This window comes from Talpa occidentalis, unplaced genomic scaffold (assembly GCF_014898055.3).
Source record: "Talpa occidentalis isolate TD23 unplaced genomic scaffold, MPIMG_talOcc4v2.1 talOcc4.9, whole genome shotgun sequence".
NCBI classification, from domain to species: Eukaryota; Metazoa; Chordata; class Mammalia; order Eulipotyphla; family Talpidae; genus Talpa; species Talpa occidentalis.
Window position 1 is genome coordinate 109,895,251 of NW_023605305.1, and position 129,313 is coordinate 110,024,563.

Below are 129,313 nucleotides of genomic sequence, written 5' to 3' on the forward strand. Positions count from 1 at the left end.
CGTCGCGCCCCCGGCAGCCGCGGTGTCCCGCTCAGAAGTTCCACCAGGGGGCGCCGGCGCTCCTCGGAGAGGGACCCGCACGCCCGTCTGCAGATGCTGCTGGAGGGAGCTCGGAGGTGCGGGGCCGCGGTGTCCCCGTAGCCCACCTTTCTTCCCGACCGGGTTTGCCTGAACATGCAGCCCGCGGGTCTTTTTTAAGGCTGGAACCATATTACCTTCCCTGTGGCAGTCCCTTCCAGCTAACAGCAATAATAAAATACTAATGATGGTGGTGGTGATGGTGATGATGTAATCCTGATAGCAGCAGGGAATTTGTCCTGCCGCCTCGCCTGGAGGGTTTTCTGGCCCAGAGCAATCTTGTTTTGGCTGCTCCTGATAAGGAATTAGCTTTTGGAGACCTGAACTATTGCCTCACCTTCAAATGTTTGCAAGATGTTAATTAATCATACTTGCATTTGCATATTCATCTAGCTTTTAAAGGGGTTTCCAAAAAAATATCTCATTGCACCCCTAGAGTGGCAAGCGCACTGGCATCTGAGGTATGGGTTCTGGTCTCCTCCTGCCCTCAGCTGTGTGACCTTGGATGCAGCTCCAGAACAGGAAACTGAGGTGGCATTATTCTCCTCGCCCCAACTGGGAGGGGGGTACAGAGGGAGGTCTTGTCTCATGATTTTCATGATTTTTTTTAAGTTTTATTTATTTTTTTAAAGATGTATTTATTTATACAAGAATTGGGGTACAGTCAGAGGCGCGGGAGGGTGAGAGAATTCACCAGAGACGGAGCGGGGAACAGAACAGGCAGACTGAAAATCACTGCTGAGGGGAGCAGTGGGCAAGTCAGGAGAGATCTGCTGCACCGTGTGCATTGCTCCCAGGCCAGCCGGGGATCAAACTCATGATGCAGAGGATGTGGATAGCTTCATAGTGCTGTGCTTAACCCCTTGCGCCACCAGGGAGGCCAAAGTTTTATTTATTTATGCATACAAGAACTGGGGTGTAGACCAGAGGTGTGGGGGCAGGTGAGAGGACTAACCAGAGACAGAGTGGGGAGCAAAACAGGTGGAGCCTCTGAAATACACTGCTGAAGAGCGCAGCAGGCGAGACAGGTGAGGTCTGCTGCACCATGTGGGTCAGCTCCCTGGCCGGGGATCGAACTGGTGCTGCAGTGGCTGCAGATAGCTTCATAGTGCTGAGACTTAACCCCTTGCGCCACCAGGGAGGCCTCATATCTCATGATTATTTGTGAGAATAAATATGGGAGTGGTCAGACCCCCACCATGGGTCCCCTACAGCAGGATCTGTAGGCAACCACTAGTGGCTGTAAGACCATTCGAGATGCTGCCTCTGTCTCTGCCCCCAGCTCTGCCCCGGTTTATTGCACTAAGCTCCTCCACACAGGGTGGGGAGGAGCCAATCTTCAACTCCTAGCCAACCTAGCTTTTTTCTCCGCAGATGGTACACCTGAGGACTTTGAAATACAATAAATGATTCCATTTTAATGATCATATTAATTACAAAAATAGCTTTTCACTGGAAGAAGAGAAAGACAGGAGATTTCAGGAAACCTTATCTCACAATAGAGTCACAAGTGACGGCAAATGCACTTATTCCAAGAACCAACGCTATTTGCATTTGCTGGTGCGTGAGTGTAGTTCAAAGACTTAAACCAGGTGGCTTTCAGAAAATCTTTGCTCGTTTATTTTTTTTCTGACAAGTATAATCGCTCTGATGTGTTGCATTTACATAGCGCCTTCACCTGCACCACCTCACAGGTTTTCCTCACAGCTTCTTCGTGTTCTTTGTCTGTTATTGCCTTGATTCTCTGTGTCCCCAAGAGAGGCTTCCCCCACCTGTACCTGACATGTGTCTCATGAAAACTTGGAGGAGGTGACTCGGAGCCCAAGGGTCCGTGACTCTCACATGGCCAGGAGGAAGGAGGGCTGGACAGACACACAGCCAGCCCTCAGGCTGTCAGCTCCTAAGCAAGGTTCCTGGGGACTCAGAGGGGCCTCCAGGCCGTGGCTGACCGCTCTGCGGGGGTGGCCCATCTTGTGGGCTGGCACCAAGTGTCCCCACTAGGCTGAGCATGGACAGGTTGAGCACTGGCTGGGAGCCGGGCCAAATGGGGGTTTCTGAAGCTGCCATTCCTGAGGGGCTGCAGACCATAAAGCCTCCCCAAGGCACGTCACATTTTTTTATTTTGTTCTCAGCCCTGGCAATTCTTCATTGTCTTGAACATATTTGCTTTGGGTTGTTAATCTGCAGTAGGTGTCATTGTGAGAATAACCAAAGTCAGATGAATGTGGTAAAAGATGGACAGTGTTGGGCCTGGCCGGTGGCGCAGCGGTTGAGTGCTGAGCTGCAAAGCTGCCCGCAGCCTCTGCAGCGCCGGTTCAATCCCGGGCCACCGGCCGCCAGCGAGGGTCCCAGATGGTGCGCAGACCTCTCCTGCTGCCCGCTGCTCCCCTCAGCAGTGTACTTCGGTCCTTCTGCCTGCTCTGCTCCCCGCTCTGGCTCTGGTGAATTCTCTCACCCTCCTGCGCTTCTGACTGTACCCAGTGCTTGTATAAATAAATAAATAAATCTTTAAAAAAAAAAAGAATTTCAAACTGCGAAATTTCCAATCATGTCCAATTTTAGATGACAAAGTTTCTCAGTGAGCAAAAACACAGTAGTCCCTCCAAGGAGGGGCTTGACAGAGCCTGTGGGGGCAGGGGAGGGGTGACTCCTGCTAACCGTGCAGTTGCTTTATTGTCTGTCACTTCAGCACAAACTGCCAGGCAGGCGGCTCCTTTCTCAGTCCAAGGAGGATGGGGCTGGTCCTGCTTCTCATTACGAGCTGGGTCCCATGGTTTGGGCCCCCCAGACTGAGTCCCCTGACTTGGGGCTGTGAGGCGGGAGCCATGGGGCTGCAGTTAGCAATACATGCCATCATTTTAGAAGGGCTGCTTCCTTGGGGCTGCCTCCCGGGCCTGTGTGATCCCTGGGAGGGGGCAAAGAGGTCCCACATGTGAAAATGAGGCTCCAGCCCCAGAGCTGAGGAAGACCCTCAGACAGCCCCGCTGCTCTTGCTTCACTCCACCTTGGCAAGTGGAAGCCACGCCTTTAGAACGTTTCAGAAAAAACTCTAAAATCATGAAGCCTTCAACAAAGAGAAGCTTCCAGAAGGCCACAGGTGGCCCAGGCGGGTGGCACTGGCCCCTCAGCACCTGGCTCCGTCTGCAGGTCCCAGGCGTGACAGCAGCTCCCGCCAGTGTGTCACCGACAGGACAGGAGAAGCAAGAGCACCCCCCCACCAAGTGCAAGACTAGGAAGGGGGTGGATGCCGTCAGCTCACATCTTGTTGGCAGGACTTGGTTTCATGCAAAGGCTGCTGGGAAAGGTCCTCAGTTTGGCAGCCACAGGTCCAGGTGAACATGGCCAAGGGTCAACTCCAAACACCAGAGACACACGCTGGTTGCGCTGGGCTCTGACTCTCACACGCAAACGCTCTGCTCTGTTCCCCTGGGTCCCGCCTCGGCCTCTGCAGCACCCGGGGATTTGATGCTTGGGGTTTCCGCCCCGGGAAAAATGCAATGGCCAGACTCTTGCTCTGACGTGCTGGGAGCTTGTTTACCAGCCTCCCCTTCAGCGTCACTCACCGCCCTCCCAAGCCCAGTGCCTGCCTGTGGCAGCCGGTTGTCCTCTGCTTCCCAGCGCAGGGCTTTGGGGTGGGGGGGAGGCCTCGCCCGGGGCTCCTGGGAGCACCAGAGCATCCCGAGACTGGTTGTGGCCTCCAGGGCTTCTCCCCACTCCCCGCCGCCTCCAAACAGCTTGTTCTCTTCTTCCCACAGGGCCTGAAGGACGGGCAGGTGCGGGCAGAGGCCCTGAGGTGGTGCAGGCTCTGTGCCCGGCCCACAGGGCACTCCCGCCTGGGTGACTCTTGGCCAGCGACCCCCCGGGGGAGGCTGCAGGGCGGGCAGCAGACACAGGGCAGCCCCAGGTTCCACAGCCACATTCCACACTGGACCCAGACACGGTCCTCCACAGCCAACACCCGCACCCCCTCAGCCCTGGGGGACCCGCAGGCACCTGCTGCCCACCCCAGGCACAGACCACATGGCCCAAGGGGCGAATTTCCACTTGGGTCGGGCCCAGAGGAAGTGGAAACTGGAGGACACTGGGGACCCTTCATCCCATCACAACCGCAGCCACCTCGCACCCCGACACAGGCGCCCAGGTGGCCATGGCGGAATCCCCCAAACAGATTCGCGCGAAGTGAGAGGAGCTTAATGTGCTGAGAGGCGGGTAAGTGCAGGCTTGAGCCAGGTTCACTGCACGGAAATCCCAGGACTGCTGCTCACCAGCGCCCCGGCGTGAAGCGCATTACACACCCCTCGGTTCCTTCCTTTACAACACCGCTCTAGCTCTGGTAACTCGCTTCGTGGCTGTCACAGCGGGATGGAAAGGCTGCCCTCCCAGCGCGTCCCCAGCGCAGAGCACAAAGCAGCCAGTGAAGACCAGGCATCGCTGCCCTTCCAGACCCTTCCAGACCCGTCGGGCTTAAGCAAAGCGCGGCCTCTGGAAAGACACTTGGATGGTTACATGGAGCCCCACAGGTCACCACCCCAATTCTGGGGACTTCGATCACATCGAGTCACCACCCCCACTCTGGGGGACTTCACTGTCCATGTGGACGAACCTCCAATCACTGGCTCAGCGCCTCCCGCCCCTTCCCCTCGGCCCCCCTCGTATGCGCAGAGCTGGGACGTTCCCATTCCCCAGTTGTCTTCACCTTGAGCAGCTGGTCCTCCAAGAGTCGACTCTGCTATGCAGACGCCAGTACTTGGGCACCGTCTTCCAGCACGGCAGGTGGCTCTGGAGCTCCTGCTGCACATCCCGCCCAGCATGGGCGCCCACAGGACAGGGCAGGCTGGGGGAAGAGCCGCCTCCGGCACTGACCAGCTGAGCAGTCAGGGAGAAAGGGGTGCGTAGGGGGAGCACAGGAAACGGGACAACTGTGACAGGCCCTGCAGGATGAGAGCTGCGCAGTGAATGAACGTGAAAGGTCTGGGAGTGGAGACAGCAGAGAAAGAAAACGTGTCTGAAGAGAGTGTTCTGTAACACTCCTCAGTTGGGTTTTCTTGTCTTAAAAAAAAGAAATAGAAAATGAGTTGGTGGAGCCTCCCTGGAGGCGCAAGGGGTTAAGTTGTTGTACCACGAAGCCATCTGCAGCCTCTGCAGCACAAGTTCGATCCCCAGCCAGCCAGGGAGCTACCCCCATGGCACAGCAGACCTCTCCTGTCTCAGACCTCCCGCTGCTCCTCTCAGCAGTGTATCTCAGTCAGTCTGCCTGTTCTGCTCCCTGCTCTGTTTCTGGTGAATCCTCTCACTCCCCCCCCCCCACATTGCTGGCCTGTACCCCAGTTCTTGCATGCATAAATAAGTAAATCTTTAAAAAAAAAAAAAAAGAAAATGAGTTGGTGACCAAAGACCCAAAGAATTGCTCTTTTACTATTCTTTGGAAAAAATTTGGATAAAATCGGCAGTATTTCTCATGATTAGAAGAATAAGTTTATCATCTTTATAAACTTATTTGTCCTTGAAATTTCCCTTTAATGAAAGATTTTTAATTGTAAATCCAGTTTCTTTAAAAGCTGTAAGAATTTGGGCCTCCCCGGTGGCGCAGCGGTTGAGCACTGGGTTGCGAAGCTGCCCGCAGCTCTGCAGCGCCGGTTCGATCCCCGGCTGCTCCCCGGCCACCGGAGGAGGGTCCCACGTGGTGCGCAGGCCTCTCCTGCCATGCCCACTGCTCCCCTCAGCAGTGCACTTCGTCAGTCTGCCTGTTCTGTTCCCCACTCTGGCTCTGGTGAATTCTCTCACCCTCCGGCGCTTCTGACTGTACCCAGTGCTTGTATAAATAAATAAATAAATCTTTAAAAAAAAAAAAAAGCTGTTAGAATTTGTAGCACTTTTTTTTCTAGGAGTGTGTTTTCATCAACTTTTTCTAATTTATTAGTATAAAGTTGTCCATGTTTTTAAAATTCATTTTAACTTAATTGTAAAATAAAACATAAAGAAAAAACCACACAAATGCATCATTAGTATGTCTTGCACTTATTTCATTAAATTGAATTCCTAATTGTTATTCTCTGTGATGCTATTGTAAATGGAATTGTTCTTCATTTCATTTCAGATTGTTTATTCCAAGTGTATAGAAATGCAATGGAGTTTTTATTATTTTCTATCCTGCAAACTTGCGAAACATGATTATTAGTCTAAATAGATGTTTAGTGAATTCCTAGGGATTTTCTACAAGAGTTATGTCATGTGACTACCTTTACTTCTTCCTTTCCAATTTGAATGCCTTTTCTTTCTTTTCCTTGCTGGACCCTCCAGCACACTGCAATAGAAGAGCAGGTGATCTTGCTTTTTTCCAAATGGTTACGATAAAGCCTTCAGACTCCCACCATTATAGCAGCTGTGGGTTTTTCATAGATGCCTTTAATCAGGTTGAGGAAGTTGCCGTAAGTTCCCAGTTTAATGTTTTGGTGACTTGCTTTATAAGGCTGTCACTCCAGTTTTGCAGGTCCTAGACTTAAAAATCTCATCCTTAACTGTCTATCATCACTTGTTGGTACTACCCATGACCTCCTCTGCCTGTGTTCAGGGTCCTGTGACTTCCTCTTCATGCACTGCCAGAATTTCTGTATACTGTGCACTTTCATCTGAGTCTTCCGATTGTTTATGTATAGATGTTTTACTGTTTTCAAACCTGCCTGATCATTTTTCTATACTTTCATCACCTGTCATTCTTAAGTCTTTTGTTCCTTAATTTTTTAATCTTCTATCCTCACACACGATGTATTTCATTGAATCTAAGCCATCAAATATTGAAGGACACATCATTTTTTGCATATGTCACTTTAAAAGAGCCAGTAACAGTATCACAACACCCGATTGATGTTACAATGTCTGTTTTTAGTCTTTGAAGATGCTCATCCAGTAATTCCAATATCTGGAGTCATTACAGACAAGACCCTGCTGTTTCTGATTTTTAAATGAATTGTGTCTTATTTTGTGGCTTTGAGTTAAGATTCCTGGAACACTACCACTGAAAATCTGAGTTTGGTTTTAAAATGCTTTGAGAGTTTTAACATGTTAATATAACAAGCCTAGAATCACTTCTAACCTGAAATTGTTAGGGGGAAAAAAGGATGTCCCAAAGCAAATTCCATATAGGCTTTGTGGACTCCACCCCCACCCCAGGTCAAAGCCAAAGACACTAGGAACTCCAAATCCCATCACCACCAGGTCCCAGCCACCTTCCCTTTGGTGGTGATGGGATGTGGAGTTCCCAGTGTCTTTGGCTTTGACCTGGGGTGGGGGTGGAGTCCACAAAGCCTATATGGAATTTGCTTTGGGACATCCTTTTTTCCCCCTAACAAAACCACTTTAAAATCTTACCTTTTCTGACCACACAGGTAGTACGGATGGTACTATCGGCTGTCCAGTGACCTCTGAGAAGAGAATCCTTTAAATTCTCTCATGAGGTAGGGGATTCTGATTCATCCTTCCACTGAGTGTCATACTTCTGAGGCCCCATGTTTGGAAGAGTATCTCCAAATGTACACACACAACTTCTTGCACAAATATTCAGAGCCATTCCTAGAATGTATAGCGGCTGGGTTTATTCAGGATCGAAGCTAGGGTCATGGTATTGAATGTTGTTTTGCTCTAGAACAGCTTCTGTTTTAGACAATAGTTGTTTTGAGAATTCATACCGTGTGTCTTAGCACATGCCCTACATTTCACTTCTACTTATTCCACATGACTAGATTAGGGTCAAACATTTTTTGGCAAAAAAGCAACACAGGTGATTGGCTGAAGCTCGGGGTCACTTTATTTCTTGCGAGCTCAGCAATGCATTTAAAGAAGCTGCAGTTTTTATTTTTTCAAATGAAGCTTATCTAGCATTTCAGGTGTTTTATACCATTAGGAAGGCCCCTCAGGGCATGCAGTTTGCCCAATTGTCAGAAACAGGTGCCCCTAAGTATTACTCTCCCAGATCACCAAAAGTAACATTAATAAATAAAAGAGTAACGAAACATTTACCAGCACCTGAGGCAGGTAGAAGGAAAAGGGACAGCTTGCGACACCACCTTGCATTAGATGTTGTAATCTTACCGATTTCATTCTTGACTTTGTTATTCCTTAAAATAAGTTTAAAATGGGGGGTTGTTGGGTTTAACAGTGTAAGGGTAAAATCGGTGAAGGACAAGCTAAATGAGATGTAGAGTTGAGGCTAGATTCAAAAGCTGTGGGGTCATGTACTGAAGCTTCTTCTCAGCAGTAAGAGAAATTACATTTCTAACCTGTCCCTTTTCACGGTGATTGCGGAAGAGGAAATGCAAAGCAAGGAAGTAAAATATGAAAAACTGAACAGAAACATGAAAAAGGAAACTAAATGTTGAAAAGTTAACTATGTTTAAATTTTGTTAGGATTGTATTAATTTCATGAATTGGATATGATTACAGTAATTTTACAAAGTGTAACTATCATTATTGCATCTCTTGTTCTAACACTTAGCACCTTCCCCTCACACCTTCTCTTTTTCCTGTATTCCAATATAGCTTTCCCCCACGGTTCACGGTCTTGTGTAAGCCTCTTTTTCCCTACATCGCGTTTCCTATGCTATCCTAAGTATTCGACTCTTCACATTCTGTTAAGTCTCTCAGGCAGCAGCAGATGATTCCATTCTTTGGTTACCAACTAGTATACTAGTTAGTAATTCAACTTTGGCAGCCGTTTGATTACTGGTAAGATTTTTTTTAAAGATTTATACAAGAACCTGGATACAAGCCAGATTCCCAGGAGGGTGAGAGGATTCACCAGAGACAGAGCAGGGAACAGAACAGGCAGACTGACTGAAATACACTGCTGAGGGGAGCAGTGGGCACGACAGTAAGAGGTCTGCCGCACCATGTGGGACACTCACTGGCCTGCCGGGATCTAACAGCACTGCAGAGGCTGTGGACAGCTTCACAGCGCTGCCCTCAACCGCCTGTACCACCAGGGGAGGCCCCTTAAGACTTATTTTTTTTATGCATGTAAGAGCTGGAGTGAGGCCAGAGGGGTGTGTGGGGGTGTGGTGGTGAGAGGAGTCACCTGAGAGAGTGGGGAACAGAACAGGCAGATCTACTGAAATACACTGATGGGCGCATTGGGGAGACAAGAGAACTCTGCTGAGCCATGTGGGTCAGCTCCCTGGGCAGGGATTGAACTCATGCCACAGAGGCTGCTGATAGCTTCATAGTGCTGAGACTTAACCCCTTGTGCCACCAGGGAGGCCCCAGACATGGTTCTTGATGGATCTTACACGTTCTATTTGCAGCCCAGAGATTTCTCATGAAGCACTAGAACCAGAGAAAACTGCACCTCAATTTTCCACAGGTACCTTAAACTCAACATACAGCCAATATGACACTCCCTCTCCACTAACATCTTTCCCTTCCCCCCCTCTATTGTTTTAATAGCTGCCATATAAAATATGCCTTCATCAGCTCTACAGCCACAATTGTTGGTCTCTTTTACTCTCTAAATCTAACATGTGACTATTTTCTATCTCCCTGCCAGATAAGCTAGTTTAAGATTCTCCTGGATTACTCAGACTAGCACTTCCTCTCCATTTCCAATCTCCATTACCCATTCTTCACATTAAAATGACCTTGCAAAAAAGTCAAGTATGTTAATTTCACCGTAGTCACAGCCCATTGTGCTTAAAATTTTCCAGGGGCTCCTTCTTGCCCTCAGTGTAAGCCCTGAAAATTCTAATATTAATTTTAAGACACTCTGCTCTAAAAGCATGCTGTGCTCAGTTTTCCAGCTTAGTACTTTGTCTTCAATTCACACTATTCCAAACGCACTGAATTTCCGGGTTCCTGGAATACGTAACAGTTCTCTTTCATTTTTAGGCTTCTGCATATTTTATCCTTTTCACTCTCTCCTTGCCTGGTCTGCTGCCCTACCTTGAATGAAGTAGAGATGCTTCCACCACCAACGAAGTTTGGGGTTAGAGCCTTTCCTGAACATGTGTTCCTACCATCTTCTGTGTTAATCCCTACCCCAGCACTCAGCATTCTAACCGCGTCTAAACGCCTGCAAGGGTAGAGACTGTTGTCTTGTTCACTGGGTACCTCCAGTGCTGGAACATAGCATGAATGTTTTCACATGAGTTTAAATGATTTTGAACTCAAAGAGGAAGAAAAGCAGAAATTCATTTGAAAATTTTTCAATTTACTAATTTAATAGAAATAACCGAAACAATGTGGCTTTCAAACAAGGCTTTAAACTAATCTAATACAACTTCTACAACACATTCCAGAGCATTATAACAAGAAATATTTACAGGCAGCTAATGTATTAAATAACCATGAAAAGAAAATTTTGCTTTTATTACACACCAGCAAAAAACACAGGAACGGAACAACTAGAAACTGCAACCTTGTTTTAAAAAATTAAATATGATTATTCAGAGAATACAATACCACAGAAACAGCACTTTTTTTTTTAAGAATCATATTGAAGGGTAGTTAACTATGTGCAAAAATAATAGTAGTAGTAATAATAATAATGATGAGGGGAGGAGACCAGTTTAAAACCTGGAAGCAAGGAACTAGTAAGGCTGTGAATTTAACCCTTTTGTATGTAGGTTCGTCTACATAGAAAATTAACAGGCTTTCAGATTGCACAAATCTTTTCTTCATAGGCTTATATACATGTTTCACTGTGATTTAAAACATAGTAAATGCCTACATTTCTCAGACCAGGAGCAGACATGCATTTCGTTCTTAAGATGGAAAACTTAGGCCATACTTGAAAGGGAATATTGCAGTGGCACTTACAAAATCATTCCAGAGTCTTCCCACATACAAATTTGGTGAATTTAAAAGAACAGCATTTTTTAAAGATCACTTGCTAGAAAAGGGCTAAACTTAATTTTGTACATTTGATAGGTCGATTACAACAAATATATCCAAATTGACTTATCTTTAATTTTATTTTTCAGTTATGATAAAAAATATATAAAAGACCACAAAGGCAAACACAAGGAACTAAGATGGAAGAAATGCTATACATGCATTCTGATCAAGTAAAAGAAACCATTATATCCAAGAGTACATGTTGAAATCTGAAATGTCTATGTAAACTGTGGCATATAAATTTTTTTCTTAAAAAAGTACCTTCAATTTTTTTACTCAAACACCTACTTTTAAAAAAATATGCAACTTTCCCCAATTTTTAAAATAAAATGCCACAATATATTGTCATTAGCTCCAGCATACATTTAAATTTCTTAATTTTTAAAAGATAGACTGGGTGATATGCATATAAACTTTCCTATAAAATCACCATCAAGGAGAGGATCATGACATGCTGTCAGGCAACAGACTTAAAGCAGTGTTATTGCTTTATCGAGGAGGGTATGATTGTAAAAGAAAGAAAACATCCAGGTGCAGTATATGATCAACTGTGATACACCTTGAAAACCTTGGGTGACCTTTAGCAGATTAGTAGTATAGATATTATGAATTAAGGATTCATGGCATGAATTAAGAATTCGATTGTTTTAATTAAGGTAGTTGGGGTGGGCAGATCTGTGTAACTACTCACTGATCCAATGCAAACAATCAGTGCTGACCACAACAAAAATCAGCTATTTATCCATCATGTGCAGTGAGTGGGTCAGGGCTGTAAAAGCACGGGAGGGGCCGCAGCAGCTGCGCCCCTATCGGATACTAAAAGGATGTTTAATAACCTATGGTAGGCCACATTCCAAGGGCACAGTCAGAGACCTGACTAAATCTATAGGCTTATTAACACATATCCCTAATAATTACATGGCAGGATACCTGCTGAGGTAACTGAAAGTCTGTAATTGGTGCACTATAAAACTGGAACTGCTATTAAAAGGATTATTTTTGGACTAACTAAAATTCTCAAACCTGTTAAAACAAAAAGTGAGAATTAATGCACTTCAAAATATACTTAAAATCCCCTTATCTAAGAACTGGATGTCAGAGAGTAACATCTTGTTTCCCAAAAGAATAATGTCCACAGTGGACCTTATCCTTATCATTTCTCTGTGGTAACGGTTTCACAGAGCACGACCTACAATCTAACTGTACTTTAGAACAGTCACATGCTTCACCTCGCAAAGCAATCCTTTCACTCAGTGATCAGCTGCGCCACGGTCAGGGTGGGGGTGAGGGTGGGGCAGAAGGCCAGTGGAACAGACTGAGGAGTACTGTGTTCTTAGTGTTCGGATGGGAGATGAGAAGCGAAGTGTGGCCAAAACTTTACAAGCTTTCGCGGAAACATTAACATCTCCAAATCTAAAATACTGCGTGTGAACGAAGAACAAGAGCGGTCTCACAACAAACTGCCTTTAGGAACTGATATTTCAATGGTCATCTTTTTAAAACATAAATTAGCAGGAAAACATTTAGATACTGGAATACCAAGTTAAGAGTTTACACTTATAGAGACAGTTATATTAGACAGTGCTGAACAAAATCAGCTCAGAAAACACAGTGATCAGTGTGCAAGAAAAAAAGCTTTAATGAAATCCAAAGTGGATCCATTTACCTGTGGTTTGTCGGTAGCTATAAACTTAACAGTAATTTCTCAGCAGTATGAATTATCTTTTAACAGAAATGGAAACTATTAAACGTTGACAATGAAGTAGCTTTTAAGAACCAATCTTAAAAGAAAGTCAACAAAAGTACCTATACACCAAAAAATCCATCTGACATGGAGATATTTTAAAGAAAACACGTATTTTCAAGATCCCAAATATTGAGAAATGAGTGTTTACTTAAAATTTTGTTTCTTCCCACACTGGTAGAAACTGAAACTGACATAGTATGTAAGAACTGTGAAGAGGATTCATATGAAGAGTGGGTATAAAATATAAAAACTCAATGGCTTGACAAGATGAAGTTTCACTGCTTGCTATTCAATGTTTTTCAAATATGTGCCCTTAGGTATGTCTCCTGATTAACTGAAATCATAAATTTTGGGGAAGAGTGAAATGCACACAGATAAAAGCATTTTAGAACAAGTTTCTCCCTCCTATAGAGAACTCTTGTTGGGACTTCTAAAGTTGAATAAATTTATAAAATAGTTTGGTATATGTTTTGAAGTTTAACTTGCAACAAAACTGAAAAGACAAAGGAAGTTACAGAATGAAACAGTGAACTGCATTAATAAAATCAATACTGTTTAAATACACTATCAGGTGGTCTGAATCATATTCTTGTTTACTCCCACCCCTTAAGAAAAAACCCAAAGGAATTTGTATAATAGGTTTTTACAGCCATTTTATTTGATTCAATATGCACTAAAATATTTAGCTTAGACAATTAAGTCAAATAATTTTTTGAGCCTACTGTCTGAATTACTTAAACTGAATTTTTTAAGAGGCAAATTATTTGCCACAAATCTGCTGATGTCTGAAAAATACCTAAGGGCAAGTCTTCTATTTTGGTCACTTTACATTCTAACGTGTCCACACAAAAGTAGGACAAAATTTTTAATCCAACAAAAGAGAAGCCTGTACACAGTCTAGAACACACGTCTTGGATCTGAGCATCACGAATGAGAAGTAAAATGAACCAGAGCCAAGCTGGTTTATCTGCCTCAAGTGCTGAATTTGGGGAAGTAAAGGTGGGTTTACTCCTGTAACCATTCAAGTGGGGATTGGCTCATTTTCAGGATTTACTTATAGGTCTCTCTCCTACGTCCTTGAAGCCCCCAGTCCATGCAAATGTCCCACTTGGTGGACGGATGCGTAATCTAACCCCACCGGGTTTATTTCAATATTTTGATATTTTAATAATAAGCTGCTTCTGAAGATTTTGAGAAGTCTGTTCTCTATTAAAATAAGATAGAACCTCAAAATATGAATGTGAACATTAGAAATAGACAGCATATATTACAAATCCATTCTTAATAGGAACATTAGTAAGAATACACATTAGCTTAAAAAACAGGCTCAGCAAATGTTGCTGATCTGCCAGAAGTTTTAGTTTACTATTTACAAATAAGACAAAGTGAAATACAGAAAATTTTACACATTTGGTAGTTGACAGATTACTGTTTGCCAATAGTGGTCTATCAGAAAACTGATATAAAGGAAGACTGGATAAGAGCCAGTTATCACCTTCTCAAATTTAGAAGTACAGAAAACTAGATTAATTTTGAAGTTAAGTGTTCTGACTTTCATGGGAATAACTAACTGAATGATTAGATGATTGGACTGGGAAGTGCAATTCTGTGGATTTCTTTTTCTGGAAATGACTACTCAAACTATATGATCTGCTCAGAAAAGTTACCTTATTTATTTCAGCAGACCATTAAAGTTGATTATATGATGATCAATGGTCATGTTTCCTAGACTCTAAACATGAACAGAAAACAAAACTGTTGAGTTGTTTAAATCAATATAAACTAAGGCCCAACAGCATCAAAACGAAAAAAAAAATATATATATATAATCCAGGAGTCAATGTACATCTACATCGACATCCAAGTGGAATCTGAGTAACTTTGATTTTAACTAGAAAACATGCCAATGTGAGTGTGGAGGGGGAGCCAAAAACATTTTAATAACTATGCCCTCTAGTCCAAAAAGACAAGTCATGTCAAGTGATGTGACACTCAAGTTATTTACTTGTACAACCAGCATCCTGCACTAACATGATCAACATCTGCCCATTCTAACAGTAAGAACCACCTTCGTTAGGAACAAAAATCTTCGAATCATGTGTTTTTACTTTTAAAGTTGTGAATAGAGTTCTCTCCCCTTTTCTTGACAAGAATGGCGTTTTCTGTCCATTATTCAATCTAATACTGTGTAGAAGCTATCAGCTTTTTTGAGGAGGTGCCCACTGTAGGCAGGAGATACCAGCAACACTTAAATAAAAGTTTTCTTTTATTTCTTTTTTTTTTTTTTTTAACAATTGGTTTAAGTTCATGTCATTTTACTTTATATGTACTGGTCTCTCATCTGACTTTAGGCGTTTCCTGCGGGGTTGTATAAAGTCTTCATCAGAGTCCTCAGTTACCTCACCATCATCCTCTTCCTGCTCAAATTCTGGCAAAGGTGCGAAGGTCCTGTCTGAGTAGATCTCTGTGAGTTTATCTTCAAAGTACAATGCAACTGCTTTCCCTGCCTGAGCTACTTCTGAATCAGCCTGCAAGCAAAAGATAGGAATATTCACCGATTGGTAATGCATATTCCTTCATCAAGTTTGCATGGTCTGAAAAGCTTACCTTCAAATTAATCTCTTGTGTTTCTGCATAAACTTGAACAACTTTCATCATCTAAAAAGGATACCAGAGTCAAAAAAAAAGGGAAATTATAATCCTTTCTAAAGTTATGAGACTGCACAGGATTGGCGACGCATAGTCAGCCACACTAGGGGAAACAAACTGCTATGACCAGATAAAGTGCTACATACAACTCTATAGAACACGGAACCACTTTCTTTACAAAGCTCTACATTGCCTCAAATTCTGAATTAGTGAAGTTACTCTGAATAGGACTTGCTCTGAATATATGCACTTAATGTAAGGAACGTTGCTTTTTAAAAAGGCCAAGCTTTCAACAACAACTTAATTAGAATTCTATTTTATGGCAATTTATTAATCATAATTACTTAGCTATCAATAAACCAGATAAAATGGATCTTCTTTCTGGCAAACATTGGCTAAAGTTCACGAAAGCTCATCTAATTGGATTAAAAATTAAGACAAAAACCTTGGAAATGTATTAAAGTAACTTCAAGTGAGTGAGCTTTTAATATATTCTCTATGACATAGTAATATAAAGGTATCTAAACTTTGCATCTTATCAGAAAATTTTTTATATACACAGAAGTCACCTAGATGCTTATAGAGGCAAATATAACTACATTTTAAATGATTCAATGCTCTCTGTTTTAGTAATAGCCAGATGGCACCCACATTTCATAAGCAATAGAAATTTTAGTTTTGATCTTTTTAAAGATTTTATGGATTCTCTTCCACTTCCATTTTCTTCTATAAAAATCAAAATTTCCCTTAACAATACGATACTTGACTTTCCCCAAAGATGATAAGAATAAATTCCTTGAGGAAGATAAATATCATACATTTCTTCTCAAGGGGACAGCTCATCCTTAGCCTCCAAAACAAAAAAACAAAAAAACACCACACACAGCCCAAGTTAATGAAAGCTATATTGCCAAGATCAGAAAATTCAGCATTACGTGACTATTCAGGATGAGCCTCCAGAGATTAGTCTATGAACTTAATGGTTCTCCAATTATATGGTCAATAACAAAACCAAAGGACACTGGTACCAAGATCTTTCCTCACTGTACCAAAATGTAAGCTATTTATGATCATTATCCACAAAATATATTTAATTACTTTCTATGCTTATCTAAAACTCAACATATTCAGAAAGGGATACTGAATATCCTTAACTTTTATTTAAGCATACATTTCAAATTATGCAGTAAAACTTCTATGGAGCTGTAGATGCAATCAAATTTTACTTGGATAGAACTAAAGCAGAAAAAAACATTTAAACCAAATTAGAAAAATCTCTAGACAGCAAAAACAAAAACAGCAAAATGAACAAAAATTCACAAAACTCTATAGTTTGGAAGCTAACATACTTCATTAAACCTTTCACAGTTCTTGAAGATCAAACGGACATCAGCCACAAAGTCATCTGGAATTTGGTAGTGTTGGGAATGTTTTTTCTGAAGCTTCTTTTTCACTGTGGATAAATCCATTGGTTTCTTTATAATTTTATAGTAGTTTGGTATCTAAAAAAACAAATAGATAAGGATAAATAAGGATTCTCCAAAAATGTCAAACTGTTTAATCTGAAGATACATAAAAAGCATTATTAATTTTGAGGAAAAAAAGTATGTTGATAATTTTAACCAGCTACTTCCAAGTTTTGGGTACAATGAATGTACTTTTAATCTTTTCCGCCAACCATGTCACAAAAATAAAATCGTATTAAGAGTATATGGTAATCTTCACACTTAGTGAAAGTCTCAAAGTTCTATCTTTAATAGATTTGTAAAGAAAGTAATTAACAAGGGAATAAGGGTAGCCAAGTACTAGTGTTAATGACAGATCTGTCTTAGAATTTTATGACTCGTTAAGGTTTTTTTTTTTTTTTAGCAAAAGGAAAAAAACTGATTATAAAATGTATTGCTTTTATTAGAATATATTATCTTTTTAGAAGATGTAACTTCACATCACAAAGAACTCTGGTCATAACAGAAAGATTTTAGTAACAAAAAACTTATTAACCATTTAGTGATCCTTCTGAGGAGTTCTCCCCATTTGTGGCCAAAAATCTTTCCAAATTTGTATTTGGAAAATAATTGAACATGCAAGTTATTCAAATAGATCATGAAAAGAAAATATTTGAAAGTAAATTTCTACCATAAAATTCCTAAACCTGAAAATGAGACACTTTCTTATATTCAATGATTACTATTTGTACCAAACGTCTTCCTTATGTCTACACCTTCTGTGCTTTAAAATTCATCTCTCAGTCTATCTTGTAAATAAGTCGACTATTTAATATTCTCTAACAGGACTGGCATTAAATATCTCAATTCAATATCTGGTAAATAAAGCAAGCAAATAAAAGGTGTGTAGCATTAAACATCACTAGTATTCCTTTTACTATGGAACTTTAGTCTTTTTTTCTTATAAGGCTCCTTTAAGATAAGCAAAGAGTATTTACTTGCAAAACTTCCCCCAAATTTCTTAATCTTGACTGTTCATAAAAGTGGACTTTGAAAGATTCAAATTTATACTTTTATTCAAATTAACACGTAAGCAGAGATTACTTTTGCCTCTATAGATACAGAGTCTAGAATAACAGAACTGGAATCTTAGAAATAATTTAGTCTAATACTCCCACCATATTGTTTTAACAACAGAGACAGAATATTCTATAATTTCCCAAAGCAGAAGCTTTTTTTGACTCTTAATTCAAGAATTTTACTAATGCACCTGTTTTCTCTTATGTCTATCTTAAAAGAGAACACGGAAATTAAATTTTTATCACACATTCACACAACAAAATCTTTAAAAACAAAAAGCAACTTAAGCAAGTGGGTTACATATTCATTTAATCTTAGTAAAATTGCTGATTAGAAGTATTTATGATGCTCTCAAACAGGAAACTAAAACATTTACGCAGATTACTACATACGATCCTTGAAATAACCTAATGAAGTAAGGGATAGTATTAGAAAACTTGCGCCTTGGAGAGTCTGAGGAGATTATTAAAGAAGCTGGAGGTTTAAAAAGCCATCAGAGGTCAGAGCACAGGCTCTTTAAGTACTGTACTAAATTTCTTCATCAGAGATGTAACCAAGGTAGACAACTCACCGATGCAGGGACTGGCTCCTGGAATTCAATACTTAATTCATGGCAATAGAGGTAAAGCAGAAGACGTTCACATTTCTGGCCCCCAGAAAGAAAGGAAAACCCATAAAATGTTATTTTTCTTTGCCCAATAAAATACTCTTGAGAATGAGAACTTTCATCAATACAATTACAATGAAATGAAAATAAGCATACGACTTACGAACTATCCAACTAAATATATATACTAAAAGAATATTTCCATTTAGTTTTGAGATGATCTTCTCATCTAACTTATTAAAGATAGCAACCTTTTGTTTTTACCTGGAAACTAAGACAATTTATCTATTAACTATTTATACAAATGAAAACGAGTCATAAAAGCAACACAGTCATTTTGTGCAAAAATTTATTGACTACCTGGTAATCTATAAACTAACACGGTTGCTAGTCATTCTAATTTCCTGAGGCAGGAAGGACATGTTGTATTATTCCACTCAAGTTCAAAATTAAAACTGTCTTCTCAATTTACTTCTAGAACTTTCAGAAGTCAATCGAAATGCATTTTACATTTATATCTTTTTATTTGCTTTAACTTCTTTTAACAGAAGTTTGTACACTTTCAACACATACCTTCTCTTCAAAGATAGTGGAGGAGGGATTTTGCAAGTATATAAATCAGATTAGAGTCAAGCATAACTTTAATGACCACAGAACTATGTGAAAATTATGATGTCTCTGGAGATCAGACTATAGGCCACATCAGCAGGAATCTAAGTGACATGAGATGATTTCTGAATTTTACTTTTAATAGACTGGGAAGCAATCAGGATTTTAAGCAAGGAAGAGGTAGGCTTGTCCACATTTTTAAGATCATGTATAAGGACAGAAAAATAGTGAGGTTAAAAAGTAGAATCAGGATGTCCAATGAAGAGATTATTCTAACAGTGCAGATGAAAAACTATGATGGCTTTATTATAAGGTTAATGGTGGGAAAAGAAAACGGCATTAGTCATTCCTGATTCTTTCATTTCTATTAGGTTTCTGGCCTGAAAAACAGATGAATGGTAGTACCATTTAATAAAGGGAAATTTGGGGGGAGGAGTCTAGCTTCTTATGTAATTTGCTTACTTGTTGAATTAGAAATCAAAATTTTAGTTGCAACATGTTAAGTATGAGGAAGTGGGAATTAAGAGTTTGGAGCTGAGGACTAGAGACAGATTTCAGAACACATCAACAGACCATCAATTGGTGACATTAAAAAATGAAAATGTATCGGGTTACGTGTAAATTACAACCTCCTCCCTCCCCAATGGCAAATAGATTCCATAATAATGAAGGAACTTATTTGACACTTACCCTTTGGTCCACGGGGCTTAACCCCTGTGCAGTTTTCCCCTTCTTACTATGTTGCAAATTATCACAATCATATTCAACTTCTGGTTTCCCAATATCTCTGCAAAATGTGCATATCCAGTCCCCACTAAAGAAGAAAACAGGTAGCTCACACGAAACTCAATCCAGAGGCACTAGTTACCTAGAGTTAAGACTCCTAGTTTGTTTTCTTTTCAGTTTTTTTTAGGAACGGGAGGTTATATTCTCATCAAATCTCATAAAGTGGATTGTATGATAAAAATTCCCCACACTATTCCAGCCACAGTGGCTGGCAGTAGCTTGATAGTGGTGACACTTGAAACCCTGAGCCAACAGGCAGGCCCAAATCTCTGTCAATTTTTAATTCCTCCCAAAGCATAAATGTTTCAGCAAGATGTTACTACCCAAAGGGGGAAAAAAAAAGGGAAATCTTTAATATTTCAGGGCCCAAATGCCAAAACTTTTCCAAAAGAGAAAAAGAAAGGTAGGAAGGAAAACCCTTATCATATCACTGGCAAATGACTATACATCTCTTCCTAAGATGTAGGCAACAACTATAATTCTTCAGAAAAGACTTCTGGAACTACTTACATAAATCCATCTCTTTTCTAATATAAAAGATAAACTTTTTCAAAATAGGTAGTATTTAGCTAAAATAATGTCTTCTGGGGAATCTGACAGGAATTTTGAATATTTTTACCATTCAATTTTGAATGGTTTTCCTAAGGGACAATGGACTACTTTCACTTAGTAAGAAACTAGGAGTTGGGGTTGAATGAGAGGAGGTTAAAAGAAAGAAAGCATGACTACTATTTCACGGTCTCTGAAATCAGTCAGAAATAAGGTTAAACATAATATGTTAAATGAAGGGGGAAAAGAAGCTATCCTAATCCACACTCTACTACTTGTAGACACAGTTACTAATCCCTGAAAATCAGTGAATTGCCCAAGTTAATTTAGTTCACCACAGAATTATGATCAGACTATATAGGTTTGTAACCAGCCCTCCACATCTGTTGTACTATAATACACCTGGTATCAGCAGCTTGCCTTGGGTACCCAGCAGTAAATGTTTTAATCTTGAAACCATATTTAGTTGCCATTTGGTCAAATATAGTCTGAAGATAATGTTTATATTTCCCCCCAAACTTTAAATTTACCCAGTTCTTTCTGTGTAAATAAGGAACACAATAACTGTCTCTTCCCAAGTTAACCACTGAAAATATTCCAACTAAATGACAGAAAATCTGAAAAACCTGTACACAATGCTTCAGGCAGGCACTATCAATTATTTTAGTGCCAAGAGAAGTCATTCCTAAAAAAATTTCATTCCCCCACAAAATTCAGTTACTTGAAGGCATTTTTAACAAAACATGTTTTTTTACATGACTTCTGAGAGCTTCCAAACATAAGAAAATTAAGTTTTGGGTAAGATCTAGTGAGTTGCCTCAAACTTAATACTTCTATAAATAAAATGCTTATTATTGACTATATTAAGATTGATGGTAACAAGGCCTCCCCTGGTGGCGCAGTGGTTGAGCAATGGGCTGAGAGTCTGCCCTCAGCCTCTGCAGCACCAGTTTGTTCCCCGGCCGCTGGCGAGGGTCCCACCAAAAAAAAAAAAAAAAGACTGATGGCATCTTCAAGAGGAAATCAACTTTCTTCAAAATTCCAGTCCCCTCAACTCTTCATAATTCAGAGTTACCTTATTTGCTTACATTAAATATAAACCGAAGGCCAGGAAATAAATTTTTGGTTATTAAAGCACTATTTAGTTCTCAAACATTTTTATCATTCATCAGTTAACTTCTCTAAATGGTAATACCAAAGGAATAATAGGCCCCAGTTTTTAGTAACTATGCATTTATTAAGAAGGCCACCTGTCCTGAATGTTACTTTTTATCATATAAAAATGAACAAAAAATTTTCATTACTTCACTGATACCTTGGAAAGCTAAGAAGTGTTGGAACATGACAGGTTAGATGAAAGACCTTTGGACATTTTTCACAGCATAGGAGATCCCCTCCATTTTGGCAAACAGCACACCAATCTTCATTTGGGTCATCATCTTTGCTGCTGCCATCTCCTCCAATCCTCGGTGACCTGTGCATGAGGCTTCGAATTGGGGACTTTCCATTAACAAGGTTGTTGAGTCCTGACTGTTTGCAGCTTTCACTCATTTCTGTAGGTTCACTTTTCACATGATTTTCCAGGCTTGCCAATGCATCCAACTCGCTTTCTAGATGTAGGTTGGTTGAGAGAGGTGGTGTCAAACTACTCTCAGGGCTGCTCAACTAAAATAAAGGACACATTTTTGAAGATCATTTAAACCTAACTGTAAGCAGAGCATGCACACATGTGGACATATATATTTAAGTTATGTCAATATGTATACAAATACTGACATAACTTCAAATTGTTTGGAAATCCCAACAGTGACAAAGTATTAAAAAGAATTCTCCAAAATTATTAAGCATGTTAACTTATGATTTTAGGGGGATAGTGTCTTACATTGGTTCACTCAGATAATAAGGAGACCAATTAAACTATTAAGTACTCTGATCAGGAAATGAGCACAGGTTAGACTTTTCCTATAAAAAGTTATTCTTCATACAAGAAAATGCTGCACAGTTTCTGAGATGCATTCTGAAATATCCTACTGCCCATATCATTCTTCTAATGTAGAAAGATTATGACAATATAAATCTTTTTGTACCCAAGCTTTTGGAGAATATTTTCTAAACCAGGCTCTAGAAGAGGTACAACTGTTTCAGACCCAAGATTAATTAATCTTCTATTGCTCTCTGAATCTACATGTACCATGTTGAATATACTAATAATACTTTGAGGTGAAATTTTTGTTTGCCAACTATGTAGAAAATGAGACATAAAGACTGGGCAGGGGGGGAAGAAGAAGGGGAAAAAAAAAAAAGAAAAAAAAAAAAACAACAACCCAAGATCAAAATTCCTAAACAAAATAAGAATACTTTTATTCTATCTTATAAATTTTGTGAAATGTTCAATCCAAGGAACTCTAATACGGTTAATAATTCATTAGTCAAAGGCAATCTTCCTAACACAAAGCTCTTTGATCACTGAACTTCATTTATGTCAGCACTCGTAATTCTGAGCTCACAGGTCCAGGAAAATAGCCAAGGGTATTTTGTGGCCTGAGGCTCAATGTGACTACTGAGATGATTAATAACAGAAATATAATTTTAAGTTAAGTCTCTTCTGATTAGTTTCATCTGAGATGAAAAAGTTAAATGAAAAACAGGTAATTTTCATTAACAGGTATAAATATTCCAAAAATAAATTATGCAGAATCACTATTAAATTGAGTTTAATAGTGACACTATTACACTCAGACGTATCTAATACGCTGAGAAACAGAGGAGTCAGTGAAGTGACCGTGTTAAATCACTGTGAGACCCAGGTGGCGCTTACCATGCAGGCACTCCTCCTGCCATCCTCTGTCTTTTCTTGTTTCACAGCTCCTGAAAAGCTACATATTTCATCTTCAGTGCCAGGTTCTTGTTTGACCTTCACTTGATCAGACTTAAAACTAAGACTTGTCTTCTCGGCGGTTCGGCCTGACGATCCACAGCTGGTAAGAAAAAGAACAAATAAAGGCCACATGTTTGATTGCATGATGTACATAAAAACAATTACATAAAAAGTAATGCTCATTAAACTGAAAATAACAGGCAATTGACGAACTTCATAGAAGAAGCCTCTTAATGACATAAAAGAGCATGGTATATGAAATAAGCTTTAAAAATACAGATCAAACTTCCAGAAGCCCCTAAAAGCATATTTCATGGCCTGAGGTATTTACACTAAGTCATTTAGAAGACTAGAAAGTATAATTTTCCCAGACTAGTGGTACAGAATATCAGTGATTATCTATATAAAACAGATTCTCCCTACCCCCAATCTTTAGTACACAACATCAACAGTATCGGTTCAGGATGTCTCCTCCAAGAGGGTGAGGACTGAGAAGTGGACAATGAACAGTCAATAGCCCAGAAGGCCCATATCTGAATCAATGCAATGACAGGTTAAAAAGACAGATAAATGGCTAACAGATTCCAGCTAGTGCCCAAAACTAGTGGCAAGAAACTGAATAAATAAAAAGCCAAGTAAGTATTTAGCAGAACCAGTTTTCAGAATGTACAAACTGGTCAACATTTACTGTATTTTAACTTACCATGCTCTTTCTCAAGCCTCCCTCATTCACTATTTCTTAGCACTGTCTACCAAAAAGAAGTAAGAAACAATGGACAACTCAGTAGCATTGAGTGCCCCTAGTGCCCATAAAATTATTCCCAAGCACCATTTCCCTACTAACACGATCGAAATTTTTAGCGAAATGGCTGATTCCAGGCCCAAGGCAGGAAATATATTTTCATAGTAAGAAATAAGGAAGTTTTTAAAGATAACTGGGTATTAGCAATAAGATCAAGCCAATTGGAAAAAGCTCTGATAAATCTAAGACAGAACAATTTAGGCATCCATAAAAATAACATCTCTAATGCATTAGAATATATAAAATATTGAAGTATATGAATGCACAAAGGTAATAATAATTAAAAAACTCCTTGGTCACAGTTTTATAGTGCTGGGAATCAACTCACTGTTATGAAAACAGGCTACATAGAGAGAAATGATGTAATAATTAAAATATCATCTCTAAATACCAGTAAAATATATACACAGCTAAGCAGTAATTGTTAATGGTCGCTAGCACAAACAATGAAAAATAACCAGTTTTGTGCTCTGGTGAAGGATACAGCATCACTGATGAAGTGTATTATACCACCCCTCCCCAAATCAAATTTAAATCTGATCAAACCTCTTCATCTAAATACTTATAGGCAATGTATTTAAATGACAAGATAGGAGAAATGGGGGAAACTCCACACAAAAATGTATTTCTCAACAAATAAATAGATTCTGACCTCAACCTATATGCTGGTGGTGATGAGAACAGAGTTTATCTGTATCTAACACAAAAACTGAGAAATCTAAACATTAACTGTTATTTCTACTGAGATGAAAGAATCAGTTGTTGGTTTTTTTTTTTTTTCCAGGTTCTGAAGCTATAAATTTTAAATTTTCTGGGCCTCCCTGGTGGCACAAGGGGTTAAGATGCAACCCATGGAACATGCCGCAGCCACTGCAGCGCAAGTTCGATCCCTGGCCAGGGAGCTACCCACATGGCTCAGCAGACCTCTCCTGTCTCACCGGCTGCTCCCCTCAGCAGTGTTTCAGTTGATCTGCCTGTTCTGTTCCCCACTCTGTCTCTGGTGAGTCCTCTCAACCCCCGCACCTCTGGCCTGTACCCCAGTTCTTGTATGCATAAATAAATAAATCTTTAAAAAACTTTTTAAAATTTTCTTTAAATATATGTAAGTGACATATACTGAAATAGTCACAAGTGCAACAATGTCAGATTTGTTTCAGAATAGTGCAGACCAGGAGAGAATAGATGGAAGGGAATATAGAAGAATCAAAAGTATACTGGAGAGTTCAGTGTAATATTCTACTTTTTAAAATATGTATTTGAATTTTTTCACAACAACAAAGATTTTATTCATTTAAACACAACTGCCAGTACTAGAGCACAGAAAAAACAAGACTGACCTTTAAACTGATAACTGTTGAAGCTGGGTGTTAACACATGGAAGAGTTCATTGTAATATTCTACTTTAAAAAAGAGATGTTCGAAATTTTTCTTAACAACTAAAATAGCTTATTTAAATTATTTAATACTCACCTGCCTCGACTGCCAGTACTAGAGGTACTAGGAGGTCTCACAGGTGTGTGAGAATTAGATAAACCTGAAAAATGATTCAACAGAGTGAGTATCAAACCAGATACTAACAGTCACAGTCTCCCTACGAGTTACAAAATTCCTAAGCTCTAACAATTCAGCAGCTGCTGGAGTCGGGCCTGGCCTGAGGTGAGGGAGAGCAGACATCAGCCACGTCTTCGCAGCTGCACCCACACGCCGCACAGCATCCTCTTCAGAGGGACTCTACGCAGTCAGTGGAAACTACCCAGATTAAAAGAAAGCTACTTGCAACCCACCCCAAGTCACCCAGGGTAAATATCCAACTTAGATTCCCTTAATTATTCTGTCTTTTTTTAGTAGTCCTGGAGTAAATACACTAAGCCTCAAAAACTAAATGATAAAAAAATGTATTAATGAGGCATCATATGCAAAACCTGCATTTAAATTTGAACTGCCCTTATTCTAGAAATGAGAAAGAAGTTTCAATAAGAAATAACAACTTACTTCAGAAAAATATATATGATAACTCCTGCACTATCCATCTGTCTGAAATTGACTTATTAATTATTAAATGGTCAACAAAACAACTGGGATTTTGGAAGATCTAAGCTCATGGACTTGATTGGCCACATTTTAATAGGTCACAGTAAATTTAAGTTTCTTTTTTAAAATTCCAAGGTGAAAAGTCACTTGCCTTTCCTTTTTTAATTTTTCATTCTTTTACACATCGTGTATACACATATACTATGTATGATATATACACACCAGGGAGTATGACATGGCCACACAAGAATGACATGTAGCCATTTTCGACAAAATGGAAGGAATTTGAAAGAATTAGGTACAGCAAAGTAAATCAGAAAAATAAAAACAAATACTGGACATTGAAAAAGCAGGCAATTCAGTAACATAAAACACTTTCAAAAACTAATGGATATCAATAAACACTGAGTACTCTGAGGCCAAGAGGAAGAAGGGAGACAAAGGGACAAAAGGACAAAAGAGATGGTGGTCAGGAAAAGGGGAAAAATTTTCAAACAACAAAGTCTGATGATTTTTTGAAAAAGTTATCAACGACTGTTCAGGGAGGGGAAATGGCGTGGACATGGTCAGACAACCAGGAAAGGCAGAGTGAGGACCTCCCCGCTAGACTCCTGACGACAGAGTCGGTGGCCAGTATCCTCTCCTCCCCCCAAAAAAGATATGGCCAAATGCCAATAATTTAAAAAAAAAAAAAAAAAAGTTGAACCCAAAAAGCTCTTCAACTGACCAATCTGCATAATGAAAAATAACATGTGGGAGGTAGCTGCATCTACAAATCCATCAAAGAATGTGAATACACAGCTAGGGAGTTGGGAAGGAATATATTAGAACTCTACAATTTATACTACAGATATGTATTATTACTTCAACTAGATAAAAACTACCAGCAGTAATTGAAGAAAATCATTAAAGTAATGAGGAAAAAACTGAGTTGTTACTATGATGGTCAATTTAAGTGCTGATTTGGCTAGAACATGGTATCCAATTGTTTGGCCAAACAAAACCCAGCCAAGACACTGCTGGGAAGGCATTTCTTAGATGTGCTTAACTTGTCAATCACTAAATTTTGAGAAAAGCAAATTAACCCCGATGTGGGCAGTCTCAGTGAGTAAAAGGCCAAAAGAGAAAACTGAGGTCTAAGAGGAAAACAGAATTTTGCCTTCAGACTCAAGACGAAGGTCAACTCTTCCCTGGGTCTCCAGCCTGTCATGCAGATTTCAGACTTGCCCTTCCTACTAATCACATGAGCCACTTTCTTAACCCTTTGCACTCCGAACCATTCTGGACATTGGCTACCAGGTACTCGACGCTACTCTGCGGCAGAAACGTGCATTTACAGACCCTCGTATTATTTAGTATAATTTTGGAATCAAGTAACGTATTATAATGATATTGGACTTATATGAATTGGGTGACATTGAGGAATGTATATTTGCAAAAAAACCCAATATTTTATTGATTATAATTTTGTACAGTATGATAAGTTTTGTAACACTCCCCAATATGCATTGCAGGCTGATTAGTGCATGTTTGACATGTCTGTATAGAGGTCTATCTGGAGCTCATCTTCACTACTACTTGTGTCATGAGACTCATTCGTGGTTGGACGCTTTGCCATTGTTCTAATAAAAAATATGAATAAATGCATGGGTTGAAAATTTCTAATTGTTATTACTAACTGACAAGATGATATTTACCAAAATAGCTTTCACCAAACAATTTATTCACTAAGAAAAGAATCACTTTTCTGATTTTCTCGTTAGATCTATGTGCGCTGCTCGAAGCTTCAAACCAAAATGAGCTCAGCTTTGAAAATCTTTTCCTCCAGATGTAGACCTGTTTATTTGTAATTATGTATCTCACTATACAGGGCGCACTATGTTCGAAAACCGACCTTTCTTCTACAAACTCCCCTTATCGCTCTTTTCAAGTGGCGTCGCGAAGTGCTCGGACCGTCGTGAGCACGCATCCCACGTTCTCGTCCGACACAAAACCCGCTGACATTTCTTGTTTCATCTTAGTAATTTTACGATACTTTGATTTAATTTCTTGTGCCATTTCAAGATAAAACTTCAGGGAAACATGCATGTCTCAAAAAGTTGCGTTGAAATAACTCAATTCCCCGTAATCACTAATAAATTGCCATGTCCCCTGAGAGGGGACATCCAAGTGATATGCTAGAATTCCGATGTCCCCTGAGAGGGGACAGCGGAGTGAAAAGGGTTAAAGTCTCTCCCCCATACCCTATCTTCTACTGACTGTGCTTTGTGGAGAATCATGACCAATACATATTAAGAGGTAATTTTTCTTAACGCATTAAAGAAGTGAAGTGATACAGCAGGGCCTTCCTTGAGTAAGATTTTCATTTAACATCATTTTGTTGTAACATTGATGAGAAAAAAAGAATCCCAGCCAACTATGAATGAAACAACATTAAAGGTTTCCTATCCATTATTTTACTTAGAGTTGTGGTTTCTAAGAAGCTACCAACTTTAATAGGCGGGGCTTACTGTACCTTGGTTAGCTTTACCTGATGATCCTGGAGAGAGGGCGGAGGGTCCTGGGGAGGGATTCATGGTGCTTGTAGGCTGTGGGGGTAGGTGACTGCCTGAGATGTATCTACTTAGTAGATTATCTAAACTACTTGAACCAGCATCTTCCAACTAAGAGAAAGAATGAAGAAAGGACAAATTTACCTTAATTGAAGCAGAAAAATTAATTTCATTAGTATAATTGCTTATGCTAACAATTTACTAATAACAGATTAACCAATATGAAACGTCAGCTTCCCTAAGGATCTACACAGTGTAAAGCTTATGTGAATAAAATTATAATATTAATCAAAAAAAATAACAGCTCAAGACAAAACTCAATTATCTACCAAGTACTTTATGTTCTACTATGAAAATAGTGTGATACACTGACACTTCTGCTTTTTCACAAGTTGATGCAAGAATTCTTTCTAATCAGCATCCTTGCCCAATTCTCCCTTCCTTTATTTCAACACCCACAGCGCTGACAGAACCACTTAAGCAGAAATTTGATCATGCCAGTACCTAACTTAAAGGCAATAAAAAAAAAGTTTTCATATTAATCAGAGATATACTGCCCCTTACCATACACAAGAATTGATCCCTTTCCTCACTCACAAGCATACCTTATTTTACCTTGCTTACAACACACTGCAGATACTGCCATTAAAAAAAAAAATGAAGGGGCCTCCCCGGTGGCGCAGCGGTTGAGCGTTGGGTTGCGAAGCTGCCCGCGGCCTCTGCGGTGCCGGTTCGATCCCCAGCTGCTTCCTGGCCACCGGAGGAGGGTCCCACATGGCGAGCAGACCTCTCCTGCCGCCCGCTGCTCCCCTCAGCAGTGTACTTCGTTCCTTCTGCCTGCTCTGCTCCCTGCTCTGGCTCTGGTGAATTCTCTCACCCTCCCGCACTTCTGACTGTACCCAGTGCATGTATAAACAAAAAACAAACAAACGAACAAAAACAAAAATAAATAAAACATGCCTCTATAAAAAAAAAAAAAATGAAGGATTGTGGCAATCCTGCATCAAACAAATCTATCAACACCATATTTCCAATGGCATGTGCTTATTTTATGAGTCACCTTTTGGTGCCTTTATAATATATAATGTATTTATAATACCTATTAATTATAATCTAATCTGAACAGAACCTAATGTTTATTAAAAAGTACTCAGGTTCAGGGCCTCCCTGGTGGTGCAAGGGTTAAGATGCAACCTATGAAGCTGGCTGCAGCCAGCGCAGCGTAAGTTCCATCCCTGGCCAGGGAGCTGCCCACATGGCAAAGCAGACCTCTCCTGACTTGCCCTCTGCTCCCCTCAGCAGTGTTATTTCAGTTAGTCTGCCTGTTCTGTTTCCCACTCTGTCTCTGGTGAATTCTCTCAACCCCCGCAGGCACCTCTGGCCTGTACCCCAGTTCTTATATGCAAAAATATTAAAAAAAAAAAAAAAGTTTTTGGGTTCATGATGTATCTCCTGTAAGGTCAAAATTACAAACACGAATTCTCACTGTGCCAGAGACAGAAAATTATGGAGTATAATTTAAAAAGCAAGTCAGGCTGAGAGAATTCTATTTAAATGAACCACTATTCTATACTGGATGAGTGTACTGATCAGTATCGATAGATCAACAGGCAAAACTGCCTTATATTTATTTTCTGTCTGTGCTCCACAGTTATGCTACCAGTCCGCTTCTTGTGTGCCAGGTTCCTTTTTACTATATGATGGAAACTGGAGAAGGAGAAAACATAGGTAATTCTTCAAAAGATGATAGATTTGGTTTAATTTTGGTGCATATAGTTAACTATTTCTTACTGTAGTTGTGCTTTTTTGTGATAATCACTTATAACTGCTTTCAAAAGTAACTGACCGTAAGAAGTGTTGGTAAGGATGTAGAGAAACTTAAATCCGACACTGCACTGGTAGGAATGTAAAAAGTTAAAACCATTTAATGTAAATGTAGCCATTTACATTTAATGTAAAAAGTTAAAACCATAAAAAGTTTGACAATTCCAAAAGCCCTTAAATGTATGTATGATATGATCTTGCAATTCCACAACTATTTTTACCACAGAGAACATACAATTTTACATTCACACAAAAAAATTTGTATTCCTAACCACCCAAAAGTGGAAAATAAAATTTCCATCAATTTATGCATAGCTGAACAAATATAGTCCTTCTGTACAATAGAATATTCTGTCATAAAAAGGAATTCAGTAGTGATACATGTTACAAATGGGTGAACCTGTAAAACATGTTAAATGAAAGAAATCAGATACAAAAGGTCACCTACTATACAATTCCATTTATATAAAATGTTCAGAATATGCAAATTCACAGAAACAAAGTAATGTATTGGTTTCCAGAAGTTGAGAAAAAAATGACTGACTGTAAATGAGTATACAGTTTCTTTTGGGGTGATGAAAATGTTCTGGAATTAGTGTTTATGCTTGCTCTCAGGACTATATGGAAAAAAAAAAAACCCTAAAATGCATTTTCTTAAAACTTGGATTTCATGGTTATATAAATCATACCTCAATTTTCAAAAGTGAAAGATATTTTAAGATCAGACAACATGTCTGTTAGTAAAGGAGATGGCTCTGCTCCAATACCATTTTTTAAAATATTGTTTTTAAATAAAAGATGGAAAGGGATATATTATGGAGTTTCTTGTTCTGATCTCAAAACTCTTCTGGGCAAGATGGCAGGCAAAGTCTAATATGGCCCATTTCTCTCATAATTCCCATATTTCAACGATGTAGAGCATTGGGTCTAAGAAAGAACTGAATCAAGGTGAGCAGCTCTAGAAAACGACATTATATTTGACATACACAACCTCCCTCCTCCCTTTGGTAGTTTAAGAAATGGAACCAAAGTCTTGTTATCTTTTTATCCTCAACGCCCAAGGGCTTTAGCTTACAGTAGTGCTTAGTATATATTCTCTGGTTGCTCACGGATCTTCAACACTATACCTGTCCAGGTACACAATCCAAACCAACTCCCTGCTACAGCTTATCATCAGGAGTACAAACTTTGAATTCCAACCTTTCCCTCTACTGAGTGTTGAAGAAAGTCACTACCTCTTTTATTTTCATCATTAAACAGGGACAGTACATATCATGAAATGATTTCAAACATTAAGCTGAAAGTGCTTTGTAAATTGTAATTCTTACAAATACATAAAAATAATAAACTACAGTGAAAGGGAGAGAAAGGGAGAGAAAGACCTCAGATGCCCTTCACATTCTATCTACTCTCCCTCCCCATTATTTCCTCCGTCAGTATGTGCTCCTCCACCTTGCACCCCCTGCCACTGTCTGGTATCCAGATCTTCCAACCTGTTCCTTTCTCACTCCAACCTATTTGCACAAGGGTTGTTTAACCATTCTTTTTGGACCTAAAAGAAAACTGACATGTAAACACATTTTGGTGCTAGGTTTCCTCACTAGAGCTAAACTCAAAACAGGAGTTCTTCATCTAACAGAAGATTGCTGTTGGAAGGGGGACAGATGACATCCTTTAACTTTAAAACCCTAAAGAGTGCTACTTTTAGCACACATAACTTTAAAAAATTCTAATATTTACACCCAGCTCTTTGGAAATTTCAAAAACATGTTGTACCTAAATTAAGAAATTAATACAGTGTCTTAAATCTCTTATTAAATTTATATACAAACCTGAATGGGTGGAATATCTGGTAGCGATGGAAGGTTTTCTGGATTGGTAACTGAGGGGATTAGTTCTATTGCTGTAACAGATGGGCTGGTAGGACCTCGATTTGCATTTGCCATAGTAGCTGTAGTTGGGCTGGTTGGATTGACTGTGGTATTGTGCACTGACACAACAGGAAAGGGTCCAGCATGCCCTGGGTTTGAATGCTGTTAGGAAAGAAAATGTTATTACTTGATTTCCCAGGATATCCTAATATGTACCATACCTTTACAACAATTTTCAGTTTAGGAGGCATACACGCTGCTTGAGACCTATAGCTGATAAATAGGCCCTCTCTCAAAATTATACAAGCATAATAATTCAAACAACTTGGCCTATTTTCTGTTCATTTTTGCATTATTTAGGGAAAATTAGATGTGCCAATAATTTTTGACCTGCCAGCCTGTTGATTTTATTTCAGTATAAGATTTAAATAAACAGATGATCTGGAAATGTCTAAATTTTCAAACATCAGACCAGGAAAGTCACTGTCCTGTCTATACTCTTCAACTCTTGTTTTGTTAAAGATAAAAACTGGTTAACTTTAATATATAAACTTAGTTATAAAATAAGTCTTGGAAAAGTAATGGAAAGCATGGTGACTACACTAATTAATACTATGCTACACCTATTTGTAAGTTGCTAAGAGTGAATTTTTTTAAACTCCTTATCACACACAAAAAATTTGCTGTAACTATGTAAGGGAACAGATGTTAACTAGATTTATTATGGTGATAATTTCTCAATACAAATACTGAATGATTATGTTGCATGTTTGAAACTAATATAATTTTATATATCAATTATACCTTAACAAAAAAATAATAATTTACACACAATCTGTGCAATGTTATTTGGATAGTAAAAAGAACAATGAATTTATAAACAGAAACATGACATCAATTTCTGACTCTAATATGGTGTGACCTTTACACAAATCACATAGTCTCTGTAATTTTGAAATGCAGATGTTGTTATCTGACCAGTCTCATTATAAGGACTGTTCTGAGGATTATTTAAGAGAACAGAGATGAAAGTCTTTAGAAACAGACTTCTACACATAAAGTATAATGTGAAATATTTTAAACTTACAATTTCTAACACTTAATGATTTCTTTAGGGACACTAAAGTCTAAGAATAATGTTCTGTGAACAGTTTTTAGTCTGATCCTGTTGCTTCTGCACTTTTCCAAAGGATGCACCTGCTCCCGGGCAGTACTTAGAGCTCTATATTCCATGTGCTAGGGGGTTTGTGGGTATGTGAACACTTTTAAGGAAATGAATTATCTTCAACCTTCATATGTATTTTTTCTAAATGAAACCTGGTTTACCTACGAATGTGGCGTGTTCTCCCTTTCTACTACTATTTTCTCAAATGCCTATCTGCCTGTCCAAAAAAAACCCTGTTCATCTTTGCCCATTTTTAATCTTATTCCAGCATGAAGGTGACAAAAAATTGGAAAGACAAGCAAATGTGCAATTGGAAATCACGGTGTCAAGGTGTTAAGATCGTGACTGGCTCCAAACCCTGGGTAACATATCTTTGAGTAGGTGTTCATACTTGATCATCAATAAAGAAGAAAGACCTGAAGAAGCTATCAACTGATAAAAAGATTTAGAAAACATTTTGCTAGTTCATTGTAAGTTTCAGCTTATACCTAGAAGTCCAAAGAACTGAGGAAGACCCTTTTAAGTCCCTGCTACTTATTTTTGTTAATAAATATCCCGAACATCAAATGAGAACAAAATTTTAAAAATTAATAGTAAAAATCAATTCTGACTTATTCTTTTTTTTTTTTAAATTTTTTTTTTTTTTTATAGAGGCATGTTATTTATTTATTTGTTTGTTTGTTTGTTTTGTTTATACATGCACTGGGTACAGTCAGAAGCGCGGGAGGGTGAGAGAATTCACCAGAGCCAGAGCGGGGAGCAGAGCAGGCAGAAGGACTGAAGTACACTGCTGAGGGGAGCAGCGGGCGGCAGGAGAGGTCTGCGCGCCATGTGGGACCCTCCTCCAGTGGCCGGGGAGCAGCCGGGGATCGAACTGGCGCTGCAGAGGCCAGTTAGCTTCGCAACCCAGCGCTCAACCGCTGCGCCACCGGGGAGGCCCAATTCTGACTTATTCTTAACAGTAACAGACAAACAGATGTAAATGCATATGGATGGAGCTGGATGGAATTATGCTCAGTGAAATAAGTCAGAAAGAAAAAGAAAAATGTCGGATGGTTTTGGGCCTCCCCGGTGGCGCAGCGGTTGAGCGCTGGGTTGCAAAGCTGCCCGCAGCCTCTGCGGCGCCGGTTCGATCCCCGGCTGCTCCCCGGCCACCAGAGGAGGGTCCCACATGGTGCGCAGACCTCTCCTGCCGCCCGCTGCTCCCCTCAGCAGTGTACTTCGATCCTTCTGCCTACTCTGCTCCCCGCTCTGGCTCTGGTGAATTCTCTCACCCTCCCGCGCCTCTGACTGTACCCAGTGCATGTATAAACAAAACAAACAAACAAATAAATAAATAAAAATAAAACATGCCTCTATAAAAAAAATTAAAAAAAAAAAACAAATGTCGGATGGTTTCACTTATAGGAGCTAGGTGGGGGAACTAAACAAGGGGTAAGGAAAGAAAAAATAAAGACAAAACTAGCAGGCACACAGATCAGATACACAGCAGGGGAGGAGGCGGGAAAGGGATCAAAGCACGGGAGGGAAAAAGCACAAGAGACTGTGGTAATGGTTCATGGGTGACTTGGTGGTAGGGATTTTATGGGGATTACATGTGAAAGGAAAAATGAAACATACAAAAAATGAACAATGATGTAAAAATACGTATGTATTTAAATAAATATATTTAATTAAAAATGTAAATGAATAAATAAAAAGGGAAAATAGGCTCCAACTATCTCACCAAATAAATGAAGTACCTTTAAAGGAAATGTTTCTTCACGCATTTTCTAACATTCTTAAAACTATGTAAATATATCTATACCTTTAAAACAACTAATAATTCAGTAAAACATTTTAAAGTTTAATAATATTGTCACTGGAAAATTAAGAATTTTCAATTAGACATTTTCCAGCACAAAATTACAAGACTATAAATCTATCAAATATAAGCATACTGAGATAAAATTCCGTAGAAGAGATTTAAGCTAAATCCAAGGACAAATGGGATTACAAAATTTTGACTTTAAAAAAATAGCTTACCATGGTATTTCAGAATCAGTAGATTCATTTACAAGAATGATGTAAGATTTTATTTTATGCCAATGTTTACAATATGTCAGAAAGTATGTCCTTTGCAACTACTAAAACTTAAACTTAGGGCCTCCCTGGTGGCACAGCGGTTGAGCACTGGGTTGTGAAGCTGCCCGCAGCCTCTGCAGTGCTGGTTCGATCCCCGGCTATTCCCAGCCACTGGAGGAGGGTCCCACATGGCGCACAGACCTCTCCTGCCTCCCACTGCTCCCCTCGGCAGTGTACCTTGGTCTTTCTGCCTGCTCTGCTCCCTGCTCTGGCTCTGGTGAATTCTCTCACCCTCCCGTGCTTCTGACTGTACTCAGTGCTTGTATAAATAAATAAATAAATAAATAAATAAATGAATGAATGAATGAATGAATGAATGAATAAATAAATCCTTAAAAATAAATAAATCCTAAAAAGAAGGTTAAAAAAAAAAAAAAAAGATGCAACCCAGGCAGGGATCAAACATGGTGCAGCAGACCTCTCCTGTCTCGCCCGCTGCTCCCCTCAGCAGTGTACTTTGGTCAATCTGCCTGTTACGTTCCCCACTCTGTCTCTGGTGAATCCTCTCACCACCCCCCACACACCTCTGGTCTGTGCCCCAGTTCTTATATGCATAAATAAATCTTAAAAAAAAAACACTTACAAACTTATAATGGAACTTTAAAATGTCCAATTTCAACTGTGACGTGGTCAAATAATCTTTCCAAAGCACTCAGGTTAAAAAGTTGAAGGAGGGCCTCTCTGATGGCACAAGGGGTTAAGATGCAGCATTATGAAGCTATCCAGAGCCACTGCAGTATGAGTTCGATCATTGGCCAGGGAGCTACACCCACATGGTGCAGCAGACCTCTCCTGTCTTTGCGTGCTGTTCCCCTCAGCAGTGTATTTCAGTAAGTCTGCCTTTTCTGTTCCCCACTCTGTCTCTGGGGAATCCTCTCACCCTCCGCACTTCTGGCCTGTACCCCAGCTCTTGTATGCATAAATAAATGTTTTTTAAAAAATAAATAAAAATAAAAAGCTGAAGGACCACTGCTAAGGCCCGTGCTTATTCAACTTTTTTCCAGCAAATGATTATCAGAGTTATAGAAATTTACATATCCCTGAGTATTCCTCTCCTGGGAATTCTTAATTCAGCAGGCATGGCTTAGAACCTGTTTCTGACAAAGCCCACCAGTAAATCTGATAATCTTTAAAAAGATCACTTTAATAGCTATAAAATGAATTTCTTCATTTTGTAAGTGGAAATTCTATGTAAAAATGGTCTCACTTTATAATCATACCTCCTATATGTAACTGCAATCTGTTATTTAAGCAAAGATTAGAAAATGTTTCCATATACATTTTAAGAGTAATCATAGGCACATCCCAAAAAGGACAATAATGTGTAGAAAATAATGTGTGCATATAGCATAACAATCATTTTGAAAGTACTTTTAATATTTAATTTCAAAATGTAGCATTGAAAAAGCAGAGAAACAATTTCAGGAAACTAGGTTCGAAACTTGATTCTTACCATCATCTCTTGTCATTATGGGCAAATAACAAGAGCTTTTGTTTTTCACTTCTGCAAAATGAATTAGCTGCGCTAGGATAGGGGCCTGGGGTCTTCAACTCATAGTATATAATGGGTTTAACGAGGTCAAAGACCTTAAAATTAAATACAAAATTTTATGTATATGTGTGTTTTCTCGGACAAGAAGACAAATAACAATAATGAGATTCTCAAAAGTATCAATGGCCACACCATCTCCCCCATGCACCACATTAAGAAAAATGTTGTCTTTTAGTTTTAAAATTATATGACTCTTACAAATGTAACTCTAGGCATACTTGTCTTTGGAGGTGAGGCTGCATCATGGAATACTGAGGGCCGCTGTGCCTGGGTATTCCTGGTATTCGGGCAGCATTCTGAGCCAATCTCATCTGATGGGCTTGAAAAGATCCACAGTTTATGTTGCCTCTTTGCATTGTTTGCACACTGATCAATCTTGGAGGCTATGAAAGGTAGAAATAGCATTTATGTGATAATTAATAAACTTATCTTTCAATTATAAAGCATTAAGGTAAAAACAATTCAGTCAGGACAGAAGGATATAAAAGCAGAAAATGTAAGTCATTTCTCCTCATCTCTAGTCCCAACCTCTTCTCTTAATATATTCATTTGCCTAAAGCCTAACAACATTAATTTATTCAATCTGGGATTAATGATTTTGATTTGGATGATGTAAGAGATAGTAAGAATGCAGCAGGGATAGGAATGATTTGAACAAATGCCTAAATAACTTAACAGATCTTAGAGAAAAACAACCTGTCTTTTTGGCCCAACACCTCATACTAAAATCAAAGAAGTCCTAGTATGGAGATATGAAAACTTGCATACTTTCAAGAGTGCTAGTGAGTTAATTTTGTTTATCTTGTTAAGGATTTGCTTATAATCCTTTTTGTACCTTCCCTACATACCTGTCATTCCTAGAACAAACATAAAATAACTTTTTGAACTCGCTCCCTGCATGTAACTTGATATGAAAACTCATCTATCAGGACAGAGAGTAGTCCTCCGGTCCTCATAATTCATAACAACAAAAGAGTGAACAATGCTTACCTGTTGTTGTAACATTTGAGGCGCTGTTTGTCTAGGGTGTTGCTGTGTCGTCGTTGTCGTTGTTGGTACAGGTGCAGGTGGTTGCTGCATCCTCATCTGTTGCAACTGCTGATGTTTCTGTGCATACACTTGTTGTTGCATGTGCTGGAGTCGAAGCTGTGCTAAGTTAATCTGTCCAGGGGTTTTACTAATGTGGTTTGTCCCTGGCGGAACTTGCCCAACTACAACATTAGGAGTATAACCAGGAGCTGGTTTACTCTCTATTACTAGATTACCTAAAGGATTTAAAAAAATGAGAATAATTTACATATAACCAACTAAATCATCTGCTTTGTGGATTAATCACTATCTTTTCCTCTGACAACAATTAACACTCAAAGCATCCAACAGTACAGCAGGGATGGAAACTAGGTTTAAAGATGAATACCTGAAACCTAGTAGAGTCTAAAACCAAATAACTGGCTTTTGATTATTATTTTGACTTTGATTTGTATTACCTGCACTTACTCTTTACAAAGATGTATGGACAATAAAGAGTTGAAAGAGATAGTACTAGAGGAGGCCCATCCACAGCGTAAATCAATTCTCCCCTGACAAGATTCAAGGAAACTCAAAATTGCTAATGCTGATTCCATGTGCCTTGAAAGTGCCAAAATGTTCAGGACAGAGTATGCATTGCTACACAATGTCCTGTCTGGAAATGCTGAATGTTTTCAAAGCACATATATCCATAGAAATGACAATTTTCTTTGCTTCTCACAGAGCCCATTGCTTTCTAGAAATGGAAAGCAAATTTTAGGAAGATTCAATCTAAGGTAGCAGCAAATTTTTCCTGTAAACAGGCCAGATAGTAAGTAGTTTAGGCTACGCATACATCATAAGATCTGCCACATACTCTTTTTCACAATCCTTTAAATATAAAAACCAAATAGCTATATCACACAAAAACAGTTTGCTGATGCCCTGTCTAAGGCCATCAACAAATTTGAATAGCCACAAAGACTGCTGTTTTACATAAGGCCATATACCTCTGCTTTAACAACTTCCAATGTTGAAGACTTGACTACTTTGAAAATGAGTTTACTTAATCTGTAGATGTTTCCAATTGTTGGAAAGTTTGTTTTTTGTGCTTTTTGTTTTTAAAGATTTACTTATATATGCATACAAGAACTGGGATATAGGCCAGAGGTGTGGGGGATAAGAGGATTCACTGGAGACAGAGTAGGGAGCAGAACAGGCAGATCTACGGAAATACACTGCTGAGGGGAGCAGCAAGACAGGAGAGGTCTGCTGTCTCAACATCTGGGTCAGCTCCCTGGCCAGGGATCGAACTCCTGTTGCAGGGGCTGCAGATAGCTTCAAAGTGCTGAGACTTAACTCCTTGTGTCACCAGGGAGACCCTTTAATGCTTTTTGTTTGTTTGTTCTTAATTGAGCTGTTTGTCTACCTCTCTGTAACTTTTACCTATATTCCTCAGGTCCACACTGTGGAGTAACAAAACGAAGTCCATTTCTCTTCCATGTGAAAAGAGCTACTCTTATGTTTCAAACATTTCTCAGGACATGACTTTCAGACACATCAGCATCCTGGAGGTCCTCCTCTAGTGGATAATCTGGTACAATTAATATACAAACTACTAAGCATCTATGAAATTCTTCCAGAGCATGAAGATCCGTTTTCTAAGATTTCAATATCAAATACTCAGTATCAATTTTAAAAGATGGGGTAAAGGGGAAATGATATACATTAATATAAAAACTATACAGAGGACTCTCAACATTCTTAAAGATGTAATGAATATAGCTCAAGTGAGTTTTCAGTGAACACAGTATATCCCAAAAAGTTAATGTTAGAATAAAGTTAAGATACTAAGTTCTTAAAATCTGCTTGAGATGCTTTCTTTTAATTCACAGCTATAGTATATTAAAAAAACTAATTGTTTCTCACCTAAATTGACTACATTCTTTGCCCAGAAGGTGGGATCACAATGGAAGCGTATTGCTCCATTAGCAGCAGGGACAGGATCACACCGTGCTTTCAAAATATGGCGCAACTGAAAAGTAATCTTAAAGGGAAAAAAATCCACATTAGTCTTAAGATTGAATATTACTTGAGAAAACATACAAGGTAAAGACATAAAGCTCATGTGGTCCCCTCAGCATCAGTCTCATGAGACAATAATAGTGTTTAAAAGCTAAATAAACTAATCCAAATTCATATGCTTGAATTTCTGACATATCTATAGATCAACTACAATACTAGTTATCTTCAAATTACATTTATATGAAATTTTAGAAAATAACAGAAATCAGACTAATGGTTACCTACATCCTGGGGTAGTGGGGAACAAGGAAACTTTTGTGGATAATGAAATCGCCTTTTCTGTATCTTGATGTGATGGTAGTTATAGTTGCCAAATTCAAAATCTACACTTTTTTTTTTTAAGATGTATTTATTTATGCATATAAGAACTGGAGTACAGGCCAGAGTTGCAGGGGGTGAGAGGATTCCTCAGAGACAGAGTGGGGAACAGAACAGGCAGACTGACTGAAATACACTTCTGAGGGGAGCAGCGGGTAAGTCAGGAGAGGTCTGTTGCGCCATGTGGGTAGCTTCCTGGCTGGCCGGGGATCAAACTCATGGTGCAGAGGCTTCAGATAGCTTCACAGTGCTGTGCTTAACCCCCTGCGCCACCAGGGAGGCCCCAAATCTACATTCATGATACATTTAAACTATATGAGTATTTGATTATTTTAACTTCTGTTACTTTCAGTAATGTAATTGTATTATTTTCAGTAAAGTCAACTTAAAGAAAAATACACTGGGTGCCTTACCAGTCGCTTGCTGTACAGCAGTGCTGTGCTGCTGCCACTTGCAATTGCCCAGTTTGTAAAGTTCATGACATGCTTCACCTGCCGGGAAAGGCCTGTGATGTCATTTTGCTGCTGTAGTAACTTCATCTGTCTTTCTTTTGTGACATTCTGAAACAGAACAAGAGATTCACTGAAGAAATCTATGTGGAAAAAAAAATTTCATAATTTCCAATACAACTAAACAAATTACCTATACATTTTTTAAATGGGCTAAGTTGACATGCTCCTCATTTAATAACTCTGTAAGCAAAGGAAAAGTCACTAAAAATAGTTGGACTGCAACAGTTTTCTAGGATAATTAGGACGTTCCACCTAGAGAAATTACTGTTACTTGATGTCTCCCTTTTCCTGCAGCAGATGAAACATCTCAGTGTCTGTCTATTAGGTTAAAATTCAATACAGATTCCATAGCACAATGAGCAAAGCTTTAGAAATAATTTTATATAATCTTGACTCACTACACTTTTGGGAGAAAAGAAAGTTTTGTGTTTTCAGTGCCATCTACTGGTGTGGCATTCAAAGTCAAATTGAATGAGAAAGAGAAATTCCAGAGGTGTAAAGGTAGTCAAGGAACCTTTTATACAAGTTCATGAAGAACAAAGGAATAAAGAAAGATTGAAGGCAAGACCAAATTGGGGGAAATGCTGTAAAGGGAAAATGAACTGCTTTTTGGGAACTAAAACTCCCAGAAGAGAAGTATTATGTCCTTCGCACTTTGACATCCAGCATGCCATACTTCATTTTCTTATAAAAAAGATTCAACTTGGCTTAATGCACTATTTTTTCCCCAAAGGAAATAAGCTGCTTATTTTATAATGTAAATCAATGGATGAAAATACTCAACTGACTTTGGCAGATGATTTACAACTCTCCCTAAAAACATTCAACTTATAAATCTTAGGAAAACCTCTCTTTACAAAGTTTAGGAAGGTATCATACTAGAAAAACATCTATTATTTAAATGATCACATGTTAGAAATATATGGCAACCTTATCACTGGGTATTTATATTATTATAGCATCCAGGGACATCCTTTAATTCAAAAGTTCTTGAAGTGGTTTGAAAACATTATTCAGCCCTGTAGTTTAAATGTATTGACATTAAAAGATAACAAAATTAGTTGCTTCTAAGTTCTCATTTACACCACCTTTCTGAAGATCAAAATCTATCAGGGATAAATGCAACTGGTTGCATATACACCAGGAAAGATAACTTCAACACTGTGTGACAGTAGTTTTTACATTATTGTTCCTCAATAGGAAAAAAATTATTTCAGAAGACAGAAATTCAGAAGTAACTCTGTTGACATAAATTTCATTTGTGCTGAGTAAAATCTTACTTTTTATGAAATAATGGACCAGAAGAAAAAATCGAGTTTAACAGTAATAAACGTTAAAATAATCAAATTTAGTTTGCTTGAACTGTTAACGTAGCTTAAATTTCTTCCATTCAATGGTGCAGAAAATATAACTCCATGTCATCTGAGACTATTTAAGAGCACAAAATTTTGAGAACCAATCAACTTTGATCACCAGAGATGAGTCTTAGATGAAATTTAGAGTTGACATATTGACCAGATTCTCATCTGGAAATCCTGCCTACATATTAGCCTCAAAACATACAACACAAAGACCTAATACAACAAAATTATCAATAAGTCGGAAGTTTGTCAATTTCAAAAGTTGAGCATTTTTAGCAAAACCGTGAAATATTTTCAAAATAATGTGAAACACACGAGTGAGTCAAGCAGAATCTCAATATACACTCATACAATAAAATGAGGCCTATTTGTGGGGGGGAGGGGGGAAGTGGGGGAAATGTGATGCATCAGCTTTGTCTTCATTTACATCACATTTTAGGAATAATTCTTTCATTCCTAAGAGGAAATACTATCTATTAATTTAGACAGCTAAAATTAGTATTAATTAAAACGGGCTGCAAGGTAACTATCTCAAAAAAAGTTCTACTTTCCAATAGAATATGAATTTTTTTTTAATTTATTGTACTTTCATACCCAATCCCCAACCAATCTAAAAAAGCTTTCAAATAAACATTTAAAATCGCTAAAGAGCAAGAGAAGCAGTTTTTGTTTTATTTTGGCTTTGAACCGTACCTCTAGCTGCTGTAAGAGAGATTTTCCTTTCTTATTAATTTCATTGATAAGGGTGAAAATGGCCACTTTAATTTCCTGTTCTACTCGTTTGTTAGTCTCATTTACTTCTTTTATCCTGAATAAGAGAAATGCATCATTAGGTTATCAACTTATCCTATGTGTCTGAATCATCAACTGTTACAGAAATTCATCCAACTGGGCACTTAATCAAGTAATTAATATTAAACCTCTGTCAAAATGTACATCTTATGTTTCAGCAGACCTGACCACTCAATTTTGTCCAAACAAGTTAGGTATATAGACAAAGAATGAACTAAATATTTAGTAATTTTAAATTAAATTCACAAAGGCCACTTTATTAATCTAGGTTAGTCTAGACGGAAGGAGATAAGATCTCCTTAGTTTCTGCCATGGATGTGTATGACATCTAACTATCACTGGTTAGTGTCAAATCTGGCAGATCATCCTATTTAATCGTAATGCTCTTAAGAACAATGTGCAAAAGTACAATGTTGCAACCAATAATTATCTTTTGAGATACAGGAATTTAGCTTAGAAGCATTTATTCTCACTTATAATTTACCCACTTCTGATGTGGGTTCTCATACACGTCTCCCCTTCCAAAGTTTCTTCTCAAAATGTTTTCCTACTGTATATAATTATGTATTCAGTCCATTTTAAAAAAACAGTTATCAGCTGTTTCTGAAATAGGGATAAACTCCCATTGCAGTTATGAAAGTTTTGGTTGCAAATAAGGAATACCTGATACCCTACTACTTACAAAATAGGAAGAGGGAAAATACCACCAATAAAACATCTAAGTTCTTAATGAACAACCAGAAGAAGATAGCCTTCAACATTTATACATTCTACTTCTGTAGAACTGTTACACTTTCAATCCCTAAATTGCCTTTCATTGCCAAATTCAAATTTGAATAACTAATACATTCTGAGTCATAAAAATGTAATTTCCCCCTCCTTTGTCTGTACCTCAGTGCTTGTTTGGGCACTTTTTTGAAAATTTTATTCAACTCTGTCCTTATTAAAGCAAGTGTAAGACATTTTCTTAAAATGAGAATGCTGATTACTAGTAATAAGAAATACAGGACTCAAAATTATTTAGCCAAAAGCTGAAATTATTATGCATGCTGAAAGCAGAGAACATGTAGCCACAGTCAGGCCCCAATGAGATTTAAGCAGATCTACTAGATGGTCAACTGTGAAGGAAGAGAAAAATGAATACACATTGAAAAAAATGGAGATAGGGCATCAAAGAATATGTCTAACAGGGGAAGTACCATTAGAAATTTTAATGCTTTAACGCTTTTTGGAGATGAAATCATCAATTTCTCCAAAACATTTCTTGTTCTGCTACTTCACACAAATTTAGGAATATATATGCAAAATATATAGAAAAATTTGGGACTGCCATATGAATTCAACTCACTATCATTTGTCTGAAAGTGGACATACAAGACAGTTATTCTCTCCAAAATCATCCACAACCAATAAATAATATAATCTAAAACAGCCTGACATTTCACTAAGTACTAGACATCCCTGACTAGCGTGCACACATCTATTTACATATAAAGGGTTGTAGATTATATGTTCCTTCAGACTAATTTAAGATGATAGTTCTACCACCTTACAGTCTAAATAATGCAACTTTTTTTTTTTTTTGAGTAACTATGACGTGCCATTTTAATCATCATAAATAAACGAATTTCAATATTCTAGGAGAACTTAAAAGTCCCAATATTTGTGAATCTGAAGAACAAACAAATATTAACCTATTCATACTCTAGGAATCAACAGGTTTTATTTATAGCACTTCCAAATGTCTGTCTTACAGATTGAGAGTCCTAATACTGATAAGTCTCCTGAGTTATGGAATTTACTTCCAATTTAGACACGGAAATTCTAAATGGAATTTCTACAATAGAAATTTTTAAAACTGTTGATATAAAAAGCAAAAGCTAACATTCAAGTATTTTACTATTGGCCAGAAAATGTACTACATATTCATCGTACAGTAATACTAAGTAGTAAGCAGTTTTTCATGCTTACTCTACAGATGGCAAAATAAATTTGTCCACTACTCTTTTCATTCTCTCCTCTACACTGTGTGTTCCAGTTGCTAGTTTAAAATTTCAATTCTATGTTAAACGTGTTTTCTACATTTAACTAAGGTCTTACAAAGAAGAAAGTCTTATTATAACCCAAACTCAAACTATACCACTTACCCCCCTAAAAAAAGTGTTTGCTATAGGCAGAAAACATTTAAACTGGACCCACTGTGTTCAGTAACCTTTAAAGTGGAAGAAATTATGGTTTTAAGGCAATATACTTACCTATTTTGCACCTGAGTAGCTGCAAAATGAACATAATTCTTCTTTTCAAGAAGTTTAGCCAATAGGTTCTCAATTACACCTTTCTGGTTTTGAAAAGCTTCTTCCAAAAACTGATACCTTAAAACCAGAACAAACATTGCAATTAAAACAGAAAATCTACCTTTAAGATTTTGGAATGAAATGCTGCAAGAGTCAATCTTGAACTCGAACTACCAACATTCTACGCTGGCTACACATAACCTCTCCACAACAAGTTTTAATACCAACCCCGTCCCTTCTGACATGACCCTGGGAAACTGTTTTTAGGCATACTCAAAAATTTCTCAAAAACCATTTCAAAGTCCTCTTACAGAAAAGTTTTAATTTGGGATTGCAGTTTAAAAAATATCTAAATACTGAACTTATATACATTTTAAATCATAAAATATAACTTTTTACAAAATATTTTCAAAGGGAAACCACCCATAGTTTCAACATTATAAAGGTACTTGTAATATACAGTTCATTAGCCATTTCATTATGCATTTTAAAATGCAAGTATAACAACCTGTACAATTCAACAAAAACCTGATTTAAAAATTAGGCAGAGAAACTACATAGGCACTTCACCAAAGAAGAAACAAAAATGGTCAGCAGACACATGAAAAATGCTGATCACTTATCATTAGGGAAATACAAATAAAAACCACAATGAGACGTCACCTCATACCAGTTACAATGGCCGTTATCTAAAACATAAGAAATGGCCTGTGTGAGTAAGGATGCAGAGAAAAAGGGACCTTTACATTATATACTGTTGGTGGGAATGTAAACTGGTGCTTAACTGTGGAAATTGTTTCAAAAATTAAGACTAGAAATACCATATGACCAAGCTATTTCACTTCTGTTTATTTATCTAAAAAATATGAAATACTAATGTGAAAAGACAGCTGTACCACTACATTCACTGTAGCATTATTTCACTGCCCACTGACTGAGGCATGGGTGAAGATGACGCTTACTTTCACAGTGGGACACTGAATCATTAAAAATAAAATTTTGCCATCTATGACAATAAGGATAGACCTTGAAGGGATTATGCCCAATGAAGTCAGTCATACAGATAAGGAAAAATGCTGTATATTTCACTCACATGTGGAATCCAAAAAACTAAATAAATAACTCATGGACACAAAGAGTAAAAACAGTGGTTATCAGATGAAGGCAATGGCATGACTGTGAAAGAGGAGAAGGGGCTTAGAAAGTACAAACCCCTGGCTACAAAATAAGTCATGGCGATGTGATATATAATATGGGGACTATAGTGGATAATATTGTATGTCTATTTGAAATTTGCTACAAGAACATTTCCATCAAAGAAGAAATATTCTAACTTTGTAAGGTGATGGATTTTACCTAGACTTCTTATGGTGATAATTTGCATGTATGCAAATACTAGAATAATTGTTTAACACCTGAAAATGTCATGTTGATTATATCAAATGTAGAATATCTATTATTTACAAACATATTTAACCTTATAAAAATTTATTTCTCTTCCCATCTCAAAATCAGTATTTTAGAAACCTGGTTTCTAGAAATAATCTTGCTACATTCATGTGAACGAATAGCAAGCAAAGACTATAAAACATCTAGGTAAAAAAACGTCCTTTCCTCTCCTTACACAGGTGACATCTGACGTAAAGGTTAAAGAATGAGTAAAAATTCTCTAATAAGTGCTTTCATTGGGGGAAAAAAATCTTAATAAATCAAAGTACATAATTCTGAAGCCTCTTTTACTTTCAGAACTAAGGAAAAGGCAAAGCTAGAAGAGCAAGGAGGTACCAGATGCTAAAGAGCGCTGTACATTTTGCTGACATTCAATTCAGATAATAATAGTGAATAATCAAGGGAATGACTGAAAAATGAGATTTTTCTGTTTACCTGAACAAATTTCCATTGTGTTATCAAAAGAAAAATACTAACTGGAATATAGAAAAACAATGGAACTACATGGAAGTTTTGGCTACCAACTATTTCTGATGATCTTCACTAATTATACTAACCTGGTGTTTTCTTTCTTAACTATTAAGAATTAGTTAATCAAAATAATCCAGAAATTGAGAGAAGGAAGATTAAGCAAAAAATGGATTAGGCATACTTTTGATAAATATGTAAATATATGAAAGCCGTTTCTTGGGATATAATGCACATAAAGTAGTAATTCTTAACATGGGTTCTTCGACAACAAGCTGTTTTCAGTATTTCAATATTACAGTTGAAATCACTCAACTAATAACTTCTAACTATAACTTTTGAATGCACATTTAGTCTAATTAGGTCCTGAGCTAATTAGATACAACTCCACTTGTCAAATAACTAGCTACTGCATTTTTGTTAGTAACTGTCAGTGTGAGTAACAATTTATAAGATTTTACTCTTGTCACTTCTCAAGAAATATATCATTTTAGTTTGCATCTAAACTAAATATCTAATAAAACATTTTTTAAAGTGGATATGCTGCAGTAGCCTTGATTCAGTTTAATTCTTAAAAATTAAATTTAAAATATATACTAAATGTTCAATTCCACTGAACCTATTATCCACTATGTCTTGGTTCTTTTTCAGTAAAATATGTAATAGTCATACTTAATTTATAGGACTGTCCCAATAATTAAATTGTATGTTTTATCATTTGCTTATTAAAGCACAGTAGGGACTTAAAGTTCTTTATCACAGCTATTTTTACTTTTTTTTAAGATTTTTTTTTTTAATTTATTTTCACAAGCACTGGGTACAGTCAGAAGCATGGGAGGGTGAGAGAATTCACCAGAGCCAGAGCGGGGACCAGAACAGGCAGACTGATGTAATACACTGCTGAGGGGAGCAGCGGGTGCGGCAGGAGAGGTCTGTCGCGCCATGTAGGACCCTCTCCAGCGACTGGGAGCAAACCGGCACTGCAGAGGCTGCAGGCAGCTTTGCTGCTCAGTGCTCAACCACTGCACCACCAGGGGAGGCCCTATCACAGCTATTTTTAGCAGTAATTTTAAGTGGTATCCATTGCTACAATATAAAAGTCTCAATCCTTGAACCACAATGAAAAGCCAACCACACACACAAAGACCTCAAAAGAGTGTTTTTGAGAAAAATTATGAAATGCCCCAGTGTACTAGTTAAGCCTCTGTCTGAACGGGAGGTAACAGAGTTCAGAAGGAGCTGCTGAGTAGGAACTTGGAGAGACCAAGATGAGAACCAAGAGTGAAGATTTCAAGCTAGCTGGGATTCTCACAAAAACACAACAGGGAGCAAAACCCAACTTTAAATCTTAACCTTAAATAGCAGCTGATAATATTTCAATTACATAAGATTGCACTAGATCAGGCTATATACTTTCTTTTGCTATCTTCATAGTCACTAATCAACTCTAATCAGTTATGAATTCCATCCAAAATTAACGGAGGAAAAAAAGTAGGGGGTTGGAGAGGAAGAAAACGACATAACAACACTGAGCTAACAGGACAACTGTAATAATACTGACATATGCACATCTGACATCCCCAAATGGAAAGGGAGAAAGAAGAGAAAAAAAATTGAAAGAAATTTTAATAATGGGTTAAAATTTTCCAAATTCGACAAAAACTACGAGCCTACAGATTTAAGAAATTCAACATCCTCCAAACACAAGAAACATTTAAAAAACTACACTAAGAATATATTATTTCCTAACTGCTTAAAACCAGTAATAAAGAGAAAAATCTAAAAAAGAAAAAAAGGAAAAAAAAAGAAAGAAAAATCTGAAAAGCAGCTAGAGGGGAGAAAAGATCCATTATGTTCAGAGGAATTATGACAGAAGACTTTTCAATGCCAACAATGAAAGCCAACCAAAGAGTGAAATACATCTTTAAAGTACTGAAAGAAAACTGTCATCTAGCACTAGTTACATAGCAAACATTTCATTCACGTACAAAGGTGAAACTTTTGGGGGTAAGTACTGAAAGAAAACTGTCATCTAGCATTAGTTATCTAGCAAATTCCTCTTTCACGCACAAAGGCGAAACTTTTGGGGAATAATAAATGTGTTCACTATTTTGACTGTGATGGTTTCCCAAATATGTATCAATGCTACCATAAGAATGTAGTAATAGTAACCTACTCCTCTATAGGGCTAGAGGACTGAAGGAAACTTAGGAGAATGCTGTGAAAAAGAGGCGGGAACCCTTACAAATTATAATTGCGTGGATTTTTTTATGAAGTGTACATTATCTGAATGGTCTAAAAAACTTGATTCTGGAAATCTAATCATCCCAACCTAACAGTGCTTTCATGCCTTGGCAAAAGGAAATCAAGACCTTTATCAAGAAATTATACCATGTAATTTTAAACAAGGAATTTTTATCATTAATTTTTCAAGGAAAATAAGTTTATAGCTCAAAAGTCATGTATAAAAGAAAACAGTACCTTCAGTAAAAAAAAAAAAAAATACAAAGAGGAAGACTCAAACTAAAGGAAGTAAAACATTCATGTTTTAATATACACACACACACACACACACACACACATATATAATGAAATACAAGCTAGCAAATATTCAGGCCAGTATGTTAAAATAATAAAAAGATGGCTGGCAGATTTTTAAAAAAAAAAATTTTTTTTTAAAAGATTTATTTAGTTATGCACACAAGAACCAGGGTACAGGCCAGATGCGGGGGAAGGTGAGAGTTCACCACAGAAAGAGTGGGGAGCAGAACAGGCAGAATGACTGAAATACACTGCTGAGGGAAGCAGAGGCAAGGCAGGAGAGGTCTGCCGTGCCATTTGGAATTCTCGCCGGCCGTCCGGGATCAAACAGTGCTGCAGAGGCTGAGGACAGCTTCACAGTGCTGCGCTCAAGCGCCTGCACCACCCAGTGAGGCCCAGATTTTTTAAATTTTAAATGCCAAGGATGGGTTTTAATGGAAGCTTAACATGCCTAACAAGAATATTCATGAACAGAGATTATTCACAAAAAATGCCTCTCTGTTTTGGAAATGGATACACCATGTGAATTTACGTTAATAAACTAAAAGTGGAAATGCATATAACCTAGCAATCTGATGCCTGAGCATTTATCCAAAGAATGTAAAACCATAAACTCAAAAAAACCATATGTTCTACAATGTTCACTTAAGTATTCTTTACAATAGTTAGGACATGCAAACAACCTAAGCTCCCAGTGATAAGAGAATGAGATCAAGAAGACACGGTCTACCCACGCAACAGAATACTATGCAACCATAAATAAAGACGAAATGTTGCCATATACAGCAAAACCAAAGGAGTTTGAGGGAATTATATATAGTAAATCAAGAGAGAAATGACAAAGACAAATAATTTGACATTTGTACAGAGGATGACTGGACAAAGCAAAATACAGAAACTATCAGATGCTAATTAACAAAGTGAAGCTTCTGGGGCCAAGAGGGTATAGGGAGGGAGTAAGGGCCAAAGGAATATATAGGACTGTGGGTGAGGGATGTATTTCATTTAGAGTACATTTTTAAAATCTAACTTTAGATCACTGTTCTTGTATAGAGAGGGGGACCGTGTTTATTGAAAATTGTTTTGGGTACTTACCTAATATTCAGAGTAAATATGTTAAAAATAATACAATTAGTTAGCTACTAAAGTATTTTATTAAAAAGCAAAAGAATTCACATATTCTTCCATCAAGTTTATAGATCAGAGCTAAAATCCTAGGAAAAAGTATAGACAATGAGTTGTCAACTTCTGAAACCAACAAGTTAAAGGGCTTTATGAACAGGTGAAAATGAATTTAACACTGAAAATGTTTCAATTCATTTCAATGAATATATTATTTGGAATTAAGTTGTTGGCTGAGGGGATAAAAACAATCCAAAGATTGAGAAAACCGAAAGGAACAATCCCCAACAGGAGTTAGAAAACAAAGACAGGTTTACCGTTAAGACTAACTACGGGTACAAAGTTTGCTGATTTCTTGATTCCTTAGTAACAAAAAGGCCATGTGCCCATGCAACCAATGTGGTAACAAGAAAAAAACTGACAATCTGCACATAAAACGCGACCCACAACAATAATCTTTTCAAGAATGTGAGCAAAGGTATTTATAAACAAATTAAAACAAAATTCACTACCAATAGATCCTCATTTACTAAAGAGGATTCTGAAATTAAAGAGCTACAGGCAAAGAACATGCAACAAGATGTGAGGTCTAATAACAGTAAAGAAAAGTAACAGAAACAATGAGACAATTGAAAACTATTATGTAAGGAACTAAAATACAAAATAATTATAAGAGCAGAGGAGAAAGAGCAACAAAGTTTTTAAGTAGCCTCAGACTAAGCAATATTAGGCTGACTTTGTAAGAGTACATGCTATAGCTTCTGAAGTAACAACTGAGAAAGGAAACTATGGATAACAATGGAACTAGTGAAATGGGAGTAATAACATGAAAAGATTCAGTCAATCCAAAAGAGTAAGAAAAGCAACCAAGAGAGGAAGAAAAATAAGAGATCATGAAATGATATGGTAGATTTAAACACAAGTATGAATACTTACAAGTTGATTAAGGGATCAAAGATCCCAGGCTGTCTTTTTTAAGACTCCAACTATATTTACTCATAAGCAAGAAATCCAGAACATAAGGATAACAACAAAGCAGAAAGTAAAAATGGAAGAAACAAAGATATACCATGCAATTACTAACTGAAAGAAAGCTGGCAAATAAAAGACTTCAAAGTTAACATGACAAGATATAAAAGTCAACTGAAAATCATGAAATTCACCTGTTAGTTAATTTTGTCCTCCCAAAATATAGCTTAAAAATAGAGAGCAACAGTGATAAAATGATTACTTAAGACATTCATAATCATAATTTGCAATTTTAACGGATCTCTCTTATTAACAGGGTAAGCAGTCAGAAAATCTAAGGCTAATAGACAGGAACACAATTAACATTCCTGAGGACTACTACACATTACTCTCCTCTGCCTTTGTAGAGAGAGAAGTCAGGTAGCATGGTTGATTTAGTCTGTCATTAGGTATACTAGGCTCATAAAATTAAATTATTAACAAATTTCAAAGAACTGAAATGATGTAAGCCACATTAACTACGGTGCAATTAAAAAACTATTTTAAAAGGTAAGTTCTGATGAGTTTGGAAATAAAACTACAAGAAAGGCTATTTCTTTAGGGAAAGTTTAGAGGGATTTCAATTACATAGTTCCATTCAAGTGACCACTAGAAACCACCTTACTCTTTTAAGTTCAATTTAAACTGCATTCCATCAACCAATGATTGTATTTCTATAAGCATAGTTACACTGAAACAGTTTTTAAAGGGAAAAAAAACGAAGTTTGATACTAGATTTTAGCAACCATGAACATTTTAAATATATGGAGCAGGGCACTGGAAATGAAGGAGAGGTACAGGTAGAAGTTCAGGATTGGAGGTTGGAGCAGGAAGGGAAAATAACAAAATAAGGGAATTCCTCTTACATCTATGGCCAATATCTAGGCTGTACATGTACATGAGGCTTACCAGAAAGCCAGAAAGCAGCTGCTATGAAGTTGACATTAGAAGATAGAAACTAGAGATCAAGCAATTCTGGGAAACAGAATTCCAGCTGAGCCTGTTGGAGACTTTGTTAACCTCCCTGGGACATCTACCTGAGAAACCAGAAAAGCCACACCTTAAAAGGAAATGAGTATACTTGGAGTATGTTCTACCCTAGACCTATTCTGTCCTAACAAAACCTAAAATCAAGCATTCACAAGATCTTCCAAAACACACAGTTCAGAAGTTGAGTTTTCATCAATTCAGAGAGGTTCAGGAAATAACCTTGGGCTTTCTACAGATCCTTCCTAACAAAACATAAAAACAAGCTTATACATAAACAAGGTGGTCAACCAGCAATTTAACTGCCTTCTAGAACAACCATCAACAGTCTACAGAGAAAGATAAAAGAATCTAGAATTTCTATAATTTATCATTCACAGGTTCCAAATCTCAGCTATGAAACACTAATCAGAGAAACAAGAAACACAAACTGTTCAATAGAAACTGACATACCAAGATGGTTCAGATGTTGTACTTAGCAAAGGAGGTTACAATTTAAAGTAATGACAGCTTTTACATTAGAAAGAAAAAAACTGTCAATCTAGAATCCTATAACTAGTGTAAAGATCCTTTGTAAACTAAAACTTTCCCAATGAATAGAAACTGGCAGTATTCATTGCCAGCAGACCTGCAAACAAGAAATGCTGAAAGATATTCATTAGCAACATGGTAAGAGATAACTCATATATACAAGAAAGAATAAAACAGAAAAGGTAATAAAGAAATAAATAGGAAAGACTGTGCTTTTATTTCTCTGTCATTAATTTCTGTAAGAGTTTGTGTGTTTCTTTTTAAGGTTCTAAGGTAAGGTTTATATTGCATACAAACAAATGACATGGCATTAGTACAAAGGAGGATTTGATAAACTATTCTTTTATAAGATCACTATATATGTGACGTGAGAAATCATGATAATTTAAGTAGACTTACGTAGAATTTAAAGGTGCATTTTATAAGTCCAAGAACAAGCATTAAAAATAATAAAGGCATAGTTTAAAATGTTACAAGTTGATATAAAATGAAATTACCAATTAATTTCAAAGATGGTAAGAGAAACAACAAAACACAAACTAAAAGCAAATGGTAGACTTGACCTAACCATATTAATAATTATATATAATGTAAAAGTATTACACATTCCAATTAAAAGATAAAGCTAAGGGCCTTCTACTATGTATGTTACTTAAACTCCTTTCAGTAAAAAATACAACACATGTATAATTTATGACCCTCATATTCATGTAGCTCTTATTACATGTTTTAAATATATCTAACTTAATAAACATTTGTCAAATAGATGGAATATCTGTATCTGTGCCCAATACTATTCTAGGAGTTTGGAACACAGTGAATAAAAAAACAAGGCATATAGATTCCAGCGAGATCACAAAAACAAATTAGACAAAATATTTAGAAAGTAATAAATACTATATTTAAAAAGCAAGTATGATAAAAAGAATTAGGATTAGAGGCATAAACTACTCAGAGTAGTATCATTAACATAGTTGCATTTAAACAGATTTAATGACTATATGGAAGGCAGCTATGCAAACAAATGCAACAAGAAAGCTCCTGGTAAAGAGAAACAGCAAAGCAACAGCATCCTGGGCATATTTCAGAGACAACAAGGAAGCCAGGGGAGTTACAGAGAGTGAGGGCGAGAGCAGTTGTAGATGACGTGCCTGTGAAGGCCTTAGACGCGTCTAAAAGGTTTCTGACTTTTACTCTGCTCAAAATTACTGATTTTGAGCAGGGCAGTAACAGTCTGCACGGTCAAGATTCACCAGACTGTAGCAGTAATCCAGGAATGAAGTTAGGGTGGCTGAGACCAGTCTAGTAGCAATGAAGTATTAAAAGCAGCAAAGCATGGCTTCCCCTGGTGGCGCAGCAGTTGAGCGCTGGGTTGCGAAGCTGCCCGCAGCCTCTGCAACGTTGGTTTGATCCCCGGCCACCGGCGAGGATGTGCAGACCCACGGGTGTGCAGACCTCTCCTGCTGAGCCCACTGCTCCCCTCAGCAGTGTACCTCCGTCTTTCCGCCTGCTCTGCTCCCTGCTCTGGCTCTGGTGAATTCTCTCACCCTCCCGCACTTCTGACTGTACCCAGTGCTTGTATAAATAAATAAATAATTTTTTTTTTTTTAAAGGCAGCAAAACAGTAACTACCCCTCAATTAAAAGAAGTTGGGGGGTGAGGGGAGGGGATGTATCTTTAAGGTATAGCCAAAAAGATGTCTGGTTAAGTTTGAGTTTGGGAATAAGAAAACAGTGGAGTCAAGCATGGTACCAAAATCTATAGTTCATGCAACAGAAAAAACTGTAATTCCCACAAACTGAAATGGAGCAAGGCTACCAGTGAAAAGGGTTGAAAGAGGGTGTGATCAATTCAGTTTTGGAAACATTTGTAAAAGCAGACACTCTGTAGAACTGACAAATGTGAAGGTCTGGAGAGAGTGATGAGCTAGAAATATAATAAATCTGGACACCATCAGCACATGCGCATGGCATTTACAGACCACAGCTCTAACAAAAGCAGTTAAGACTGATACGTCCAACATTAGGAGATCCAGGAAAATGAGCAAGTGAGACTGGGAAGAAGTAATCAGTGTAACAAAAAGAAAGCTGTAATTATGTGATCTCTGGTAGCCACATAAATAAAATGTATTAAGAAAATGAGCAACCACGTCAAACAAATGTTGTTGAAATATACTGCATTAACCTGACAAGCAAAAAAGACCTCCAAATTTAATAATGCTGTGGTTACTAGTGACCTCCAAAAGAACAATGTTGATACAGCCAAAAGTTACATACATGTAACATCTTTGTGGCTATAAGTTGTTACTGAAGTGAGAATGGGACAGGAGAAATAGGAGACCATAACTATAAGCAATCCTTTTAAAATTTTGCTGTAAGGAAGTCCAGTGACAGCTCCTGGTAGGGAAAGTGAGTTAGAGATTTTGTGTTTTGTTTGTAAATATGAAAGAAAAAAATAGAATATTGAAATACTGTGATATGAAACATAGTAGTAACAGGTTAGAAATTGGAGAATTTCAAGGAGGAAGAGTAGTCTAAAACTTGACAAGAAAAAAGAAATCTACTTCACACAACCAGGTCCAATGACAAGTGGGCTATTAAAGAAAAAATAGCCACCAGCTAGTAATAAGGGCTTCAGGTGAAACAGCATCTAGCAATGTTTCCATTTACTGCAAGGAAAGTACAGAAAAGGTTCAAAGAAAATGCCGAGGATGTAGATTCTCTTAATGACAAGCCCTAAGTCCCAGAAAACAAAATGGCAGAGTGAAACAGCACCGTGTTCATGTACAATTAAAGTACGGCTGATAAGAGGAAACCTGGGAGTGCGGGGCTTTTTCAGGGACAAAGAACGTATTAATATTAGTCTTATTAGATTTAAAGCAGATGATGACAGAAGGGGCACAACTGTTGGTAGTAAAGAGGGGTAGGGCAAGAGGCTTCCCTTTGTAACCTGTCAATGGCTAAGAAACCCTAGCTCCAGCAAGTCAACCACATCTACACTCCCAATTAAGACAGGAAAATCGGAACTGTGTAGGTTCACTCTTGATCCTCATTCCAGGAGAAACAAACTTACTCCAAATGTGTAGGTACCATCTTGTCCCACACTGATAGGATGAATGGTCTGAGAAGGCGCAATGAGTCCGAGGGCCCTCTTCACCTGTGCTAATGGGGGCAGAGGGCCTGTGGGATGCCTTCCGAAGCGACAGACATAAATGACGGTATCAATTTTAGACAACTAAAAATTGTTACACTACCATCCTTTTTACTTCTCTTATTATACCCAATCTAATTTTGTTATGTTTACATTACATAAGAAGATTTTAAATTTAACAGGCCCAAAACTTAATTACCAATTCCCTAAATACATCTAATAAACCATGTCTTGACACAATCTTCCTCACCTCAGTAAATTTAATTTTACCCTTCCAATTACTCATGATTTCAAAGCCAAATATATTTTTTTTCTAAAAGATTTATTTATACATACAAGAACCAGGGTACAGGCCAGAGTTTTTTTTTTGGGGGTGTGAGAGGATTCACCAGAGAAAGAGTAGGGAGCAGAACAGGCAGGTCTACTGAAATACACTGCTGAGGGGAGCAACAGGCGAGACAGGAGAGGTCTGCTGCGCATGTGGGTCACCTCCCTGGCCGGGGATCAAACTTGTGCTGCAGTGGCTGCGGTGAGCTTCATAGGTTGGTCTTAACCCCTTATGCCACCAGGGAGGCACCCCCAAAATCTTTTTTTTGAAGATCTGTTTATGCATACAAGAGTTGGGGTACAGGCCAGGGGTGTGGGGGGTGAGAGGATCCACCAGAAACAGAGTGGGGAACAGAATAGGCAGACTGACTGAAATACACTGCTGAGGGGAGCAGCGGGCAAGACAGGAGAGGTCTGCCTCACCATGTGGGTTTCCCTCGGGCCAGCTAGGGATCAAACTTGTGCTGCAGAGGCCACGGATTGCCTCACAGTGCGGTGCTTAACCCCTTGTGCCACCATGGAGGCCCTCAAAGCCAAAAATCTTGATGCTACTGATACACTGCTATCTGATATAACCCATACATCAGTAAATCTACACATAGTTTCAGACATCAAGCCCAATACCAAAATATATTTAAAAAACTCCACATTTTACTAGCTCGAAGGTTAGCACTTCAGTCTAAATTAACATTGTTTCTTGCCTCAATTATTGAAAACAGCCTCCTAACTACTAAGCTCCTGGTTCCGTCATCTCCTTTCATGTCTCTTCACCACAAACACTGCTCAAAAGGTTGAGCATCTTTCATTCAGAATGAAAGCCAGCATTCTTACAATGTCTTACAAAACACTACATAATTTAGCCCTTTATGTGCCTCTGACCTCGTATGACACAAATCTTCTCCTTGTTCATTTCCTTCAAACCATACAGCTCCTCAGAGATGTCAAGTATGCTACTATCTGGGTCTCCCTGGTGGCGCAAGCAGTTAAGCACCACACTATGAAGCAATCCGCAGCTTCTGCAGCACAAGTTTGATCCATGGCCAGTCAGGGAGAATCCCACATGGCGCAGGAGACCTCTCCTGTGTCGCCCGCAGCTCCCCTCAGCAGTGTATTTCAGTCGGTCTCCCTGGTCTGTTCCCCGCTCTGTCTCTGATGAATGCTCTCACCCCCCACATCTCTGGCCTGCACCCCAGCTCTTGTATGCATAAATAAATAAATCTTAAAAAAAAAAAAAGTATGCTATTATCTCTTCCCATTTGCCCTTGCTTTTTTAACATGAGATATGCACCATCTCCACTTCCAATTTTATAAAATTTGAATAGGGCTTGTTCCCATTCTTCCTTCAGACTACATTCAAATCCCATCTCCCCACTAAAACCTTTTGAAGCCATACACCCTGCCCCCATGCTCACAATGTCCAATCCAAACTTCCTAGCTTTCTTTGACAATCACCATCTGATATATTTACTGTTTGACACCATTCATGGAAAAATTAAAGTCCCTGGAGAAAATGCCTCTGCTTTGTTCAGTACCATGCCTGGTACCCTATGTAAGCATACAATTACTTGTTCAATGACTGTATAAATATTGCCCAGTGATGAGATCCAAGGATTATAGTAAGAGTAAGAATCATTTCTATTAGAATTTTTTACTCTTCTGGAACTAATAAATGTTCTTTGTTTCCATCTGTTTAATGTCTAATGCATGGATTGCTATGTTTCTCGAATTCCTTGAGATATGTCAAAAACTTGTGAAATTACTTTTTAAATGACTTAACATAAGAAATTCAACAGAAAAAAAAATTCAATAGAAGTTCCACTTTTTCCCCGGAAATATCCTCATTAGGGTCAAAATTTTCACACTTCAGTCTAAAGTAGTGATCACACATCTGTCACTCTGGGCACTGCCACTTAATAAAGCTTTTGTTTTAGTACTGTTTTTGTGGATCACAAGCTCTCACAGCTCTATTGAAAGAAGTGCTTGGGAGAGTTTCTGAATGTTTACATGCTTTAAAGCAACTGCGTATTACTCTCACACTGATTAACAGTTTACCTATAGAATTCTAGGTTGAAAACCCTTCCCTCTCATGTCCCAACTTTTAAAGCCATCACTCCAGTACAGGCACCCCTCAGAGAGTTCCAGACGGCTGTAATGAAACTAAAATCCCAATAAAGTAAGTCACACATATTTTTTTGGTTCCCCAGTGAGTATTAAGGTTATGTTTACCTAGACTCTAGTTGTAGGAAGTGTGCAGTAATCTATGTCTAAAAAAAAAAAACCATGTAATTAAATGTGACATGGCGACAAAAAGCGAGCATACGCTCTTAGAAAAAGCCACGAATACCTGCTCAATGCAGGCTTGCTACCACCTTGGAAAGGAAGTGGGGGGGGGAGTGAGGAGGAGAGGTGGGAGGGGAGGGGAGAAAAGAATGCAGTATTTGTTGGATGCAATAAAGCATGATGCAACAGCACGGTATGCCTTTTCTTCCATCTGCTGATACTGCTATTCTTAAAGAACTTGTTTAGATTCCCATTCTATTCTTTGGAAACCTGTTGATCTTCATTTTAATCCATAATATACCGTCATTTTTAGACATGGGTCTTTTTTTCAGTGTACTGGATCCTAAATGTATCCATTTCGGAATACGAATTCTGGGTTCTTAGCAGAATGTCTTATTTAATCATTTGTTTTTTCCTGTATTTCAGACTTTGTGGCTGCTGACTGCACACAATTTCCTTACCTTTTTGAAGGTTTTTCTTATTTTGGTTTATTTTGTAAAAAAACTAACTAGAATTTATGTGCCAAACCTATTTTTTTATTGCAGCAATCACGTTTCTAAGAGCTCTTTCTTACTTTAGTTACTTCTTTTAGAGACATTCCTATCTTTCAGGACATCATTTTGATTTTATATTTCCTTTTGTTACTATATTTTCTTATTTTCTTTCATGACCCTTTTTTTAGTAGACCATGATGTCTTTCCTGTTAGGTGCTAGTGTCCCCTGGAAATATATACAGTTGTAGTAACTAAGAGTGGCTCATCTAACAAAACAAGCACTGACAGGCAATGGTAGTGAACATTCAATATCATAGCTGGAACCTGAGTGATTTGGGCTTTACCATTATAAGCATACAATGGTGTCAGCTTCAGGTATCATATTCAAATAGGAACAGGTTGAACACCAACATTTGTTTCCTTTTCAACAGGAAAGCAAAAAAATTCTGAAAATCACCCACTAAGTAGAAATCCACTTGTATTTTATGGGCACAAACTGTGGGTAAGAGCTACCCTAAAGTCAAGAAAGCTAACAAGGGAAATACTTAGCTTCTCCTGACTTCCTTTTGAAGTTAGACAAGAGATGGGAGTTGAGAATTAGCCAATAACCAGTGGCATACAGCATATGATGGTGGCTCTCTTCAAATGTCATATGATCCTTGACCAATTATACATATTTAAATATACTTTAAAACTATTTGGAGTCATGTAAGAGAAATTGGAACTTAAAAACTGAAAGAGGCCCGGTGGCGCAGCGGTTGAGCGCTGGGTTGCGAAGCTGCTTGCAGCATCTGCAGCACCGGTTCGATCCCTGGCTGTTCCCCGGCCACCGGAGGAGGGTCCCACATGGCACACAGAGTTCTCCTGCTGCCTGCTGCGCCCCTCAGCAGTGTACTTCGGTCCTTCTGCTTGCTCTGCTCCCCACTCTGGCTCTGGTGAATTCTCTCACCCTCCCATGCCTCTGACTGTACCCCAGTTCTTGTATAAATAAATAAATCTTAAAAAAATAAAATTGAAATAAAAGTAATAGTGATAGTTAAAAAGTTACTGAACACTTAACTGTGCTATTCACTGAACAGGCACAATTTAACCCACAAAACCACCTTAGAAAATTAAGTGAAACTTTAAAATATGCACACACAGCTCTTTATTTTACCATTATATTTTGTTAAAGGAGGGGAAGGATCTAAAACCACAATTATAGAATACATAAATTATAATTATGGAATGAGGCTAAATTAAGAAGAAATTCAAATTTTCTTGATAAAGATTCATTATAAATGAGATAAAAGCATAGATTTTTGTAAAATATTAATACATTTCAATTCTTAGTGACTACATAAAATCTCTACTAAACAGATGGTTTTCCAAAAAAAAATATAAAATACCACAATCACATAACTGACTCGAAAAAGCTACAGGATGCCTGACCTGATCAATAAACATGCAAGAAATCATGTTTCTTAAGTGAGTCCTAAAAGACCTATATCCAGATCGGGAAAAGAAATGGGAAAGATGGAACATAAAATATTAGTGACAATAAAAAGCAGAAATGAACTGGCTTTGAGGTTAAATAATTTTCCTGACAGATAAGGAAACATTTTATAAATTAAGAAAATGCATTATAAAGGTAGACGCTTAAAACAAGATTTCCCTTTGCAAGACTGCAAGAAATGACAGACTGTACAGCAAAAAAGAACCTTGCCCAAAAAAAAGGTCTTGCCTTTGCCCTTGGCTACTGGGAAGACATCTCTGAGACCTTGAATATATTTCATGTAACTCTGTTTACATGAAATGTAACCTTGGCCCACGTATTAACCACGTAATTTATGGGAGGGGCTTCAGGCCATACAGTAACATTTCAACCTCAGTGGGTGCTGGAGACAGGTCAGTCATAAAGGCAGTGAACTATATCCACACAACAGAGTTCCAATAAAAATTCAGAACACCATGACTCAGATAAAGCTGACTGCTTGGCAATATTACATACACCATTGGGAAAGGCATTAATTATATCCAAGATTGCACTGGAAGCCCCACATTTGAAACTCTCCTAGACAATGCCCTAAATCACTGTATCTTGGACAATTTTTTTAAACTACTTTATTATTATTATTTTTTAAGATTTATTTATTTATACAAGCACTGGGTACAGTCAGAAGCGCGGGAGGGTAAGAGAATTCACCAGAACCAGAGAGGGAGCAGAACAGGCAGACTGACCAAGGAATACACTGCTGAAGGGAGCAGCGGGCGCTGCAGGAAAGGTCTGCACGCCATGTGGGACCCTCGCCAGGCTGGGGATCGAACCAGTGCTACAGAAGCTGCGGGCAGCTTCACAGCCCAGCGCTCAACCACTGCGCCACCAGGAGAGGCCCTCTTCGACAATTTTAATCTGTATCCTTTCACAATAAAAAATGCAACCATCAGTAGGAAAGTTTTCAGTAAGTTCTAGCAAATTATCATACAGGAATGTATTCTTGGGGAACCCTGAACTTACAACTGTGTTAGAAGTAAGGATAGTTTTGGAGAGCCCCAAATTCTGCAGCTGGTGTTAAAATGAGGGTTTGTTATCGAGCACTTACTGTGTTAATCACTTAACATATACAATTCTCATTCAATCTTCACAACCACCATATAAATATTGGTATATTTTCTCCATTTAAAAGACACACATATAATTATACATGTGCACATATAAGTTCATTATCTCTGTGACTATTCCCTAACTACACAGTTTGGCATCCGAAGTGGGATTCACTAGAATGACCCTAACTCACTAAAATATGTGGTTTGGAAAAAGGAAGGTTGAGGACAAGGGATTTTTTTGAAACTTTGCCTCACAAATCAATACCTAGTTTCTCACTGTATGAAGCAGCTTAAGTTACTACAGATAAAAGTTACTAAAGGAATTTAGAAATGGCAGGTTCAACTCCCTTGGAGTTGACTCCCTGGATAAAGAAATGCAAACTAACAAAAAACAAGCGAATTATAAAATTCCTTGGGTTTATTATTATCTTTAAAGAGCACAAACCCGGACATTGGGCAAAAGCTCAGATTTTAACCTGTCCAAGCTATGGCTGATAAAACAAACTGTGAGCCATTAAATATGAGTTGCTGTTTAAAGAGGGGAACTGGATCACTGACTGAGTCACCCAGCATCATCCTACTTAAACAGGGAAGTTGAATCTCGGGTTGAGCGACCCCAAAGTCCCATATGAACATGTGGACTAAATCACTGACTGGCAGTCTGCACTCTAAGATCTGTCCAAACTTGGACTACCGAACTGCCTAAAGGTACCATACCAGGAAAAAAGCATCAAGTCCTTACTAACAATTGTCTTAGAATTTCCTGGAGCTGGAAGGCTGAGTATTCCACATGCACTATTGAAACATCACCCATCTGTGCACAGCTCACCCCAGAACAAATTATGATGCTCCTCCCTTCCACCACACCCAGTGGATGTGCACAACCCACCCCAGAACAAATTATGATGCTCCTCCCTTCCACCACACCCAGTGGATCTACCTCTTAAAAATACTCCTCCTGACTTCCCGCAGCTAACATTCAACTTTGCAGCACAGGTTCCTCCTAGATAAGCCACTAACAAAGCCTTGCCTGGCTCGCCTAAAACTTTCTGGTGAATTCTTTCACCGAGAGGGTCTCTGGATTCACACACTGGGGTGGGGGTTGTTTATAACACGGTGAATAGTCTCAGGGCCACTCCAAAAGAAAAAATTATGCCAGGAAAACAAGTACTATCTCTAAAACCTCTGGTAGTACAAGTGGAAGCACAAGTGGAAAAAAGACAAAACCAAGAACCCATATAAAACAGTATAGCAAAAAGGAATTGTCTCATTTTGTAAAAAGACAGCTGCATCCTGAAGAAAAACTTTACCACACAGTTAACTTAGAGGTAGTTCTTGATTTTGTATGCTACAGAACAGAAAAGCAATGTTTAAGTTGATATAGGACCCACAGCTTACTAACAAACAACCACAGATAGTGCACTACATAATCCAGACTCACAGCTGATCATTTCCCAAGGAATAGCTAGCCAAGTGAGCTAGATAAAAAGCTGCCACAAAGTCTGTTTACCCTGAGACAGATTACTGTCCTTCTCCTTTAAATACCAAGAGGAACTCCCAAGAAGTTCCAAGAAATAGCTGACATTGGCATTATGAACATCAGGATATTCATCTACTGAGTATGCCTCCTATGCATGTCATAGAAAATGCTGTGATTTTTTTTAAAGATTTATTTATTTATGCATACAAAAGCTGGGGTACAGGCCAGAGGTATGGGGGGGAGGGTGAAAAGATTCACCAGAGACAGAGCGGGAGAACAGAACAAGCAGACTGACTGAAATACACTGCTGAGGGGAGCAGCGGGCGAGTCAGGAGAGGTCTGCTGCACCATGTGGGTAGCTCCCTGGCTGGGGATGGAACCCGTGCTGCAGTGGCTGTGCACAGCTTCATAGGGTGCATCTTAACCCCTTGAGCCACCAGGGAGGCCCTAAATGCTATGATTAAGGGGCATTTTACATGAGCACCCTACCTTACTACTGTAAAATCTAGCAATGACCTCAAATATGTCGGGTATTTATTATCACTGGCATCATTATCAGTAAACGACCAGATTTATTGTCTAAACTTCCCTTTGTGGGCCCTCAGAGGTTCTAACTAGTGATTCAGGAGAAAATAGGGAAAGCAAAGAGGAAGAATAAAGGAATTTATAGCAGCAAGATGGAAATATTTTAGATGGTTTTAAAAAACAGTACAAAAAGCAAACACTGTTAGTGTGGAAACAAAGGTCTTCATGGAGCACTACTGGAAACCAGATGAACCAAAGGGAACCACTGCTAGTCCCAACATTAAAGGGCCAAAACAACTCTACTGTATTTATCCCAATTTAGAGAAATTTAAAAAGATGGAAGGCAAAGACTACAAGAAATGTTATCTCAAATTGCCTGGGGTAACTGTCCCACTAATTAGTCAAATTAAAGAAAAAAGGAATGGTCACGGTCTTCAGGTTCAATCCCCAGCTGGGGAACCAAGGCAGAGTGTGCATGTGTGGAGAAAATAACCAGGGGGTGGACAAAAGACATTTCTAAGAATCCTTGACAAGGAACCCAATGTATTACAATTCTAATAGCTGCTGAAGTCTTGGGGGGGGGGGGGCTAAGGTTAATACTGGGGAAAGCAAAGTAGGACAGAATTAAGGTGGAAGTATAGATGAAAACTGGAATGTGTGAATAGACTTTATATAAAGTGGCTACATTTCCTTCACCTGAACATATAAATATTATGTCTGACTGGAACATGTTACCTGCCTAGTATTATAAAGCAGAAAGCTTTCTATACATTCACCTTAAGGCCAGTCTTTTTTTTTTTTTTCCCCACTCTCCTTTAAAATTTTTATTTTGTTGGGGTTTGTGCTTTTTTTTTTTACTTTTGGTAACCCTTTTTTCCTTTTTTTTTAAGATTCATTTTTATTTATTTATTTATTTATTTATTTATTTATTTATGCAATCACTGGGTACAGTCAGAAGTGCAAGAGGGTGAGAGAATTCACCAGAGTCAGAGCAGGGAGCAGAACAGGCAGAAGGACCGAAGTACACTGCTGAGGGGAGCAGCTGGCGGCAGGAGAGGTCTGCGCGCCATGTGGGACCTTCCTCTGGTGGCCGTGGAGCAGCTGGGGATCGAACTGGCGCCGCAGAGGTCGCGGGCAGCTTTGCAACCCAGTGCTCAACCGCTGCGCCACCGGGGAGGCCCACCCTTTTTTTCTTTTAGACTGGACTAGATATACTAAATGGTCAGATACTTAAGATACTAAAGCAACCCAAGCCCATAGAAGCTAATAATTTAAGGCAATATAGGACACTCAGGACACAAAAAGAGATTAACACTTTAATGGCAAATTAGAAGTTGGAATCCTGTTACCATTGAAGTATCTGTACAATAAGCCTGTGGAAAAAGTACATGGCTCACACCAAAACTAATAAAAGACTACTCTAAATCAAGTAGTGCCAACCAAATCATATGTTGTCCCTGACACTGTCTCATAAAAACAAAAACCATATATAGTAGGTTAAAGGACAGTGGTACTCCCTGATTGTTTTTTCTGCCTTGACCTCAAAAAAGAGCCAAAGTGGGCCTCCCCGGTGGCGCAGCGGTTAAGCGCTGGGTTGCGAAGCTGCCCGCGGTCTCTGTGGCGCTGGTTCGATCCCCGGCTGCTCCCCAGCCACAGGAGGAGGGTCCCACATGGCGCGCAGACCTCTCCTGCCGCCCGCTGCTCCCCTCAGCAGTGTACCTCGGTCCTTCTGCCTGCTCTGCTCCCCGCTCTGGCTCTGGTGAATTCTCTCACCCTCCCGCGCTTCTGACTGTACCCAGTGCATGTATAAACAAAACAAACAAACAAACAAATAAATAAAGCATGCCTCTATTTAAAAAAAAAAAAAAGAGCCAAACTATCACCATAGAGTTTACCAGCTTGCTCGTATAACTTGGCCAGAAGGGATTTACACTTGCTATTGGTCCTCTCTAACACATTATCCTGAGGATATAATAATATCAGAAATTAAAGACCAAGGTGGGAGTGACTTAAAAGTAATGGTGACACACATGACCAGCAGAGGCTATTGATAAATCAGCAAAAGTCCAAGGTCCTGGCCAAACTGGTGGAATTCTGAGGAATAATCTAGATAGGAGCTACCTCTGACATTCCAGAGGTGAAGAAAAATAAACTGCTTTTGCCATCTATTTATTAATCTAAACAAGAAAATGCAACATTCGTGGGTATATTTGAATTCTAAAGGATACATACCCTTCTCCCATCTGCAAACATTACAAACCCCCAATAAATATCACCACCCAGAAGAAGGCTGTGTTTGAATGAGTGCCTGAACAAGGGGAGGCAATGTCAGAACTGCAAAAAGCAGTCTCTCTCCTGCCTCCCCTGGTGGCTCAGCGGTTGAGCGCTGGGCTGCGAGGCTGCCCCCAGCCTCTGCAGCGCCTGTTCATTCCCTGGCCACCAGCAAGGATCCCACCCAAAAAAAAGAAAAAAAAAAAAAAGCAGTCTCTCTCTCAATGCTTTCAGGCTACTATGATCCACACTCAGATACGATTTTAAACAACACAAATATGCAAAATGAAGTTTATAGCGCAAGTCTCTGAATGCCACTCCACAACCACCACTAGAATTTGGACCAAAAGTATTTCTGATACCATGGAAAAACTTACATGCTTTGAGAGAAAATTATCAGCTTGTTTTAGATATTGAGACTGTCTGACTGGATGTAAAATAACCCCAAAACTGAAAATCCTATGATGTTTTGGGTGACAGAGGAATACCCTAATAAGGGGGGCAGAGCCCAGAGAAGTTCCATACACAGAGAAATAGTTTGTGTGGAAACAAAACAAAGATGCAAAGAGGTTTTTGTATGCAGGAGGCCTCTTTTATCCTAAAGATGACTCTGGAAGCACCTGAGGAGTTGCTGAACCCAATGATCATGGATAGCACCCTGTGAGCAGCCTTGTAACCAACAAAGAGCTCATGTTTCTGGATGGCAGTTCCAAGGTAAGCTACCAATACCACTCTAACTGAAGAAGGGAATAACATAATTCATTGTCAATGAGCTCAATTACATGCTGTTTTCTCCTAACCGTGGGTTCTTACTGAACTCTACAGTTGGTGTCAGAAGTGGCGGCTATCTTGTGGACTGTTACCTTCATATACATAGTGAAGAGAAAGACTGGTAAAACTCAATAATGCATCCTACCCTGAACACTTAAACTTTAGCTAGGGAAAAACCACTGAATGGTGTTTAAAGGGGGGCAGAGGGTGAAGAACTATAATTTTGCAAAATAATCCTGGCAACAACAGAATGAATTTGGCAAGGTAACCTGAAACAGGGACATCAGTTTTAAATGAATTTCAGTGAAAGGACACTGGGCTGGTTAGGTCCATGACATGGGTCTGCAATAGTTTAGCTAGGAAAAATGTAAAGCATGAACTAAATGGGGAAAACAAAAAGGAAAGACAGAAGAGATAATTAGGACCTGGATACAAGTGGTAAAGGAAAATGGTGAAGAATGGAAGGGTCATAGTTCAAGTTGAAAAGAAGGGTAGTTAAAAGTTATATTAAAGGGCCTCCCTGGTGGCGCAAGGGTTAAGACGCAACCTATGAAGCAATCCGCAGCCACTGCAGCACGAGTTCAATCCCCGCCAGCCAGGGAGCTACCCACATGGCGCAGCAGACCTCTCCTGACTCGCCCGCTGCTCCCCTCAGCAGTGTACTTTGGTCATTCTGCCTGTTCTGTTCCCCACTCTGTCTCTGGTGACAGAGACCACACCTCTGGCCTGTACCCCAGCTCTTGTACGCATAAATAAATAAATCTTAAAAAAAAAAAAAGTTATATTAAAAAACGGATGCCATCTACCTTTGTTTTTCCTCTTCTCACCGTGAATTTAAAAAACCATGAGGGGCCTCCCCGGTGGCGCAGCGGTTGAGCGCTGGGCTGCGAAGCTGCCCGCAGCCTCTGCAGAGCTGGTTCGATTCCCGGCTGCTCCCCGGCCACTGGAGGAGGGCACGCAGACCTCTCCTGTTGCCCGCTGCTCCCCTCAGCAGTGTACTTTCGGTTCTTTTGCCTGCTCTGCTCCCCGCTCTGGCTCTGGTGAATTCTCTCACCCTCCCGTGCTTCTGACTGTACCCAGTGCTTGTATAAATAAATAAATAAATAAATCTTTGGGGGAAGGAAAAAAAAAAACAACAAAACAAACAAACCCATGAGAAATATAAGTGTTCAAAGACCTGGCTGCAGCTATGAGAAAGGTAATCTAGCATCTTACTGAAATTATCACAAGACAATCAATAGTAATAATCCACAAGATTAGTCACTTCAAACAAAACATCTACCAACTTCCAGATTGGTTGATGTAGCCCATTTCTACACAAATCTTCTGTATAACCTGAGAGGTACCTTGAGGAAGAACAGAGAGCATTACCTTACATGATCAAGTCTGAGAGATCCCATACACTGTATTCCTTATTCTACATATCATATGGAAGGAAAATAAGCAAACAGGCTCAGTACAAGATCTGGAGTCTGACTGCCTGTGTTCAAATCCCAGCTCTACCACTTACAGTGAGACTCTGCACAGACCGCTAAAGCTTTCTGTGAGTAGGGTCCCTCATCTCTGAAAGAGTCATGAAACCAGTAACTAATTTCATAAGAAACTGGTATGAACTAAACAGACATGCAACAGTCATAAAATGCCTGGCACAAATTATGAATGCAATTATTGCATTATGAATACAATAATTGCTATCAATTAGGATTAATGCATTTTCTCTTTAAGAGGCATCCAATGAATGTGAATGAATCTAACAAATCAAAGTTTTAAGACAATCTACAGGTAAGAAACACATTTAAGTGTGGTTATTCAACTTATCCTACCCATTTTTAGAACAGATGTTATAAAAACTGGTCTACTGAAGTATGTTGTTATACCATGACTAGAAATTTCAGTAGTTTCAGGAAGAGTTTGATTGAACTGTGAGGATAAAATACAGTTGAAATACAATGTATTAAAGAATTTCGAACTATGTTTCTATGCTTCTAAACCCTTAGTTTTCCTGCAAATTGTCTAACAAAATCCGTAGATTCACACTTTGCTATTAATGCAACTATCAGTTAGCCATACCCATGGGAATATTACCAGCTAGATGACTGCCCATAGCTCAAACAACACCATATACTTGGAAAGGTTTCTCAGACCCAGAGGCATCGCAAACAAAGAAATAATATCCCACTCTTGCAAACCCAAACCCACACAAGGATACATTTCTACCAAATATCCCTGAGCAGTAGATTTGAGCATGGAAAACGCTAAGAAGCTTATCAAGAAATATATAAAACTAACAATTAAAATGCTAACAGACAAAAATAAGGAATAAATATTTGCTTTAGAAGGATACTCAATTCTATAACAATTTTAATGGCATTTCCTGTTAGCAATTATGACTTCTGTACCTATGTTCTTTGTGCTCCAATAGCTGACAGTCTCTACATGTCAGTCTATCACACGTTTCACAGAAAAGTTTCAACTGTTCTTGTTTGTGGACAGGGCAGAAAACAGGGCGCTGACCAGATGCTCCAACCGATTCTGTAGCAAAATAAACATATTTTTTTTTTTAACTAAACAAATTTTTTGTGTCACTTTCTAAATTATCGGTATTGGTAAATAAAGCTTAAAAGTAGAAATGATTAAAAAAAAGCAAAAGCAAAAGAGGGAGGTCAATGGTAACCATTAAAACTGCTTCTATCTTCTTACCTGAGACATCTTCTTTCTTCCTGATCAAGTGATCTTTAGTGAATTTTACTCTTTGATGTGCTTCAATACATGTCTTACATAGCCACTCTCCACATTCTACACAAAAGCCAACTGCACTTGCATTGTCTTCACAACTAGTACATACCTGAAAGAGGAAATAAATACTAATCTACATTAAATTTATGAAATCGATCCACAACATAAAAAACACCGAAACTTCCTGACTTGCTCTCAAATATACTAATTCACTGGACCTAGAATAAAATTATTTTGTTATCCATTTATCTTAAAATTCTTTTCCTTATACATCAAACATTTGGGTGGTTAAAAATATAAGTTCCAGAAAACAAAACATGTAAGATTTAAATTTTTAATTAATGACATCCAGTCTCATTTAAACATGTATGGGGGTGCAGAATAAAAATAAAACTATAGCAGAAATACTCTAAATTGGGTAACTATCCAAACATGTTCTTCTTATGGCTTACAGTCTTACATGAAGAAAGGAACATAAAGAAAAATTGGGAAGCATACCTGTTCTGATTTCTCGTCAGAACTGCTAGGGGCTTCAGAGGTATCTTTCACAAAATAATTATCCACAAGATCTATCTGTCTGCATTCTTGGCGGCATACTGGACACCGTATTACACCAACTACAATACAAAACAACAATATTAAGAAATACTTTTCAGGAGAAAATAAGGTGATTGTGCATGACGCCCATGTGGAACTTACACATGACCAAAGAAATGAGCTTTAAGAGTTGACTAAACTGATCTACTGAATTATCCCCTTGAAGGGAAACAATACCCTATTTAAGACGAGAAAACAAGCATTGACGTGTGAAAAAAAAAAAATCAAGGGAATGTTTCTTTATTATATGCAAATAGCTGAATAGTCCCAAAAGACAGCCCAGTCCTAATACTTCAAACCTGTCAACATCAACTTATACAGCAAAAGGGGCTTCACATACGTGGTTAAATTAGGTTCCTACAATGGAAGTGCTGCCCTGGATTATTTGGAAAGCCCTAAATGGCTTACCATCATAAGTGATGCTGGTAAGAAGGAAGCAGAGAAAAATTAGACTACAGAAGAGGAGAGGGCAATTGAAAATGGAAACAGAGACTGAAGTAATGCCCTTCAGAGATGGAGACACATCTCAAGAAAGAGAGGTAGTCACTGTAAGCTGAAAAAAGACAAGAAACTAGATTCTCTTCTAAGAGTCTCCCAAAGAAACCAGACATGCTGACAATTTAACTATAATCTAATAAAACTGATTTTAAATGTGTGTTATTTTAAGTCCCCAAGCTCACAGCAATTTTGTTTTTTCTTTCCTTCTTTTTTTTTTTTTTTTAATTTCAAAAGGCAGGTTTATTAGAAAAGGGATAGGACAGTGAAAGACACTTGCATAGACACAAGCGAGCAGGAAGAGCTGCCACGGTAATTTTGTTAGAGCAGCAATAAAAACACACAATCTATCATCTCATAAATTCTGACTTTGTTCAGAACTACTTGAATTCATATAAATGTGAGAAGAAAGATCATCTGTGTCTTAACCTGCAATGTTAAAGATAAACCTGCTATGGGTGACATGTGGAAATTAAAAGTAGTAAAAAAAAAAATAACACCAGTGTCAATATAACAAACCAATTACTATGTGTCAGCCATAAAATTGAGGCTATAGTATAAATGACACAATTCTTGCTTTCAATAAAGAGTTCAAGTAAGGTATATATAACTTTTAGTTTATACAAGCATGTACAAGTATAAGCAGCACCACACATAAACTAGGATGCAAACAATCTCCAAGACTTGCCAGTAAAATACACCATTTTATATAACTGTTCTAATGGAAAATAAAAATGTCATATCATTCTAAATGTAGGATTGTATCAGCCTCCCATTAGACATATATACAGTTAAATTTACAGTTACATATTTGAAAAGAAAGAAATGTTATTATGCCAGGTCTTTTTCCCCCAAACCCATCATGCCATCAATTCCCAGGGAATGGTTTCTAGAAGCTCAGCTCCTCTCCACCGGTTCTCACAAAATATTCTCTGGGTAGAACAGGCTAGCACTTTAGCTGAACCCCAATTTTTTCTTTTTGGCCCCAGTTTTTTCTGATAATTTTCTTTCTCATGTTTCAGGAAGCTATTTTAATTTAATATGATCAATACAAACATGGAGTCTCTTGGCAACAATCTTGCCCTTTGTCTTTTACAATACCAAATGCATGCTGGATAACATTAGAGACCCGTCCCTTAACATCCATGGGGTATTCTTTTTTGAACAGTGCCCATCACCACCAGCTTTCTTGTAGATTCACATGCATGTGGCCAAAGGAACAACTCTATGTTTCTAAAAGATCTAGAAAAGATATGTCAGGTGCCTCCTCTTTCCTTTTATGTTGATCATTTTGATGATTTTCTGGAAGATGACAGTCCCACAAAATACTGCTTTTATAATGCGAAAGACATTATAAAATCATGCTCAAAGTTAACACAATTTTCAAATCAAAGAAGGAATAATACGGTGAGAGAAAAAGGAACAAATATTTTAGTATTTGAGAGCTTATAAAGCTTTAACAAACAGTGTAACTACAAAAGTTGTAGTAATTGTAAGAGCAAAAATACAGGAGCAACTAACTTCTTACAGTGAATTAGTTAGGAATTCACTGAAGAGGTGACCAAACAGTCTTGAAGAATTAACATTCATTTACATGCATGCAAGAAAGAATTTATATCATAGGTCTAGGTTCCACAAGCCCTGCATAGTCCTAAGAAATGTCTGTCATCCATACTAATCTCTGAATGGCTCCTGGGAGAGGACCTTTGAACTGTTGGAATAGTCTGCCTGATCAAGAATATTTTAGTATGCAGGAGGCACCCACCAAGGGGAGAGTGCCCGAGTCCAGCTCCCACCGGGGCCGGGTTTCTGCAAGGACAAGACGGGGTTGGCGAAGTGGAGGGATGAGGGGAGGGGTAGATGAGGTAGATGAGGTAGTGAGGAGACACTGACACTTGATCAGGGTGCAGACATCTCCCGCTAACAGCCTCAGCAGGGCTTTATTTATACATCAGAAATTGTCATTTGATCATTACATCAAGCAATCATGATTGATTTTATTTTTACATTGTTTCAGAAATTATTAATGATCACTAACAGCGCACAGTCCTTTTTTTAATTTTCCTAGTCTATGATTAATTTGGTCACTTGGTTACATATTTTCCTAGGTGATGTATGTTATTCAGAAAATAGGAACAGGTGCTATACGCAAGGTGATTATACGTTCAAGCTAGGTAACGAGAACAAAGCTAAGCAGGCATTGTAAAATCGAGGGCGGCTTCCTATTTTCTATATAAAACCAAGGAGTCCCGGCACCATGGGAACAGTATGTGGTGTGTTTCTTTCGGACCATTTCGCTTCCCGGGGCGCCTCAGGGCCTTCTCTAGTGGGGACTTTTACAGGGCTCAGTTCCATCAGTTTTATCAAGTGTGGTTTGTTAGAGAACTCAATGTTACTCATGGTAACTGAATTACAAATTGGAGGACGTGGAGAATTATTGGGAATTGTTTGATTATCAATCATGTTGGAAGGTACATTTCTCAATCTACTGAGGTGTGCATTTCCGAAACTGGCATTGATGCTAACACTCATTGTGTTATTCTAAAGTTTATAGAAAATTTCCATGGTTTCAGTAACTGCCACAAACAAATGAAAGGAAGTAGCAGGAGCCAGCTATGGAGGCTTCTGACTTCTCAGAAACTTTCCTCATGCCCGGACCTTGTCAGACAGCATGGGCTTCCTGACTTTTCAGGGGTTTTCCTTCATGCCCGGACCTTGTCAGACAGCATGAGTTTCCTGACTTTCCAGGAGTTTTCCCTCATTCCCGGACCTTGTCAGACAGCATGAGTAGCATGGCCCGCACCGAGAGAGGGAGAGAGAAAACGAGAGAGACACACACACACACACACACCATGGGAGGGAGGTTTGGGATAGTGCTGAAATCAGAGAGAGTGGTATAAAGTTCTGGGGAAGCTGCACCCCTACCTTATTTCTCAACTAAAATCCTAGATGCAGAGGCTGCAGTAGCTTTCTTGTGCATGCTGTCACGCAATGTTGCTGGAGAACTATGGATCTCCCTGTGCAACTCCACTGGAAGGAGATACCTGGAAGAGTGTGCCTGCTTTCTCCTAGATTTTCACGTTTCTTTTTCTATTTGCTAATTTTAATCCATATCTGAATCCTGTGAGTACTTCCAACTAATCAACCAGTATGAAGGTGGTCTTGAGGGCCCCTCTACTTAAAAAAAAAAAGAAACACTTAACATTATAAAAGTATCCATGATACCTATGTAAATGAAGGATTTGATGTAAGCCATACCAGTGTTTTGCCTTTTAAATTCAATAAGCTGATTCTCAAATTCCATAAACTTCTAATTCAATCTGGCAGGCTGACATCACAGTTTATAACAACAAAAATTAAACTTTTTAGCATTCAAACTACCATTAAAATAATATTAAGGAATACAAAAGATAAAATATATAAATTAAGATAGAAGAGGAAGAAGGTATACAAGCAATTCCCAGAAAGATAGCTGCAAAAGGTTATCTGAAGAAACCCAGCCCAGAGTCCACAAAGAGTAGGGAAAGATGTATCAGATTACTTGTCATAAAGATTTTCAGAGAAGCCTGGAAATCAGAAACATGAGGTATGAAGAAAATATCAAAGAGATAAAGGGAACATACTCAAGTGTGTAAAGTGTGCAAACCCTCTCCCCTGTGTGGACTAAAGTCTAACAAGTTACCCAGGAGCGCAGGTGTCTCACTGCCAAGACAAAGAGTGGAAACTTTTTTAGGGATCTTTTTTCCAACTTGCTTCTATTATCAATAAATTTTAAAATTATATAAATATTTACTCTGAAAAGGAGAGCCATTTTCCATTTGAGTTCAAGAGTGAGTGTGATCTTATTATAATTAGTGTACATCCACTTACAGAAACAGATGAAAGTGCTCCAGAGGCAATCACTCAGTGGTAGTTGTCAGGGTGAATTCTGATTATTATGCAAGACTGAAACCCAACTCAAAAGCCAAAGCTACTAATCAGTTTTATACATCAGATCCTTTCCTGAAAGTGATTTCATTACATCAAAGTTCAAGTTCTGAGAAACCCTTTAGGTCTATTAATTTCTTATAAGTGAAAACTTACTAATATGTGTATTTATAGGGGAAAGAAGGTAAGAAATACGACTTTTTAAAAGGTCAAAATAAACAACCCAGCTGTTTGCCCACTCTGTCTTCACAGCAGAGGCAGCTCTTTTTTTTTTAATTTTTTAAACAATATTTTTTATTTATTTATGCATACAAGAGCTGGGGTATAGGCCAGAGACGAGGGGGTGGTGAGAGGAGTCACCAGAGACAGAGCGAGAAACAGAACAGGCGAACTGATGAAATACACTGCTGAGGGGAGTAGCGGGCGAGACAGGAGAGGTCTGCCGCGCCATGTGGGATTCTCGCGGGCTGGCTGGGATTGAACTGGCGCTGCAGAGGCTGCTGACAGCTTCACAGTGTGGCACTCAACCCACTGCACCACCCCACCAGGGAGGCCCAGCAGATGCAACTCTTTGAGCGGAGGAACTTCGCATCCTCGGATGACAGCCAGAAGATGGTCACCCAGATCAAGGCTCACGTAGCCTCACTGGAGAGATTCATTCCAGAAGATCAATTTGTGTTCCCACCAGGCACTACTCCAGAGTATGAGGCAGGATGGAGGCCTTGACTACTCTAGGAGGAGGAAGCCACATGTCTGGAAGTAAAATCTGTGCTGGCCAGTGTTGGGAAAGTGAGAGTCAGATTCCCAAGGTGGCCAAGTAGGAAAGAGGACAAAAACTGGAAGGGCCAGGAGGTGGCTGCAGGACACCCACTGGTTTGCCAATGCCGTGCCCACCTTTACCAATAACCACACTGCTAACTCTAATTTAAATTCTTGTAATCCTAGTTTTCTCTAATAGTCAACTCAGTACCCTCCCCAAATACATACAAATCAGAATGAAGGAGAGATGGAAACTTAAAAAAAATAAATAAAATAACGTTAAAGAACAAAATGAGAAGAAGCATCAGCATTTGTCAAACAGAAGTCCTAAAAATGTATAAAGAAATTGAGGTATAGAGATTATTTAAAGAAATAATGGTTGAGAATTTCAGAACTGAAGGAATGAACCCTTGAAGTTGTAAGCAGGATAAATAAAAGTAAATCCACATAGCAAAGATGGGGTGCGGCGTGGACAGGCAGACTTACAACAACTACCAGAAGACAATCAGGAAAACCTCTTCAGTAAAAAACAATTGTCAAGATATTACCTTCAAAGTTTTCAAAGAAAATAAGTTAACCCAACAATCTATATCCGGATAACACTATCAAGAGTAAGAGTAGATTAAGTTTTTAGCTATAAAATAGTACTACTTAGGGGGCCTCCTCTAGTGGTGCAGCAGCTGAGCACTGGGCTGCGAAGCTGCCCGCAGCCTCTGCAGCGCCAGTTGGATCCCCAGCCGCGAGGGTCCCACATGGCAAGCAGACCTCTCCTGCCACGCCCGCTGCTCCCCTCAGCAGTGTACTTTGTCAGTCTACCTATTCTGCTCTCCGCTCTGGCTCTGGTGAATTCTCTCACACCTTCTGACTGTACCCAGGTCTTGTATAAATAAATAAATAAATAAATCTTTTTTTTTTTTTTAAAAAAAAAAAGGTACTACTTCATTGCTATAAGAATTTATAAGTGTTCAGTGAACCACATAAATCTGTCAGTATTAGACTACGACCCACAAACATAACAATTTAGTTCAACCTAATATTTAAGAACATGGACAAATATTTAGAAGAAATGAAAAAATAGTAAAGGCATCAATAAAATGTCAGTATATAGTATAGATGGTGTAAATATATAGATACAAATAGCAGTTTGTGTTTAAATACATGAAATTAAAATATCAAACTACACTGATCTGTTCTAGTATAATAAAACTTCTGTTTTAAAAATTATTCTAATTATAGCAAGGGAAATTGAGAGATAAATAGCAATTTAAAACATGGTAAAAAGTTGTCTTCAGCCGGCGAGGGTCCCACATGGCACCGCAGACCTCTCCTGCCTCGCGCCCGCTGCTCCCCTCAGCAGTGTATTTCATCAGTCTGCCTGTTCTGTTCCCCACTCTGTCTCTGGTGAATCCTCTCACCCTCCCGCACATCTGGCCTGTACCCCGGTTCTTGTATAAAATAAATAAATCTTAAAAAAAAAAAAAAGGTTGTATTAACAAAAAAAAAAGTGAAGGCCTCAAAATTCAACTGCCTACAACAGTCAAGTTGTTGCAAAGAGAAAATAAATGCAATCTTTACCAGTCAGTGACTAAACAAGTTTCTGGAGTTAAGACTGCAGTTTGGATCCGTGTTGAAGCTGTTGTCCTAATGAGCATACTTTGAAAACAACTGTTCTAGGGCCTCCCTGGTGGCGCAGCGGTTGAGCGCTGGGTTGCGAAGCTGCCCGCAGCCTCTGCGGCGCCGGTTCGATCCCCCGCTGCTCCCCGGCCACAGGAGGAGGGTCCCACATGGCGCGCAGACCTCTCCTGCCGCCCGCTGCTCCCCTCAACAGTGTACTTCGGTCCTTCTGCCTGCTCTGCTCCCCGCTCTGGCTCTGGTGGATTTTCTCACCCTCCCGCGCTTCAGACTGTACCCAGTGCTTGTATAAATAAATAAAAAAACAAATAAATCTTAAAAAAAAAATACATAATTTAAAAAAAAAAAAAAGAAAAAAGAAAACAACTGTTCTAAAACATGGGCAAGAATTCCAGGAATCTGTTAGCACCAGTTTTTCAATTTCATTCACAAACCTGGCTCACCCAACCAACTACTGGGGACAGAGAGACTGTTGTCCTGCTTCCAGCCCAACATCATCTCTTCTGCACTCTGCTCTTACCCTAAGAAATTTAACCTGCCTGTTTAAAAATGCGGGCTGCTGACAGGAGACACTGTCAAGATGAAGTTTTATCCAAATTTGCATCCATAGGTTTCACTGTTAAGACCTGTTAGTGTTTGAGAAACTTATCTTTATTATTTCCTTTTTGTTCTCAAAACAGTGAAAAGTAAATTCAACTACTATCCGCAGTTCAAAAGTAAGAAAGTTGAGGTTCAGAAAGATCAAGCTAAATTAAGGTCCTATGTCAATGAAAATGGGGGCACAAATCTGAAACCACAATGTCTGAATCTAAAACCCATTATTTTCCAGTTATAATCATATTTTTAGGTTAAAATCTATACTAATTAAAAGGCTGGCCCTTTACAAAAAAAAATACATTAAGACAGTCATAACAGATATGTAGAGGATAAATTAGAAGCAGAATCAAATGACTGAATGCACTGAGATTGCAGTCACTGTAAGGAAAAAAATTAAAAATTGTACATGATCCTTATGTTTCTGGTATAGGTAACTGATAAACAATTACTTAAAATGAGGAAAAAGTAATTTTAGCCAGAATGTAATGATTACGTTTTGGATAGTGTTGTAGCTAGCACGGTTCTGGAACTGAGGAGATGGAATGAAATACTGGCATTATCAACTGAAATATGTAACACCCACTTATGATTAAAAATGCTCAATTGTGAATAAAGAGAAGATTGCAGTAATAAACATACATGAAAAGCCCAGAGCTAGCATCATATTCAATGATGAAAAGCTGAAAGTGTTTTTTCTAAAATCAAGAACAGTACAAGATGTCCACTATCCATACAGAGAAATGAGAAATGAGAGTCAACAAGGGTCAACTATTTTTTCCATTAACCACTTATGACTGACTTGTCATCATTATACCAATTACTTTTAGAATCATGTATTATCTTAAACATCAGTTGATTCTTGGCATATCACCATCTTTTTATTCCATCTTAGCTTCAATTTCCCACTCAGGAGTGATTAGTCCAAACATTCAAACCTTCAGTTATTAACTCCTCTCTCCTTTCCCTTAGAAAAAATTATGAATGAAAAAAATATAGATACAATGGAGAAGGCAACTGAATAGAAATTTATACCTATGCCTTCAATTACTGAACGGGAAATCAGATAAGTGATGAAGAATCTTGTCAACTGAGTGCTAGAAGTCTAAATTGAGTAGTTGAAAACATGAAAAGATGTTGGCGAGAATAAGGTTACTAGGCAGAACCAAGACCCCTAATTTAAAGTTATAAGCGCTGCTAAGGCTGATTCCTCACTCCAGCTTGTACGTATCTCCTGCTCATCTCTAGTTCTCCCCTATGTGCACACAATAATAGGCACCTAGGAAACATTACATATTGCTGAGAGAGAAAAAGGCAAAACAAAACAATGGATTCTGAGCAACAGGTCAGTAGTCTTTTCTACAGAAACTTTATAGCAACAAAGATAGCAACAGAGAGTATGATTTTGTATGAGTTTGTGGGAGTTAGAGATGTGTAATAAAAATTAAGTTGCCCAGTCTTACAAAACATTGGCAATGAGAAGAGAATGATTTGCTAAGAAAGGCAGAAGAATACTGCTGTGTATAGGGAAAAACAGGAGATTAAAAAAAAAAAAAAAAAGATTAGTTTACGACAAAATTTGTTCAACATGTATTTAAATAATCCTGGTTAATTATCCAAAGTCTCCAGTCAATTTTACTACTAAACTTAAAACTGATTTAAGATGAAGTCATAGCTATCTGTGGTCATTTATGTACAAATATAATCATGAGGCCTGACACTGATATCAAACATAACAATATCTAGGAAATACATTAAGGATGTTGTCATAAAGATTCTTGATATTCTTTAAATTTCGTAAATTCTTAAAAGATGTATCAATCTTTAAAATTCAAAAAGCTTGCATAATTAGTATTAAGTAAATTCATAACCAAATATATCAATATTCAGCAGTCTCTTAAAATAGGTACCCAATTTTTTCCCCAATTATTAACAGAAACTTGTGTACAGACAACATTTTAAAATTGGTGCTATGGAAATGGTATAGCCTGAAAAGTACTATTTTTAAAAATGAACAGTTCAAACAACAACTTAATTAAGAATGAGTTTTATACTTTCAAAAGAGAAGGAGGAAGAAGAAAAAAGCTATAGATACTGTATTTGGAACAAATGTCTACTATCTGGTTCTTTACACAGAAAGTAAATACGTAGTTTAAATTAATAATTTTTCACTAACTCAGAGGAAAACAATGCCACAGAACCATAATTTTCAAGACAGTTCTTGAAATCAAGTAAACAAATGCAAAACTACAGAAGTCCTGCATCTTCATGGTGGGTGCAATTCACAGGAGAGGGCTCCAGTTTATGCATGCATGAATATGCTTGTACGCGTACATGTGCATGTTGACTGTTTCTTCTCTCTTTTTACAGGACAAATATAGAACTAAAAAAAGCCCAATGGAGTCTGGAACCATGACCAGGAAGACCCAAGGAGTCCGTGGTTGCCTGGGTCCACTTCATGTGGTAATTCAGTCTCCTGTAGGAAGCCACCTGAATTCCACACTGGCAGTCGTGATCACACAGTCCCTGAACTGTGCCACAACTGCGCCAATGTCGGCTGCACTACGTGAGCAGAGATATACTAAGGTTCTGCCATTCTTGGGATGATGAATTTAATTTGAAATGCATTCAGTACAGAATAACTGGGGAAAAGTTCAGCATGTCTTCCACAGTCTACTGGTTCTCTGCTGGCCAACAAACCACACCAGACCCCATAAGGAAGTCACACTCAAAATAAGGAAAGGACAAGTATATCCTATTTGAGGAGGCTCAGGAACTTCAGGGAGACCATGGCTAAACAATGAAAGCCAGCTAGCTCATCTTCTACTGTGGCAGAACTTATGGAAGAAATAAGAGAAACTTTTTTAAAAACTCTCCAAGAAATGCACTTTGAATGCAAGGCTCTCCTAGAAATAAACACGATTTACACACTTAAAAAAAAAAAAAAGAAGAAGAAAAATAATGGCAACTCCTAAGAAGATAATTGATAGTCTGGGACATCAAATTAAGAAACAAACCTAAGAGTATGGCAAGACAGCAGCAGTGAAGATACAGGCTTTACTGCTCCATATACTCACAACTAAACTGCAGGAAAACAAAGTTCAACACCACCACCCCTGCCCAGTGAGAAAAAGGGGTAGAAAAAGCTTTAAGCGAGCTTGTACCAACCAGGGACTTGGCGGACATGGAAGGCGAGACCTAAAAGAAAGAGACCTGGGTGAAGACCCATGCTCTTTTCCTTCTAGACTTGTCTGTCACCTTTTTTAGGGGTCCCCACCAGCAGGTGCCTTAGACTTGTGGCAAGCTTTCGAGCCTCAGCAGTCCTGCTTTGGGTGAACCCTGGTTGTTTGGGCATTTACCCACAAAGTGATAGGTAACTGGGTGTTTCATGTGGAAATTATTTTACCTTTCTTTCCCTTCTCTTCTCTTTATTGCACAATAATTGTATTAAAGTTTCTTTCCATAAAAGTTTTATGCACTAGAGTATGTTCTGTCTTGATGTGGTGGATGACAGAACCTATTTAGAGCTGACAGGATTGGGGGTCCTGAGGTGCCCCTCATTCCTGTCCCATAACAAAACTATTTATATCTCTGTGTACCCTACTTAATGTAAATACTGCAGCAGAAATAACTATGGCAACTGATTACAAGAACTACCACAGACCCTGCTGAAAGATGAAGTATACTATTTTGCCTTAAAATGAGAATATTTATGCATCCCAAAATACATTATGACTCCAAGCTGAATGCATGAATGAAATCTGCCAATTTTAAAACAATGAAGTATTTTGTCTGCTGAAGTTCATATAACTTCAATCACGTAATTTGGCCATGATAGAAGGAAAAAAATTAGAAGTCTTATAGACCACACTTAAGACATTAATTATCCTTAACAAAAAAAAAAAAAAGAGAGAGAGAAATGATTCCTCCACCCAAGAAGAAAACTGAAGTGATTACCAAAGAAGAAATAATAATCTGATTCAAACTCGAAGTTTTTCAGTGCAATTTTTAAAAATTAACAAAATGGAAAGTATTTTATAATGTAACATTTTACTTCATAACAAAGTACCACAAAGCAAAATACAAACAGGTAAATACATGTCCTTTGTGACTTTTGTTATAAAAATTAATGAACATGAAATTATCTTTTAAAATAACTACAGCTGACTTATTAAAAGTCAAAGATGAAAATATTTTGAAAGAAGAAAAAAGTAACTCATGATGCACAATGATAAGCAGTAAGATTAACAATACTTACCAGAAACAACACAGACCATTAAGTAGTGACACAACATAACTCAAAATGATGGAAGAAAAGCTTACTAAGCAAGAGTTCTATATTCATCGAAACTCTTCTACAAAATAGAAAATGAAACTCCTATTTATATGGAAAATTACATCCCCATATAAATGTGAACTGAGAAAATTCACCACTAGTCATCTGATTTAGACAAGTACTAAAAAAAATTCATACAGAAAGGAAGTGACATTAGATAGTAACTCAAATGGATATAAAGAGCACCAGTAACGTTAATTACATAGATAAATGTACAGCACATATAAACCTATTTTTTCTCATTTAATTGACTTAAAAGAAAACTGCATAAAACAATAGCACAAAGGTAAGAAAGGAAATGGAACTATAATGGTACGAAGACATGGCACCATTAACCCAAAAGCACAGAAAACAAAGAGTACCATAAACAGTAAATATATGCAGGTTACTATAGAAATCTTTTTTTCCCCTCATTTTAACTCCATTAAAACCGTAACTGCAACAGTATTGCTGGGTTTAAAACATAGAGAGGTAACATATATACCATATACACCAACTGAGCACATGGAGGGAAAGGAAGAAAGAAGTCACACTGGAGTATGTTTTACTCCAGTATATTTTATAGTAATATGGAAGAATGTGATAAATTAAGATATACTTTGGAATCCCAAAAAAATCACTAAGAAATTAATTCAAAATTATAGTACAAATAACAGGAATCTGAATTACACACTAGACAATATCTAATACATCAAAGAAGAAACAAGGAAACAAAGATTATGAGCTACACAGAAAACAATAGCAAAACAACCAACACAGATCTGATCATACCAATAATGATATCAAATGAGACTGTATTAAATACCAATCAATAATCAGAGGTGATCAGATTAAATAAGAAACAAACATTAAATATATGGTGCTTAGAAGAGGAACACTTCAGATCAGAAACACAAATATCAAGAGAAAAAAATGGGAAAAAATATTCATGGACATAGTAACTATAAAACAGCCAGAATAACTAATATCAGATTAAGCCATTTGAGACAAAAAAGATTGTGAGAGGCAAAATTTAATGTTTTATGATGAAAATGTCAATTCTTGAGAAGATATAATTACTACTACATGTGCACCCCTACCAAGACAACTTCAAAATACATGAATACCGGTCAAAATTGAAAGGAGGTGGGCAAAAAAAGACAAAGCATAAAGAAGAGCAAAAATCTGGAAGGAAAAAACCAGACTTATTACCTGTGATATAATATCAAATGGTTTAATATATGTGTAATTGGAGTCCCAGAGGAGAGGAAGTAAAAATGGATCTGAAAATTTTAAGGAGGAATGATCAATTTTTTCCCAACTTTTAACAAAAACAATAATCAGGAGATAAAAAATCTCAAGGTTCCATCTAAATATAATCATGCCATAAAACATCGTAACCAAGTAAAAAGGAATACATTTTAAAGACAGGAAGGGGAGAAAAAAATTTTCCTGTTACACACAAAGGAACAATGGTAACAATGACAGCAGACCTCTCATCGGAAACTATAAAATTCCTAAGTTTACATCTTTGAAATAATAAAAGCAATGGGGGAAGGGGGGACAGCAAAGACTCCAACAGCAAAGATATATAATTAGTTCTTAAGTATAAAATTAATGTTAGTGTGACCAAAACAGACTGTTTTAACTATAACCAAGTAAAGCAAGATAAAAAAACAGATTTAAAAAGAACAGATTGTGATGACTTTTCCCATCAATGCAGGGCAAAAGTTCTATTGTTATGAGATTTATTTTTAAAAGACTGATAACACTATTTCATAGTGTTTGTTTATTTGCACAACTTTGAAGTAGGTTACTGGGTAAAATACAACAGCACATAATTTAAAAAGTAAAAAGATTTTATAAGGACAACAAATGTAATAACCAGTGTTGTGAAATACAAAAAGGGTTTTATTTTTATTTGGTTGTGGGGGTTTTTTTTGGTGGGGTTGGTTTTTTTCTTTAAGGAAAACCTTATATAAAATGTTAATCTTGTAAAAATCATATATGTGAAATTTTCTTTGTTTTAATATAGAATATGCTAAAAGTCAAAATACGGTTTCTTTTCAGATCTGGAGTTTAAAGTATAGCTGTACAGTGGCTTTGATTCTTTCAAATGACTCATTAAATGAGGTTTCATGTTAATGTATAATAAAAATGAAGCAAAGAATGTCACTGGCTTTCTTGTGCCACAAAAAAAAAAAATACTAAATAAGGTCCTTTGGGCTGCAAAAAAATAAAAACAGACTGTAACTCAGATCTACAAGGAGGAAATGACAAGCATGGCAAGGGGTGAACACAGGGAGGACATAAATAAGTGGCTGGTTTTTCCCTCTTAATTTCTTTAAAACGAATGTTTGTTTAAAACAATAACATAACAATACTTATATGTAATGACAATATTATTACAAAAAGGAGGAGTGGCTCTGTACAGTCAAGGAATGTTGCTATAATTTAACAAATGTTAAGAACTAAAAACTTTATTGAAAAAACTCTCAAATATACATTTTTACCCTGAAAGACTCTGTGGTAAGTTAAAAACATGCATCATGATTGTTAGCAGAACAAGTATAGTAATGACAAAATCAGAGAAAATACTAAATTTTTGAATTTAGAATTCAAAATGCTGTTGGAACCCAGATACATGACATAGAAGACAAATAGCAGAAAGCGCACTCAGCATGCCAGTAAACAGCCAGAGACCACCAGACTGGATTTAAAAAAAAAAAAAAGCAACCACGTGCTTTCTAAATTGAACATTTTTAGATTCAAAAGACAACAGGTTGAAAATAAAAGGGGGAAAGATACTATGAAAATAGTAATTACTAGACAAGGAGTGGCTATGCAAAATCAGGGAGAAAAAAAGATGAGGAACAGTACTCACCAAAAGGTAAACATTTTATATGCTAAAGGGTCAAATAAATTGGGAATATGTAATAATTTTAAGTGTATAATCCCCTAACAAATACACAAAGCAAAAGCTAGTAGGATGAAAGGAGAAATGGACAATTTGACCATTTTAGTTGGGGAATTCAATACTCATCTCTCCAGAATTAATAAAACAGTATTAATAACATACTAGTTATTAACAACATACTAGTCAACCTGATGTAGTGACATATGTAGAACACTCTATACAAGGACAGCACAATACAGTCTATTCAGGACAGATGGAACATTCTTTAAAATAATCAGTCCAGCGATGAGAACACTGAGGCCCATCGATCAAATCAAGCCCAGTTTCTCAAGCTAAGAATTAATTCCCATTTTTAAAGAATTATGAGGTTTTTGTCTTCTTTGACACAAAATACATGGTTATTTTTTCCAACACGACTTCTCCAAATCTCTGACACCAACTGGGTATCCTACTTTTCAATTCAATTCTGACACTAATTACCCTGAGTTATATAGAATTGGTGTCCAGAAGCTAAGGGCATAGTTTCACAAGACTGTCCTCCAAACCACTTCAGAGGACAGTCACAAGTTCAACGTTATCCTTGGTAGTACTGATCAATCAGCAATAAATTCAGACCATTTCTACAAACCCTATGCAGATTCAATTATTCATTACAATGACTCATAAAATTCACGGAAGTGTTTTACTTACTATCACCAGATTATTACAAAGGCTGTAACTCAGAACAGTCAAGCTAAAGTATGGAAAGGTTAGGGAGAGCAACAGAAGTCCATGCCCTCTCTGGGCATGCTAAGTCTCCCAGTACCTGGACACTTTCACCAACCAGAAGGTCTCCAAACTACATCATTGAGAGGTTCACATCGCATTCCCATTACATAGGCGTGATTTGGTCACCTATGATTAAATTCCATCTCCAGTCCTTTCCTTCTTCCCAGAGGTTTAGGAACATTCAAGCCCATCCTCCAATCACATGATTGGTTTCCTCTACCAGCCCCCATGTTAAAACTATCTAGAGGTCCACTAAGAGCTTCTTAGCATAACCTCAGGGATGGTTGAAGACTTAGTATGAATAACAAAAGATGTTCATAACATGGCTACTAGACATCTTACAAACTGTGTCAGGAAACAGAATTTCATGTTTGGGAGATTTGTGGGTTTGAATGAATAGTCACTACACACAACCTTTTATACTGTTTAAAATTCTAATCAATCGGCCTCCCTGGTGGTGCAGTGGGTTGAGTGCAGCGCTGTGAAGATGTCGGCAGCCTCAGCAGCACCAGTTCGATCCCAGCCAGCCAAGAGAAACCCACATGGTGTGGCAGACCTCTCCTGTCTCACCCGCTGCTCCCCTCGGCAGGGTTTTCCTCAGTCTGCCTGTTCTGCTCCCTACTCTGTCTCTGGTGAATCCTCTCACCCTCCTGCGCCTCTGGCCTGTACCCCAGTTCTTGTATAAATAAATAAATCTTTAAAAAAATAAAATTCTAATCAAGTCCATGTTTCCTACTTTTGCAAAATAATTTTAAAAGTTGAACTGGTGGGAAAACATCCTAATAAGTTTGACAAGACACTGACCTGCAAGAGTTCTCATTTATAAAAATAAATATTGTATATCTCTGGTAGGGGAGGAGGGATTAGGGTCAAAATAAGGGGGGGTGGGAATTGTATGGGGAATATAACCAGGATGAAAATGCATATATTGTGCAAAAATGAAAAATGATGTAAAAAATATATATAAAAAAATGTACACTTTTTACTTTGAATGCTACTGCATCTGTTACTGTGACACTCGGCTTTTTTCTTTGCATTTTCCCAGTGCATTTTATTCATCTTTTAAGTCACTTTTTCTCATGTTTGTGACTATAGCAGATAGCCTAAGATTTAGTTTGATTCTTTTGAGCCAAACTCAGTTTTATGTTTTTCCTTCAAATAAATTAGTTCTTTGATATCTTTAAAAATAAATAAATAAATATTGATCTTCATTCCCCATCTTTGAAAATAAGTGTTTTAGGTCTCCCTGGTGGCTTCAGGAGTTAAGCACCACACTATGAAGCAATACGAAGCCTCTGCAGCACAAATTCAATCCGTGGCTGGCCAGGGAGAAACCCACATGGTGAGGCAGACCTCTCCTGTCTCACTCGTTGCTCTCCTTGGAAGTGTATTTTGGTCAGTCTGCCTGTTCTGTTCCCCACTCTGTCTGATGGAACCTCTCACATCTCATATCTCTGGCCTGCACCCCAGCTCTGCTCTTGTATGCATAAGTAAATAAATCTTTAAAAAATAAATAAATAAAAATAAAATTAAGTGTTTCAGTCTCTCAAAAACTAATCTGATATTCCTTAGAAATCCAATGCGGAAAAGAATTCTAAGCCCAGAGATAAATTCATGTAAATACGGACAGATAATCTTTGACAAAGGAGCTAACAGCCATGCAACACAGAAAATATCGCCTTTTTAATAGGAGACATGGATAGCCACCTGGCAAAAAAAAATTAACTCCAGACACAAATATTAATTCAAAATGGATTAGACATTTGAACTTAAGAACTGTAATATGAAAGAAAATATAGGAAACACATAAGACATCTACTATAAAGATGTATATGGGACTACAACCCCAATAGCAAGAGAAAGAAAAGCAAGAATAAACAAGTGAGACTACTTCAAACTTAAAAGCTTTTGTACCTTAAAAGAAACCATCACAAAGACAAAAAGATAATTTACAGACTGAGAAAAGATACTGCATACCATACATCTGACAAGGGTTTAATTTCCAAAATTTACAAAGTCCTTAGACAATTCAACAAAGGATGAAATTTAAAAATGGGCAAACTGACTTTCTAATGAAGACATTCAGGTGGCCTACAGACATGAAGAAATGAGATACCCCCTAACTATGTGAGACTGGCCCATATAAAAAAATGTAATTAACAAATGTTGGTGAAGTTGTGGTGAAAAAGGAACTCCCCATTAATGGTAGGAATGCAAGCTGGTACAACCCCTTTGAAAAAGTATGGAGATTTCTTAAGAAAATAAAAGGAAATTCTGTATGACTCAACAATACCTCTATTACATATTCACCCAAATATGAAAACTTTAATATCAAAAGATTCCGCTACATCAATGTTCATAGCAGCATTGCTCACAATGGCCAAATCATGGAACCAACCCAAGTGCCTTTCAACAGATGAATGGACAAATTGTGGAACCTACACGCAATATTACACAACTGTGAAGAAAGATAAAATGGTGGCACTCGGGATAAACTGGATGGATCTCAAGCAAATTCAGTCAAAAAGCAAAAGACAGATATATGATGATTTCACTCATCTGTGGAATATAAATACCAAATATATATATATATATATACATATATATGCAAAGAATTGAAGAAATAAAATTTGAACTTGGAAAAAAAAATAATAGTTACCAGAGGGATTAGCAGAAAGGGTGGAATGGCTCAAGGGATGGGGTATCCACAAGGGTGGTTAGATGAGGGTGTGGGGGGGAGATCATGATACAGTATTATATATCATGATACAATACTGTGTGGAAAGGGAACAGTAAACACACACACAGATGACAGGTGGATATGACAGGTGGGTGAGTAGGTGGATAGATGGGTGTGTGAGAAGATGAATGGATAGGCAGACAGATGGATAGGTGACAGAGGGATAGGTAGACAGGTAGGTAGATGATCAATATAGGTTTTTAAAAAATAGATTGTCCCAGTATCACTAAGTGGGGCTGTGTGTGTGTGTGTGCGCGCGTGCGTGTGTCTGCCCTGTGAAGGGACATTTCCTGTACAGACTTGGTACCCACTTTGTGTCCTAAGCTAACAGAGTTTCCAGTCACACAGGACCCTCAACTGGTTTAGCAAACTGGGAAGTTAATACAAATGATCACTGTTTAATATTAAAAATGTTTCCCATCTTTATTAAAAATTCTAGTGATTTTTTTGTGACTAGGAGTATGCTGTAAGAACTTGATTATATATTAGTCTATGGTAAGATTACTTTTGTCATTTTGCTAGAAATTGCTTAAAATCCTAGAACAACTAATCAATGTGAAGTACTTCACAAAAAGCCGCAGAAATGGAAAAATGGAAGACTAGTGTGTGAAGGGAATGATGAACCAGATGATGACATCATAAATTACAAAAGCTTTCTAATGTTTAGTTAAATGTATTAAAAACTTCAATACATTTTTACTTTTTGAGTAAGAAATGTATTTAAAAGTAGAGACATTGAATATTTATTTAAAAAGTTATGTTCTTTTATTATTATTAAAATTAGACTTGATCTAAAAAAGAAGAAAAAAAATTGTTAGAACAAAGGATTTGAGCCAGCCATTAGTCCAACTATATCAACAGTAACATTATATGTAAATGGATGAAATAAGAGATTGCAGGGTAATTTTTTTTTCTTAAGTTCAACTATACATTCTACAAAAGACATAATTTAGACTGAAAAATATAAATAGGTTCAAAGGAAATGCACGGGATAAGAAATATCAGGCAAACAACAACCATAAGGAAGATGAAGTAGCTATACTAGTTAAAGTAGGAAGAATAAAAAATATTCACCTCCTAAGCCAAGAATCTGTTGATGAAAAATCAATGCACAAAACATAACGTTATCTTTATACAGTGAATGAGCAACAAATATGAATTAAAGAACAGTCCGCAAAAATTAAAATACAACAATTTCACTTATAATAGCATCAGAAATAATACATTGATGGAAACTAAAGACCCAAATAAATGCAAAGGCATCCTGCAGTCACTAATAGAAAGATTAATGTTCTGATGGTGACACGCCCCCAAAATTACCTACAATCTCTGTCAAATTCCTGATGTTTGTTTTTTGCTTTTTAATAAATTGACAAACCAATGCTAAAATTTCTTTGGAATATTAAGGGAACTAGAACACTCAGACAATCTTGAAAAAGAACAAAGGTGGGGAATTTACTACCAGTTACAAAACTTTCTACTACAAAGCTACAATAGGCAACACAATACTATAGAACATACATATATAGCAATAGATTGACTGGGAGAGCCCAGATATAAACACCCACTTTCATGGTCAACTGATTTTAGCACTTAGGGTTCTTAGACAATTTAATGGGGAAAAAGCAGTCTGACCAAGAAATAATGACTATCCACCAGCCAAAAAAAAAAAAAAAAAAAAAAAAAGGAAACTGGACCCTTCCTCATAAATTCTATATACAGACATTAAGTGCATCATGGACTCAAGTGTAAGAATTGTATACCAAAATGTTAAACAGTATAACAAAAAAGGGAAAACAACTCAAATATCTACCAACTGATGAAGGGATAAACAAAACTGTGGAATAGCCATAAAATAAGAGTATCACTCAAAAAAGAATGATATACTAACATGCTACAATAAGAACCTTGAAAAATTATGCTACATGAAAACAGTCAGTCACAAAAGACATATTCTATGATCTCATTCATATGAAATGTTCAGAATAGGCAAATCTAGAGAGGCAGAAAGTAGATTAGTGGTTGTCGAGGTCTGGAATGAGTAACGTGGGTAAGGCGGGGAGTAACCATTTATGCAAACAGGGTTTCTGTTCGGGATGATGAAAATGCAAAATTGACTGTGAAGATGGCTATACAAATTTGTGAATATACTAAAAAGCAATGAATTACGTACTTCAAGTGTGTGCATTATATGGCTGGTGAATTATATCTCAACAAAATGTTTTTAAATTGTAGTTACATTAACAACATTAAATTTAAAAAAAAAAAACACACTATCTCCAAGATACTTTTTTTTTTTAAGATTTATTTATGCATACAAGAACTGGGGTATAGGCCAGAGATGTGGGAGGTGAGAGGATTCACCAGAGATGGAGTGGGGAACAGAACAAGCAGACCGACTGAAATACACTGCTGAAGGGAGCAGCGGGTGAGTCAGGAGAGGTCTGCTGTACCATGTGGGTAGCTCCCTGGCCGGGGATTGAACTTGTGCTGCAAGTGGCTGCAGAAAGCGTCGTAGGGTGCATCTTAACCCCTTGCGCCACAGGAAAGCCCCCAAGATACATTTTTTAATCAAAAGTGTTGCCATTTATATAAGTGAAAAATTAGTTTTACCTGCATTTTCATAGAGTTGGACCTCATTATCCATGTGTTTTTTCTAAAGCTACTACAAAAAATGAATTAAACACTGAACCACTGCTAGGGGAAATACAGAGTTGGATTCCTGTGAGCCTCTGGCCACAATTTCATTCAGCCTATCAATAATCTCGTTTTATTGTATTTCTATTTAATCACACCTTCTTTAATATACATTCCTAGTTTGTTTACACTGAACTCAAGCTAAGAGCACTCCAAATACTACAAATAAGTGAATAAACACTTTCTCCATAAAGCACACACACTCTTCTTAGACTAGAACAAAGACAGCACTTGAGCTCTATACTTGGGCCACTTTAAACAGTGAAATCACCAACAAGAAGCACAAAAATAAGAAAAACATGGCACTGAAAAGACCGCAAGATGGATACTAGATTCCTGTAGAGAGATAAGAGACAGCAGGGCATCACCTGTTCTACCTCAGCTGGGAATACATGTACTGGGCAACTCAAATTTTTTTGCCACTTTGCACATGTCCACAAATAAGAAAATACAATTATTGATTTGGGGGTTACAAATTAATTTTGGTGAGTAGGTGAATTCCAGAGCACAGAATCCACAAATGAGAATCAACGCTATCCAGTTTATACATTTCTGGAAAAAAAAATAACCATCTTTAAAGTATCTTTTGTTATGGTAAAATCACATACATAACATGAAATTTGCCATTTTAAAAAATTTCACGTATCCATCTTTGCTGCACTGATTACAAAGTTGTGCAAACATCCATCATTGCCAAACTGTTTTCCACAGTGAAAGCACCATTTCACATTCCCACCAGCAATAACAAATCTAATTTCTTTATATTCTTGTCAACATTTTCTGGTTTTTTGTTTCTTGTTTTTTTAAGAGTCATCCTAGATGCAAAATGGTCTCTCATTGTTGCTCTGATTTATATCTCTATCACTAATGAGCTTGAGGATCTTTCCATGTGCTCACTGGCCACAATTTATTTGCTCATGCTTTTGGTGTCACAGCTAAGAATCCATTGTCACGAAGATTTACCTCTATGTTCCCAGAGTTTTATGGGCTTAGCATTTCTACTTAGGTGGCTGATCCCCAATTTTTTTTAATGCTATGATGTAAACATCCAATTTCACTCTTTTGCATATGGAAATGCAGTTATCCCAAAACCATTTACTAAAAACTATTCTTTCCTCCACTAAATGGATTTGGCACTCTTTATCAAAAATCATTTTTATGTACTGGAAATACAAAATAAACCAGTAACACATGTTACATGTTGAGGGAGGTAGGATTTAGATGAGGACAAGAACTGGGAGGCAGATTTTTCACTATTGATTTGTATACTTTCTAGTCATGTAAAAGTACTCCTTATTCAAAAGCTAAAATGAATTCAATTTTTTAAAATGCATTTCAATTAAAATTCCAGGCTACAGAATAGAATGTATACCTAAAAAATAACTCATGCTTGGAATATAAAGAATTCTAGCAAAGCAGTGATAAAGACAACCCATAAGGGAAAAATCTGGGCACAACCTCAACAGCCAGATCACAGTAAGAGATAACCAAAGGTCAATAAACATACAAAAAGATGCTCAATTTTACAGGCTATCAGGAAAATGCAAATGAAACTACAATGCTACACCACTAATAGCCAGCAGAATGGCGAAAACACCAAATACAGATAATATCAAGTATTAGTGATGACATCCAGCAATAAAAAACCTCAAACACTGTAATTTGATACAATCACTTCAGAAAACTGAACTTGCAGACAACCCATGACTCAGCAAATCCACTGAAATACAAAATCAACAAAAATGTGCATATAGGGTCACCTAGACAAGTTAAATTAGAGCTTCCATGAACATATTCATAACAGTAAAACACTGTAAATGCAATGTCTGATGACTTTTGAGTTAATTTTGTTATATTCATACAAGAAATGCTGCAGTGAACAAACTACAATTATAAGCAACATGAACAATCTCACAATGCTGAGCAAAAACATTCACTCAAATCAGTATACTCTCCTTAGCTCCATTCAAATAAAATTTAAGAACAGGCAAAATTAACCTATGGTGTTAGAAGCCAGGATTATATAGTGATACAAGTAACTGGAAAAGGACTTACAGAGCACTAACAATGTACTGTTTCTCATTATGATGCTGGATTTACAAGTGTGTCTTTTTGATGCACATTCACTGAACTTTACCTCCCATCATAAACTATTCTATATGAGTAAATCTGTTTACTACTTTGTGGTCTTTATATACTAGTAAAATGGCATAGCCTTCATACAACTTTGACTTCAGGTTGACTTTATCCCAACTTTCTGAAGGATCAGCTCCTAAACAAGATGCATCATGTTTTATACCACATTAAATGACCCATTGGACTCAACAGTAGATTTAGCCAGGAATCATAGGTGCAATTAATTCTAACAAAAATAAATTTCTCACACTGCTCAAAAGTTGGCAGTAGATCTGTGAAGAGCTCAAGTGTAATGTGCTACTATGACACATCAGCTGAGCACCATTAATCTAACTCCATTTTGAGCATGTAAAAACTTGAGTGATTCTGGAGGTGGGACAAGCAAGCAGGTAAATTTCAGAAGTATACAACAATATGGTTTGGTACAGGTAAAGTAAAATTCTGAAGGTACCCATATCATGTTAACAAGGCTATTGTGAATTCCCTTTGAGACCTGACCACCATATATTCAGCATTTCAATTTACCAAATTTGATGAAAATTTATAATTTTTCTTACATTTGTTTCTTATCTAACTAGATACTAAAAACAATGCTGACCATTCTTATGCTCAGTTCTTATTAAAACACAGTACAGGGCCTCCCTGGTGGCGCAGTGATTAAAGTCTCAGTGCTATCAAGCTATCGCCAGTCACTATGGCATGAGTTCAATCCCCTGCCAGGGAACTAACCCACAAGGTGCAGCAGACCTCTCCTGTCTCACTCACTGCTCCCCTGAGCAGTGTTCATAGATCCGCCTGTTCTGCTCCTCACTGTCTGGTGAATCCTCTCACCCCCCCCACACACATTTGGCCTATACCCCAGTTCTTGTATACATAAATAAATAAAAATGTTTCAGTATAGCTTACTGAAACACTATAAAGGGAAAAGCTTTCAAAAAGGGGGGGAAAGCTTATATAAGTATTTAAAACACATTTAGGTTTTTAAAATTATGAAATCAGTCAATTAATTACATTCAACTCAAATGAAAGTGACTAATCATATTCTTAGGACAAAGGCAGAGAACAGGCAGCCTATGCTGGTATTAGCCAAGATGGAGTAATGTTTTAATTCAAATTTTACTGCTAGGCAAGCTTCGTACTCTGTATATCTTACACCAGTTACCGGTCTGGCGCCTAAGGCACCTAAGACTGTGTGTTTCTCTCCAAATATGTCACATTTAAGTCTAATTTTACCTTTCTGCCTCAGTGGCCAGAAAGTGAATCCTCAATGAATCCTCAGATTCACTTCAGGATGATACAGATAATAAAGTGACTCTAAATGCCCTACCTCATATCTACTATATTCCTGGTAAAAGACCAATGGAGATCCTTTGACATTAGTAAATTTGTTGCATAAGTATGTGAGCATTGGTTTTTAAACCATTCCTCGTGATTTGAAAAGAAATATATTGTATAATTTAAATATTAGCATTCTATTAATAAACCAAAATGGGCTGACAGACCAGAGTGAGCCAAAGTTCTTATTCTGGCAGTTATTTCTAATGGTTGAGGAGAAAATATGGATTTCCTCATTCTTCTGAATCTATTATAGACAAAAGGTGAAGCTATATATATATATATATATATATACACACACACTTCTTGACTCATAAGAATACCCATCAAACACAAACATGGGACATGTCATCAAAAGGCACAGTAAATACTTCAGGCAATATTTTTAGATACAGTACTTACGTAACAAAAAACCACTAATTTTCAAAATTCAAAATGTAATTCACTTAAGTTTTTGGTAATACAGTTCTGATTAGAATTATGGAATTCTTTGTAATCGATAACGTTGCTTAACTGGGAGGATTTAACTAACTCTCCACCAGCAAAGGGCTTTTTTTCCACTCTTGAATAGCTAAAGAACGAGCCACTCAGAAACTTAGGTTGGCTTAAGAAATTTTGCCGTGATAAGATATTCCATTTAAAACTTTCTGATTTTTCTGTTCATTGCTTTGCTATAAACTGGGTCTATCATGAACCAATCTTATGCTGTCCACTTATGTTGTACTCCACACTTTTACCGTATTACGATCGCTTTGCTGAAAAAACTCTGCCATCTCATTCAAAACAAAACAGCCACGTTTTATTGTGGCTTTAAAGTATGACATCTGAAATCCCACTTTCAGATTCTCTTGTTTGAAATAATAGGTATGCAGTGATAATTAAAATATCTCTGTAGATATCAATCATGCTACAGCCATAAATATCAATCAGGTTATAACTATGACTGCAATTTGTAGTGCACCAAAAAGCAGTACAAAGCAATGAATACCACATACAGTCTGTCACACTATTCATTTGGCCACTGTAGCATAACAGTCAGACAACATAAATGCAAATAGGCATAGCTGTGTTCCAAAAATTTTATGAATACAAATTTGAATGTCATATAATTTTCACATCACAAAATACCTCCTTTGATATTTTCATTCATTTTTTAAAAATGTATATTTTAAGCTCATGAGTCACAGAAATACTGGCAGAGAAGCCAGATTTTGCCCATGGGCCATAGTTTGCCAACCTGATCTAAAGTGAAGACAAACAACAAGCACAAAACTCTGAATAGAATTTTAATACCTCACTTAAGCCGGAAGAGAGTCAAGATCACCCACTGCTTAGGGAAGCCTCCAAGACAAAGAAATTAAGGTAAAAAGAAAAAAGGGGGGGAGACAGAAAATTAAATCAAGGAGGGCTTTCAGAATGTTAACTATATAAGAAAACATAAGTCTAAAAGAAAGGTAGGAAAATATGAACAAGAAGAGGCAATATTCATGCTAACAGTTTCAAAAAAAAACTGGGGGAGAGAGAAAAACATGGGGAACAAAATAGAAACTGAATGCTTACAAGTTTTCTTACTGTAAGTGAAGATTACAAGACTAGTAGAAAAAGTACAGTGAACTTTTAAAAGGAAAGAAAAATCCATAAAGGCACATTATTATAATTCAGAACAACAGTAGAGATAGTAAAAGCTTCCAGGAAGAAGTAAATAAAACCCAAATGACATTTCTTACATAGCAGCAGTGATTTCTTTAAAACACTGGAAGGAATACAAAGTTCTAAGGAAAAGATTTTTAACATAGGATTTCATACCTAGTAAAGCTATCATTTAAGTAGAAGAACAAAGAGAAGTTCAAAAATGCAAAGCTCAGAAATTTTACTCAGAAACTCTTTCTTGGTGCTACAAAGGAATCAAGAAAAACAGAAAAGACACGGGAGTAGGGCATGTATAAAGTGATTAAAACTACAATTCTCCTCATAAAACAGATATGAAAGACTACACTTCTCAGTAGGGTTCCACAGACAAATAATGATAGTGAATTAAAAAAAAATGAATCTGACATACAGCATAGAACCAAAATTGTCTGCAACTGCCTGAGTTCAGACTGAGAAAAAAATTTCAAGTATTTCCAATTACAGTCCAATCTGTAAAATGAAAGTAAACCCAAAACAACATCTTCCAGTTTTGAAAAATGACAAGCTAAAATTAATTTCAGTGACTTTACGCTGATGGCCCCTGACAGGTCTGGCAGGATTCATAAAGCCCTGGTAAACAGGCTCACAATGCAAAACCATAAAACATGGGAAGACACCATCTACTATAATCAAGAACAAGTAGCAGTAATAATAAAAAATACAACATCAAGTATTTCAGATGATGAAACTATTAAACATACAATCAGTATAACTTCACATATTTAAATAAGTAAAATGAAAACAGCTAAATATAATTTAAGGAAAATTATTTATAGTAAAAAACATAAATATATAGGAAATAGCTCATAAAAGACCATTCTACAGGAAAAAAACTACATAATATTCAAAACATAAATTTTAAGCAAATGCAAAGGTGGTCAATGTTTATGAATAGGCAGACACCATATATTGTAAAAGTATCATTTTCTCCCAAAATTATGTGTATGCACGAACTAACAAAAATACTGACAATTTTTTATTTTTAAAATAAAAGTTCACAAGATGATCTAGAATGCATAAATGCAAAAAGTCAAGTAATCTTGAAGATGAATAACAAAGTGGACTACTTGTTATAGAAAGCTATAGAAATGGCAGAGGAAAATGGAAAACATTGATTTAAAATTTAAAAAAACCTCTCCTATCAAAAGATAGCTTTCTAAAGAGTAAAAGAAAAAGTCAATTATATTATGTTACTGTGTCACAAATTATTCCAAAACTTACTGGCTTAAAAAGGTAATAATTCATCATCTATCAGTTTCCTTCAGTCAAGAATTTGAAAGTGACATGGCAAGTAGTTCTAGCTCATTGTCTCTAATGAAGTCGCAATCAGATGTCAGCAAGGACTGCAGTCATCTGAAGGCCTGACCACCACAGGAGGATCCACCTCCAAAGTAGCTCAAATAGCTGACAAGTTGGTGCTAGAAGCTGGCAGAGACCTCAGTTATTCTCTGCTTGGGTCTCTTTGCAGGCCTTCTGGGAAGTCACTTGTTTTCATTCAGAGCAAGGAAACCAAACTGTAAGGAAAAAGCTGTGTGCCTTTAGACTTAGTTACTTCTGTTATACTCTCCTGGTCACATACAAACCAGCCCTGTGGGCAGAAACTATAGAAGGGGAGATACTAGGAGAATGAAACACTGATGCCATTTTGGGGGTTGGATACCACACCAAGCCTCAGTCTCAGAACAAATCTTCAATTTACATAGCCAACAAAGGATCAGCATAAAGAATTTATCAAGAATTCTTGATAAAGAACTCCTGGTGGCCTAGAGTTAAGTCTCAGCATTATCACTGCTAAGGCATGCATTCCATCCCAGGCCAAGGAGCTGACCCACATCATGGCACAGCAGACCTCTCCTGTCTCACCCTCTGCTCCCCTCAGAGGTGTATTTCAGTAGATCTGCCTGTTCTGCCCCCTATTCTGTCTCTGGTGAATCCTCTCACTCCCGCACCTCTGACCTACACCCAGTTCTTCTATGCAAAAAAAAAGTTTTTTTTTTAAAGTTTATCAAGAATTCTTATAAATCAAAACAAAAAGTGTAAGCAAGTTAAAGAAAACACAAAGACATGAAAAACTTATAAAAGCATTAACAGAGATCACCTTTAGTAAGCATTAAAAGATATCATTTATTAGTACCACAAAACCTATGTTATTTACCCATCAATAGGGTGTAAGTTTTAAATATTTTTCTAAAAACAATGTATGCTCATTCATTCTTTCTCTTTCTTAATTCCCCTTGGGAACAATGTCTACTCTAGAAGCTGGCTAGTGATAAAGATAGCTTGTGGTCCAGAAGATACAGGTTAATATGTCCAAACCATGAGCCCAACATCCAAACTTGGCCCGAGGAAAGTAAAATAATAGAACTCAATCAACTAGTCATAAAATCTAAAAAAAAAAAAAAAAAAAAAGTTTAAATTAAAAAGTCTATGGTGAGTTATTTACAATAGGTCAACTTCAGCTTTTAAATACTTCTTTCCATCTTTACATTCTCTTGGGGACAGGTTCCCTAGTAACTATGAGAGGTAACCAAAAACGAAAAAGTAGCTCTACAGAAGTCGGCCAGCTTATTCTAAGACCTGGAGTTCTTCCCACTGATTCTACATTATCTATCATGTGCTCCTTTCAGGGAGCAGATCTCTCAACTTTAGGATCTCAGGATCCCTTTACACTCTGAATTTTGGAGGAATTCAAAAGACTTATGTAGATGGATTTTATCCAACAATGTATGTAATACCAAAAATAAGAGCCATGAATTTTTAAGTACCTTATTAACAGTGTAATGACCAGTAATAATATGTAGTTTTATTAAAATTATTTTACTGATTCATTTGAAGATACCTATTGCATATATTTATTCAATCTATAGCTTATCAGAAACTTTATTTTCCAAAACAGAAAGGTTTTAGCAAACAGCGACAGTTTTTATATTTTAAAATTCTTTTTAATGTCTGGCTCAACAAAAGGTGGCTATACTTTTGCATTTAGCCCATATGATAAGCAATTTTGTTTGAAGAATATGGAGAAAAGCTGCATTCATACAGCTATATATGTAAGAAGAGTATTTCAAGAGCTTTTACAGACAACTGTGTAGATAGTCTTCCTTGATACAACACAAAAAGTGTATTTATTTAAATGTCAGCTGCATCATATAATTTCAAACCATATTGATCAGATGTTCGTACTATTTCTTTGCATTAACCTCTATTGCCCAGTTTGCACTTTGAATCTTTTTCCTACACATGACTTTGGAACATCTTGCATAGGTCTATCTGGGAAACACTGATTCACTATGTAGATCTTCCAAATGTTGACATTTCATTACACAGCATCAAAAAAAGAAGAAATATTTGTTAAGAACACTACTAATCTCATCAGAAGAGCCTTTAAATATTGAGAAGTCATTAAGGTCATAGCAACAGATCCAAGTTTTCCAAAATTCTAATTTTCATTTAAGAGCTCAATTTTTACCATTTGCAACATGTTGGATATCTTCCTTAAAATGACAGGCGTAATTCATTCATTTCTGAGAAAATGGCTGCCAAGTACCCATGCCTGAAAACCATAGCTTGTCAATCATTCTTTAAAGTAAAGGGCCTCCATGGTGGCGCAGGCGGTTGAGAGCCGCACTGTGAAACTGTCTGCAGCCTCTGCATCATGGGTTCTATCCTGGCCGGCTGGCGAGGGTCCCACATGGCACAGCAGACCTCTCCTGTCTCGCCCATTGTGCCCCTCAGCAGTGTATTTCTTCAGTCTACCTGTTCTGTTCCCGGCTCTGTCTTCAGTGAATCTTCTCACCCTCCTGCACATCTAGCCTGTACCCTGGTTCTTGTATAAAAATAAATAAATCTTTAAAAAAAAAAAAAATGAAGTAAAAGTAAAAACTATTTCCATGGGGGAAAAAAGCAGCTAATTTGGCTTGAAATTCAAACAACTGCACAAGTACTTTTGTTCCTGCACTTCAGTCTCCAGTAGAAGCACTTTATGCACACTTCCCACTTCATTACACAGAAAATAAAGGACCAAGATACAATGAAATCATTTTTCACTGCTTCATGAAGGCCGTTACGTGAAACTAGCACAGCTTTTGTTGTTTTGCTTTTAATAACTGTATGATGGTAAATATACAATGGTAAATTATATGATTTGGAGGAACTATCTTAATTCCTGCTAAGGTGCCAGAAGTTGTATCCACCGTTGCTTTTGCATTACTCATATAAATATTAGAACAGTGAATTATGCAAATAATGAATCAGTGTTGTTAATTTTGCCAACACCCAAAAGGATGTCAGGGACAAATTCTCTCCACCCCTTGGTTCCATGAACCAACTTTTAAGAATCACTATTTTAAGGTATTCTTATTTATGAGTCTACTAAGTACACATGAGGACATAAAAAGCAATAGATTCTCCTTAGAATTTTGATACAAAGATACAAGACTTTGCACAAAAACTCAGGATTTAAGAACATTCATTTACAAGTTTTTATGTTATAATTCTTGGGTAGTTAAAGAAGTCTGTGATGCAAATGACTTTGTCAAGCATACTACACCTTCTAGATGTCAGAAAAGCCTAAAAAACAAATTACCTTTCAGTCTTTTCTTGCTGCCTATGATACAGGTGGTCACAAAGACAATGGGAGACTACTAGAAGACAACAGAAATACTACTACAATTTCCCTGGCTCCCTGGGGGCTTCCGGTATGCCGGAAACTGTATGAAGCACTTTACAAATGAACTCATTTAATCCTCACAATAACACTATTAAGTAGTTGTTAATTACTATCCCCACTTTACAAATGTTATACAACTTTTCCAGAGTGATTTATGCAGTAAGTAGTGAATTCCAGCAGTCCAGCTCCTGAATTATATGCACTTTGTCAAGTACAATCCTTGAAGTTGTAAGTGTTTTCTTTAATGATTGGTTTCTGATGTTACTCAAAAACTCACTTTTTTTTAACCTCTTATACAGCATTAGAGAAATTTGGGCCTTAAGAAATCCCCAGGCAAGCCACACAGAGAACAAGCAAACGTCATTCAGCATGTGTACTCCCAAGGCAAAAACTCCAAGGGTACAAACAGAAGATGCCTCCAAGTGGCTTACCATGCAGGCTCAATGACAAGACAGAACCACTGTGAGGAGGTGCTCTTAAAACCACACCCTCCCACCTACCACATGACTGTTGTCATCTCAGCCTTTTCACAGTAAATTGAAGATCCAGAAATACAATCATTTTTCCATGTTGATTCTTCCATCACTCACCACAAATAAAAGAATATTAAACTTAAGTAAATATACAAAAGGCACAAAAGAGAATCGTAGAATTTTACAGAACTCAACCTCTTCATTGTAGAAGACCTGGACATGCCTCACCCAAGGTTATGAAGGTAATTAGCAGCAGAACCCAATGCAAGTTACTCCCACTCTAGATCTTCATCCACTACCACCAAGTGATTCAGATGCACCCAGATGCATCAATACAAATTTGTATTTTTATTTTAAAAAATTACAGTTATATATACCGACTAATATTATTCTAACTCAACATGAAGTAGGGCTAAAACACAAAAAAATCACAAGGGCACTTTGAAAAGTTCACTATTAAGAGTCAACAAATGGGGCCTCGCCGGTGGCGCAGTGAGTTGAGAGCAGCACCGTGAAGCTGTCCACAGCCTCTGCAGCGCTGGTTCAATTCTTGGCCAGCCAGGGAGAGTCCCACATAGCATGGCAGACCACTCCTGTCGCACCCACTGCTCCCCTCAGCAGTGTATTTCCGTCATCTGCCTGTTCTGTTCCCCTCTCTGTCTCTAATGAATTCTCTCAACCTCCAGCACATCTGGCCTGTACCCGGGTTCTTGTATAAATAAATAAATTAATTTTTAAAAAAAAAAAAAAAAAAAAAAAAAAGGAGGGGCCTCCCCGGTGGCGCAGCGGTTGAGCGCTGGGTTGCGAAGCTGCCCGCAGCCTCTGCAGCGCCGGTTCGATCCCCGGCTGCTCCCCGGCCACCAGAGGAGGGTCCCACATGGCGCGCAGACCTCTCCTGCCGCCCGCTGCTCCCCTCAGTGGTGTACTTCGGTCCTTCTGCCTGCTCTGCTCCCTGCTCTGGCTCTGGTGAGTTCTCTCGCCTTCCCGCGCCTCTGACTGTACCCAGTGCATGTATAAATAAATAAATAAATAAATCTTTAAAAAAAAAAAAAAAAAAAGGAGAGGTTCTCAAACTTAATTGTGCATCAAAATCAGCTACAGGATTTGTTAAAACAGCTGGTTAAAAAACTTGTATTAGCAACAAGTACACAGATGATGTTGATGCTGCTGGTCCAGCAACCATACTTGGAGAACCAATCACAGAGGGAACTACTAGAGAGTGTGAATAACTTTGATGTGTTGGAGAAACAGAAAAAAAAGGTCACTTAGGAGGAAGGATAATATAGTTACTGCTTCCGAAGCACTTAAGATGGTGAATTAAATTACCAGCTGTGGCTCCCCAAGCCAGAAACGGAATCACAATAATGTCAGGCATTTGCAAAGCATTTCACAGTGTATAAGAGCATTTTCACAATTATTTAATTTGATTTAATGACATACAAATGAAGGACCTAATAGCTACATTTTAGAGATAAACTGTAAAGAAAGATTATGGACCTCCTTAGAGGAGAAAATTAAGTAGCAGAACTATGTTCCCTGACTCTAAATCCAGTGTTCCTTCCATAAGGGTCTTGCTCACTCTTTAAAGAGCGAAGCAAAGGATGCATATAGAAGTTAATACTAACAAATTTCATTTTCTAGAATCCCTGGCTAAAAACATGGTGGCTTCCAAACTCTTTTTAAATACTGATTAGAAAGCAACATTACCTTGCAAATGACAGTATTCAGTCCCATTTACTTATTTTCCGGCTTCAAAAACCAAGAAATGAAGAGGGAATTTACAAACTATATTCTCTCTCCTGCATAAATTTCATAGAGCAATTCCATAACTCCAATCCGTCAGTCACATCAAACAAAATTTTCATCTTGTGTTCATTCCCTCTAACTCTTTTATCTAATCCGGGTTTCCCACAAAAACACTGAATCCCACGGGTCTTACTATACTCGGGAGGCCCTGAGCAGTTACACACCCATTATCCATTCTCTGTACACCCATTATCACTTGGTATTTCCTCCATCAATCAAATCCTTAACTCAGCATTCTTACCTGGAGGTCTCATTAACACGCCAAACACAAAACACACAGAACTGCAATCATTTTTTGTTTCGTATAGCAGTTATGATGTTTGCCTCACAAAATTGAAATCATTTTATAGTCCCTGCATCACATACATATACCTGTTTCCGTGTCTCAATTATTTTATTTGCATTAATAGCAGTACCAATAGCAGTACTAAAAACCTGCAACTCAACTGAGGAAGTCTGCCTCCTTCACACCTCAACTGCCTCCCCCACCTATTTGCACTCCCATGGTTACTTACACATCAGTCAGCACTAAGTACAATTACTAGTTAGCTACTTACTTACTAGACCAAACTGACATTTTATTAAGTACCAAGTACTAGTCACTTCACACACCTCATCCATCAATATACTCCGTGAGGTAGTTAATTCTGTCCCTGCTTCACAAGTGAGAAAACTGAGGCTATTAACATTAATCTGTCCAAGACACAAGATTGGGCAAAGTAAACAGACTCAGGTATGTGTGGCAAAGTCCCTACCTTTCTCCCAAAACAAAATGCTTCCTCTTTTAATACCTGGTTATCAGTTCTTCACTACCCACTCCAAATGCTAATTTCTCACACAGATTACTGCCAAATTCTCCTAAATGGTTCTACCTCCATTCTCCCTAACTTACCCTTTAGTATGCCCCAAGTGATCTTTCTGAATGTGGTCATTTTGTCCTCTTGATCAAGAGTCCTTCAGACTCCCTTCAATGTGCACTGCAAAGATCACTCTCCAGGGTGAATCCCAAAACCTTCAGTACAGTTCCATAAACCAACACCTGCAGTTCTAAACTTTAAAAGCTCTAAAATTTTAGCCTTTTTTATCACTGTACCCCAAAGTATGGAAAGCTATTTGTTATCTACTTCAATAGCTTGATTTCACAAGGGTCACTACAAAAATATTAATGCGTGTGAGTTAACCCAGACCCTGCTGGAGTATTAGAGACCTTACTAAAAGAACCACAAATTTGCAAACTATTCAAAACACATCTGGTCCCAGAGGTACGGGGTTTCATTCCCCTTAACTCTTCTGCCCACCAATGCAATTTCCACCAATCACCTGACACCTCCCGTCGCCCCGGACGTGCACGGCGCCGGTTACTCTCCAATCCAGGGAGCTACTCACCCTTCAAGACACCTGCCCAAGGGTTTCCTTTTCAGTGAAGTTCCCCCGACCTCCTCTCCATTGTGACACCACCAGTGTTCCCAGTACCCACCTCCACCGCTGCACGTTACCAATGTTTCCCCTCTCTAGACTGTGAATGAGCTCCTCCCGGAGTGTTTTATTCATTCCTGAGACAGGAACACCCCGGGAACAATGGGACTCATTAACCTGCCATGAGCTGCTATGCATTCCCAGTGCACCCCAACTTCCAAACCCCTTCAAAGTGCCTTTCTCCTTCACCCCTAGCCCTGAGGCTTTCCCCCAACCCTGCACGCACCTCAGCTATTTCTGCCTCCCGAGTTCCTCCTTCCCAATGTCATCCTAACCCTACTTTCCCCCAGACGCCCGGCCTGGGCCCCAAACCCCCCAATGCCCTTCACCCTCCTCCACCGACCCCCAGTCCGTCCCTCCCCCGCCTCCCCCAGGCCAGGCCCTCCCTCCGGGACCCACACCCACCCCCTCCCGGCTCCGGCCTCCCCTCCCGGACGCGGTCGGCTCGCGGCTCCCCAGCCGGCTCGCCCCCCACCCAGCTCGGGTCCCGAACCCGCGCCGGGCTGGAGTCCACGCCTCCCCGGGCCCGCGCACCCCTAACCCCCCTCGCGGCGGCGTCCCCTCCCCCCGCCTCGCGCGGCCGGCGCCCCCACCCTCCCCGCCCGCCGCGGCGCGGGTCCCGTCCTCGGAGACCGTCCCGGGCGCCGCGCCGCGCGCCGCGCGCCCCGCGCCCCCGCCGCGCCGCGCCCGGCCCCGCTCACCTTGCTGGATGTCGCCGTTGCTGCCCCCCGGGATGGGCACGCTGAGCTGGCGCTCGGGCTCGGGCAGGCAGCGCAGGCAGAAGGAGTGCAGGCAGGGCAGCAGCTTGGGCTCCGCCTCGCGCCGGCTCTGCAGGCTCTGCTGACACACGGCGCAGGTGTCCAGCAGCGAGGCCGGCGCGCCCGGGGGCGGCCCCGCCGGGGGGCCCGGGGCGGGCGCCGAGGCCGGGGCCGGGGCGGGCGTCGCCACCGCGCCCCCCGGCGCGCCGGGGCCCCCGAGGCCGCGGGGGCCGAGGCCGCCGGGGCCGCCCCGGAGGAGGCCGCGGCCGCCCCCCCGTCGTCGGGCCGCGCCGCGCCGCTCTCCGCGCCGGCCCGGCCGCCGCCGTCCTCCGCCTCCAGCAGCGCCGCGGCGAGAGGCGGCTCCGCCTCCTGCGCCGCGGGCCCGGCGGCCGCGGCGGCGCCCGGCGCCCCGCCGCTGCCCCCGCCGCCGCTCTCGGCCTCGCCGCCGCCTTTGTTTTCCGCCATGTTTTCCTCTTTGAACCCGCCGGACCGCCCCGCGCCGCCCGCCGCCCGCGCCGCCGCCGCCGCCCCCAGCCCAGCCGCAGCCGCAGCGAGAGCGGCCGCCGAGAGCGAGCAGGCGAGGGACGAGCGGGAGCGCGCGCGCACCCGGCGCCTCCGCCCTCGCGTCGCGCGTGTGAGGCGGGCGGCGCGGCGCGCGCACGTACGCGCCGCGGCCCCGGGGGGAGGCGGGAACTCGGGCGCCGGCGCGGGCGCGGGGACGGGCGCGCCGCCTCCCTCACGGCCCCGCCTCGGGGTGGGCGCGCGGCGGCGCCCGCGGCCGTGCGGCTGTCCGGGCGCCCTGGAAGCCGGAGGCCGGCGCCGCAGACCGGCCGCGGCCGGGGCGCGGCGGCGTGAGGGGAGGGCCCGGAGCGGGGAAGGGCGGCGCGGGGCGGCCGGGCCGGCGCCTGCCGAGCGAGCGTGTCCCCGGCGGCGCCGTCCCCTGAGGCGGGCGCGTCTCCGCGCGAGGCTCTCCGGGCCCCGAGGCGCGGACCCCCTGGGGCTCCGCGGTGCCCGCGCGCCGCGGGGTGGCCGTGCTGGGGCGCCCTGAGCGGGGCTTTATGATTCTTAACCACCTGGAAGCGGCCGAGCAGACCCTGCGAGGAAGAAACTCCTCCAACAGCTATTTTTAGCTTTTCAGGGTGCTCGCTGCGCACACGTTGCTTCACATCATAAAACCAGTCGACTGTGGAGCTTCTTCGGAGATGCCAAGGCCACACCCCAAACCTGAGTCAGGAAGTGAGGGAGCGGGGTGCTGGGCGTTGGAAAGTGGCTTCGGCCGATCCTGACTCTGCTCCCGCCTGGGGGACACGGGCCTGAGCAGTATTAGGTCCTGAGAGTCTCTGTCCTGGCTTGAGTTGGGTTGCAAGTGCCCTAGCAATGTCTGTAATAGAAACTTCCAGAAAGGGTTGTCTTTATTTTTTTTTAAAAGATTTATTTATTTATGCATATAAGAACTGGGGTACAGGCCAGAGGTAGGGGTGTGGGGGGTGTGAGAGGGTCCACCAGAGACAGTGGGGAGCAGAACAGGCAGACTGATGAAATCCACTGCTGAGGGGAGCAGCGGGCGAGTCAGGAGAGGTCTGCTGCGCCATGTGGGCTGCTCCCTGGCCTGGCGGGGATCGAACTCATGCTGCAGGGGCTGTGGATTGCTTCATAGTGCTGTGCTTAACCGCTTGAGCCACCAAGGTGTGAGGAGCAGATAAAATGTCCACATCACTTGCACCCTTATCGGATACCAGCCTTTCACAGAGGCTCATAGATAATGACATAATGAAATGCACACCCTTATCAGACAGGGGCTGTCCGAGGATGCTGATAGAATATTAAGAGTGAAAGTAAATATTTTTGTTTTGATGATAAGTTTGCAGTGAAGGAAATACTTTGGTGAAAGATGTAAATATATGTATGCATTGGATGTAAACATGGTATTGAAAATAGGTTATTGAATTCTCAATGTACACATGAAAGAAAACAAATTATGTAATCCCAAACTTAGGTAAACAGATGATGTAACCTAGTTTAGGGAAAGTATATAAACCGAGGGATCACGAAGCATTTTGACTTCGAGACAAGCTCAAGGCTAACACGAGACTCTGTATGTCTCACCCCTTCAAGATGCACCAAAGAAATCCTGGACACCGTTCGCGGGTTGCAGCCGTGGGGCATCCCTGCGGAGCCACCGAGTTCAAGAGTTGAGTTCGAGCTGGTGAGTCGCGGACGACTCTTCGCCGACGACCAAAGTGAAGTTGCGGTAACCGATCACTCGAGGGACATAGTGATAGGGTAGTGCTAGACATGGTGCTTGATTATTGTGTGACTTGTGTGAATAAAACATATTGAAAGGCACTGCTTATGGTCGGAGAATTATTGGTGACACCTACCCTGAGGAAGCCCACCAAGGTGGTATGCTGCCCGGCTCACGACACCAGGGAGGCGCAGGGTTGTCTTTATTTGAAAAATAAATACACTGGTCTGGGGATCTTTGTATAGTGCAACAGCTGTTTCACTGTTCAGATCGTAAATGACCTTCCTTTTTCTCACGTTCTCTAGACGTGAATTCTTTGAACTTGCATAAATTCTTAAACTAAGGCCTCCTGAAACAGTTTTCATTTGGTCCCTCAAAAACATTTGTTAACTTCTTATTGTGGGACAGTGTTTCAGAGACCCTAAGGTTACAGCATAAATCAAAGGCTATCTTTCCCACCAACGACTTTACAATCTAGTGGCAGATTAACAATAAATATATGCCGCAGAGTGATGAGTGCTATGAAGAAAAAAATGAAGAGATTAGAGATAATTGAGGAAGGGCTCTGTTGCTAGATAAGCCTTGTAACTCTTGCAGTCAAAAGTGTTAAGGACAGGAAGAAGCAGTGAGTACAAAGGGCTGTTGCAAAGTGGGAGTCTTGGCTTGCTAGGGAAACATTCAGGCGTCATTAAGGCTGGAGTGGCTTGAACAAGAACAATGAAATAAGAATGGGACCAGCATGTTACCCAAAACAAGATATAGATTTGATGTAATACCTATCAAAATGTCAATGGAATGCTTCAAGGAAATACAGCAAACATTACTGAAATTTGTATGGCACCGTTAATAGCTGAGGTAATCCTTGGTTACAAAAAAGGAGAATGTGGACATCGCTCTCCCTTGCTTCAAACTATATTACAAAGATATAGTCATCCAAACCATATGGTATTGGAATAAAAATGAACACACACATCAATGGAATAGAAATGAGATTCCAGAAATAAGCTCACGTACGTATGGACAGTTAATTTATGACAAAGAAGCAAAAAAGCATACAATAGGAAAGGAAAGTCTATTCAACAAATAGTGTTGAGAAAACTGGGTAGTCATATGCAAAAGAATGAAACTAGACCACTATGTCACATCATACACAAAAATTAATTCAAAAGACTTGGATGGGAGACCATAAAATACATATAAGAAAATAGATAAAACACTTAATGACATTGACTTCAGTGATTTCTTTAAGGACGCCATTCTAATGACAAGGGAAAAAAAAGACAAAATAAACAAATGGAACTACATTAAATATAAAAGCTTCTACACAGCAAAAGAAACTCATTAAAAAAGACACTACTAAATGAGAGAATGTCTGCACATAATTCATCTCACAAGGGATTAATATCCAAAAGCTAAAAAGAACAAATACAACTCAACAACAACATAACCCAATCAAAAAGCGGGCAAAAGATCTAACTGGACATTTCTCCAAAGAAGACATACAGATAGCCAATAGACTCATGAAAAAATGTTCTTCATTGCTTATTAGGGAACCACAAGAACATAATCACCTCATTACACTGAGAATGACCTAACTAAAGAAGGGAACAAGTGTTGACAAGGGTGTGGGAAAAAAGGAACTCTCAGACACTGCTGCTGGGAACATAGACTAGCCAGCCTTTACAGAAAATACTATAGAGGTTCGCCAAAAAGTTACAAATAGCTCTACCATATGATGCAGTAATTCCACGCCTAAGTATCCAGAGTATAAAAACACTAGTTCAAAAAGACAGATGTACTCCTTTATTCATGCTAGCACTGCTTACAACAACCATAATATGGAAATACCCTAAATGCCCAACGACAGATGAGTGGGTAAAGAAGATGAAATAAATCCACACAATGCAATATTACTCAGCTATAAGAAAAAAAAATTGAACTTCTGCCATTTGAATTCTGACTGAGGTTTCCAGAATGTGGGTGGGGGCAAAAGGTAGAGGTGGGTCCAGTGGACTGCGGTGGAGGGTTATTGGCCCTACATCATGGTGGGCTTGATGTAGATACATTTGAAGAGGTGTGAACCTGTACCCCTAAAACATAAATAGTGTTGTAAACCAACATTACTGCAATAAAATAATAAAGAACTAAGTGGACCAAGTCATACACAGAAATGGTCTCCAATTTTAACTTTTGTGCCCTTGAAAACAACTTTGAAACATGATTACCCCCCTCAAACATAAGTTAACTCTAAAATTTTTCATCAATAGTGTAAATAGTTGCAAGGAGTTTTTTATTTTGCTCTGATCCATGTTTTTTTTGTTTTTTTTTTTTTTTTTTTTTAAATAGAGGCATGCTTTATTTATTTATTTTACTTGTTTGTTTATACATGCACTGGGTACAGTCAGAAGCATGGGAGGGTGAGAGAATTCACCAGAGCCAGAGCGGGGTGCAGAGCAGGCAGAAGGACCGAAGGACACTGCTGAGGGGAGCAGCGGGCGGCAGGAGAGGTCTGCGCGCCATGTGGGACCCTCCTCCGGTGGCCGGGGAGCAGCCGGGGATCGAACCGGCGCCGCAGAGGTCACGGGCAGCTTCGCAACCCAGCGCTCAACCGCTGCGCCACCGGGGAGGCCCCTGATCCATGGTTTTTCTTTCATTGTTCCCATGACCTATGATAACTGTGGGCTCAAAATATTACATACAATAAGATATTTTGAGAGAGAGAGCGCGCGCACAAGAGCAAGGCCGATCACGTAATTTTTATTACAGTGTAATTATTCAATTTTCATATATTAATTTATTCTGTTACCATATACTTATTCTATTTTATTTTTTGTTATTTTTATTTATTTTATATATATTCAGGCCTTTTATTTTTTTAATTTTTTTTAATAAATTTTATTTTTATATTCCCCATACAATTGCAACCCCCTTATTTTGACCCCAATCCCTCCTCCCCACCCCACCCCCATAGAGTGTCTCTGGTTCATAATTTTTGTTGATTTTGATTTTCACTTTCTTATAGTTATTCATTTTCCTGGTCCCTTATTTAAGTTTTCTAGATTCCTGCTATGAGTGAGATCATCCGGTATTTTTTTTCTTTCTGGCTTATTTCGCTGAGCATGATCCCTTCCAGCGCCATCCATGTTGCTGCAAATGGCATGTGTTTATCTTTTTTGACTGCTGAGTAATATTCCATGGTGTTTATGTACCACATCTTCTTGATCCAGTCATCTATTTTTGGGCATTGGGGTTGTTTCCAAAGCTTAGCTATTGTAAACAGTGCTGCTATAAACATAGGGGTACAGGTGCTCTTTGAATTGTTATTTTTAATCTCCCATTGTGCCTAATTTATAAATTAAACTTACTCATAGATATGTATTAATAGGAAAAAATATATACAGGTTTGGTACCATCCATGGTTGCAGGCATCCACTGAGGATCCTGAGAGTTATATCCCACAAGGATAAGTAGGGACTTCTATATTGACATTTTAAAATGGTCCTATCTAGCCAATGGAAAAGTAAATACTAAAGTGATTTAACAAACCATTATCCATTTTAAAAGTAAAAAATTTTAAACGTTATATTTTGCTATATTTTAAACATGAAAATTAAAGTGTTAGGAATGTCTCAATGACATTCTACGTTCGGTAGTTTCTTTATTTTTCAATTAGTGCATGAGGACATAAGTGTATATAGCATTAGTATGATGAGACAGGGCCCTGTATTATTTCTATTGTTCATTTTCATAGACATAAATATCTATGGTTGATCATGTACATATATCATATCATCTATGTATAATAAACCATATATATCATTAATTTCCTTAAAACTGTCCTTTGAAAATTTTTTCTCAAGCAATATTTATACCTCAGTTTTAAGATTCTAAGTGAGCTGGGAAGTCTTAGATAAGTTTTGAGCAAACACTCAAAGTTGTGAAAAGAATCACTTTGACTACTCCCTGGAGGAGTCATTTGTAGGAGGTCAGTGAGCAAGAAGGGAAACCAATTAGATTGCTGCTAACACTGTAATATTTCAGTGAAGGAATAATGGTTGATTGGACCAGAGTGGTATCTGCATGTGGTAAAAACAAAGAGTTCATAGCATAAAGCAAAGATTTTTCACCAAATTCACTGCAAAACATAAGTTAACGGACTGGATTTCTCAGCCAAAAGTTTTGCCTTCTTGAATTTTTCTTAACCTTTTGCTGTCTACTACTCCTTGTCCTCATTAAAATCCAGTATAAACATGTTGTTTTGGGAAACTACATGATTTTACAGAGAGGAAATCCACCCCCACAAAATTTATTGTGTGCTCTAAGAAAGCAATGCCTGGAATTTAAATTGTCATGGAATATCTGGGAACATGGAAACAGATACCCAGCTACATCAATGACAGCCCAGAAATTTTAGGATATGTGCAAATTCTGATAGAAAGACTGCATAGCCGAAGGGTTGTATCTGCCCTAGAGCCAAAATGCCTGGTTTGAAACCTGGGTCCACCACCTACTGGTTGTGGGATTGATGGTAACTTGCTTGATTTGACTCAGTTTCCTTATTCTTCATTCGTCGAAGGGCATTTGTTACTAAGTAGGACCTACCTCAAGGTTGCTTGACAGTTAAATATTTGTAAAGTGCTAACAGTGCCTGGTACATGGTAAACATGAATGTAAAAGTAGACTCAACCAAAGGGACAGAATTGAAGGGAGAAACAAAAGTGCCTCAGAGAAAAATCTTAAAAAAGAGAAATCAGGCTGAACAAGTAGAGGCTGTGTCGGGTCATTTCCCTAGGCTACCTTTTACTCCTGAACCTCTTGCCCAAGCATTATGAGAAAAACAGTTCTGGAAGAAAGGAGAGAGCTATCAGTAGATACTTAGCAGTTGTGTTATGGAGGGAATAAAAAACCACAACCTGAAATTGCTGGTAACCAGATGTAGAAGGAATTTTCTGGTTGTCTAGAAAAAAGAAAGTACTGCAAGAGTGTGGTGCAGATAGGGGAACACTGCTGAGAGCATAACGCATCGCTGGACACAGAGGTTGGCAACAATTCAGTCAGTAGCAAGAATATTTGCAAAGCCAGCTCTGCAACTCTTGGACAGACCAGGGGTAGCCAATAAGAGAGGAGGAAGAGGACATGAGGACAACAGCAGACAGCTGTGCTACAGCTGAGCAGTCATGAGTGGGGAGACCAAGAGATACAAAGGTGACTTTTTGTGGGGCTTCCCTGGTGGCACAAGGGTTTAAGCACCACACTGTGAAGCAATCCGCAGCCTCTGCAGCACAGTTGATCCCCGGCAGCCCAAGGAGCAACCCACATGGCGCAGAAGACTTCTGACTTGTCCTGCTGCTCCCCTCAGCAGTATATTTCAGTACATCTGCCTGTTCTGCTCCCCACTCTCTCTCTGGTGAATCCTCTCACCCACCCCACCCTCCCGCATCTCTGGCCTGTACCCCAATTCTTGTATGTATAAATAAATAAATCTTAAAAAAAAAGGTGACGTTTTGTGATTTAATATTCACTTCTTGAATAAACAGATGGGACAACATCAAATTAAAGAGCTTCTGTGCAGCAAAAGAGACAGTAACCAAAACAAAGAGATACCCCACTGACTGAGAGAAAATTTTTGCACACAATACCAATGATAAGGGACTGATCACAAAAATCTACAAAGAGCTAACCAGACTCAACAAAAACAAAGTAAACAACCCAGTCAAAAAATGGGCAGAAGAGCTAAAAAGCAACTTCTCCAAAGAGGAAATGCAAATGACCAACAGGTATATGAAAAATTGTTCACCATCATTTGTGATCAGTGAAATACAAATCAAAACCATAATGAGATACCATCTTATGCCAGTGAGAATGCAAATATTAAAAACTAGCAACAACAAATGTTGGCAAGGATACAGAGAAAAAGGAACTCTCCTGCACTGCTGGTGGGAGTGCAAACTGGTCCAACCACTATGGAAAGCTGTCTGGAGGTTCCTCAATCCACTAAAAATGGAGCTTTCCAATTGATCCAGCAATTCCACTCCTAGGTATCTACCCAAGCTATGGAAACAATCCAAATGCCCAAAAATAGATGACTGGATCAAGAAGATGTGGTACATATACACAATGGAATATTACTCAGTAATCAAAAAAGATAAACTCATGCCATTTACAGCTACATGGTGGAGCTGGAAGGGATCATGCTCAGCGAAATAAGCCAGAAAGAAAAATAGCAGATGGTTTTACTTATAGGAGGAATGTAGAGGATCCAAATAAGGGATCAGGGAAAAAAAGGTATAATAAAGTAAAAATCGGAGCCTCCCTGGTGGCACAAGGTGTTAAGCACAGCACTATGAAGCTGTCCACAGCCTCTACAGCATGAGTTCGATCCCGGGATGGCCACGGAGCTACCCACATGGTGCAGCAGACCTCTCTTGCCTCGCCCGCTGCTCCCCTCAGCAGTGTATTTCAGTCAGACTGCCTGTTCTGTTTCCCGCTCTATCTGAGGTGAATCCTCTCACCCCCCTACACCTCTGGCCTGTACCTCAGTTCTTGAATGCATAAATAAATCTTTAAAAAAAATAAAGTAAAAATCAAACTCAGCAGGCAACCATAGACCAGACATATTCTGCAGCAGGGGAGAAGGGAGTAGGATCAAAAACAGAGTGGGAAGAGCACAAGGGAATATGGTGATGGTTCACTGTTGAATGGGTGGTGGGAATTTCATGGGGAGTATAACCGAGAAGAAAATGCATGCATTGGGCCTCCCTGGTGGCACAGGGCCTCCCCTATAGCTGTCTGCAGCCTCTGCAGTGCAGGTTCAATCCCAGCCAACCAGGGAGATACCCACATGGCGCAACAGACCTCTCCTGACTCACCCACTGCTCCCCTCAGCAGTGTATTTCAGTCAGTCTGCCTGTTCTGTTCCCCACTCTGTCTCACCCTCCTGTACATTTGGCCTTACCCTGATTCTTGTATAAATAAAAAAGAAAGAAAAAAAAGAAAATTCACACATTATACAAAAATGAAAAATGATGTAAAAAATATGTAAAATAAAATAATAAAGGGCCTCCCCGGTGGCACAGCGGTTGAGCGCTGGGTTGCGAACCTGCCTGCAGCCTCTGCGGCACCAGTTCGATCCCCGGCTGCTCCCCGGCCACCAGAGAAGGGTCCCACATGGCGCGCAGACCTCTCTTGCCGCCCGCTGCTCCCCTCAGCAGTGTACTTCGGTCCTTCTGCCTGCTCTGCTCCTTGCTCTGGCTCTGGTGAATTCTCTCACCCTCCCGCGCTTCTGACTGTGCCCAGTGCTTGCATAAATAAATAAATAAATCTTTTTTAAAATTTAATTTAAAAATAAATAAATAAAATAATAAAAAAAGAAAAAAAGCCCTCTGTTAAATAAATAAATAAATAAATGAATGAATAAAATTCACTTGTCTGAACAACAGTATTTAGGCACAAACCCATCAGACTTAGCAAGTCATGCATCTTCTTAGCAGGGAACTTCCTAAGACACCATAGAAAAAGTGAAATAAAAATGGATGATGCTGAGAAAGGCAAGATTTTTTGTCCAGAAGTGTGCTCAGTGCCACGTCATGGAAAAGGAAAGGTGAACACAAGTGATCTCCATGATTTGTTGGCAAAATACAAGGCAGCCCTCAGGCTGTCTTATACCCACACCAACAAGAACAAAGGCATCAGCTGGAGGATCTCATCAAGCACATTCCAGGAACAAAAATTATCGTCCTGACATTAAGAAAACAGAAAGGCCAAACTTGATAGCTTATCTCAACAAAGCTTATGAGCAATAGTTGGCCACAGCCTTATTCTTACAAAAGGAAATAGCTCAGCTTCTATCTGTAACATATTTATTTTTTTTTTTTCTTTATTTATTTGTTTGCTGGTTTGTTTGTTTTGTTTATACATGCACTGGTACAGTCAGAAGCGCGGGAGGGTGAGAGAATTCACCAGAGCCAGAGCGGGGAGCAGAGCAGGCAGAAGGACCGAAGTACACTGCTGAGGGGAGCAGCGGGCGGCAGGAGAGGTCTGCGCGCCATGTGGGACCCTCCTCCGGTGGCCGGGGAGCAGCCGGGGAGCAGCCGGGATTGAACCGGCGTCGCAGAGGCCGCGGGCAGCTTCGCAACCCAGCGCTCTACCGCTGCGCCACCGGGGAGGCCCTATCTGTAACATATTTAAACTGATGTCATAAACCAGAACTCAAACCATAAATGGCTGATAGATTGTATTTGTTGGAAAGTCCTGACTTAAGTAAGATTAACTTGGGCCTCTCTGGTGGCACAAAGGGTTAAGACGCAACCTATGAAACTACCCATAGCCACTACAGCACGAGTTCGATCCCCAGGCTGGGGAGCAACCCACATGGCGCAGCAGACCTCTCCTGTCTTGCCTGCTGCTCCCCTCAGCAATGTAATCCAGTCAATCTGCTTGTTCTGTTCCCCTCTCTGTCTCTGGTGAGTCCTCTCACCCCCCACACCTCTGGCCTGTACCCCAGTTCTTGTAAACATAAGTAAATAAATCTTGAAAAAAAAAAAGAAAGATTAACTTGTGGATAAATTACTGCTATCAGTTTTTTGAATTTTGATAGTCATTCTGGTTCAGCAACAACTATCACTGTTTCTGCCTTTTAAGGATATGATGAGACTTGATTAATAATGTTCAGTTATTCACAAAGATGGTGAAGGCCATCTCAAAACCTTTATGAGATTGGGCCTCCCTGGTGGCGCAGCGGTTGAGCGCTGGGTTGCGAAGCTGCCCGCAGCCTCTGCGGCACCAGTTCGATCCCCGGCTGCTCCCCGGCCACCGGAGGAGGGTCCCACATGGCACACAGACCTCTCCTGCCTCCTGCTGCTCCCCTCAGCAGTGTACTTCGGTCCCTCTACCTGCTCTGCTCCCCGCTCTGGCTCTGGTGAATTCTCTCACCCTCCCGCGCTTCTGACTGTACCCAGTGCTTGTATAAATAAATGAATAAATTTAAATAAATATAAATAAATTTTAAAAAAAACCTTTATGAGATTGCTTTTAGATTTTTATTTCTATAACTGGTTATATGAATATATTTAAGTATTGGGGAAATCCCTTCCCTGTTTTATAGAACCAAGCAAGACTTGAAGGTTTCAATTTGTGTTCATTAGGTGGTTAAAAGGCTGAAGAAAAGGTAGCAATGTGCATGTCATCTTTTTTGGTCTGTGTCTATGTCAGTCTACAACTCCTGCATTAACTGGCCTGCTAGTTCAGTTGTTTAAAGTATGGTGCTAATAAAATTCCCTGTCTCTAAAATGTTGCCATTTACTTAATGAAAAACATCTTAGTGTAGCTAATGCATAATATCAAACAATATTTTCACTTCTCACATTTTACAGATGATCTATACTCAGACACTTTAAAAAACCAGCATGACCAAAATAGATGACTGGATCAAGAAGATGTGGTACATATATACCATGGAATATTACTCAGCATTCAAAAAAGATAAACACATGCAATTTGCAGCAACATGGATGGCGCTGGAAGGGATCATGCTCAGCGAAATAAGCCAAAAAGAAAAAGAAAAATACCGGATGGTCTCACTCCTAGCAGGAATCTAGAAAACTTAAATAAGGGACCAGGAAAATGAATAACTATAAGAAAGTGAAAATCGAGATCAACAAAAAACTATGAACCAGAGACACTTTTAGGGGGGCAGGGGCGGGAGGGGAGGGATTGGGGTCAGAATGGGGGGGCTGCAATTGTATGGGGAATATAACAATAAAAAAAAAATAAAGAGTGATCTGGGGACTGAAAAAAAAAAAGAATGCTGAAAAAACAAAACAAAAATAAATAAATAAATAAATAGGATTGCTTATTAAAAAAAAAAAAAAACCAGCATGACAAGATATAACAGCAAGTTAAACTTTACTTACCCCCCCCCACCCCTGAATCAGCCCTTGACATTTTCCTTTCACCCTCTCTCTTAATCTCACAGCCCTCAGGATATTTATTAATGTGCACTAGTTTTTCAAAGTGTTTTATGTTATCTAATTGTCTGCTATATAAATGTCCAGTATTTTTTTTTATCATTCTGACTTACCTTGCTGCATATTTCTTTCAAATTCTCTTCATTTTGTTGAAAAGTACTGCACTGCATCCTTTCTTATTGCTTTATAATATTCCGTGGTATGGATATACCACATCTTCTTGATCCAGTCCCCTGCTAATGGACATTTATACGGTTTCCATATCCTAGCTCACTGTCAATATTGCTGCTAGGAGCATTGTGGAATATATGGGGTTTTTTTGGTTGATGGTTATATATTCTGTGGATATATGCCCAAGAGTAGGATTACAAATTGTCAGGTAGCATGTTATTTCACTAGTTCATATCCCCACCAACAATGTAATAGGGTTCCCTTTACTCTACATCCTTTCCTGTTATTTCACATGTGTCATTTTGCCTAAGTGATAATCTCATGGATGTGAGAACATCTCTCATTTAATCTACATCTCCCTTAGATTTCTTGACCTACTAAACATAGAGCTTCCATATGATCCAGCAATTCCACTCCTAGGTATTTACTCAAAGGACACAGAAACATCAATTCCAAAGAGCACCTGCACCCCTATGTTTATAGCAGCACTGTTTACAACAGCTAAGCTTTGGAAACAGCCCAAATGCCCAAAATAGATGACTGGATCAAGAAGATGTGGTCCATATACACCATGGAATATTACTCAGCATTCAAAAAAGATAAACACATGCAATTTGCAGCAACATGGATGGCGCTGGAAGGGATCATGCTCAGCGAAATATGCCAGAAAGAAAAAGAAAAATACCAGATGGTCTCACTCATAGCAGGAATCTAGAAAACTTAAATAAGGACCAGGAAAAAGAATAACTATAGGAAATAAAATATCAAAATCAACAAACAACTATGAACCAGAGACACTCTATGGGGGGTGGGGGGCGGGGAAAGGAGGGATTGGGGTCAAAATAAGGGGTCGTAATTGTATGGGGAATATAAAAATAAAATTTAAATAAAAAATCTACATCATGAAGTGACAATAGACCTTATTAGAAGTGACAATAGACCTTTTTTTTCATATGTTTTTTTGCCTGTTGCATATCCTCTTTGGTGAATTGTCTGTTCATATCTGCTCCCCACTTTTTAATGGGTTTTATTTTTTTAGGATTTTTTAATTTATGCATACAAGGACTGGGATACAGGCCAGAGGTGGGGGGTGAGAAGATTCACCAGAGACAGAGTGGGGAATGCAACAGGCAGATCTACTGAAATACATTGCTGAGGGGCGCAGCGGATGAGTCAGGAGAGGTCTACTGCACTATGTGTGTAGCTCCCAGGCCGGCCAAGGGTCAAACTCATGCTGCAGAGGTTATGGACAGCTTCACAGTGCTGTGCTTAACCCCTTGCGCCATCAGGGAGGCCCTTTTATGGGTTTTAATAGCTAGATATTTCAACTGTTGTCTTCACACCTGATGGAGTAATTGGAGACTGGTACTGGCAAAAGACAGCAGGTAAAAAAGAGGACCATGGCAGTGGCCACTAAAGGATCATCTCTCGTGGACTTGGGAATTTGAACTTTCTGTTATGCCGTGGGCAGCAGTTATGTTGTTGATCCATGTGATCCTCTTCAGGCCACTTCCTCAGTCTCGGTGACTCGCATGTCCACTTCCACGACAGCGGACTGGGAGTGGGTTACCACTGACATGCTGTTACAGGCCAGGAGATGTTCCCTTCTCCTCCCTGGCACAGGGTCTTATCTTGAGCTAGCCATTCCTATGTTGGTAGGTGCTTGAGCTCTAGTTCAAGTTTTTCTTTTTGGGGGGTGTGGCAGGTGATTTGGATATCTCAGCCTGGGCTTCAAGTAGTAGCCCCTACTACAGGGAAGTCCTAATGATCTGACCCAATTCAGACTACACCTGTTCTGCCCTGGTGGCACAAGGGGTTAAGACACAACCTATGAAGCTATCCACAGCCACTGCAGCACGAGTTCAATCCCCAGCCAGGGAGCAACCCTCATGGTGCAGCAGACCTCTCCTCTCTTGCCCACTGCTCCCCTCAGCAGTGTTTTTCAGTCAGTCTGCCTGTTCCGTTCCCTACTCTGTCTCTGGTGAATCCTCTCACACATCCCCACACCTCTGGCCTGTACCCCAGTTATTATATGCATAAATAAATAAATCTTTTTTAAAAAAATTCTCAGACTCAGCCAATAGTCCTTACTCTGTGACCCCACTTTGGCAACAATCCAGCAATGCAATCTTATCTTGGGTGCTCACTTATACACCCCCTTATCCAGTGTGGTGCCAGGTCTTAGGAGCCCCTATGTTGGCATATGTCCAAGTCAATAGCTATATGGGCTCCGCATAGCAACCACTCCTCCCTCTTGTGTGTTAGCCTGCCCCATTACCACTCTAAACAAAGTTCACTGAAAGTTTTTCCTACCCCTTTCTGTGGGGTCATCAGGTTTTTTTCCCCTTGGGATTTCTGGCATTGTTTTATAGCAGTTTTGTTGTGAATATCTCGAGGAGGTGAGCTCTGAGTCTTCACTCAGCTGCCATCTTGCCAGACTCCAAACTTAGCTTTTGCATCCTTTACTAAGTAAGACTAAGTCATAATTCAGGATTGTCTTCAAGCATCTATTCAAAAACACATAAAACTGTAGAACTTCTGTATATAAGTGATTGGTAATGGTGCTTTTGCTAACTCATTAAAGGGATTAAAGTAGAGGAGATGTACTGTCTCCTCTGAAAAAAAATGTAAAAGTTCTCAGCATTTCATGATGTTGTGCAAAGTGACTTTGACTTCCAGGTGCTGGTTTGTCTGAATGAGTTTGAGAACCATTAGGACCAAGAAAAGAGAGACAGATGGCAGGGTTCTGAGTCTAATTGCTCACTCTTGACTTTTCTGTATTTCTAAGGCCTTCCTGGAGCACATCAGTAATCCCAAGAATAAATACATTTGAACAGCCATTTACATATACAAAATGCTTTTTCACACATTGTCTCTAATTCTTGCTACCAGTAAGATTCATCCCAATTTAAATAATAAACAGACTTCATTATGTGAGTATACTGTAATGTATTAGCTGTCTGTTGTTACACAACACTGTTGTTTTCAATTTTTGCTTCTATTAACAATACTATGATAAACATTGTGATGGATAATTCTTTGCATGTCTGTAATTATTTTTTCCAAATGGTCCTAAAAATAGAATTGCTGATTCAATAAGTATACCTATTATATAAGTTTTTAATATAGAAAATTAAAGGGATTCTATTTGGTTATTAGAGAACTGGATTGTTTTTGGGTTTTTTTTTTTAGACAATTTTTTATTTTTTTTTATATTCCCCATACAATTACAACCCCAATTTTGACCCCAATCCCTCCACCCACCCCCCCAAAGAATGTCTCTGGTTCATAGTTGTTTGCTGATTTTGATTTTTTTTTCTTTCTTATAGTTATTCTTTTTCCAGGTCCAAATTTAGGTTTTCTAGATAGAACTGGATTGTTTTTGATGTATCTTGCTACTATAAATTACAGTGAAATTAACATGTAATTGTTCTCTTCAAATCTCTTTTTCTCTATTTCCTCATATCCCACTCATTCCTCAATCCTTTCTGGCCTGGCTCCAATCCCATCAGTCCACCAAAACACTTCTTCCTAAGGTCATCATAACCTCCATGTTTTCAAAGCCAGTGGACATGTGTTATCCCAACCTTACTTGATTTTTTGGTGGGACAGAACACTGTGTACCGTTCCCTCTTCTGGAATCACTTACTTCCTTGACACCACACTTTTCCTGGTTTCATCCCACCTCTTAGACCATGTTTCTCTTTCACTGACTATGTCAGGGGTTCCTCAGACCAGACCAGCAGAACTCATGGGACTCAGAAAAACTGTTTTGTTTTGTTTTTTTAAGATTTATTTATTTTATTTTTATTTATTTATTTATTTATTTATTTATACAAGCACTGGGTACAGTCAGAAGTGCAGGAGGGTGAGAGAATTCACCAAAGCCAGAGCAGGGAACAGAACAGAACAGGCAGACTGACGAAATACACTGCTGAGGGGAGCAGTGGGCACAGCAGGAGAGGTCTGTGCACCATGTGGGACCCTCGCCTGGCGGCCAGGGATCAAACAGGTGCTGCAGAGGCTGCGGGCAGCTTCACAGCCCAGTGCTCAACTGCTGCACCACCAGGGGGGGCCCAGAAAAACTGTTAAGTCATGGCTTTATAGCAGTGAAATGGTACAGATTAAAATTAGCAAAAGAAAAAATTCCTGGGCCTCCCTGGTGGTGCAAGCAGTTAAGCACAGCTCTGTGAAGCTGTCCGCAGCCTCTGCAGCACAAGTTCAATCCCCAGCCAGCAAGGGAGCTACCCACATGGCACAGCAGACCTCTCCTGTCTCACCCTCTGCTCCCCTCAGCAGTGTATTTCAGTTAGTCTGCCTGTTCCATTCCCCACTCTGTCTCTGGTGAAACATCTCACCCCCCACACCTCTGGCCAGTACCCCAGTTCTTGTATGCATAAATAAATAAATCTTTAAAAGAAAAAAATTCCTGAGTAAGGTCCAGGAACAAACAGACACAAGGTGTCCCTGTCCAGTGGAGGGGCACAGGTCTTAATTCTCCCAGCAGTGATATGTGACAACAGGGAAGTGCTGCCAAACAGGGAAGTTCAGCCATGTTTTGATTGTGGGTTTTTTGTTGGGGGGCTATCACATAGGCATGGGGCACTGATCTAACTGGCCTCAGCTACTCAGACCCCAGACCTCAGTGGTCACACTGCCAGAGCAGTTTGTCTCTAGCCTCAGACATGCTAAAACAGGTGTTCATCATAATCACATTGTTAGCATAAATTATCCAGTCAAAGTGAGACCCAAGGCATCAGACAAACAAAGCATTTTTCTTAGGAAGAATATTCCAAAGGCTCAGAGGTTATCTCCCATGAGTCAGTCAAGGGCCAGTACTAAAGGCCGGTCATTCTTCAGAATGTGCAGTGTTTAAGCACTCCAAGCTGTCTACATCAGCCCTTTCCTGCACTCGGACTTACTCAGTGTTAGACTTTCTTGACTACCAACTCTACACCCCCTTTCTCTGTTTGATCAGTTTTCTTGTTGCTATTGTTTTTAAATTTTTGTTAGTTATTTTTGCATAAAAGAACTGGGGTATAGGCCAGAGGTACAGTGGGTGAGAGGATTCCCCAGAGACAGAGTGGGGAGCAGAACAGGCAGATTGACTGAAATACACTGCTGAGGGGAGCAGTGGGCGAGACAGAGGTCTACTGCGCCATGTTGGTCAACTCCCTGGCTGGGGATCGAACTCAGGCTGTAGCGGCGATAGTGCTGAGACTTAACCTGTAGGCCACCAGGAAGGCTCTTGATCAATTTTCTTTCCCTAGGCAAACTTAACCCATGCCACAGCTGTACTAGCCATAGATACAATGATTACTCCCAAGTTGATAACTTCAGCCCAGTTCTACCCTCTGAAATCCAAACCCACCTTACTATGTAATGTCTTCACATGGATGTCTCAGAGGCATCTAAAACTCATCATGTCCAAGACTCAATAATCATCCCAAACTTCCTCCTCATCTTGTACATTTTGTCTCAGTGAATGTTGTTACCATTCACTTACCTGTACTGGAAATATGTTTAGAAGATAAATTAACTAACACTACTGACAAATACTGAACGTAGAAGGGGAGGTCAACCTTGAGACCTACAACTTCTTGCCCCTCATATCCAATCTTTTATGCAATTCTATCTGATATCATATTCTCTAAATCTCTCCACTTGTCTCCATTTCTACTGCTACCACCTTAAATCAACTTACCACTCTCAGATACCACCATCCTCATTTCTGCACATAAGGACTCCCCTACAATCCATTATCTAAACTGCAATTGCCTTTTCAATGGGAAAATGATTCCTTGTCCCCTAATCCTCCACTCCATGTCTTCCCTTGCTCTTACAATAAAAAAAAAAAAAATTAAGGGCTAGTAAGACCCTGTTAAATCTGGCCTGGTTACTTCTCTAGCCACATCCCGTCTAACAGCCTCCTTGCTTTCTACATTCTAGCACTGCCCTTGCAATTTCTTTACTGTGCAGTTCTCTCTCTTGCCTCAGGGCCTTTGCAAATTCTGTCCTCTAGCTGGAATGATGATTTCCCCTGCCACCATCCCATGACCCACTTTGCAGAGTTAATGTCTACTCAAACTTGATATCTAACCCCGAGTATTACTTCCTCAGAAGCTTCTGCCTAGATCAGGTTTCGTTGATAGATGTTCTCATAATTTCTGTTTCTCTCCTTCAGAGCTACTTACGAGAATCCGTGTAGTATAATGGTTAAGATAAGGGGCCAGACTACCCGAGTTTGAATTCTAGTTCTAACACTTACTAGCTATGTGACCTTGGACAAGTTACTTAACCTCTTTCTGCCTCAGTCTCATTATCTGTGTTCTTCTAAGAAGAACACAAAGCATAATAAAACTATGTATGTATTATAGGGCATATAATCAGTTGCTTTATGATTAAATCAATACACAGATTTTGGAATAGAGACCAGGACATGTAAATATATTTTATTTCTTTTACCATTAAATTATCAACTTGGGGCCTCCCCGGTGGCGTAGCAGGTTGAGCACAGCACTGTGAAGCTGTCCAAAGCCTCTTCAGCATAGGTTTGATTCCCAGCCAGCCAGGGAGATTCCCACATGGCGCAGCAGACCTCTCCTGTTGTGCCCGCTGCTCCCCTCAGCAGTGCTTTCGGTCCTTCTGCCTGTTCTGCTCCCCACTCTGTCTCTGGTGAATCCTCTCACCCTCCTGCTCTTCTGGCCTATACCCCAACTATTGTATAAATGAAAAATAAATCTTAAAAAAAATAAAAATTCAAAAATAAATTATCAACTTGTAGCAATGCATTCAATAGTGATTGTCTAATTGATACTTGTCTCGTATCTGCTTCTGCTTACCATTTTATTCACAGTGCCTGGCACATAAGTGTTCATGAACATTTCATAAATTAATACATGACAAGATTATTATTTATTGGAAGTGAAATTAGGGGATTAAAGAATTTCCACATATTACATGTTTTTGGATATTTATCATCCAAATGTCCAGAGGAAGGTAGAAGGTTTTTTTGTTTTGTTTTTTTTTTAATAGAGGCATGTCTTATTTATTTATTTGTTTGTTTGTTTGTTTGTTTAGACATGCACTGGGTACAGTCAGAAGTGCGGGAGCGTGAGAGAATTCACCAGAGCCAGGGCTGGAGCAGAGCAGGCAGAAGGACCGAAGTACACTGCTGAGGGGAGCAGCCGGCAGCAGGAGAGGTCTGTGCGCCATGTGGGACCCTCCTCCAGTGGCCGGGGAGCAGCCGGGGATCGAACCAGCGCTGTAGAGGCCCGGGCAGCTTTGCAACTCAGTGCTCAACCGCTGCGTCACCGGGGAGGCCCAGAAGGTTTATTTTGTTTATAAGAAGAGAGAGATTTGACCATGTTATGGCTTACAGGAAAGAATTAATAACACTCCAGTGTTTGAAAATAAATGAAAGACGTAACTTTTTAATAAAGCACACTCTAAGAATCTGGGAGAAAGGGCCTCTCTGGTGGCACAAGGGGTTGAACACCAAACTGTGAAGCAATCTGCAGCCTCTGCAGCATGAGTTCGATCCCCAGGCGGCCAGGGAGCAACTCACTGGTGCAGCAGACCTCTCCTGACTCGCCCGCTGCTCCCCTCAGCAGTGGATTTCAGTGGAGCTGCCTGTTCTGCTCCCCGCTCTGTCACTGGAGAATCCTCTCACTCCCCCCTACCCCCACCTCTGGCCTACACCTCAGTTCTTCAATGCATAAATAAAAATAAATCTAAAAAATAAAGTCACTGAGCATTTATCTCCCTTTTCATCTCCCAACAATTCTTCCCCAAAGCCATCAGGTGGGATCATCAGTGTAGGTGTCCTGGGACATAGAGCAGTTGTGGTTCAAAGTCGTCAGACACTGAGCAGGGGGCTGTCCCCAGGCCGTGGGGAGTTAGGGGGGAGAACTCAGCCTTCTGCATGGTGCCCGAGTTTGTGCAGCAGGAGGAGAAAAGCTTCTGCATGAGAGGGCAAGTCATCAAGGAGTTTGGAGAATAAACAGAGTGTAGAGATTGTCCACAAAGGGGTTGTCACTCAGCACAGGCAGTCAAAGCCAGAACAGGTTGAAGAGGGTGTCCAGGTGGGGTAGAGGTGGGGGCACCCAGCATGCAACATGAGAACCAGCGCAGGTGAGGAGGGTGGCCAGGCACAAGAGGGTGGCCTGTCCCTGGGTGTCAGAACCTAACAGGGATGAGGAAGGCTTCTGTGTAGGAGGAAGACCCAGTGTAGGAGGTTAGGACCTAAGTGGGGTACGGAAGACATCAAAGGGAATCAGACTTGCGTGGGTGGGAGTGAGCCCAGCACAGGGTAGCCTAAGAAGGTTAATGAGAGCATTAGTGCAGGAAGGGCCCCCCCTAAAACATAACAGAATCCCTGTGGTATGAAAAGGACATCCCCAAAGGAGGTCACAACAGCAAGAAGAGTTACTCTACATATGGGCAGATGGAACAAATAATTGAAAACAAAGTACCTTCCTAAGTTACAAATGAGCAAAGAGAAAACTAGAATGAACTCTACAGTGCTGGGATGGAATTGTGGTCTTTGTGTGTTCTCATGAGTGTCAATATAAGAAGATGGTTACAGAAGTATAGACAGAAATGTGTGTTTGCATATATATGTACATGTAGGGGAAGGCTAAAAAGAAAATGAGTAAATTAGGCTATTTTTTGCCTTCCAAGCACAGACAGCCCCTACCTTGAAATGCTATGTTTTCTCCACTCGGACATCTAGGAAACAACACATGGGCCTTGCCTTCGCAACAATATATCGGTTGTGTGGCTATGGGCACTTAACAGTGTAAAGGGGGCTAGGCAGTAGAGTGGCTGATTTGCCTCTTTCAGTGCTGAAGGCTCTCTCTTGTTCTGCCTCCGTTCATGTGTATATGATCCCATTTCAGCATCAAAGGACTGCAGAATGTCCCAAGTCTCCAAAATTCTCTTTTCATGGGTGAGACAGACAATGAACCAATCCCGCCTGGGATGGTTGCACAACAGAGGCAAAAACTACCTCTACCCTGTTAAACTCTGCCTGCGAATTAAATTGACACAAGGCAGTTTTAACAGGGGGAAACATACAGATTAAGTTGAGTTAAATATGGCACATGGAAGGCCTAAAGGTCTCATAAAGGAAAAGAAGATCAAAAGAAGTAACAAAATCTGAGGGCTTCTATATTAAGCTGAACCAAAAGAGGCAATTGTGAAAAAGTTACTAAAATATATGGAGAGACCGGAGGAAATGAGTTGTTTTTAGCAAGGTCTGTTTGTATAGAATTCTCTCAGCCTGGACTCCCCATTTTGGTGAGTCCCCATTTTTCTATCCTGGTTTAGAGAGGGTTTCTTTCAGGTGGGGCTTTCATCTCCTGCCTTCAGAAAGAAAAAGGGAAATCAAAACACCAATCTTGCAGAAGTAAAACTATCACTATTTGCAACACACATGGAAAACCCTAAAGACTCCATTAAAAAGTATTAGTACAATAAAGAGGCAGGGTACAACATTGACATACAAAAGTCTGGTGCATTCCTATATGCAGAAATTAACTAAAAGAAAGAAATCAAGAAAACAATCCTATTTATAATCACATAACAAAGAATTAAGTGTCTGTGAGTAAACTTAAAGGAGGTAAAAGACTATCCACTGAAAGTTATGACATTGTGAAAAGAAATTGAACATGCAGAGAAATGTGAAGGTATTTCAATGTCATTGATTGGAAGCACTACATTGCTAAAATAGCCATCTTACCCAAACCAATATACAGTTTGAATGCAATTCCTATCACAATTTTGATGGCATTCTTTTTTTTTAATTTAAATATTTTTTTTATATAATTCTTACATCTTTTTTCATCTTTGCACAATGTATGCATTTTCATTTTGGTTATATTCCCCATACAATTGCACCTCCCCCTTATTTTGACTCTAGTCCTTCCTTTCCCCGCCCCTTGATGGCATTCTTCAAGGAAATATAGCAAACATAACCGAAATTTGTATGGACCTACAAAAGACCCCAAATAGCCAAAACCATTCTGACAAAAAGGAAAGACTAGATGTATTATGAGCCTAGACATCAAGCTGTATTACAAGGCAATAGTAATCAAAACAATATGGTATTAGAAGAAAAATGAACACAGAAATCAATGGAATAGAATTGAGAGCACAGAAATAAGCCCACATTTACATGAATAGTTAATTTATGAAAGGAGCACAGGACCTACAATGGGAGAGGTAGTCTATTTAGCAAATGATATTGGAAAAACTGGACAACCCTATGCAAAAGAAGGAAGCTATACTACTATCTTACACCATGCACAAAAATTAATTCAAATAAATTAAAAACCTGATGCAACCTGAAATCATAAAATAAACAGAAGAAAATAGATAAAATACTTCACAACACTGGTTTCAGTGAGTCTTTGAGGACTCCATTATAATGGCAAGGGAATTAAAGCAAAAATGAACAAATTGAATTTAATTAAAGCAAAAAATGAACATTTTGTTCAAAAATGAACAAAAATTTAAGCAAAAACAGACAATTTCTTCTAATACATTAAATTTAAAAGTGACTAATAGCAAAACTATCATTAAAACAAAAGACATACTAGTGAATGGGAGAACGTGTTTACTCATCATATACCCAAAAGAGAGTTAACATCCAAGATTACAAGAAGATTCATACAACTGAACAATGAGAAAACAAATAACCCAATCAAAAAATGAGCAGATGAGCTAACAGACACTTCTCCAAAGAAGGCCATCTCCAAACAGACACTTCTCCATACAAACGGCCAAAAAGGCATGTGAGAAAAACACTCATCATCATC

The 129,313-nt window shown here is 39.1% G+C and overlaps 1 protein-coding gene across 1 annotated transcript; it reads right to left on the reverse strand.

Annotated features, from left to right (window-relative positions):
• Positions 1 to 14,998: 14,998 nt before the first annotated feature.
• On the reverse strand, positions 14,999 to 106,577 carry TRIM33 (tripartite motif containing 33). Its single transcript, XM_037500600.2, is given in 21 exon segments — positions 14,999 to 15,237; positions 15,317 to 15,367; positions 16,708 to 16,860; positions 18,455 to 18,529; positions 19,790 to 19,913; positions 21,750 to 22,099; positions 23,253 to 23,412; positions 25,585 to 25,648; positions 28,676 to 28,808; positions 32,354 to 32,554; positions 37,452 to 37,616; positions 38,224 to 38,498; positions 40,171 to 40,288; positions 41,058 to 41,204; positions 43,211 to 43,325; positions 45,565 to 45,681; positions 69,993 to 70,125; positions 70,294 to 70,438; positions 70,828 to 70,946; positions 106,056 to 106,328; positions 106,331 to 106,577. Coding segments are annotated over 21 exon segments (3,378 nt in total). The 3' UTR covers positions 14,999 to 15,024.
• Positions 106,578 to 129,313: the final 22,736 nt, after the last annotated feature.